The sequence below is a fragment of the Trematomus bernacchii genome, unplaced genomic scaffold (assembly GCF_902827165.1).
Source record: "Trematomus bernacchii unplaced genomic scaffold, fTreBer1.1, whole genome shotgun sequence".
Lineage (NCBI taxonomy): Eukaryota > Metazoa > Chordata > Actinopteri > Perciformes > Nototheniidae > Trematomus > Trematomus bernacchii.
Window position 1 is genome coordinate 5,404,867 of NW_022987803.1, and position 144,179 is coordinate 5,549,045.

Consider the following 144,179-nt stretch of genomic DNA (forward strand, 5'->3'; position numbering starts at 1 on the left):
AGCAAGTCTGTGCATTCATTGGGTGGTATCAGAGAGATACAAGGGTCTGTAAATGCAATGAAAACAATTGGCCACAGCAAATAATTGATATTAAACATGTCATTTTTACTTTTGAATACTTCCGTACAAAGGATGTATTGAATAATTTAAGTGATATGTGTACACATATAAATCATTAGTCAAAACAAGGCTACATTTGATTGAATTATAAAAGGTATAATATGTGGTAAACTGAAGAGCCGTTTGGGAGCCGAAAGAGCCGGCTCTTCTTGGTGAGCCGAGCCAAATGATCCGGCTCACCAAGAAGAGCCGGAATTCCCATCACTACTACTCTAGTGGTTCTCAACCTGTGGTACGCGTACCACTGGTGGTACGCCAGCTCCCGCTAGTGGTACGCGGAGGAATCTGAAATATAATTTTTTTTTTTTTTTTTAAAGAATCTTTTTTTTTTTTTACATTTGATTTAACCAGATGAAAACATTGAGACAACATCTCATTTACAACGCTGACCTGGCCAAGAAGGCAGCAACGGTTCTTACGCATAACACAGACGTAAAAAATACAGAAAACACAACTAAGTAAACAAAAAGACGAAAAGCAGTCACTACATTGTGCACATTTGGGACAGTAAGGTACACTACTTATTACTGCAAGAGCAGCTGGTGGTAAGGACCTCAGACAACTTAAAACAGGCTATGGGGACAAGTGCCATCAGTTTGAGGCTTGATTGAATATTAATTAAAAAATAAATCATACTATCAAAACAACTACTACAACGAATGAAAATAAGCTTGAGATAATTGAAACTGTGGTTTAAATAAGTTCTAATAGGCTATTGTTGTTTTTAGATTTAGAAACACATTTATTTTTTTTTATTTTTTTTCTGCCGTTGCTAATGACGACCATACTACCCGCGAACGATTAGCGAACGTTTCAAGCAAGCTAAAGAAAGAAGAAAGCTGAATGTTGTTAGAAACGTGGCTCAAAACGGGAGGTATTCAGAAGAGAGGTACAGAGGAGAATATTACCAGCGAAAGTGAACAAGTGAATGAGGAGGACAGTCATCAACCGAGCACAAGCGCAGGCTCCGCCAGCAACGCAAAAGTGATATTCACAGTCACAACACTGTGATGGAGGAGAGAAGTGACTCAGGAAGAAGGCATTTGCGCAAAGAATGGAGAGAAGGCTGTGACCAAGGTCAAAAGTTGAAAAAAAACACACTTGTCCTTAATTGTTATCTTTTTTCTTTTCTTTTTTACTTTGCCACCACAGAAATGGCAATAGCAAACATCAGCAGACTGAAGATGAGCTATTAGCCCTTAGGCCCATCTGCTCCTGAAGGCTTTCATTATTATTGTGGAACTGAATTCCCAATAGGACATTTTCTGTTACAATGTAGGTTGTTGCAGGAGGCCTACATTCAAACTTTGGTATAGGAAATGACATGTATGTACAGTTGTCATTTGTTGTGTGAGCATAAGTTATTATTTTGTTCTTTATGTTCTCACTTGTGGTGTGTGAGTGAGTGATGAGTGAGACAGAGAGAGACTGCCCTTTGTACATGTAGCTGTGGCTGACAATAAATAATGTTATTATGAATACATTTGCCTCAGAGTCCTGCATGAACTGTGCATAGACTGTATTTTAACATTGGTCATATGGTGGTAATTGGAGAGCCAACTATTTTCTCAGGTGGTACTTGGTGTAAAAAGGTTGAGAACCACTGTGCTACTCCATTGAACCACTGTCTCAACTTACCCCAAGGCCCGTGGTTCACTTTACCCCATAGCCACCATTTTAGAAATAATTGCCTAGCTTAAAAATTCAGAGTCATCTTTAGCTTAATGATTCACATGGTTTAATACGCTGCCAACACATCAACATATACAATATATGTTTTTAAACATGGATACATTTTGTTTGGCATGACAGCCGATATAGCTGACATCTAGAAAATGTACTTTGACAAGCAAAACGTTTTTTTGTAAAAATGTTTACTTACCAGATGGGGGCTGAGAAGGAAAATCACGGTCACGCTCCCCTTATGAAGTGGTGAGCGACCGCTCCACATTGCTTTTCTTCCCGACTGCAACGCTGGTCCCGCAAATCAAGAAAGAACGTGATTGGTCGATATTCATTGTGGGGGTGGGGGGAGGAGGGGTGTTAGATAGATATAGAGTTGTAGTAAGTAGATAGAGTTCGCTATGATTGAGGTTTCGTTTATGCATAGGGTAGATTCTTTGAATTACATTTCCTTTTTAGTTTTGTGTATTTTTTTCATTTTGGATTTGTTTGGCGAGCTATTTTTAGAACATGCCCCGCGGGCGACTCACGTTGCCCCTGCGGGCGACTAAGTGCCCGCGGGCACCGTGTTGGCTACCCCTGCTTTATACTGTCTGTGTCTTTTTTAACCTGTGTTTATAGAGTGCCACAGTGACACGTCCTAAAACCCAGAAGTAAGCTGCGCATGGGTTCCTTCGATAAAAAAGCAATGCAATTTCTCCATAGGATTTTGGAAAATAGCTCGAAATAAGGTCTGTGGTTGACACACATTTAAGAGACCACACTCAAAAAACTGACTTTTTGGTGTAGTAAAATATATTTAATTAACTGTCGTACTTTTTACATGGTAATATCAAGATTCACAAAGAACTAGAATTTCTTAAGTAACATTTTAAATGTATACACCTTTTATTCATGTAATACATTTACAGTGTGGGAGGAGTACGTTTTATTATATATTTACTCATACTATTTAAATGATTTATAGTCACTGCTCATAAACCTTAAAATACTAAGTAAATGTTAATCTAAAACCATAGTAGCTGTTTGAATCCGCGCATGCGTCTTGACAAGACAAGATACCCGCGTTTTTGGACGACGGTGCAGTTGGGTTTGCAGTTGCACATTTGAAGGCTGTTGGAGGAGCTGCATGGCTGGAAAAAGAAGTGTTGGTAAGTTATTGTCTCTCTGTTTAAGACTTATGATAATATATGTGTCTTTGTGCATAATAGCCTGATTCTTGTTTGCTTGAACCATGTTAACGTTTCTGTGCATTAGTTCACAAAGTTGAGAGATTATGTTTTAGATATGTTACGTGCTGTTAGCTAGCTAACCTTAACTGTAATTTACCAGATAATTAAAAAAAAACACTCACATGCATCTAAAGAAGGTTCCACGTTTTATTTCACGTCTATAAAACTAAGGGCATAACAGTTGGAATAGCATTGTCAAAAGCAGAGAAGAGGAAAAGTAATGTTAGCTGAGTTAGCGTTAGCCGCAGTTTTCCGAAATTTGCTTTGTCATCCTGTCAGGTTATGGTTACAATGGATTTTTTTAAACATTAAAAAAAATATGTACAGAAACCGAAGAGGTTACAGTGCTTGCATTATGTCAAAGACGCCAATCTATTGTGTTGTATAGATATATTAGCTACTGAAATTAGCATGCTAACTGACTAGCCCTGGCATGTCCTGATTTGTAGTACCACTTCTTACTCGAGAGGCGATAGCGAGTCACTGCAGCGCCAGTCTGCCCCAACATGAGAGGACGAAGAAGTCGAGTTGGCCAGAGGGCTTGTCCTGTGCGTTTTGAAAGTAGTTTAATGTAGGAGACATGTCATGGCCATTTCCACTGATCATAATTCCATTGTTGAGGTATACTAAAATAGATTTATACTGTGCAATTTTCCAAACTCACATTGGTTTTGCATACAGCATCTCTGTAAAGTATGTGTATTCAGCAGTATTCACTCTCTGTCCTAAACGGCTTGTTTGAGCTCCTGCCCCCCCCCCCCCTCCCCTCCCCTCCCTCCCTGTGAGCCCAGTGTGCTCCGATTAGTCAGCTCGGCCACTCTGTTCGGACCAGCAAACTTAACATGTTGCTGCCGTTACAGGGTTAGACCCAGCGCTACCGCTGTTTTCTCGTTTCTGCCATCAATAAATGAACGAAGCGTACACGGACCAAGCAATCCCAAATGAAGCTAATTCACAGTAAACACACACACGGCTTAAAATGTCTTATAATTATATTGTTGTTGTTTTTTTTACAGTAAGTTAAAGTATTTTTTCTGCAGTTTGAGACCTGTGAGTTAGTGCATCACTAATTATAATCCAGTGATATAATACATATTATTGTCAAATGAGCCATTCTGCATAATGAGTACTTTTTACTTTAAGTTTATTTTGATACTAATACTTTTGAATTTTTACTTAAGTAAGGTTGTGAATGCATGACTTTTACTTGTAACAGAGTAAATACTCTGTTATAAATATACACTGTGGTATTGCTACTTTTACTTTAGTAAAATATCCACATACTGTTTCCACCAATTGTTTAATTTTTTTTCTTCAAATATTCAATCAAGTCTAATTAAGTGGAAATGTTATATTCACGAAGTTCATCTGTCTTATTTACATATCTGTCTATCAACAGGAAGCATAGCAGTACAGCAGTGAGCCAGTGGAGTCTAATTGGAGTGATTGCTCAGGCAAGTAGAGGGATATATTATTACTGTTATTCTTCACTGCGAAATGTAATATAAAATTGTGGATAAATGTTTAAACCATTGTTTTAATATTACAAATTATGTCTGTTCATTTACAGAGTGGCCTTACTTTTAAGTGGAGCGGCTAGAGCCAGTTGAGGTCTAGGGAGGAAGACAGTTGACAGATTTCCAAGCTGGTCTCACCAGGGAGAACATGTAGGACTCTTTATATTATGAGATGGTCATGCAAACATTGCAACTTCACGACATCAAAACGTTTACAGCTCATAAAGCATTATAGATTGAATCATCTACACAGCGGTCAAGGCCGGTCAATACCATGCTTGTACTCAGATTGTCCTTGTTCATTTAAAAGTTGGAGTGCTCTTCACACACATTTGTCTAGATACCGTACACAAACTGAGCAATTAGGGCAAATTCTTTCATTTTCATGTCTTGTATGTAACTTTTTCTCGGACTGGATGGGATTAAGCTGACCCCAAAAGTACTGTCACGGCCCAAACTGTGTCCCTGTGTGTCCCTGTTTGTTCCCCTGTGTGTGTGGAGGGGGTGTGGTTTCCCTTGCAGGCAGCAGCCTGATTGCACTCACCTGGCCGACCGACTCAGCTGTCCCTCATCAATCCAATCAAGACACAGCATATCTACTCCAGTCTCCCAGCAACTCACCGCCAGATTGTTTTCTACACCAGTGGTATTGCATCCTCCTGGCTGCTCAATTCAGTTATCCTGTCTGCGTGTTATTCTGTACTTTTTTGTAATTAGTTTCTCCTTGTGCTTCCAGTGCGATCCCTCAGCCCTCAGCCATCGGCCACCAGAGCTTCCAGCCAACCTGCCTGCTTCTTCCTTCACCATACCTGCCTGCCCTGTTCTCAGTCCAGCCTGAACTGCCTACCTCCACTCCGGACCTCCATAGTCTCCAAACCTGCCTGAGTCTCCGAACAATAAACCATTTAAACATCTTCAGTCATTGCCTGCGCCTGGGTCCTGTTTAAAACATAATCCTAACAAGTACAAGCTTTGAAGGTGAACCTGCTGCCTTAAAGACATGGAAAATGTGTTCTTCATATGTACCTTCCACTGTCCATGTTGCAATTGCTCAGTTTCAGGGAGCTGTATCAATCTCTGTCTCCCCCCTCTGCCATTTTTTTTCTTTCTCCGTATAAACATTTCTCCCTCTTTCTCTCTCTCACACGGATTACAGTTGTTGCCGTCTATTCATATTCTGTTATATGTTTTTTCCCCCTCCTTAGGTAAAGAAACGTTTGTATTGAATGTTTAAAAAGCACCACTCCAAATCTATGATGGAGTAGATTTTGTATTTTTTGATAAGTTAATGTTAATATCATGTTAATGTTGCATGCAGTTATTATAATGTTAATGTTGTCGGTTAATAGTGATTGAATTGTTGACAAAATAAAGTTGTATTGTATTTTAGTTGTGTGATTTGTGCTCAATGTATATTAAATGCATAGATTATTACATTTATTAGGTAACATTTTTCAAAAGTAAATGAGTAACAATTACGTAATTAAAGTGAGTAATATAACTTCAAACAAATGAGTAATTCAACATTTTAAACAGAAAAAATATGATAAAATCTACTTATTGACTTCATAACAGTAACTATTACAGATATATAATATTTACTTAATAATTTGATAACAGTGATGTTCCTGTCCATGAAGAAAATAATTAGACTTTACTTAATTAGTTCAAATAAATATAACGTGTAACTTAAACATTAAGTAAGATTTACTTAATATTTTCACAAATGTTACGTCTGGTGATAAGTACATTTTACTTGATACTGGAAAGTAAGTTCTACTTGATATTACAGCAGTAAAATATACTTAAAAAAAGTAAGTGCAAATACTTGCTAAGATTTAATCAAGTAAATCCTACAAGTCGTTTCTTTCAGTGCACATCTCCACATGTCTACCCTACTTTTATAATTTTCGAATCATAAATCTATCGATCATAAATCTATCGATTAGATTTATGATTCGAAAATTATAAAAGTAGGGTACACATGTGGAGATTATCCGACTGAACAAAACGTGATCCGTCTCTTAAATGTGTGTCACAGACCTTATTTCAAGCTATTTTCCAAAAAGATGGCCTGCTGATGACGACATTTCCGCATGATTTCAAAGTAAGAGCATGATGGTTTGTTTAATGCACTGTTTTTGTATTATAATAAACAGCGGAACGTTAGATGCATTCTTTATCACCATCATCATCATGTTATAGTGATACAGTTAGTTTGTGTTAGTTTATTGGTTCAATACAGCATATATCGAGCACTTTCGTATGCATTGATGTTGAAGTAGGCTACAGGCTACGCCACTTTCGGGTCCCGGGGAGCTACAGCAGCGAAGCAGCCCCAGAGATAACTCTTTCTTCCCCTTTTTTTATGTATTCAGTCGTCATCAGCAGGCTATCACGTGGTTTCCGAAAATAACCGAGTGACACGAGAAAGACCGGCGGAAAGTTTGTCTCAAAACTCCGTGTGTGTAAAAAGACGATCCACAAGCAGAGATTTGAGATCCACAAGCAGAGATTTGAGATCCGCAAGCGCATTTTTGGTTGACAAATACAAAATGGATTCACAAATGCCTGATCGAAAGTTGTCCATTTTAAAGAGATATTCACAGATCTTTTTTTTTATTTGTGAAAACATTTAGCGTATTTGCAGATCCGTTTTACATTTGCAAATGTATTTGTGAGTTTGCAAATCTTTTAAATGCATTTGTGGATGGTGTTTTACATTTACAAATCACATATTTACGCACAAATTATATTTATGTTCACACAAATAACTATGAGACACATCTATGCCCATATGCCCTAAAATAACTGGCCCCAGTGTGCCCCCCCCCCCCCCCCCCCCCCCCCCCCCCCCTAAATTGCTCTAGAACCGCCACTGGGCTACTGCCTGAATGTGCTTAATGAAAGGCAGGTTTCCCTATAAATAAAATCCTTTTTCATACTAAATATCTTGGTTTCTTATTTTTTCTAAGGACATATTGTTCTGTTATAATACACTTAAGTAAAAAACATCCTATTGAAATGTGTCTTTTATTGTATTTACTTGCATTGCATTTGATATTGAGGTATAGCCTAATCCACAGGTAAAAGGAAGTCACATCACATTTTCAATATCATTAAGATTTAACTCGAAATTCAAGTGGAAATCCTTATTGGTGCTCAGTGGGAGCTTTTTAAATAACATTATTATTCCATCCTTCCATCTCCCTCCTTCTCTCCCTATTCCCCAGGCAAACTGTTATCTTTCTGTAAACGGACGTCATGTCATGTAAACTGGTGCGCATGCCGCCTGTCACGACGATGCGCAGCGGTGGAACCAGAAGCGGTCTGCGTCGGAGAGGAGTGGATCGACACTGGTAGCGCAGAGTCGACGATCCGCTGCATCCCGATCCTGACGTGGACGCACAACAGCAACAAACCCATCAGTATGTAAACGATACACACTTTTAATGGAGCATCGTCTCCCCGCTGCACAGTATTAACCTGCTGGACAATGCGGACGGTGATGCGGCGAGCAGTGGGTGTGCGCTCCTGAAGACCCGCCGCGAGTCAACAGAGAAGAGCAGCTTCACCCGGCATCTCCACCCACCGCGGATAATGTGTTTTTACTCCCTGCCGTTCTCCATCCTCTCCAGGTTAAAGCCGACGGAATCGACCGAAAGGACCATGATCCATTAAATACATGTATCCCCCCCTGCAGCAGCATCAAGAACCAGGAGATCCAAGATGAAATTTCCGATTGAGAATCCAAGAAAGCTCGGGAGCATGAACCCTCCACCAGGTTAGACTGTCATTTTTAATATTGCCATCCAATCTGCATCTTCCCATTGAATCCCATTAAAATGCCTCATCTCATCACTGCGTGTATTGAATTGAAATGCTGCAGTCTGGGTAATTGCCCCTCTACAGTGTTTACCTGGTCTGCACCCACTGTGATGGCTTCTGCCTGAAAGCTCCAGCAAGCTTTCCACTAAAAGATTAATGCTCACCAAAAATTGACTTTCCAGAGAAATGTGGTAGTGGAGGCTGATGCTGCATGCTGAACGTCACTATGGGAGAATAGGCTACTGCAGCCTGTGCCATCCCCACTGATGGAAACACAAAGGGGGGGCTTGTTTTGATGTGTCTATACCTGCGGAATGATTCAATGGGAGGGAAATATTTGTATTACCAAATGATTCCAGGAAAAATTAACCAGACTGTCAGTCTTTTTAAACATTACCTCATCTACCTCTGGGAAGATCCCCCCCGAAATCTTGCATGGGTGTCACGTCCTCCTATAGCGTAGCTTCAACATCTGTTTACCCATGGTGATTCAGCACATGACATATTAGAGATGTATGACAATCATTTCCAAGTCTTTGTACCGTTCATCATCACATCTGAAAAGAAAGCGGTTTTCTATACACATTGGTTACATAACAAAGCAGACGATTCTATCGGTATCTATAAGTGTGCTCAGTGTCAGTGAGATAAGGCACTAGTCACGATTCCACTCTTACACAACATTATTTAAGATGGAGAAATGTAAAAAACAATTGTTTTGTTTTGGGGGCTGTCAGTCACACCGGGGGGGAAACCCACACACATTAGTCTAACCATATTCAACAGCCTGGGTTGGTTCCAGGAGAAGGATACATTACCACTGTACACTTTTAATGACGTACACAAATGGGTTGAAGCCACGTAAAGCCATTTTAAACACAGTTTACACATCTATTCAGCTGTTTTTACCAATGGAAATGAGTTTTTATTAAAGACTGAATCCAATGCAATGCATCCTCCACCTGCACCTAATGTCTGAAAGAAAGAAAGTAAGCACACCCAAAAGAACTTCTGTGTAAATACTATTTTCAAGGTCAATAATTTGCCATTATTTTCATTATTGATCAATCTGACAGTAATCACCCTGTTAACTGATGTATCCTTGGTTCTATATTGTAATAAAATAATAGTAAAAGGCAGAGGTGACATCTTCAAATTGCTTCTTTTTAAGTTTGTTATTTGATAGTGCATTCAGGAGAGGGATGGTACATGCAACACATGTCCCAAAACTTGAAACGATAGTGGGTTGTTGCAATTGAATGCATGCGTAGCTGCCAAGGCACTCAAAAATTGCTTATTTTTTCTGACCGATAGAAGTAAAACTTAAAAATATGTTTTATTATCCCAAGCTCCTTGAGTTTGAATCCTGTTGTCAAAATGATTCAGTGGATTAGTAGGTTACTTAAAGTTGCATAGCACTCCCAGAAAGGTTCATTTTAACACAAGTGCTTTACAATGGACATTTCAATTCAATTCAATTAAAAACCTTTATTTATCCAGATGAAATCCCATTGAGATCATTGATCTCTTTTTCAAGGGAGACCTGCTATCTTAATGCTAACATTAAATGCATTGAGATACAGGGCAATGAAACACATTATACAGTTTTATTGAAATACATGTAAAAACAGTCATTACAAAGCCAAGAGAATACAAATTAAAATACACACAATAGAATAAAAAATATATGAAATACAACTATAAAGTTACAGTGTAAGATATTACTTAGATTTAAAGAAGGCAGCGGCAAAACAAAAAAAGTCTTCAGCCTTGATATAAAATACTTTATTGGAGAGGACCTGCAGGTTTCTGGTAGTTCGTTCCAGATATTTGGAGCATAATAACTGAACGCTGCTTCACCATGTTTAGGTCTGAATCTGGGGACAGAGAGAAGACCCCTCCCAAAAGACCTGAGAGTTCTGGAAGATCAGAAATGAAGTCAATTCCGGTGTAAAGACCTCAGAAATGGAGTGATATGATCCACTTTCTTAGTGTTAGTGAGGACTCGAGCAGCAGCATTCAGAATAACCCGCAGCTCTCTAACCAGAAATAATTAAAGTCAAGAAATAGCCAGCGTAGGATTACTTGGAAAAAGATGGCCACAGGTGTTTTCACCCTTCCTGGAAAATGACCACACCGTTGGTACAGACTTATTGTCTTTGACCCACTGAACTTTTTGATTTACATGTAGGATATGCAGTGAGTGCTTCACAGATCTAAACTTGCATGAGTTATAGATAAAGTAAAATGGATAAAAGGTTGTTTATGAGTTTACAAGTTTAGCAAGAGACTTACTCTTGGAAGTTATGTTTTTGTGTTCAGGGTTTTCTCCGGTTGTTTTTGTTGTACAACAGTTGGTGTTGCAGCTATGTGTTACATATACTGTATACTGCATCTCTGGGTAAACATTAGAGTCTGTTGGTAGAAGATTAGAGTATTCTCTCTTCTGCCTGTCTGCAAACATCCTGCAAAATATGAATCCTGGGAATAAATAGCGTTCCAGAGATTGCATAAAAGGCTGTGATAGTCGTTTTCCTTTCTTTTATGGTCTCGCTTCAGAGTTTGCCGATATAATATGTTTAAAAAAAGCATTTAGACTGTCTCTGGTAACTTTATAGTCCCTACATGGTGTATTGTGTAAGATTGATTTGCCCCTCTATATTTCTCCTCCCAAATCTTTTGCTTAAAAGGCATTTTAAATTGTTTTTAATTAAACATGCATGCTTTAATGAAAGGAAATACATACTCACCTGTTGCATGTCATTTATCAGCAGAAGACATAACTGTTTTGTGCCAATAATGAATGGTGCTCTAACAAAATCGAAAGTTGACAGATAATATTTTCCTGATGTTCAATTTGTAATGCTAAGATAGCGGTCTTATTATCCGTCAGGAGAATTTATCAGGTTTTTTCCGTTAACTTCCCTAACTCATGCCAATTAAAATGCACTGCAGGAATGCAATACTTTTTTTTAATTTAAGTTGTGTTTTTCTTGAGCCTTAAGTTACCGCCTTTAGTTCTACATAGACACTTAATAAACCTTGAGATGTTGCAACACACACACAATTGTTGACTTGTCTTGTGTTTCAGTGGAAGTCCAGACCAAACTGGTCCCCCCAAAGAAGGTGCAGGCAGGCATGCTTCAGTGCAGCCTGGTGCATGCCAGTGTGGCCACCATGCAGAACCCGATGGGCTGCGCTCTGCCGCGGCTCTCTGTCGCCCCCCGCCCCCCCAGCGTGGTGGCCAACATGGAGGGGGTGGTGGACGGTTCAGCCACCTTCACCATGATGAAGCTGAAGACGGTGCTGGCAGTGTTCGTGGTGGTGGTTGCGTACCTGGTGGTGGGGGGCTTGGTGTTCCGGGCGCTGGAGCAGCCCTTCGAAAACAACCAGAAGATCACCATCACAGCAGAGAAGGCCGCCTTCCTGCAGAAACACCAGTGCGTGTCCCCGGACGAGCTGGAGGCGCTCATCAAGGTAAGAGCAGCCGTCGTTCGATACTGCAGCCTTTCCTAAGCCCCGAATGTGGATCCCAGTGGGGAATAAGGTCTACTGAAACCTGAGCTTTATATCGATTGGACTCTTTTCAAGCGGCAAACACACCCCACACACTGCCAGCCCCCTGGAAATAGATACAAACCACACTGAGCTGTCTAGTACACACAGTGTAGAGTCCTGATGGCTCTACATCCTTGAAACTTCTTGAGGTTGTGTGAATTTGAGAATAACTTTCCACTGAGATGTGTTTTTATAAATCGAAGGTCTCAACTTTACTATTTTTCGACTTACTGTATCTTTACTGGGTTTTTGTACGTTGGATGGACAAAGAAAAAATGTAGGTTGTGATTTCACTCTGACACTGCCCTATGGAAACTCTTGGGATGAGTATTTTCAACTATTCTTCTTTGACATTAATAATTTGAATCCAAGCTGATATGTTTAAGTGGTTCTAATCAGAAGGTGCCACATGTTTCAGCTGCAAAGAGGATCAAACTTAGCCTTGTAATAATTTTCACTTATTTAATAATGATGATATTGATGAGAACATCCATCAAATACATAGATAAATAAATGCAAAACATTCTACCAATAACACGAACATAAGACTAAAAGTTCTAATAGAGTTCCAAGGTTGCAGCAAAGGGCTACTTCTTTATCTCAGAAGACATTTCTATGAAACAAGGATGCACTTTTTAAAGTGGTTTTTCATCATTATGTGTCCTTCAAATGAGCCAACTCAAACAGGAAAAGTGTTTCTCAATGAAGACTATAACAAAGCCGGAATTCACGTGAAAAATGAAACTCAAGGATGGATTGATACTGACTGTATGACACAACTTCAAACTCGAAAGCTGTACGTTTTTCTTATTACAATTTTTGTTTTACATTTAAGCCTTATAAACATTGGGTAGAACTTGTTCAAAATGCTTATATGTCTAGCTTCCATCGTAGATTCACACACTTAAGGAATGTCAAGGGATGTGATAATGACATAAACTGGGTAATGAGAGGGGTAGGATTAATGTGTTGCTGGTGTGAACTTCTTTTCATGTAGCTCTTTCTGGAAAAAAGCAAGCTTAGCCAGTTTTATGTTGTGCTAATGCCCCCTTTGCTCCGTGATCCTCACCAATTTATGCATGTAAATGTACCTAATAGACATACCCCTAAGATAGACATGTAAAACACAACCTGTAAGGAAACTGTAATTCCTCTGCGTATGTGTGTCTAATCTTGATTAGCGTTAGCACCCTGTTGCTAACTTGCTTATATTCAAGAATATACACTTACCAGTACTTACAATACTGGTATTAATGGTATTAATGTGTTGCAGTTCTTAGTTTAGATTCAACTTCGTTTTCATAGCAGTAAGTGTAATCAGACATTTAAATGCAGTTTAGCATCCAACCCATCTAAGTGCAGAGTAGTACAGAGTATGTACAAAAAAAAAACTCTGGACTACCAAGATTCAGAGTTCAGCAAGGTGGCAGCTGAGGTGTAGAGGCTGTTCATGAGCCTGCTGGTTTGGTACCAGAGAGTGCTGTAGTGGCACCCAGAGGGGTGTAGATCACCCAGTCTGTAGGCGGGGTGAATAGTGACCATAGACACCCGTAACCAACGCTTCGATGCATTAGGAAGGTTTCACCACCTTTTGCTTCCGTTCTGAGACAAAGCAGTGGCCACACCATACTGCAGTGTTTCACGTAGGGATTATTTTAGCTGCTGTGCTGAAGTGCGTACATTCATTTTGCAACACAGGAGAAGATTTAGCACATACTGTACGGTGATGTAAGAAGAGCTTCAGATTTTCTTTTCACATCTCTTTATTGGGATTCATTATTTATTTGTAACCTACTGTGCTCCTGTTATTTTGGTCATCACACACCCTGTAAAATCCTAAATTCAAGACCACACAATAGGTCATGACATGACGGTTTACTGTATACTGAATCTGCCATGCCTTACAGATCATCTGATTGATCTGATGATCTGTCCATAACATCATCTGTTCCTGGACCTGCCAGACGCTCCTGACAGTAGGAGAAACCATCAGAAGAGGAAATTATTGGCAGGCAGGTGTTAAGCTTCACTAAAACCGTGGTCTGAAGAAAACACAGCGGCCACCAGTAGCAGGAAGGTCTCAGTATCCACAGGAAAACGTGTCAGGATGACCAATGTGACCTGAGAGCTCCATTACCCGCTGACACAAGAAACCCTTTATTCCGATGGAGGCCCTGATCTGGACAGCTTTTCTAAAACTCATGGCTCTGCTACTTGCTACTACTGTGCCTTGTGTGTATTATATGTTAGGAACAAAGGATAATTCTCTGTTTCACAATCAAACTTTATTAGGATGTTGAGCGATATGACATGAATTATGCAACAATCTTGCAGTATTTTTAAAGAATATTATACTGATCTTTTAAAGAGCTGAAACATGTAATGTAACCATGATTTTAGGCAAGTAATGGGGTAGAAATTACTGTTTTATGTTGTTTTGTCATTGAATGGTATAGCACTGTCGTTAGGTAGAGCTATATGAAAGGCAAATTCTGCTACACCGTACTTTATATGACCAGATTTAAACACTGAAAATGTTTGCTTTGAATGGTTAACACTAACCAATATTGTTTAAGCCATGATTGTCCATCACACAAAAACATGTTAGAAATCTTGGAAGTGATGACTTCAGTCTTCTTTCAATAAATGTTAATGCTCACAAGCTATTGAAATAATGTTACAACTAATCAGGTATATGTTTTGGGAATTCAAACATTACGGGTGCTACGATGTATTAAATCATATATACAGTCATATAGTATATAAATATACTACATACATTCATATATTTTTGGTGTTTACAAGTAGTTGTTATTGTGGTGTTGTACACAGTACCGTCCCAGTTAAACTCAATTAGATTGATTCCTTGGCCACAAAGATGCTGGCAAAGCAGATGCAGAAGATCTTAAACTCTGACCAATCAGAACAGTCTGTTTCAGACGGAGGAGGGAAAAGGGTGCTGCAGCAATAGACAGAGAGATATCCTGGACATTAACTTGGGAGCATTAACACATGTTCATGTTTTAAAGCTGACATTTCTGATATTCCCATCCCCAATTGCTGTAATTTCAAGATCCATGTGATTCATAATTTGACTTCTAACCATATTACCTTTCTCTGAAGGCCATACAATAAAAACAGACAAATTAAACGGTTCTACTACTTTACCACACACTTGTGGTTCAAGCACAAAAGTCAAGGAAAATACAAATGAACAAAATCCGGAATGCGAAATGTTCCGCATCTGAAGCTTTAATACCCCAATTATAAAAGCAATTATTGATAGGAATTCTTAAATAAAAAAAGTTTTATCTTAAGTAGCAGAGACAATGATTATATGTTTTGTTTTGTTGATTTTTTGCATATGAAAAGGTTGCAACATGTATAATTGCCATGAGTACCGTGTGAAAGAAGCTGCTGAATGTAGTCGGTTATTTACAGGTATCCTACATCTTCTGTATATTTTGTCTGGCCCCTGTTCAGGTTAGCTGCGAAAACCTTTTAGAGTCCATTTGAGAAAATGGTTTTAAAAAACAAGATTCCTACAAACTCCCCGGCGCAGACTTTGATTATTAATACCAGAGAACATGCATCTAGGCACGAAAGCCACATCTTATGAATAGATCTTAATTCGACTTGTACTGCAGTACTCACTTTTGCAAGCACCAGGGCTTTTCACAGCCAAGTGCTCACAACCACTCATAAAGCTGCGGAGTAACACCCAGTTGTTCGGCATGAACAGTTATTGACCTCAGCAGTAGTGAAACCCTGTATGATAATGGACAGGATAATGTAGAGTACAGCCACTGCAGCTGAATCCAGAGAGCTGCTATGGATCAGTGCCAGCTCCTTTTCCCTGCCTGATGCATTCAACAATACAGAATAGAAACCCATAAATCCAGAGCTGCATAGTATCCATCCACCTCTGTAACTAAGTGTGTCTAGCAAACACTGATGTGGCTATGAATCAGCATTACAGTATCTGATCAATTTACATTGAAGAAAATACCTGCTGTAGAATGAGTGCTGTTTCCTGAAAGAAGACGCTGCATGCAACTCACAGACTGAGAGATGATCATGCTGAGACCTGTAATGATGCTTAATCAAATGCTCTTGCAGTAAAATGCACTTACCACATGGTTCCATTATCAACTCTAAAATGAGAATAGCTGCTCAGCATACCTTAAGTGAGCCTGAGCCAAAGTTGTTGCTAACTTCTAGGCTAAGCTCTTCACTGTTATTTGTTATCCTTAATCATCATTTAATTATATGATGTGTCTCCCCCCTTTCTCACTGGCTAAATAAATGACAGAGCCAAGTCAAATGGTTAACAGAGAAAATAGGAAAGGACCCAGGATGGAACCTTGAGGGACCCCAGTGTTGAGTTGACAAGGATCTGACACAGATCCTCTCCAAGTTATCCTGTAGGTGCGGTCTTAGAGGTAGGATGTGAGGAGATCTGGTGGTTTTACTGCGTGTAACGCACCCACATCACGCCCACTGTTTCAAATGTTTGTCCCTTTTCAGAAGTTCAACCAAGTCCATATCGTATATGAATGTCTTTCAGTAGAAACTTTTTGAAAAGGTGTTTGAAAAACACAACATAAATAAGGAAACGTTTACTGGTAGCTTCCTTCTTAAACATGCAAATGGTATATTTTAGAAACTAGAATAACCACCGTAACCATATCCTTTAATAAACATTCCACCTAGCTATAAGAGGCCCATTGCTTGTAAGATAAGTGCGTGATACAATAGATGGGTGGCCATAGCTTTGTCCCAGGAACTTGTCTTGGGTCCCCAAACAGAGAGAGGACAGAGATGCGGTCCATTATAGTATTAGTCCATTATCTTCTTATAGGATGGGTAAATGCAGAGTCTACATTTCACTGCAGGTGCTGAAGTCTATTTGATTCATACGTTTATTGGATTTGCTACCTGTATTACCATTTCCACTAAACCCACAATTACCAGTGCTTACTCCACAAACCAAATTGGATTATATTCATACAAGTACATCAAAAGGTGCTTACATTAGATTAGAAAACATGCCAGGACAAAAAATATGAGGAAGAGTGAACATCAGTCACAATGAAAAATCTAATCCAAAGAAAATAGCCAACAAGTTCTCACCATCCACAGCAGAACACGTATTTAACAAAATGAAAGACTTCATTCTTGCTCTCCTGCGCCAGCTGGCCTTAGAGGTAAATGTTTGCAAAACATTTTGGGGATATATCAAGGCACTTCTATTTAATACACAGAATAAAGCATATAAAATGTTTCACCTCCACAGATACGGCAAAGTATAATAGTTACTATTCCAGAACCAGATAAAGATCCCCAAAAATGTGATAATTGGCTATAAGATCCCACCTAAACAAGGATTACAATTGGCTATGACAAGTAAGATTACCTAGCCTGCATCTCAGATTTCAATTTATTATAATCATATCTACAATATAATTTGTGAAATCAGTATCATAAGGCAGGTAATATACTTTCTTGTATGATCATTTATTTCGATGTATTGAAAAAATGTCAAGGCTAGGACTTAAAATATGTGGCAAATCTTAATGACAAGTTGGAACTTCCCAATCAGAGTTTGAATCTGTAAATAAAGTTGATCTGGTTTGTCCTTGTGTGATTGCCCTTCAGCCGGCCACAGAGCCCAGCACAGAGTGTGGCATTTTACACTGAGAGTCCATCTGCTACAATGGACACTTGCAGAGCAGATGATGTGTTATGCTTACTCCTGATATTAGCTTGTGCCCTTTCCTGTCACCTCAGCAAAACTCATTCACTGTGCAGATGCACTCACTGCAGAAAAGAAGCCAACATGTTGTGTAGCAGGATGATCTGGATAAATGGTCTGAGAAAGTTAAACCTGGGCAGGGTGGTGATGACACATGTTCTATTCAACTTCTTTAAATTATGGTAATCTACTTATATTGAATAACATAAATGAATCTATACAAATACCTGACTGTTGCAGTGTGTCATAGAAGAAGACGGTTTAGCATCTGGTACAAAAAGACTAGCTGCATGGTAGACATATTTGCTTTTGATGAGTACTGTAGTTGTGTTTATTTTATTTTCCATAGCCTAATGTTACCTTACTGTCAAGTATATCATAGGTTTGGAGTTCTACAGTAGGTGAACTCAATGAAGACATTGTCTGTGGTTTGTAATCATGCCTTTGAATTAAAATATAATTGTTAAAGAGCTGGTATGTTTTCATTGAAAACACACCAGCATGCAGATCCAGGTTTTGTTTTCAATGACAAATAGGACAGTGAGTAAAACAACAAATGATTACTCCAGAACAAGCAATGTTAGATTCTGCTGAGAGAACAAACTCTGAAACACATAATGGTAGCTTGTTGCCTAATAACTTTCAGCAGTGATTTCAAGGAAATTCCAAGGAAAATAACCACTGTGACCTGCCATCTTGAATCAATTCAACATGCACACTTCAATTCTCCATGAATGCTAGCGAAGCCCTGCAATTAAATTAGACCGCATCTTGGCTGTGCTCAAGAGAAATACATACACACCTTGCATGATGCTCAGAGTATACTGATTGGAAACTATATTCTAAGCTAAATGTGATAAACCTGCATGTTGTAATTCCCTTAAATGCTGGCCCATCTCTTCAAGAAGCTAAATCCAAATTACAGAAAGACAGAATCCTCAACAACCACAGTGAGACCAATATGTGATGTGCCTCTGTCTCTGCTTCTCTCCCCAGCACTCTGTGGAGGCTGTGAATGCTGGAGTGAGTCCCATAGGTGATACCTCCTACAACTCCAGCCACTGGGATCTGGGAAGTGCCTTCTTCTTTGCTGGGACTGTCATCACAACAATAGGTACTGTAACTATGGCATTATTCAATGGCTCACAGGTTAATTCAGTTTTCTATAGGGAATTTACTGTTTGTTGCATTGCGTGATTGCTGTACAAGATTATTATTCCTGTACTTATTTCTGTAAATGTATGCATTTGGATATGTGAGTGAGCAGCAGGATTAGTACGTGATCAGTGGTATGGGTATGTTTTATATCTAGTTGGATGAATGCCATAGGTATTCAAATGTTCATTATTTTCATTCAATGTTAGTCTTCTAAATAAGATGTGCTGTGGCAGACCATAGGAGACATAGGCAAAATGTACAATATAATATGAGACTCTGAGACAGTTTGACAGCAAGTGTCTTCAATAAAGAATATTGGGGAAATAACTCTTCCCACCTGGGGTCTTTGGCTCTTGTCCTCTGCAAAGTACAAGGCTGTTTATTTGTCCTGTGGGCAGAGCATGGTCTTTCTCTTCACCTTTGTTGGGGCCCAGCTTTCCCCCAGGTATAAATGATATCAGGTTTCCTAGGTGGGGGAAAAGAAATGGAGAAAGCATGGCCAATAGTTCCAATGATTTCCAGCCTTGTTGAGGATTGTGTTATGTTCGCAAGACATAAACTCACTTGCAATGACATTTATCCTAACAGCCTCTTTTTTGTAGTCAGGGAAGTAAATAATTCTAGCTCTGCTGTTCACAAGTCGCAAAACCATGCTGTGTGGTAGCTCAGTAACTGATCAATGATTACCTGTCGGACTCCAGGTATCACCAGGCTATGTGACAAGTGGCTGCACAACATTGACGGCGTAGAACACTCCATCTGTCACCTCTCCCCCCCTGAGCTGAACTGATTTACCTTCAGCTGGTTTGCCACCTGTCCTCTCCTGGACAGGCCCTTTCAATATGCTCAACATTAAAATAAAAAGTGTTTGCAATTCCAAAAACCCCATCTGACTTAGACCCCCTTTACACGAGAACGAAACGGCTTGTATCCGCATAGTTTCTCTTGCGTATAGCCCTTTTATTTACACGAGGCCGTAACAAAACGATAGAAACGGACCCCACAAACGATAACGGGTCCCAAGGTGGATACATTTGCAAACAAAACTCTCTGGGGGGTCAAACGGCTCTGTGTAATCGCCTCTATACGATCATTTCCCGATAGATGAAGCCATAGCCCCGCCTCTCCCCACCTCTGCTGCTCACTGCTGTAGCATGGTCAGTAGCTACTGTCAGTAGCTACTGCTAGTGCTACTGCTACTGACCATGCTACAGATGTTAGTACAACATCTACAGCTCGACCATGCTACAGATGTTAGTGCAAAATCTACAGCTCCTCTACCACAACCATCAGCAACAAGTAGACATGGAGAATTACATGAACTACTACATGTTGCTAAATCCACCGCGGGGCATAAACAGAAGGGCAACCATGGCAACCATGCTCCGGGGTCTTCTTCGCTGCTTTTGGTGTATTTTGTAGCGGAAGTTACAGCGCCAGTTACAGGCCCGGCATATGTACTACAGCGTGTCCAGCGCTTTCGAGCGGTCTCGTGTGGAAGTACAGCGCCACTTATGGCGCGTTTCCACTGCAGCGCGGAGACCCGTTTAAGAGAGCTGTGACGTCAGCGGCCCGTCTTTGGTTGCGTTTCCACTTGGCCTAGTACCGGCTAGCGGGTCCTAATTCACAGTTTTTCTGGCCCCATAAAATCGTGGTTCTAGGGCCAGGAACAACCAGGCTGAGTCGGGCTGAGTATGCTAAACTAGAGAGAGAATCGCTGGCAAGGGGGCTACAACTACAACAATATGAACATATTTGACCGTGATTTAATTGTAATACACGTTTCAAAATGATGCCGAAGTAACAACATACTGATACCGGTTAGTAAAAACCATGAATTAATGCTTTGACAAGTCTGCAGACAGACGGCAGGCGAAAACCTTTTAAAATGCGTGTTTTCTAAATGGAGATCGGCTAAGCTAACGCAATATATGCTCCGACCGTCCACACTCACAACAACGGCCTATACAGACATAAATAAACCAGCGACTGTATTCGCCATGACACAGGCAGTCTGTGGTTTGTACTTGTTTAACTTTTGTCTCGTTTCTGAACAGATATGAGGAGCTGTGAGCTCTGAGTGCTAACAGCTAACGGCTGTGTTGTTTTTCTGGGGTTCTCATTGAAGATGACGTCACGGCTCCGCCTACACTGCGTTACTATAGATACTACCCCAGTTCCTAAACTGTAATGGAAATGCACCATAAAGTGAGCCAGTCCTAACGAGGCCTAGCCATACCGAGCAAGGCCGAGCGAGGACAAGCGAGGCCGTGTAGTGGAAATGCGTCATTACAGTCCCGGCATATGTACTACAGCGTTCCCAGCGGTCTCGTGTGAACAGACACGTTAAATGAAACCAATGCGTGTGAACGGAAGACTTCTTTGATAACGCATACTGTGCATAAACGCAAACATTCCCGTGTAAAGGCAGCCTTATGCTGTGACATCCTCTTTAGAGGTGCATTAATCTGTCACCAGGGGAAGTTTCCACCCGAGGAGGGACATTTGCAACTTGGTCGAATCCCATTTAATAGCCAGACATTCCTTCACTAGAATAGAAAATATAGAATAAATAATGTAATGTTTTATCATGTTGCGGCTAACCTGGCCTGGGATAGCACTTCTCCAAGACCTGTACCCTAAGTGTCAGCTTAGACAATGAAGGTTCCTTAAAGTTTTGTCTACTCAGGACGGGCTCGCTGCTTGTTCCACTGCTTCAACACTTCAACTGACATTATATGTGTTTTTGTGTAATCATAATTTCATGCAAGGGGGCTACAAAGGTAGCAAATGAAGCTCAGCGCAAGTTCTTTCAGGAAGACTGTTTCCCATGCTCTCATTCACAATTCTCTCTCACTCACTCGCCCTTTCCTTCAATAACCAAGGGCGCATCATACCCCCAGCTAAACCAATCGGTCCGTCTCATCCCCCAAAAGCCAATCACAGCACACCCGGCAAACGTTTAAATCTCCTCTTTTTCTCCCCTGCCAGCATCGTTCAGGAGAATTGATGCAACCCTCCTCCACCTCCAGTTTCATCAGATCCAGGGCAAGGCTAGCCCAGAAGAGCCCACATCACTAAGGATTGTAATCCCCCTTCAGCACTTCACCACCACTAGTGTCTAGGCCCCGGGGGGGGGTTTCTCTTTTCTTAGTCGGCTTCTCCTCCCCTTAAATCCATCACAGTATGATGGGGTCTAATCTCCAAAATGTATATTACCCCTTGGGCAATAAATATGTTATCAAATTTACGGAATAAGTCTCTCCTGATTGAAATGGTATTAGCCAACAAGTCCAAGGAATAATTTGACGAGTCGCTTAGTTGCAATTTTCCAAGTTGGGGTCATTTAACGGACAGCCAACCCTCTTGCTCATCAAAGTCTCATCTAGCCCAGGGTCTTCTTCCCCATTGGTCTCTTCTCGGGGAGGACAATCAACACCTGTCTCCCAGAGGCTGTTGCCCATTCAAGGACCATCTGTCTTTCCGAGTGCTTCAGTTCTTCTAGAATGGTGTCATCGGTTATGGGCCCAAAAATACTTTAAAATAAAGGGCAGGACCCCGCTCGATAACTTTTCCTCAACAATTCACTCGCAGGTGGCCCTTGTGGTTTGTACTTGGTTACACTGTTGTTGTACTTCTGGGACTCTCCATGATGCAGATAACTGTGATAGGGGACACAAAGCCTATTGAACAGTTGAACACTTTCAACGCATCTGATTTATTAAAGGTCATCACAGGCAGTGGGAGGTCATCTCTAGGTTGCACTTCCTAAGCCTTGTGCCATGTGGCTGCAATACCCTGTCTGGGTAAAAACTTTGGGAACTAACCCCTGTGCTGTACTTGCCAAATGTCCCCTGGTTTGTCACAGTGCATAGTCCTGTCCTGACTCTAATATGGAGAAATATTAGGCAATGACTGGTTTTAAGATTCACTTAACAGCAGGCTGCTTGCTCTTGGGTAATTGGGATCAAACATCTAATTCTTTTGTTTGCATCATGTTGTCGTGTAAACCCTCTTGTTGTCTCCGTTTATTTCACCAGGTTATGGTAACATTGCCCCAAGCACTGAAGGAGGGAAAATCTTCTGCATTCTGTATGCAATATTTGGAATCCCGCTGTTTGGATTTCTCCTGGCAGGCGTCGGGGATCAGCTTGGTACCATATTTGTCAAAAGCATCGCCAAGGTGGAGAAAATGTTCCGGGTGAGTCTCAAACTAAATATCCTATCATTAAATGTGCTTTGTAAAAATAATATACTTAAGGAATTTACATTTTTTTATTTGGTCCATTAGTTTTACATAAGGACAAGAGTAAAAGAGAGCACATGAAACCTGTTGAGGAAAATATTTTCCACTGCCTTTTACCCAGTTTATCACTCTTCTCCTGTAGTCAGCGTTCAGGCATGCGACCTCGGTTGCCACTTTCTCTCTTTATAAATAGTTTTGTCTAGAACTAGATAAATACATGGGATTTTGGAATATCTTCAGAATTGGTTAGGCAGGAGCTGTGTCACCTTGTGGCTGCAGCAAATGTCTTTGTCAGTTCTTTGGCTGTGACTTCCAATACATTCTTCAGTTTCTGCCATCAAGTTGAGCTCTCCTGTGTTCTCATTGTTTTTCGAGTCCATGCTCAAGAACTTACCATTTCAAAACCCAGAAATAAGTATGTATTATTGTTATCACTATCCTTATATTTTGTTACTGTGACTTTGTATTCCCTCAGAATAAACACAACCAGATCAGTCAGACTAAAATCCGCGTGGCCTCCACCCTCCTCTTCATACTGGCTGGTTGCATCTTGTTCGTCACTGTCCCGGCTGTAATATTTAAACACATTGAGGGCTGGACGGCTCTGGAGTCAACATATTTTGTTGTCATCACTCTGACAACAGTCGGAATTGGTGACTATGTGGCAGGTGAGAGCTTACCATTCACAAAACATTAATGAATGTAAATGTCCTGATCACCTTCTTTTTTTTTTTGCGTATTATAAATCACCCCAAAAAATATCTTACAGTTCCGTATCAGTCTTTCTTGAGTAGTTTCATAATACCTGCATGCACCAGAGAGGCCCTCCAAAGAAATAGGGAATAGTGGCCAAGGCCAGAAAATAAAGTTTCCCCTTTTCCAAGAAAGTGATTCCTGCGTCAGTTTTGGGCTGGTGCCCCAGTTGGTTCAACTCCGGCCCCAACTATCTTATGTCGAGTTTGGTCAAAAGTACAAAGTTGTTACGGAAGAAGTAGCGCCAAGATTGCAAAATCACTGTCAGGACCTCGACACAAACTGATGAACCCAAATGCACGACCCAGAGACAAAGTCTTGAATGTAATAAAAAAGTGTATTCATTTAAACAGATCAGGTAATCCCTCTTAACAGAGTAGGTAGTGGAAATAACAGAAAGCGCTCACAAGGAGGAAAAAACTAGCGTAACAAAAAGAGGACTTAATAAAATCTCGTTGTATTCTGTACAATGACAATAAAAAGCTTTTGAATTTGAATTTGAATTTGAACTTAAGCCTAACAAAATAAACAAACATTACAAAACCTGACATGAGTGAAAAGCGATCCTTTCAGAGCTGAGGCTTGGCAAGACCATTCGGGGAAACAAACAAGACGAACTGACACAGGGGAGAGACAGGACTATTTAAACATGAGGTTAGTGGGAACAGGTATATAGTGGCCAATTGTCCAAAAGAAAATTAATGTTCAAAAGGCCACTTAGTCTAGGAGGCGAGTTCCAGTATTGACTTGCGTATATTCAAGAAATCAGATACCTTGCTCGTTCCATTCAGGTGCTTTATTGAGAGGTTCAATGGATCAGCAGGCGGCCCACTGCCGACGTGCAACATTTGCACGGTATTTAAACAAATAAACAAACAAGATCCCTCGGTTATACGGATGTGTGCGGTCAAAAACCTTTTCCAACTTCCTCTCTAGACTTCCTGCTGTGTCATGCTGGCAGCGTCATTTATACCTGAGCACGCTCCTACGATTGCTTTTTATAAAAAATAACAAAACGTAAACTAGAGCTGTCCATAAGCAAGATAACACGTTACAAAACAGTAAAATAATAATTCATAGTTATTCGGCTCATTTAAGTTAAATTAAAGAATATTGAATTGGCTCACAAAACCATAATTCATTACCAGAAAATAATGTGCCTAAATGGCTCTTACAATTCCGGCCCCTAATTATACGGCGGGAAGACTTATAATTAATAATAATAACAAGAGTCATTTCCAAACAAAAATATGGCTAACAATAGCTCAATTATACTCCTAACAAACAACGTTTGCATTTACTTATGGGGAAGGAATCCACCTACACCCCTTGACATAGGTTTTCCATAAAACAAACTAAATATACGTATTTTATGTACGTTTTCTTTTTTTTTAAAGGGATGAACAAGCGCCCTGTAATGCATTGTGCCCTACTGCAAAATTAAGTGTCCTATTCACAAATGAGGCAAAGTCTTTCCACAGGCCTCTCCAAAGTACTGGATTTTGTTTTAACCAGTACTCTACGAACCAGTCCTTTAGAGTCTGTGATGGTCTGCACGACTCTTCCCAGAAGCCACGAGCTCCGAGGGGCGTTGTCGTCCAGGATCATGACAATGTGCCCTGGTGCTAGATTCTGCTTCACTTTAGTCCATTTTTGACGCTCCTGTAGGTCAGGCAGGTACTCACGCACCCACCTTTTCCAGAACAGGTCTGATATGTACTGCGTCTGCTTCCATCTGCGATGTGTGTAGCAGTCATCCTTGCAGCTTAGTCCTGGAGGAAGCAATGGCTGTTTCTTTAACCTGTTAAGCCCTGAGCCTGTTTTTCAGGTCTCAAGCTCGAAAATGACATTCCCAGAACAAATGACCATATCTTCCCTTCTAAAAGGGTTAAATTAATAATCTTTTTTCTCAAAGTAATGATAAACCTGTGAGTTGGATGTAGGAAAGTCAGAATCAATATAGATGTTTTTATTTTAAAGAAAATTCAGATTTTACATAGTAAAAAACTGTAAATTATAGTGTCCGTCCAAAAATTCTTTTTTACTTATAGTGAAAACTACCCTTGGATGATGGTAAGGTAGACTAAAAGCTTTAGGAATCCAAAGTACAACATATAATAAGTACCCTGTATCAAGATTGATGCAAAACAAGTGACATTTTACCTTTTTAGAGAGATTTAGCAAAAAGAAACCACTTCTGGTGTCATTTGGGTGGATTTTCCATATCTCTGGCCCCCCTTGCTCGATTTTGATGGTTGACACCTCTTTCTGACCGTTAGAGCCAATATAATCGAAGGGGGAGTCCCCCACACACACTCATTGTGAAAAGAAAAGGTGGGGGCTTCGCGCATGCAGTTTTGCATTAGAGTGAAGCTACAGTCTAGCTGTGACATCTAGAAACGTAAAAGCATGGATTATCTGTCTGTTTGCTCATGGATTATCAGAAATCATTTCAAAGGGACACAGACACATTGGATTAACCTATGGATTAACTTCAGCAGCATTTTTATCGTTGTAATGCCATTGAAGACCACTTTGGAGAGACTACAGAGCCAAGGTAAACATGTTAGCATTTTTAGCTACCTAGCGTCACCTGTTTTGATGTCTGTTTTTGTTTATAATGTCGCGAATTCGTATAATTCAGTGATAATGAGGGTACCCATCGATTCTGTGTCACCTCACGATGTGAATCGATGTCATGGATGTGGAGAAGAGATAAATAATAAGGTTTTGTGAGTGATTTTCGGTGCAGTCATCTGTTAGCATTTTTCGCTCGTTGCTAATTCAGAGGCTCAGTGTTAGCATTGTGGGTTTTCTTTTGAAAAAAAAAAAAAAAAGATCAGTTAGATGAGTTTCTTCCCATTACATGGATATAAAACCTTCATAGTTTATTAAATGACCATGACCTCAGACACTGTTTCCTGCAAGATGTTGCGGCAGTGCCCCGGTACCGGGGTCTCTCGGGCTTAACAGGTTAATAACAGCAGATGATTTGGCGTCAGCGGTTCAATGTCATTTGGGTCATCAGATAATGTGGTTAAAGGTCTGTCATTAAGTATGGCCTCAACTTCACACAACACAGTCTGAAGACACTCGTCGCCAATTGTTTGCTCATGAAGGACAGACTTTAAGACCTTTTTTACGGATTTCACCTGTCTCTCCCATACTCCACCGAAGTGAGGTCCAGCAGGAGGGTTGAAAATCCACTGGATTCCTTTCTGAGCAAGAGCTTCCTGCATTTTGGCTTGATTCCACTGCTGCATAGCTGTTCGTAATTCTTTGTCTGCGCTGACTAGGTTGGTGCCGTTGTCGGATCTCATAAACGACACTTGGCCCCTTCTGCACATGAAGCGACGCAGAGCATTTATACAGGAGTCTGTGTCAAGTGTGTGAGCGACCTCTAGGTGTATGGCTCGGGTAGTCATACATGTAAACAATACTCCATATCTTTTGGCTCTTTCACTCTCTGGAATAGTTTTCAAGAAGGCTCGGCTATTGCTTGTCCATTTGGTAAGGTGAAAGCCTACTGAGGTGCACAAGGACATGAGGTCTTTGCTCAGGGCAATGGCTTCAGAGTCACTACTGACCGACTTTAAACAGTCATCAACGTAAAAGTTCCTCAGAACTGTCTTTACGGCCTGAGTTGATGCCGCAGTCCTGTTTTCTTCTGCTGCTCTTCTTAAGGCAAAGTTAGCACAGCTGGCAGACGAGGTGGGGCCGAAAATGTGTACAACCATTTTGTAATCAATCATTTCTTGTGTGAGGTCTCCATTAGGCCACCACAAAAAGCGTAGGAGGTCTGTATCCTCTTCTGGGACTCTGACTTGGTGGTACATGGCTTCTATGTCTGCCATCATTGCATCATGCTCTTGTCTAAAACGTGTCAGGACTCAGATGAGGGAGCTTGTAAGGTCAGGACCCTGAAGCAATTCGTTATTGATTGAAGTTCGATGAAAACTTGCAGCACAGTCAAAGACCACCCGGAGTTTTTTCTTTTGTGGGTGGTACACACCATGGTGTGGGATATACCACACTCTGTCGTCTTGCCGGCTCAGTTGTGTCTCTGGCACCTTGACTGCATATCCCTTGTTTAGCAGGTCACTAATACAGTCTGTGTATTCCTGGTGGAATTCTGTTTTTTTGGTGAGTCTCTTCTTTAGGTTAATTGCTCTCTGCACGGCAGCATACTTATTGTTTGGCAAGCTGACCAATGATGTCTTTGTAGGTAGATTGATGTAATAATGTCCTTCAGCATGATGGATTGAGCTGGACACAGAGCTGATGAATATTTTGTTGTGTTGTGACATTTCCAGTTTGTCACTGTAGCAATGCTCAGGAAAGTCTGCATTGTATTGCTGTATGAGTATAGCCTTTCCACAGTCTCTACTGCAATCCGGTTGATTGTGACTTGGTGCTGCTCACCATCTTCTTTGATTCCACAGACCTCCAAATCTCTCAGCAGAGAACCTTTCACTTGTTTGGTTGAGCTCATTGTTGTTAGGACAATCTGCGCTCCTTTTCCCTGCAGGTTTAGCTGCCTTGCTAAAGAGTCTGTGCAAAATGTTGCCGAGCTCCCAGGGTCCACGAAGGCATAGGTTTTCACAAGCTTGCTTCCTTTCTTTGCTTTGATGTAGACCGGAAGAATAGCAAGAACACATCTATCTCCGGCCCCTTCACAGGTAGTAGCCTCCTGGTTTAAGCTCACCAGTGCACTTGAAACTACTGTGTTGTCTGACCTGGCCACCTCTTGGCTTTCTGCACGTGCATGATTGGAAACATTGTCTTTTTTGTGAATGTGTAGCAAGCTTGGGTGTCTTTCTGAACTGTTTGGCATATCATTCTCTTTTTGCAGTCTTTACTCACGTGCCCTTTAACTAGGCATCCAAAACATAGTCCAGATTTCCATATAAAATCCACCTTGTCTTTATGAGGTTTTTCTGCAATCTGATGGCACTCCAATAGTGCGTGGTCTTTTTTACAGAACAAACATGGCTTCATGAAGGCAACATTACTTGACGTCCTGCTATTCATTGTCAGTGGTTTGCAATTATCTTCCTCTGTTGATGTGGCCACACTGGTTGCAAAGATGCTTCCTTTAATCCTTTCACTCCCGGAATTTTTCCCCATTTGTAAAACGTTCCTGCTTTTCGCTTCGGCAGCAGATCCCTGCAGGTCACCAAAGAGAGGGTCAGCCAGGATTTTGGCTTGTCTATCCACAAAGTCGACCAGGTCTTTGAATCTCACTCTTCTGTGGCTCCTTTCTTGGATCTTGAATGCCAGCACCCATCTTTCTATGAATTTATAGGGTAACTTCGAGACGATAACTCTCATATTTGTAGGGTTATCCAGCTCCTCCGTGTAATCCACATCCTCCAGGGCGTTTCTGCAACTTAAAAGGAATAGGTAAAACTTGTTGAGTGCTTGCGAGTCCTCTGGTTTTATTTGCGGCCATTTTAGCACCTTTTCCATCAAAGCGGTGGCAATTTTCAGTGGGTTGCCGTAGCGGTCTTCCAACATGTCCATGGCTCTCTGAAAACCACGGTCGGGGGGCATATGCTGGCAGCTTTTTACAATGTCTTTGGGATCACCTCTTGTATACTGTTCCAGGAAGTAAATCTTATCGGTGGTGGCGAAGTCCATAGGGACTTGGCTTGGCAACTGGAAGGTCACCAGTTCAAGTCCCGGAAAGACCAAGTGCTACCGAGGTGTCCCTGAGCAAGGCACTGTTCCCTACACTGCTCCCCGGGCACCGTACATAATGGCAGCCCACTGCTCCTAACACTAGCATGGGTCAAATGCAGAGACCTATGCAAATGTCCCCTCTGTGGGACTAATAAAGGTATTCTGATTATCTGCAGCATTGTCTGTTCTGGAGCTGACTGTGTGTTGGAATGCCTCAAGAAAAGAAAAAGTCGAGCAAGTCACCATCAAAAATAGGAATATCATGCTGTGGGAGAAGGGCGAGCTGTTGATGTTTCACAAGCATTTCTGTTATATCAGTCTGCTTCTTGATTACTTTGCATATGTCGTTTTCATAGTCACTTTGTCGCTGATGTGCCCCACTGGCTAATGTACTTGAGTCCAGAGCCTTTGGTGCTTTAGGTCTTGCTCCAGGTGCTGAAATAGACCTATCTGAGGGGTTTACATGACTGCTTGGGATTAGTGGATGGCTGTGTCCTGCTTGCTCTTGTGTGTCTTCTTTCTGCCGTTTGTTTGCATTGTCCAAATACGTGTTCATTGCATCACTCTTATCCTGTGCGTCGTACTCTTCATACATTTTAATTTTAGCGTTTGACACTGCTAAAGCTGTTTTAATTTTCAGTTCTTCTTTCTCAGCCCGAAGATGTGCCTCCTTGCTTTAGCGAGGCAGCCTTGGCTTCCAAAGCTGCACGCTTTACTTCCTCTCTTAGTCGTGCTGAGGATGCTGTTGAAGCGGATGAAGCCCTGCTTGCTCTACTGGATCTTGACACCACAGATACAGTGTCCATATGAGAAACATCATCGTTACAGGCTTGTGGTATTTCTTTGTAATGCTCATCACAATTAATCCACACATAGGCTTCATTAATAAAGTCCTGAAACCTCTGAGATTTAGGCTCAAACCAGCTCTCTTGATCATGGCTCTTTTCTTCTTCATTCATAAAAAGCACTACTGAGCAGTTACAGCCTTTAAACTCTTCAAAGATTGCCTTGAAAAGTTTCATCTTTGAGATGACTTCCATCAAGTCACAGGTGTTGCCCCTTAAAGGCTCAACTTCATTCATGTTTGCAGTGAGTTGTCTTGTGTCGCGTTTCCACTACACGGCCTCGCTCGGCCCCGCTCGGTATGGCTGGGCCTCGTTAGGACTGGCTCACTTTATGGCGCATTTCCATTACAGTTTAGGAACTGGGGCAGTATCTATAGTAACGCAGTGTAGGCGGAGCCGTGACGTGATCTTCAGAGGACCCCAGAAAAACAACACAGCCGTTAGCTGTTAGCACTCAGAGCTCACAGACTGCCTGTGTCATGGTGAATACAGTCGCTGCTTTATTTATGTCTGTATAGGCCGTTGTTGTGAGTGTGGACGGTCGGGGCATATACTGCGTTAGCTTAGCCAATCTCCATTTAGAAAACAAGCATTTTAAAAGGTTTTTCCCCTGCCGTCTGTCTGCAGACTTGACAAAGCATTAATTCATGGTTTTTACTAACCGGTATCAGTATGTTGTTACTTCGGCATCATTTTGAAACGTGTATTACAATTAAATCACGGTCAAATATGTCCATCTTGTTGTAGTTGTTGCCCCCTTGCCAGCGACGCTCTCTCTAGTTTAGCATACTCAGCCCGACTCAGCCTCGTTGCCTCTGGCCCTGGCCCCACGATTTTATGAGGCCAGAAAAACTGTGAATTAGGACCCGCCGGCCGGTACTAGGCCAAGTGGAAACGCAACCAAAGACGGGCCGCTGACGTCACAGCCCTCTTAAACCGGGCTGCGGGCTGTAGTGGAAACGCGCCATTAATGTACCTCTCCTTGCATTGATGCAGAGCTGTAGCCGCTGCTCCATGGCCTTTTCTGTTGGTTTTGCTGCCCTCTTGTGGGCGTCAACCGTAAACGCACCCTCTGTGGCGTTGTCTTCCGACATTATTCAGCCGGTTTGGCTGACCAAAAGACAACAGCTGTTTTACCCAGTGGCTCGAACTCCAACGGAAAGGCATGCAGAGTAGCGTGACAGACTGCAGTCCATGTCCACACGGTAGAAGATAATCCAAATGGTCCTTTGCCTCAGTAGCCACGATCAGATCCACTTTGTTTCTACCGCGGCTCCAGTAGCCACGATCCACATCCGACAATTCCAGTGATAGTAGGTTCCTACACGCTAGTAATCCTCACAACGTTGTCGGTTAGTTTTTGACTTAATATAGTGGCCAATTGTCCAAAAGAAAATTAATGTTCAAAAGGCCACTTAGTCTAGGAGGCGAGTTTGAGTATTGACTCGCGTATATTCAAGAAATCAGATACCTTGCTCGTTCCATTCAGGTGCTTTATTGAGAGGTTCAATGGATCAGCTGGCGGCCCACTGCCGACGTGCAACATTTGCACGGTATTTAAACAAATAAACAAACAAGATCCCTCTGTCATACGGATGTGTGCGGTCAAAAACTTTTTCCAACTTCCTCTCTAGACTTCCTGCTGTGTCATGCTGGCAGCGTCATTTATACCTGAGCACGCTCCTACGATTGCTTTTCATAAATAATAACAAAACGTAAACTAGAGCTGTCCATAAGCAAGATAACACGTTACAAAACAGTAAAATAATAATTCATAGTTGTCGGCTCATTTAAGTTAAATTAAAGAATATTGAATTGGCTCACAAAACCATAATTCATTACCATAAAATAATGTGCCTAAATGGCTCTTACAAGGTGGAAACAATCAGGGGTGGGGCAGACACTGATGATGGCGGGAAAAACACACAGGGGGAGGAAGAAAACAGGGCCTGAAATGAAAGACAAGAGGTAAGTACAAAATAAAACAGGAAATGACAGATAAAATACATAAACATAACCAACACATTTGACGAGACACAATTATCAGTAGAAATCCAACACACATATAGCCACCCAGCAGGTGTATCTCTACATACACAGGTGGTCCTATCAGACTATCCTAGGGAAAATATGCAGGTATATGATGCCACAATGATAGCAACAAGTACATACTCATGGAGGCGTGTGGCACAGTGGATAGAGCCTTGGTATGGGGATCAGATTGTCACAGGTTCAAACCCCACTGCAGTCAGCATGTCGTTGTGTCCCTGGGCAAGACACTTCACCCCAAATTGCTCCTGTGGGAATTGTATATAATGTGTAATGCATTTTTATTACAAGCAGTTTATTTACTTTGTTGGCTTTAAATCTTGGTATTGATTTGTGAGACTAGTTTGGGTAGCTATGCTAACATCATCCACTTAATTCAAGAAAATGTTATATACATCACCATGTTGAAAATACATATCAATGTAATGCGAAATATGCATCAGGGGATCTTACTTGTGTGCCAGTCAGACAGTGAATTACTACTTTCTAGCTGAGCTGCGGTTGGAAAATGGTAGGCTATAAGTGAATGGAACATCAGCAGTGTGAGCTACCACTCTGGAGATTGGCAAATGTGGCTGAACCACAGAAGCAACTAAATGCGACCACCTCACTCTTGAGAACAGTATAAAGATGGAGAAGTCGTTCTTCTATTCAATCTGGCTGCATAATAATAAGAACAACTTGATTACAGCTTTAACAAGCATTGCTAAGGAAAACAGTGTCGTAAATGATGACTTGGCTCCTACCAGGCTCTAGTTGGTGGAAAAACAAACTGGTTGCAGTTGGGTCATACGCTAAACCGACTGATCCAAACTACTGCCGGCATGGAACTTGAAAGGAACTCTTTCCAGTGGAAAAGGGGTCATTTAGTTGAGTTTAGGTCCCTGGTAGGCTCCACTGCATCCTCCTATTCTATAGCTATGTCCGTAATAATACAACCTTACACAGGTTACCACAATTACTGACCGTGACTTCAAAAGAAAACACAATTATCTGTGAATTTCTCTGACCTTAACTCTCGTTCAGGTGGAACCGACACTGGCAGCAGCAGAGTGATTACAGTACATTTCTTCAGTCATTCATGTCTTGTTTTCTGATCAGGGGGAGACAGAAGGATTGAGTACCGGACGTGGTACAGACCACTGGTGTGGTTCTGGATCCTGGGGGGTCTGGCTTACTTTGCTGCAGTGCTGAACATGATCGGGGACTGGCTGAGGGTGCTGTCCAAAAAGACAAAAGAAGAGGTATGCAGAATGATGTTAATACTATGTTATATTCTTTACCTGAATAGGGTCATTGTTACGCCCCACCCTTTGTGGACCTGTGGTGGAAATATCTCATGGAAATAAAGATTCAAGGCAAGAGATTGCCATGAATATGTAATAAGCTTTTCGGCGCAAAAAAGGATCCAAACATTACAGAGTCACATGTTCAACGTGGAGCGTCCTTGAGACTGCCAACCAGGCAAAAACCTCTCCCTGTGTGGTAACACAGAACTACACAGTTAGTTTGAAATTAAAACATATCATTGTGTTATGTGGGAACGACGGAATGTTCCACCTATGTGAAAGACACTTGGATAGCAAAATACAACTAAATGGACATGTATATTAAAGTAAAAATCTAATATTAGAATATCCTTATACAGACCCTATAGGGCTAAGAGTATTCCACCACTGACCCACACACAAAACACACATTAACACACCTTTAAAACAATCATATCCATATTACAAGCAAACAGACAAAATATACAATCAGAATTCTGGACTGAGAGGCTGAACCACCTGCAGTCCCCAGGCTGGAAGAGAATGCCTCTTATCCTGATGACACCTGAGCTTTAATCACTTCCTTTCAGGTGCACCTCGTAGTGCACCTCGTTGCAGCAATGCAGCACACCTGGGCATATCTACCAGAGGGAAAAAAGGGAACACATACAGCCGTAAAAGCTTGTGAAAATCATATAAAAAACACAGAGGTTACACCTACTAACATTCTTCAGGCACTGTATCCAGAGACATATTGTATTTCAAATAAAATATGAATTTGAATAATGAATTTATTACAAAAGCCAAAACTGACTTTGAAATTAATTCAAACCAATTAGAATGCAACCCATTTGGTGTATGCATATTGGGGTGTTACTTGGGATTTGATAATCCCCACATTTCTGTCATTGTCCTGAGAATCTATGCTTTCAGCCCAATATCATGTTTAATAGTTTGCTTTGTTGTGAATGCTTTGTCTTTTAATAGAGACTCTAAACCTCAACCTGGATCTCTACATGTTGTTTTGTGTCCCCTTAAAACAAAGCTAACCCTAGTCTACCCGTCTTGGATTCAGAATCAGAATCAGAATCAGAATCAGAATCAGAATCAGAATCAGAAACAGAAACAGGTTTATTGCCAGGTAGGTTCGCACATACTAGGAATTTGACTTGATGTCATGGTGCATTCAGTATACTAAAAAGCGGTAGAATGTTAAATTAGAATGATTTATAGATGTTTAACATTTAAAATTATCTGGTTATTCACGAGAAAAAAGGCAAAGTTATGCAAAGTAATGTGTGACAGACCTTATTGGGAAAACATTAAGGGTGGTCACTAAATTCAGATAAATTGTATTAATTAGTACTTTTATTTATCTTGAAAAGGACATTATCATTGCCCAAAGATAATTCCAATCATAACTGACATACTAATCTGCAATTACTTTCTTTGGCCAAGGTTGGTGGCATTAAGGCTCATGCAGCAGAATGGAAGGCGAATGTTCGGGCAGAGTTTCGAGAGACACGTCGGCGTATGAGCGTCGAGGTCCATGACAAGCTGCAGCGAGCCGCCACCATCCGGAGCATGGAGCGCCGTCAGCTGGGCCTGGACCAGCGTGCCTTGTCCCTGGACATGCTCTCCCCGGAACGCCGCGCCATCTTCAACAGCCTAGACACCAACAGCTACAAGAACTCCTCCCAGGAGAGCATCGACACCAAGCTGAACAACCTCCGGCTGCGAGGGGCTGAACACTGTGAGCGGGGCGCCAGCCACCAGACCACATCCGAGGACAACATTTTCAACCGCCTGGGCTCCGTCACCAAGCTGGCCAAGCGCAACAGGAATCGGGACCTGAAGAAGAACATCCCGGCCGAGGCGCGCCGGCCTCACAGCGAGGCGTACGGCTGCAGCACGCCCACTTTCGACTGCAGCACATCCACCGCAGATGAGGGGAAGAGGAAGGACGAAGGAGAAGAGGACACTGAAGACAAAGAGTGCAACACTAGCTTGTCTGAATTCCCACTGTTTGTAGATGCTTGCAATGGGTTTATTCCGGAGCTGACCAAAGAGAATGACAAAGAGAAAACACTTGAAACAAAAGAGCTGCATATTCAAATGGGACCATAGTTAGAGTGTAGTCCTCTCTTAAAACACCACCATTAGTGCCTTAGGTCTCTGTTGTGTGCTTGAGCAGGGATGAAATGTGTCCCTTTGTGCTACATACTGTATTGTCCACATATTCACTGTGCCCTCTGGATGTCATGGACACACGTTGTGTTATATAAATGCAAGACCTGGTAGGTTTTTCTAAAATTGATCTGGTCTGGTTGAACGGTCATATTAAAAAAAGGAAAAAAAGTTGTCAACTAATAGGTGTTAAAATAATATCAACATGAGTCTTAGTTTTGCAGCTTTGGTCATTATTTCTCTTAGTTTTGATAACATGGCAATACATCCAGATACTCTTGATGTGGGATAGGGGACGGCAATTGTTTTATCCATCAGTATTTCTTCATTCAATATTCATTGGTATATAGTCTTGTGCTCACTGAATACATTCTACTTTCTAGCGGAAATAATAAACACAATATCACGGGGCTCATAAGCACCAAGCTACATTTTGGCTGCGTTCAGCATCCTCATCTGAACATTACACGCAGATTTATTGTACACAAGAAAGCCACTGTCTGTGGTACTTTTAAGTATAACATTAACTTTTTGGGTCCACATAAAGTAGACTAAAATAAGGCAAGGCTGTACTTTCGGTGCAGACAACCAATGTGTCAAAAAATAGGTGTTTGCCCATTGTCAGACCATTTTGGAACATATCTGGCACATTTTCGTATAACAGGCTGCTGTTTTAAACCCTCAGTCACCTGCATTTTGGAATGCTTAACCATTTTTAGAGAGCACTTTTGAAAAACCCTTGTGTGTAATGTCCTGCACATTGTTTTACATTCCTTATTGCTTTGAGTCCGCCATGTATTTTTTATCTTACATTACATCAAACATGTTACCGGTAATTCTTCCTACAGTAGATATACACACTGCTTAGTAATGAGGCAATACTAAAGCTGCTATGTGGTAAAGCTGCTCTGCGCTGACGTTCCCGTTGTGTTTCTATGCAAATGTTTTAAACTTTGACCTTGTTAGGCTGAACTTTCGACGTGAAACCAATCAGATAACTGTTTATAGTGGCTCATGCTAGCAGACGAAGAAACAACAGAAACAAAAGCTAACTGGCTTTTTCACCGCAAGGTGGGCAAAGAGAAAATTGGGTATCATGTGAATGTAGCTTAAAAGTAATAAAAGAGAAAAAAACTGTTAGTTTTTCCCGAAAAAATAGCAGTCAGGAAGCATATACATAAGAGTCTAACTCTATGATGAGGTTATTGGTCCTTTTTAAATTGTGTCAGGCTCATTCTTTGTGTAGCAAAACTGACCTGGTTGCCCTTGGAGGCAGAATGAATGAAGAACAAAATGTTGTCTTGCCTTGTCTGACTTTGTTGTAGTGATCTTGGTGTTTGAGCAATTAAGTTATCATCACTGTTAAAAATAATGGCCAAAACAATTTAAAACAACAAAACCCAAGTTATAATAAATGTGGAAATATTTGTATGGGGGTGCATAAAATCACTGCAGTATAAAAAATATCTAAAATCAGAAATGCATGCTATTATTAAAATGTCAAAAAGTCCCTAATATGAAGTGTCATATGTATTGCCAATGAGATCATTGGAAGTATTTGAAATACTTAATATGGCTCAGATCAGAACATAACTATTACACAAGAATAATGAGGTCACTCAAAAAAAGTTGCTTTGGATGAGTAGAATAGTTACACATGGCAAGTTAATTAAATGTAACACTTACTATATGTGATGTTGTCATGCTATTTCCAAGTTTCCTACTGGAACTAAAATGTTAAAATGTGCAATTTGATGTTTATGAACACTATTCAAAACATGCCACATGTCGCACCCAAGCTAAGCTGTTGTCTCCGTACAATATCCAAAAAGGCTACCTAGATCACAACCTCTTTGATTACTTTCTCAGGGCTTGTTGTTATTGTCTAACAAGTGCTGCATTCACACTTTGAGAGGGGATACTGACTGCACCTGGGAATGAATGACCACCGAATGGAAGACAAGCCATAATGCAAAAAAGGATGGACTGCTCCATACTGTACATAGGACGTCAATCAACCAATGGATGATTTGGAGATTAAAGAGTGCACTGCAGTTATTGTGAGAGGGTATGGTCTACTTTTGGGCATACTTGGCATGAACAGAGCCAGATGCTTAGCAAACTGAAGTTCCTGAAGAGACATTTAGTAATTTACCCTTCATCTACAACCTGGAAAATCCAAATATGAAGAACACATAAGGAGACAAGCATGCGGCAACCATCAGAGCTGAGACAAACAAACGCTATCATAAAGCCTTAATATTTGTTTGATGGATTCTCAAACTCACCCTGATGAGTCAAAGAGGAAGGATAATTCGCTTTTGAGAACCAAACTTAATGAAAAAAAAGCTGTATCCTGCAGAAAAAAACATTTTGAGTGGAATTCTATGCAGTGTGATTGTTTATGCATTGGCATTTGGGTACGGACTGCAGCTTTCAGCCATGGCTACTAGCGGACAATGCTATTCACAAAAGGTCATGTCCAGTTTCATACTTGAAATGTACCATTGAGGGAATTGACACCACTTGCATAAAAGCTGTAGCAAGTGTGAATGCGGCAAAAACGCAAGACTTTTTAAAAGGACCAAAACATTTCAAAATCTTAAAAAGAAAACCAATACATGGAACAAAAAAGGCATGCTAAATTGCGAAACTATACCACGATGTATATGGTGTTGATTGTATACCACCACATGCTTAGAGGATGCTGCTTTCCATGGCATTTTGTTTTTAACTGCCTTTGTTAAGATGCACACAGCACATGCTCTGTACTTGAACACTGCTTAAAGTAAATGTTGTGCAACCATTACATTAAATTAATTGATTGCCGTTTGGAAATAAAAATTGAAGAATTAAGATCTATTGTTGTGTATTTGTCAGTACTGTACATTTCAAAGTCATTGTGGTTGTTTTGAGTCATGCACCTCTGTCTTTTATTTCTTCTATCAGTAGCTTTTATCAGGATAGAAAGTAAGATAGATCAGTTTCACGGTCACTGCCTGTGACCTCCACTACACTGAAATGATCCCCTGGTTTTAGCCGTTCTTTCCTTTTTATACATCTGGAAAGTCCTAGGAAACAGTCCCAGAACTTGATCCCCTTCAGGCGCACATCCTGACTCTGTCTGATTTAAAAACCCTTTTTGTTTTAAATAATGCAACAACAGCTTGGTTTTTGTTCATTTTCATTACATGCACCTTTGTGATTCACCAAGGCATCAGATTAGGGAGAACCCCTGTGTAGCAAGTTATTAAAAACAAAACAGCATTTGTTGGTATGAGCCAGGGGCGGACTGGCCATTGGGAATACCGGGAGTTTTCCCGGTGGGCCGGTGCTGTGCGTGGGCCGGAGGGCCAAAAAAAAAAGAAAATAATAATAATAATAATAATTTTTTTTTTTTTTGCTTACCTAAATCCTACACACATTTGTAAGTGTTCCGGCCACTCCCTGGCAGGGAAACGGGGTTCAGGGGGAGTGGCCGTACCCGTAGGATAGAAAAGGGGGAGGTGACGTCTGACTCAGAGGTCGCGCGGCTGTGGAGAAGAACGTGTTGCCCACATTCTGTTACTGAGTTTAGGCTAGTTAGCTAGCAGGTTTATTGTTTTGGGTGCAGTCACTTTTGCCTACACTTGCTGTTCAAATAAATGTTGAAAGAAAAAGTAAATCTGTTTACAGTTCTGTTTCATATGGGTGTTGAGAGATGTATCCATAGATTTAGTCCCTAATTTTGCTCTCAAAGTGCACCAGATTGATGCATTTAACTTCAACATTTAAAAAAAAATCTTCCCGGGGGAGCATGCCCCCGGACCCCCCAAGAGGAGGTGAGGTCCACCACCTGCCCACACCCCCTGTTAAATTGTCTCACCCACATTGAGGATGCTTCCTACGCCCATGTTTTATTCTATGTGTCAAGTCAGGCAAATTGGGTCCAAATGTTATTGCATCAATGATCTTTTAACATTAAAATCACTAAATATATGCTGTAACTATTTTTGCTCTGGGCAACTCAAGGGCTCAGGTAATGTGATTACTATATGAATAATGGTCCAAAATAACATAAAATGCATAGGGTTTTTTGTTAAGTAACATACTTTCGTCGCCGGCCGGCCGATACATGCCGCGCATTAAGTGGGCCTGCCTGTCAATTAATCCCCGGGCCACTTTTTCCCCCCAGTCCGCCCCTGGTATGAGCCATTGCAGAATAGGTGTGAAACCCTGCGTGACGTTAATGTGAAGGCTAGGATGGAGTTTGATGCTATAAATACTCCAGTGAAATTGCCTGTCTGTATTGATACACCCCAGGTAGTGTAGATGTTGTTTTTAGCAGGACACAGACGTTTTACGGTCCTGATGAGCCGTTTGGCAGCCTTTATACCATCAGTATATGAATATCTACCGAAAGTTGCTTTCTAAAGCACTTTTATGAGGACATAATATGCAAATGTTCAGGTTCATATTTGTAATTTGCATTTCTACTGTGACATGTCTCCATGCTTTAATTAACTATTAGTAGAGAATAACGAGTAATGAATATACTTTATAGGGATCTGCAGATAAATGTTTAGTCTTCTCAAGCACCAACTATCAAATATCTCTCCTGATTGTTGGCACTTGACAATCACCTTCACTGAATTTTACTCAGGTGTAACTAAAGTCTGCTTTAAGGGTTGTTTATATTTCACATCATTAATCAGAATCTGCAAAGTAACTAAAATAAATGTAGTGGAGTAAAAATACCAGGTTAACCTCCGAATTGTAGTGGAGTCGAATTACAAAGTAACAATGAGCTGGCATGTGGGTATATATTAATGCTGCGCATTATGTACACAAGCGATTTTCACCCATTTATTAATTATATGTTTTAAATTTGTACACACCAATTTGTTTCCTATCGCCTAAACCTCCAGGGGTGTACACAGTTTAATACTGTCAACTTCTAATTTTGGGAAAAACGAAAACGTCTTTTAAAACTACAATTCCCAGTAGAGACGTGCCATAGAGAACATGTTGCGAAACACAATAGCCAGTATGTGTAGTTCTGGGGGGGCGTTCGAGTCCAGTTTTGGATAGTCTGCCGTGGTTTCGTTCGATTTCAAAGAGCTGTTTGACGCTCGGCGTAACCTTGGATTTCATATCGCATTAACACCATATCCCAACGTGCATTGCGGCTAAAACATCCAATCACCGAGCTTAAACCATAGCTGAGGATCTTGGGTAATCAGTTCAGTGGGTGTGTATCGCAATGATGCTCAAAATGTCCCATATACTGTAGGCCTACGTCTGTTTCCGGTTATTTTTATTTTTAAATTCAGTTCCTGACGGATGCCAAAAATGCACGAGATTATGGAATCAAACAAATAAATAAAAACAAGGATAATTGTGTGTTATTGTTGAGTAAATAACAGTGTGTTATTTAGAGTGTGTTATTTAGAAAAAAATAACAAATTAGAAGGAAAAAAAGATTTAAAAAAATACAGATTTCAGTATTCTGAGGCTCTGAGCCCCATTTCTTTTCCTCACAGGCGACAAAAAAAGTCCGACATTATACAATTTAAAATAAAAACAATAATCGTGGCTTGATATTGAGTAAGAAGATGTTTTTATGAACTCCACGGCTTCCGGTCTTCCAAGACCCGACCGGACAAAAAGACGTGTTGCAGGCACGAAACACACTACCAATAGAAATACATTGCTTTTAAAATCGTTCTGTGACACGAAAAAAAAGGGGAAAATCTTGTTAGTGAACACGAATCAATAGATTAAATGTCGTGACTATAACATGAAATGCCGTGAGACTGGGTTGAAACACTGCTGTGATTAAACGCCATATTATGTTCCAAACCACATCAAGCAATATTTCTGAAACAGTATGGAGCTCAAATGCTTTCTCTCTCGTGGGTTTACCACAAGGTGAGTACCTTTTTTATATCCTGCTCTTTACACATACTCTCTCCTGTTCAGCGTTAGCTCTGAGTGTAAGCGATGCTTGTTTCCAAAACACGTCGCACATTGTTTCTGATACAGAGACGTTTCTGATAGGGAACGTTGCCAGGACTTAAATGTAAAGCCAGCCCACATTTTATTAATGACGTCATGACCTCACCAAATCTGGATCAGCTCCGTTGTACCTCCGTTTTTAGAGATGTGGGTAAGGAGGAAAAGAGAGAGGGTTTTATTTTCTGACACTTTGTGAGTCTCCTTACACACCGGGGACACATCTTTATGTATAAAAGACATCAAAAAGTGCATTTTGCATAATCGGTCTCCTTTAACATAATAATACAATATTGAATGTCAAAGAACCAATCTATCTTCAAAACGTGTTATGTATAGTGCTCTAATTTGTCTGTTGATTGGGAAACATTAATCATTTACAGCAAAAGAACATGGTTGGAAGGCAATACTTTGTGTTATATTAAGAGAAAACACTTTAAATCTTGTAAAGCATTTCATTTATAATAAAAAAACATTTATGAACAAATAAAACAACTTTATATACACATCTATGAACTGTACACATATTTTAACGGCAAAGTTCTTAATGGCGAGCATTTTATTGGGGGGGGCGGGCCAATGAACATTACACTTAGTTTCATTTCATTTCAGTTTCCTTCAACTGCTGCTGTTTAGCTAACATGCATTATTGAGCTACACTGTTACTAAAAATCAATTTATCTTTTTACACCATTAAACTTTTTTTTTAGGTTTTGCCCTAAATGGATAGTATGTCTAGTTTTTTAACCAGCTCGGTCATCACAGCGCGGGCACAGTTTGCATTTAAATGATTTCCCATTGTTCCGAAGGCCGAAATGGTCAAAAAAAATTCTCATTTGACCAAAGCCTATTTATCTCACTATCCGTTACTCCCAAAAAGAAAACACATTTTTACAAACTTGCCCAAACTTACCCTTCTCTGCCTCTGATCGGTTGGTACCTATTCCCTCCAATGGTTGGATTGGTTAGGTTTAGACTAGGGCTGTCAGTCGATTAAAATATTTAATCGCGATTAATCGCATGATTGTCCATAGTTAATCGCGATTAATCGCAAATTAATCGCACATTTTTTATCTGTTCTAAATGTACCTTAGAGGGATATCTTTCAAGTTTTTAATACTCTTATCAACATATGAGTGGACAACTATGCTTTATATGTTTGTTTATTATCATTTGAACAATGACAAATATTCTCATGAATATTAAACACAACAACCTCTGAACATTACAAATATTCGCCTCAATTCAACCTAGAACCTCTCTCATACAATAATACTGTGTGTGTGTGTGTGTGTGTGTGTGTGTGTGTGTGTGTGTGTGTGTGTGTGTGTGTGTGTGTGTGTGTGTGTGTGTGTGTGTGTGTGTGTGTGTGTGTGTGTGTGTGTGTGTGTGTGTGTGTGTGAGAATGTGGAGACACTGTGATGGATCGTTGGAGCTATGTGCAGCTCAAGGCATATATGCCTGTGTGTATGAGCTGTGTTGCGCGCACTATCCGTGCTGAGTGTGCTGTCTGGCTACCTGCATAAAGTCAAGTGCTCGGCGCAGTTGTCGGCGAAATGTCGCTCCTCTGTTTTCATTGAAACAGCTCCTTATATCCGTTAGCTCAGCTAGCTAGCACCAGATGCTAACAACAACACGTAAGGTGTGCTTCGCTCGCGCCACACATACACACACCCTCCCGGTCCTCCCGATGGCCAGTCCGGGCCTGCCGGTGAGCGTGGAAGTGTGGTCTGCCACAAGCGGGCAGCAGGAGCGGGGCTGTCAGCATCAGCTTGTAGATGGTATTTTAAACTCGATGCGCTCTGAAACTACGGCGGCCGAGGACAAAAAATACACATGCGTTAATCGCGTTAAAATAATTAGTGGCGTTAATTTTTTTTTGCGTTAACGCGTTATTAACGCGTTAACTTGACAGCCCTAGTTTAGACACAAAGAAGGCTTCTCAATTCTCTAATTTCCCCTCCTCGACTCCTATCCTCGTGTCTTAGTCCCGCCCACAGGAGATGCGAGCGGAGGAGTCGAGGAGGGGAACCGAGGAGAGAGGAGGGGAAGCAGCAGGCGTTTAGAGAAATGAGAAATCCTCTCCTCTGAGCGGTCATTTTAAAGAGACGTCCATTAATGATGACAGGAGGCACAGCAGCACTCTGTCTGATGGACAGATGTGTTCATGACGACTTATATATTTACTTTTAATTCATTCACAGTGCGGTATAATGAGACAATAACAGGCTACAGATGCGGACATATACACACACATATATTTATATAAATACATACAATTTCAGAATTAAACAAGTATGAAAGCACTCTCATAATAACGTAACACAATCAGAGACTGGATAGGCTTGGCTTTTGGAGTAATGTGCTATTGTAACGGACTGTCAGACAAAAATTGATTCTTTGTATCTAGTGGCTATCAGAATAGTGGGTCTTCGGAACAATGCAGACTTTCAAAACTATGTCATGGTGCACCCGCCCTGCCCCAACCCCATTTCAAGGTGGATAACCTTGGAGCTCTGTCATCGTTCATTTGCACAAACTGCAGTAACAGTGAATCTGTAGAAAGTATGCAACATTTTCCTTTCAAACTTGTGATACAGGTACTTTGTTATATCCCCGGTAGCTACTTTTCATGAAGGAAGTATTATGCTCTTTTTCCCAGGAACATAGACATGGTATTATCAATGTTATCATGAAACACCTAGAAACTAGTAGGTATGATTCACTACGACTGTACATTAACCCTCCTGTTGTCCTGGGGTCATTTCTGACCCCAAAAGGAAATCTATTGCTGTCAAAAATTGGTTTTTAATTCATCAAATGGTCTGAAAATGATAGGGGTTGTTCAATACTATGCTCTTAACCTCTTAAGCCCTGAGCCTGTTTTTCAGGTCTCAGGCTCGAAAATGACATTCCCAGAACAAATGACCTTATCTTCCCTTCTAAAAGGGTTAAATTAATAATCTTTATTCTCAAAGTAATGATAAACCTGTGAGTTGGATGTAGAAAAGTCAGAATCAATATAGATGTTTTTTATTTTAAAGAAAATTCAGATTTTACATAGTAAAAAACTGTAAATTATAGTGTCCGTCCAAAAATTATTTTTTACTTATAGTGAAAACTACCCTTGGATGATGGGTTAGTAGACTAAAAGCTTTAGGAATCCAAAGTACAACATATAATAAGTACCCTGTATCAAGATTGATGCAAAACAAGTGAAATTTGACCTTTTTAGAGAGATTTAGCCAAAAAAACCCCACTTCTGGGGTCATTTGGGTGGATTTGACCTATCTCTGGCCCCCCTTGCTCGATTTTGATGAATGAAATCTCTTTATAACCGCTAGAGCCAATGGAATCGAGGGAAAGTTATATACACACCAAAACGTTAACAAATAAGGAGTGAGAGTGACGCGTTACCAAAACCGGAAGCTGCATACACTCTGGTGGCTACCATTAGCAGCTAACTTTTCCGCTCCGATTTTTACATAAAAAATTGAATTATGGATTATAAATAATTTTTTAAAAGGCACAGGTACATTATCAACCTATGGATCAACAGTTGTAGAATTTTTTTTTTTTCGTTTTAATGCCATTGAACACGTCTTTTGACCTAATTGACAGCTACGGTGAGACGATCTGCCGTAAAAGCTCCGTAAAGGTACGTGTTGTGATGTCTGTGTTTGCTTCCCCTGTCGCAAGTTCGGATCGCTCAGTGATGATACTATACCTAAATAATCAGTGGAGTCTCAGCTTTAATCTGCTATATTGTATGTGCAGCTACGATAAGTAATAAGGGTATCGTTATCTTGAATTGTGTGCCGCAGTGCGTTAGAATTTTTTCGCTCAGGGGTCATTTAGACCCTTCTTATGAGACTTGTGTTTTGTTTTGGTAAAAATGGTTCATATCTTCAGTTAGCTGAGATTCTTCCCGTTAATCTGGTGCTACACATTAATAGTTTCATAAATGTTAAGAAGCCCTGAGACATTATCTCGAAAACAAAACGGTGGGAGGGGTCCACCGTGCTTAAGAGGTTAACGATTACAACACATTTGAAGTAATTTCATTGAATTATGGGTGTTTTATTGTATTTTATAACACCAGGACATTGGAGCAATGGGGCACATTTTTTCAGCACAATGCTGCAACAACCCACTGCCTGCTCCTCACGGTACACACACACACACACACACACACACACACACACACACACACACACACACACACACACTTTTGATGTTTTGACTTTTTGAATTGTTAGATCAACAAAAATCATAAACAAAAAACATAAACGAAAAACAAACAGGCCTTTTCTCACTGTTGCTGGGGCATTTCACCTTTTAGTCCCTCCCTAGTTACGGCTCACTCACACACACATACACACACACCTTTGATGTATCGGATCAATTAATTGTCAAGTCAAAAACAAACAGGCCTTTTCTCATAAATGTTGGGGCATTTCACATTTTATTCTGAGAGAGACAGCAGCAAAATGAGGAGGCAGAAACATTTGACTGCGGAGGAGGTTCATGAGCTAATCTTTGACCGTGTTATGGAGGAAAAATCAACCGATGAGGATGATTCAGGGTCAGAAGAGGAGGAAACTCATGAAGAGGAGATGGATGTAAGTTACAGACCAAATTCTTCCTCTGAAGAAGCCCCCACATCACCCGCTTCTGAAATGGAAGAAGGTTTTGAAATGGAGGAAAATTAATATGAAGATGTAGAATCAGAAATGGAAGAAGTGTCAGAAGTGGAGGACCACACTTATTTTGAGGAAGTGGAAGAATCCACTGATGAGGAAGAATCTGAGGAAGAGCACCCAGCTGAGATAGAAGAATATTTCCCATCTAAGAATAAAAAAATGATCTGGTCTTCTATCCCTCCCAGTGACGGACGTCGCATGGTAACAGCAGAGAGAGCAGAGAGAGAGACAAGCTGCCAGGGTCCAACCCTGTATGCAAGGTCTCGTATTGAGGACATAAAGTCCGCTTTTTATCTGTTTCTGCCGAAGGCCATTGTTACGGCTGCTGTTTCTGTCATCTAAGAGTCAGTACTGAACATGGCTGCGTTTCACTTCTCTTATTTTTCATTTCCTCGCTCCTCGGTCTCGGTCTCACCGGAAGTTGATTTGTCTGCCCCATCTTGAATAGCGTCCCAATAGCCTTATTTCTGCCGGAGGAGCGAGGAGCGAGGATCGAGGAGCGATAATGGAGGAGCTATAATCGAGGAACCACCAGACCATCCTTCGATGAAATCCTCAGATACTCGCCCCACCCCATTACTGTGTATCGCTCACTGATTGGACGATGCAGCGCATGCACTGATCTGTTGCTTCTTGACATGAGAGCAGTTTCCCAGCGTAGTGAAGAAAACACATGAAACTCACGGGACTCACTCCTCAGTTTATACTGTGTTTTGTTTCAATTCATGCATCATTCAGTTACAAATATGTGATATATCTGAACAACAAAGTGGTCAAAAATCATTTTATTCATTTATTGGAAACATTTTCATGATCGCTTTTTCGTTTTACATTTTCATTTATTGTCATTTCCATTCAGTCAGTCATTAAGTGCTATTTAACACAGGGGTGGGCAAACTTTTTGGCTCGGGGACCACTTTGAGTTTTAAAATTTGACAGACGGGCCGGGCCAGTAGCAGATCGGTAAAAAGATATTTAGCTGTCCACTCCTCATTATACACTCGGCACTCAATGTTGACTTTTCTTTTCTTTGGTCCACTCATTGTTACAGATGCAGGTTCAAAGGTGAATTAGGTTCAAAGGTGAGTTATTGCGTCATCGTTTGCGTCATGACGTAACCGTTTACGTGCCTTCTTATGACCCACACAGCGTTTTACGTCGCTGATTTTCTCCGCAACACCGCTCACAACAACATCAATAGAGGACTGCGTCGGGTAGTTTTTAATCATACGAAGCGAGATTAAATTAAAGAACTACTTCTCCAACCTTGTACCTTTCTCCAGAGTGCCGTGGTGCATTGTTTATTAATGTGGTTCGGAGTTTATTCTCCTGTTAACTCGCGGCAGCGGCCGCTGTAAAGTTTTCATTGTCTGACTGTCACACAAGCAGCTGATAAATATCCCCCATCCCCATAAGTGAATGTGTTTTAGTCTGAAAGCTGTTTGGCATCACAACGCTGTTATGAAAGTTTCTCTGGCATTCTACAGGTGATGTTAGCATAGCAACCGAAGCTAATCAGACTATCTTGACTACTTGTTGCGATCATATTGTGGCATAAGCCGTTTTCTACACGCATATTGTGCCGGCGTAGTTTTCGTTATGATTTTCCTTGTGATGGCCACATGTAGCCCATGTATTGATTCCATCCGATAGCTGCAATAATACAAAACAAAAGGAAAACGTCTGCCTCTTCACAATGGTCAATAACAGTGAACGGATGGTCATTAAAGTAAGGTCAAATAAACAGAATCACACTAAGCCTGGTTAGTGTTGCCTGACTTTATATAAGTGTTTTTTATAAGTGTGTGGTCGCGTTCTAGTCCCTTTGCTCAGCGCTACTGCTTGTTACAACTTGTATTCGCCGTACTCGCCATGAACTGTTATTGCTCAGGTTAATCTCGACCCCCTCCAATGTAAGCGTGACGTATTTTGTTCTTTGATCTTGCCGGGTTGCCGAGTGGGGCCAGCTGAGAGAATAGACCAGACTCCAGCAAAGGTAAATTGTGTCTAGAGTGCGCCATCTAGTGGGATCAACTGAAATGCCGGGTATTGCAGGAAAAAGGCAAAATAAATGCGGTCTTTACTATAATTTGGACAATTTTGTACCAATATTCGGCGGGCCGGATTCAAAAGCCCAACGGGCCGTATATGGCCCGCGGGCCTTAGTTTGCCCATGCCTGATTTAACATGTTAATTTGCTACATATCCACACAAACAAAGTGTGCAATCCAATGAATGTTAATCTAACTGGGTTTTGATAGATAACATATCTCTTTTTCTTCTCTCAATTATTTCTATTTCTATTGTGCACTCTAATCAATATTAATCTAACTATTGTTCGTTTATACATTTTAAGAATGGCGTTTATCTTTTTTGAGAATGAGTTCTTATTTGATTTTATTTATTTGGGTCTACAACAGATGATACAAATGTTTGTGTCAGTAAATGTGTACTAACAGAGGCGGGGGTGTTTGTGAAAATAACGGGGACAGAGCAGCTGTCAGACGATCAGCTGTGCGGCGTCATCACAAACGGACGTCGCTTCACGTGACGCTCCGGAGGAAACGACGTCCCATTGCTCTTAAAACTCATTTCCCTGCTTCTCGTGGTTTCCTTGCGTCTCTCCATGCTTCCCTGGTGGGAGGGACTAGTCGCAGGGAAACGACGCAAGTGAGGGACGCAAGGAATCCATTTAACCGAAGTGAAACGCAGCCCATGACTAACAAGGAGGGGCAGCGTGTTTATGGGAAAAAATGGAGAAAGATGGATCAAATGGACCTGCAGGCATACGTGGGTTTGTTGGTTCTAGCTGGAGTGTACCGATCCAGCAAAGAGGCAACAGCAAGTCTATGGAATGCAGAGTCTGGTAGGGCAATTTTCCGTGCTACCATGACACTTAAAATGTTTCATAAAATGTCCAGAGTCATAAGATTTGATGACAAAGACACAAGAAAAGATCGCCGGGCACGAGACAAACTTGCTCCAATTCGAGACGTTTGGGACACGTGGGTGTCTCTCCTGTCAATGATGTACAATCCAGGCACTAATGTGACTGTCGATGAGCGCCTGGTCCCATTCAGAGGTCGCTGTCCATTCAAACAGTATATCCCAAGCAAACCAGGGAAATATGGGATAAAAATATGGGCAGCATGCGATGCCAGGTCAAGCTACGCATGGAATATGCAGATATACATTGGCAAACCTGCTGGCGGGACGTCAGAAAAAAATCAGGGCATGCGAGTTGTCCTTGACATGACAGAAGGCCTCCAGGGAAAAACGATAACCTGTAACAACTTCTTTACTTCACATGCCCTTGGCCTGGCGCTGCTGAAAAGAAAGCATGGTAGGAACAGTAAGGAGAAATAAACCTGAGCTTCCCCCTGCACTGGTGTCAAAAGCGGACAGGGCTCGTTTCTCATCGAAGTTTGCTTTCACTGAGACCCATGCTCTGCTGTCCTATCTCCCCAAAAAACAGAAAAATGTTCTTCTGATGAGCACTCTGCATCGGGATGCAGCTGTGAGCGACAGGGATGACAAAAAGCCCAAAATCATCCAAGATTACAATCACAACAAAGGGGTGTCGATAACCTTGACAAGGTATTTCACATTTATTATTCATAATGTTAATAATATTAATTATGCAAAGGTTAATGCATTGAATTTAGTTGTCTTCTTCAACATACTCGACGTGTCTGCATACAACTCCTTTGTCCTGTGGTCTGAGATCAACCCAGCCTGGAATCAGGGGAAGTGCAACAAGAGGAGGCTGTTCATGGAGGAGCTTGGACGACAACTTGTGATACCTCACATCCAGCGACGCAAGGTCAGCATTAAGCTTCATTTCTGTTGCTCTTCCTTCTGTAGTGTCCTCACAATTTGAACTTTTTGTATTTGCACTGTGATTTATTATAATAAAGTTTGACTTGACTTGACAGGTTCTTCCCCGCACGCCAGCCGCTGCCAGTTTGGTTATGGAGGTCCAGCAGTTCTGCTCCAGCTCTACCTCTGCAGCAACTACCCGTCACCCAGCTCCGGCTCGCCAAGCTCCCCCTCCTGACCCATCACCCAAAAGGAGCAGGTGCAAATTCTGCCCTCGCCAGATTGATGTCAAAACCAAGAAAATGTGCCAAAGATTCAATGCATACATCTGCAAAGATCACACCATTGTTACCTGCCCTGCATGCAACTGAGGGCACATTAAGGGCACGTTCTATTGTTTCATACTGAAAAGTATGTTTTGAATAGTTAAATGTTTTGGAAATGAATGTTGATATATTTGATATGTCAGGTTATGCTAAAGTTGAAACACATGATTTTTCAACACACGACTGTAATCATTTACTTTTGTCAGAATAATTGGGGATTTTATGTATTTTTTTTATCAAAAACAAGGTGAGAGTTCATGTAAATGAGGTCTAATTTTCCTTAAATTCCAAATGGAATAAAGAAATGGTTGTCAATGTGTTTCAATAAAGTTGGCATTAAATGTATAACACAGAAATGCGTGAGGTTTCCACTTTAAATTCTTGAAATAACAGTCAAGCCAGACGGGGTCAAAAATGACCCCAGAGGGCACAAGGTGTGATTATGTGTTGTCATTAAAAAAATATAAATTATTCAAAAAGGGCATCCTTACTAAACTTTGACATATACCAGTCTGTGATAAGACAAATAGTCACAATACGATATGTTCAAATTATTAAATAGTTTCATTTATTTTTTAACTCAGAAAATGGTAAAATTTCATATAAAAAAGGTCTTTTGGCCCTAAATTCCAAAACAAAGGGAAACATGTGTGGTAATGGGTTGGACTGAAGCAAAACTAAAGGTGTAACACAAAATGTATTGACATTTCATACTTTATGCTTTAAATAACAGTCAAGCAAGACGGGGTCAAAAATGACCCCAGAGGGCACAAGGTGTGATTATGTGTTGTCATTCAAAAAATATAAATTATTCAAAAAGGGCATCCTTACTAAACATTGACATATACCAGTCTCTGATAAGACAAATAGTCACAATACAATATGGTCAAATTAATTCATTGTTTCACTAAATATCAGACAAGCCAGATGGGGTCATTTTTGACCCCAGAGGGCACAAGGTGCATAGTAATCGGGAGGACATTACGAGAGTTAAGATAATAATTGATCATTGCACGTCATTGATTCAGAGCACCACTACATTTCACACTTCAAAATAAAATGTAATTTCACAGTTTCATTCACAATGTTGTGTCACACTTGCTTTCCTAGGGCTTTGAGTAACAGAACAGTACCTTTACAATGCAAACATATTTTAATGCTGCCTGTAAGACCTAAACTACGCTGATTTCAAAACTAACCATGTCTGTTGCACCATCTCTTACAATATCATCCCAGTAAACTGCATCGTTTCTGATTATGTGCTGAAAATCCTACAATAACTGTCAGATCTTTTGAATAAATAGCCCTAATGAAATAATGTGTACGGTTCCATGCATTGATTTAGATATTGGAGAATGACTCTGACGCACCAGCACTGCCCGAGTTTGCAGTCTCTGACACACGGTAGATGTCTGAAAGACAAATAACAAATTGTTATTAGGGAAAATGTATCTCAGTAAATGAAAAGAACTGCTCAATTTAAAATTAAAACTTGCATCTTCTTCCACGCAGTCGATGGAACCAGTTCAGTCCAGTGGAGGAAATTCCACCACTTGTACTCTAAAGTAGAAAAAAAAAATGTATATGGTATAAATAGGTGATTGCAGGATGTCTTTGTTATTTAATGGGTAGAAACATTATGAACAAGAAAAACTGCATACACTTTCAAATGACTTACTCTTGTTGTATTGGAGCCTGTGCTTGTTGTAGGCGATTTTCTTGCGAGGATAGAACGGATCTACAGGAAAATCAAATTCATCTCAATCAACTTATGTGCGATTCGGAAAACATTCAGGAAGATTAACATTTTTAAACAACATTTTAGTGAAAATAAGCTTACTTGCTTTATAATTAGCATTAACTCTCTTGTGAGCTTTAGAGGGGCTGCTAGGCATATTCGCACAGTAGGCTACAGTACTGCCCTTGTGTTACACTTTGCTATCTGAACTTGTATAGAACTCTTTCAAACCAATCCATTACTGAGAGAAGTATTTAACAAATATGCCCTTAAATCCTCTATTCACATGTAACAATTACCAGTTTACCTTTGATAAAACAATGGATTGCAAAACAAAGCTTGAAGCAGTAAAAACAAGCTCTTTTTGCAAGCCACGATTGGCTGGAATACAGCATGTCATCATTGTCAAGGAAGATAGAGGCCCTCTGTTCTGGCTTCGCCAACCATTTGGTGTGTTTTTAAGCTAGCTCTTACGTGACAGGAAGATAGTTTTAGTGATTCTAAAATAGCATGTGTGCTCCAGTGAAGCTGATACATGCTATTCCTGTGCCATCCTTCGTTCACAGCCCTTGAGACGGCAATACCTGTACGTTTTTATGTTGTTATATTTATATCTTTACTTTGAGTGCATTCTTGTAATTAGATTGCAGCCAGTTATATGGAGTGAGCAAGTTCATTTCACACATGTGTATATATTCCTTATAGTCAAGGGCTTAAAACTAGGGTACCAGTATTTCCAAGATCCACAGCTCTTCACTACGAAATGGTGGACGAAAACATTCTTCCAATAATTCTGTTAAATTTGGCAGGATTTGTTTTTCTTGTTTCCTTCACTTTGGGTAATCTTTTTCCCATTAAAAAGTGACGGCGTCAACACAGCCTGAACTACAGGACATAAGCCAGATGAGCTGATTAGCCGGCCTTCTATTTATTGTGTTGTGTACTCTTGCTTTGGCACTGGTCTTGCTGTAACATTGTAAATGTTCCTGCCGTTGGACAGTTAAGGACTTCTAATTCTGATTCTTGATGTTTGGCTTTGTTAACAAAGTTGTCAACCTGCTAGTTTTTATCTTAAGTAATGCTATCATAACAAATGCACACTCAACGTTATGGTGTAAATGTCAATTAAAATCTTTAACTGGGGGCACTAAATCACAAAGGTACGGAAATCTCTATCATTTTGTTTCAATGCTTCATGATAAAATCATGATGGAATATAAAATATGATAACAATAATGCTAAAACTGATATGACTTTAATCCTTTTTCATTGCATGATATTAAGTTATAATCTGGTATTTTTACCTTCTGGCAGGTTAAAGGATTTGAATACTTCTACTACTACTATCAAAAGAGGTATCAATCATCTATCCACAATTATTATTTTAAAGACAACATACCTTTGAATCGAATAGTGTCCCAAACACTAAAATGAAGAAACCCTGAGGAAAATGAAATAACACGCATATTTCTTTAACATCAAAGAAATTGACAAAAATAGGTATTATATAAAAAATACTAATATGTAAGAACAAATTGTTATTTTTAATGGTTGCAAATACCTGTAGTGAATTGAAGAGTGCAAAGACAATGTGGAGTCCTCTATTCCTTGAGTCTAGCATGGTCCCCACTCCTAAAGACCAGGTCAGTCCAAATAAAGGAGTCAAAATGGCCACACACCTTAGAATGACCACCAGCGTATGCCTTTCATCTCTTTGGGCGGCGTCTCCCACGCCTCTTCTTAGCATTTTGAACAAGACCACGATTACGATAATTATGTTGATACAAACTATAGCTAAGGCAGGTATCACAAACGCCAACAGGGCCCTTGTTTGCTCCCAGTTAAGCCAACAAGCCTCTTTTCTCCTGATGTATCCATTTCCTGGTGCTGTGGCGGCAACAGTAACAACAGCTATAATCAGAGGGCACCCGTAGCCTAATAAGAAGCCAATAGCCAACATGACTGACTTGGACATGTGGGAGAAGACCATGACTGTCCGGTAAAATAGCAGAAGGCCTGAAACTAGCATCCAAAAGAACAGCGCAAGGTAGAAAAAGTGCATAAAAAATGTTGCTGTGCTGCAAGGTTCAACTGGAACATCATAGCTCTTCCCGGGTCCCGGGTTTTCAGCTGGGTTGTCGGCAATGAAGGCACCGATGATAAAACAGATGTCAGCGATCAACAGAGAGAGGGCAGTGTTAATGATGGAAACATGACGCATGAAGGCAGTGCTATTTTTAGTTATGGCTTTCCAAACGTATCCTTCAATAATTAAACATATAACTAAACTTGCCATAGAGATCCCAACTCCAACGTAGGTGATTAGATCCAAGATTGTTGCGAGGTCTTCAGGGATACCAGTTGACATCAGAAATGAAAATGAGGTGAGATGGTCGCATCTGCAGGTTACTGTGTCATTTATATCGGAAACAAACTCACACCCGTCACTATCCCAAGCACCCCTGTTGTCAAACAGTGTAAAGTTCCAAAATACACACTGAGGATCTTGCGTCAGAGTCGTGTTTAACTTGGCGTAGCTTAAAGTAACGTTCTGAATCTTTTCATTTACTTTGATTAGCACCACAGCTGTGTTGAGGGCATTAATGGGGTCAGTGTTATTGGTGTTGGTGTTGAAGAGGCTGGTGTTCCGTACTGGCATAACATTATTTAGGGTGTAGAAAGTAATAGTGGTGATAGAGACGTTGCGAAAGCCGGTGTTAGGAATGTCCAGGGCAACGCTGCTGTTCAGATTTAGGTAGAACGAGTCGTCAAAGGTGCTTCTGTTGAGGAGGATTGCATCAGTCTCAAAGGTAAATGTCCCAACTATTCTATCAGAGAGGAGTTCCATCGAACCCAGTAAATCAGAGCTTGCGTTGCTGTTTTCGTTTGCATTCAGAACTGTCCAGGACTCTCTTGAATCATCACCAATAATGACATCAACTGTTTGAAGGACACTCTGCAGATAAAGAGAGATTTCATTGTGAGGTTACATCCGCATCAAAAAAATATATACGTGAACTGCTCTATCAGTCACATCGACTCCGATACACATTTTGAGTTATGTACACAACTGGAAAGAGGAGATTCTTAGCTTTCTGAAGATATCCTTATTGTTTTTGAATATTTGCAAATATGAAATATCAAGATACGATTTTTTTAAAAAGGCCTTCAAGGTTTGCTGACAATATTTTAGCTATAGCAATTTAAAAGAGGGGGCTCAAGTTCAGGACAAAAGTGCGACCGAAAGTAGGTGTGTGTGTGTGTGTGTGTGTGTGTGTGTGTGTGTGTGTGTGTGTGTGTGTGTGTGTGTGTGTGTGTGTGTGTGTGTGTGTATTTTCCGAGGGGGAAAAATGTATTTATTGTATAAATGTGATATAAAAGATTGATATTCTGGAAGCAAAGACATTGTTTTTTTAGAATCAACCAAAACCCCAAATGCAATGCGCCGTTGCGACATCCGACTGGTTTCAATAGAGCAGTTCACATATTTGTTGACATAAAAGACACGCTCCATTGCTACTTGACCTCTCATTCACACTGTTACAAAAGACACGTCCCCCCTGGAGACTGAACTGCACACTGTTAAACGATGATCGATTCTGTGAAACAATCTCTAAAGCTATTGATGATTTCCTTACAACCAATATGTCTGATTTCATATCACCATCTCTTTTGTGGGAGACGTTAAAAGCTGTATTCCGAGGAGAGATTATCTTTTACTCTGCAAAGCAAAACAAATTGAAAAAGCAAAAACAGTGAGAACTTTTGGGCAGTATAGCAAAACGAAATAGCAAACTCTCAACATTTCCATCCCCTGAACTAGATAAAGAAAGGCAAAATCTTCAGATGGACTACAATTTACTTTCAACGCAAGAGACTGAGAAATAGCTTTTAAATTTGCGTGGATTTCAGTATGAACATGGGGAGAAGGCGGGTCGTCTCCTAGCGCACCAAATTAAGAGCCAGTCGGCCTCCCAACAAATTAAACAAATACGGACCCCTACTCCTGAACTCACAGCAATCCCATCTGTTATCAATGAGACTTTTAAAACCTTTTACTCAGGACTATTATGCCTCACAAGGGACAGAACAAAATTCTTGGATAATCTGAAATTTCCGTCCATAACACCTGCTCAGGAGGGTGAGTTGGATCAACCTCTAAAGCCCAGTGAAATAGCTGATTCGATCAGGCTGATCCAGAGTGGCAAGACCCCGGGCCCAGACGGCTATCCAATTGAGTTTTATAAAAAATTGACCGGGGAGCTTTGCCTCAAACTCTCCCTGAGACGGTAGTAGTCGTATTAATAAAACCGAAAAAGAGAAAGCGTTCTTTTGTTGTATTTGGTGGTTTGTGTTCCAGCTGTCGATCAGCAACTATATATCCATAATCCACCAGTTAAAGGAAATACAATGTGTTGTGTTATATTAGCTGTACAATTTACCACATATGGTGTTCTTAGTTTCCATACCTCCTGTGTTTTACGAGCGACTTATCAAGTCTTGGCAAACGGCATAAAACACGATTAAACGTGATAGTATATAAAACCATGCTCGTATCTACAACCTATAGAAATGCAAAACGGCGTCAGTTTAGATGTAATTCTGTCCTCCTGCTTACCGCATCATTTATGAGAAAACATTTCATAACATGAACACAACGTATTCGAGGTGGTTTTAAATAGCATATCCGTATTTATTTATTTCTCCAAGTTATGTTTTTGTGTGCACTGAGGAGTCTCAAACAGGCGTTTGTTTAATCATTTTAAGATTGGCTTTAATCAATGTTTGAAAATGAATTCTTCATATTTGATAAATGAGAGGTAACATTTTATTTATGGTATTATTTCCACATATTTCTCTCCATTCTTCCTTCTGCCAACGGTGTTGCAGTTTCTCGTCTCTCCCGTTGTTGTGCTTAGTGCGTACGCATGGGTTAGAGTTTGCGTGGAGGACCGCACATTTTCCCGTCAAGTTAGTATTTTATAAATCGCAAACATTGCGTAGAAACTGGCGTACGCCATTTTTTGAGCGTATATCCCTTTATAAATGAGGCCCCTGGCCCTCCAGATCCCCGATAGACTCATCCCCTTTAAGATGTCCAGGAGTAATTTTAAGTACTTGGGTGTGAATATATGTAGAAAACTCTCAGATCTTTACAAAAACAACGTCCCACCACCAATTGACAAACTCAAATCTGATTTGGAAAGGTGGAATAATTTACATTTAACTATCGCTGGGAGGGTAAACTGTATCAAAATGAACGTGCTTCCTGTACCTCTTTCAATGTCTGCCAGTCTTCCTACCCAAATCACTTTTTTGTAAAATAGACACACTAATCTCCTCTTTTTCATGGCAAGGGAAGACTCCTAGAAGAGAGAGCTTTTACAAAGGCACAGATCTACGTAGTGAGCTTCCAAACCTAAGACACTATATTGGGCAGCCAATATCCACAAAATAATTTTATGGATTAAGGAACCAACATTGAGTTGAAATCCTCAATAGCACCTAAAGCATCTCTATGGCTTAAAGATCTAATGTTATACCTGAACTTGGAGAAGATTAAATATATCTTCAGAAATGTTTGAATCTGTCTGGGGCTCTGTGATAGCCTACATAGCTGAATTTAAGACACTAAGTTAGGAAGAAAGGGGGGACTATGAATGTATGTTTCTTTGTTTTTGATATACATGTATGTATGTACGTGTATGTATGTGTATGTGTATATGTGTATGTAAATGTGTTGGTATGGGTGTAGGTATGTACATATATATATGTGTATGTGAATATGTGGGTATACATATGTGACCCGCTCTATCGAAATCAGTCGGAAGTCGCAACGGCTCATTTCAAAATAAACGTGGATTTGCGTTAATAAATAGTTTTTTGGGGTTTGGGTGTTTTGTTTCATTTTAAATAAACAAAGTCTTGGCTTTCAGAATATGAGACTTTTATTTCCAAAATCACACGATAAATACATTTGTGAAGCTTGTAAAGGGAAGATGACAGCTCTCCCTCGCCACTCTGCTGTTCCGCAGCGCAGCTCCCCCTCCCTCCGGCTGAAATTATGAATGTAAGCGTATAGTAATCATAGATAACACGGCAGGGTCCGTTACAGTTTGTTTTCATCTGATTTCAAATAAACAAAGTCTTGGCTTTCAGAATATTAAACTTGTTTCGGCAAATTCAGATGATAAATACAACTTTGAAGCTTGTAACGGCATAGTTACAAGCGGAGAACGGAGTAACTTGACGTCACAGCAGGCATAACAACAGCCGGTGTTTCTCGTGACTGTTTTCCCCGGGAAACAAACACAATACACACAAACGCAAAAATACACAAACACACACAAACATACATACACACACACTTGCGAGCTTCCCCCAGACCAGTAATCCAAACGAAAATATTTTCCCTCCGTTACTACTTTGATCATTTGCTCCGCTAATAATCAATCAGATCGATGGATTCCAGAGAAGAGGAAACTTTGAAGGCCTTTTTCTCAAAATGATGACTTGCTGACAGTCATTATATAATGTGACATATTTCGCTTAATATTTGGAGTACAACAACAATCCTGATATCATTAGAGAGCTAGGAATCTCCTCTTTCCAACAGTGTATACAACTCAAAATGTGTCTTCGGGTCAATGCGACTGATTTCGATAGAGCAGAGGCCTGTACTACGAAGCTGGTTCAACCTAACCTGGATTTTTTTTTTTTTTTTATATGTTTTTCAGTTAGCTGGTTGGCCCAATCCAAAACATACGCGCTCTCGCTAAGCTGTACTACGACGCTGGTTATCAAGTGGATCGCTCAAGCCAGCCGTGTCCTATCTAGTTAGGTGCGTGTTCACATGAAAGGGGTGGTATTTGGAGCATTCGACCAATCTCAAAACATGGACAAGCGTACTGACAGCGCAGCGTGTCATACTTCCTGAATGAAAAGTGAACTTTAATATTAGTCAAATATGAAGAAGTTAAACTTTAAACATCCATGACTTAAACACTTTATCCAGGATAAAAGCCACATAGCTGCACCTGCAAGGTGAATACAGCTGGTAAAAGAAAAAGCGTTTGAATGCGTACATTAACAGGTTTATGATATCACTGCCCCGTTAAGACACGAGTGGATCTGACTTTAATTACATTTGACTCGAGTGTTTCGTCAACTTAATGTGTTGCTTAAAATAATACTTCTGCATACAGTATGTGGCACTGTGAGTGTTGCACGGCCAGATACGGCTCAAGAAGCTGACTCAAATAAGGAAATATATGATACATTATGATGTGATGAATGATAATGGGACACATCAACGTCTGCACTCACAGTGCCGCGGACTGTACTTAATGTTACTTTGATCCGGTTACTTAAGTTGTGGCAGATATTTAAGTAAGCTTTCTTAACGCTAATGTTATAATAGTCAGATTGCTCTGAAGATGGGAGGGGATATTCTATTAATTTTCACGTTCACACAGTCAGTTGATTTTTGCCGGCCGTCTTTCCTGCAACGGCAGTTTTTCTGTATTTCCTCTATCCTGTAATATGACTTGATAGCTTTAAATTCCGCACACGGAGCTCTGATTGGTCAGCAGGCTGTGCTTTTACTGAGTTGATCTCTTAGCCTGCAACCTAACCTCCTCCCGAGGAGGTTAGCCGCTCAGCATAAGTTACCATGGAGATCTAGCCCGCTAAAAAGAGAACCAGCGTCGTAGGACCGGAAAGCCCGAGTTTTCCCTGAAGTCAGCCGGCTAAGCGAAAATCCGGCTTCGTAGTACAGGCCTCTGGTCACATATGTGAGTATATGGGTACATGTATTATTGTCATTATTCTTTATTTCCTTATCTATAAAAAAAAACTAAATAATCTTTTACATTACTTTATTTTTCCCTATATATGTATTTATTTATTTACTTTACTAGCTAGGACCGGGAGGGGGGGGGGGAAGGAAAAATATAGACCGTATAAATGTAACTCATTGTGCCTGACTCAATAAAAAAGAAAATGTAAAAAAAAGAAGACATATCTTAACTAAGATAATGCTGATGGGAAGCCCAACTAGCGGGGGACATTCTCACAACTTTGGCTAACATTACCTACAGGTTCTAATAATGTTTTAAAGAAACGTTTTAATCTGATGTTCAAAGAACCTTTTTAGGATATTTATTATTTCAAATAATGTTCCTATAAGGTTTAAGGTTAACTAAGACATAACGTTTTAACTGCGACATTCAGAGGATGTTTTGAGGATGTTATTGAGGCCTGAGATGACAGAAAGTGTTTTATAAAATGTTTCTTTAATGTGATATGTTAACAAAGATGGAACGTTTTGCCTGCAACATTCTAAGGATGTGTTTTGGACGTTGTTGGGTAACACATTAAAGATGTTCTTTATAAAACGTTCCCTCAATGTTACATGATAACAAAAGAAGAACATTTTCCAAGAATGTTTTCAGAAGGTTATTCTTTTTTTATAAAACGTTCCTGTGATGGCAAATATTAACATGGTCATGGTCAACGTCAGATTTATTTCTAGAGCGCTTTAAAAAACAAACTTGTTGCATTTGTTTGAAAAGGATGTTTAAAAAAATCTGATGTCACCACATTTTCCTTTTGAAAAAAACAAACAAGCACGTAATTCATGATAAGCTGTAAGCAGATATTGCATGTTTGCGGTGGCATGTGTGAGTTCCCAGCTAGGCATTTTTGGTTCTCAAAATATTCTGAGAATGTTACCATTCATTGTTCTAGGAATGTTTTCAGCGGGACGTTTTATTTTGGTTCCCAGAATGTTCTTCTGAAAGGTAGGATAACGTTCTCTAAAAACATTCTTAACATTTTTGGTGATAACTTTCTTAAGATGTATGAGCGCATTGAGACAATGAATAGGACGTATAAAAACGAATGTGTTTGTTTCTACTGTGTGTGTCTCTCTCTCCCCCCCCTGCCTGCTGGTCTGCTCTACACGGCTGGGAGCAATCTCCAATCAACCACACCTGCAACCTGCTCATCAGCCACACTATGAAAGCCTGCAGCCTGCACTCATTCCCTGCCGGATTGTTGCCGTGAACGGTTTGTTGCCGTGAACGGTTTGTTGAGTGCCGCTCTAGCTTTTTGCCAGCATATTCTTTAACAACTTTGCCTGCTTTTGCCTAACACTCATTGTGATGTCTCTCCCAGGAGGAATCCAAGGCCTTCCACACCCCCAAGACCAGCCAGGCCTCTCTACCCACCCTGGAACAACTGTTTCCCACTGCCGCCATATTCCTAGAACAGTGAATGGTAACATTCTCAGAATGTTTTTAGAACCAACAATGTCTAGCTGGGAGGTTTAACCTACCTCTATGACAGGTTGATTGACGACCAGAGTTGGGAAATCTGCAATGTTGCCTAGGATTTCCACGATAGTTGATATGGTATTAGGTGACTCTCTTACTTCCTTCTTCACCTCTTTGACATCTTTACTCAGATCCTCCACAAAATCTGGGACATCCTTCACCTGCAACTCCTAAAGTAAATATTAAAAACACATACATTTATATAATGAGAGATTGTAAACCATGAAAAATACAGAGATGTTTCTTTTCTAGCAATAGCTGCACATTTTAAGCCACAAATGTATAGAAGAGGCTAAAAGAATGTGATTGTGTGAGGGATGGCCGTGTGCTTTGATACAGGGTACTACCATTTGGAGACCTATCCCATATTAACTTAAATGTTCTTTGTTTTGAAACATTGTAATAACAAAAATATATATTTTTTAATATTTTATCGGTTTATGTCTTATATATTTATTATGCATAGGAGGAAACCTGGGACTTAAGATTTCCATTGCCAAAACTACACTGTAGCTACTTTGCACATGGCAATAAAGCCTTTGACTGGTTGAATCTTTAGTCTACTTAATCTGAGCCACCACATTTTTGACAAGTGTGTCCATCTTTGTTGAAAAAGTATTATTAGTGTTATTTATGTGAATCCTGAAATTGATGATTTACTAGAGGGGAGGCGTATTACTTTTAAACAGTTACAGCTGATATGCAGTGGTGTAAAGTTACTAAGTACATTTACTCAAGTACTAATTACTGTACTTAATTACCATTTTGAGATACTATTCTTTACATTTGTTGCTACTTTGTACTTGTACTTTTATTTGAGTAACATTTGCAATGCAGGACTTTTACTTGTAGTATTCCTACAGTATGGTATTTCTACTTTTACTTAAGTACAAGATAAGAGTACTTCTTCCCCCTCTGCTGATACGACCTATGATTGTGTGCTGCAGGAGTAGCCAGTAAAAAAAAAAAACATTTCATAACACATCTGCTCTGCATCTGTAACACAGTCATTTTAGCCAAAGCATAAAAATAATGCATGATGCATACAAACAAAATAACCTGCTCTAGGACAAGACTCAAGTAAATAAGAGATATAATGATGAACAATGATCAAAGTCATTATTTAAAATGTAAGCCACAGTAAGCACTTCCACATGAATCCAGGGGTTTGCTCCTAGAATCTGTCAAAAAAAGGATCTGTTAAAGGGGCCCTATAATGCACATTTTCTGCTTCATGTTAGTACGTAGTGTCTCTACTATGTCATGTTATGTAAGTAGGAATAACTTGCAGAAAAGATGTAAAGGATAATCATTGATCAGCAGTAAGTAAGGGGTGGGAATTAATGAGCATTTGCTTCCTCCTGCTCCCTTTCGGACACATATGATTTATTATGAATATTTGTTTGTTGTATATTATGACTACTTTAGTATATTGGAAGGACACTGAAGAGGAATGTTAGCCTTTGCAGACCATATACATGCACCAAAACTAGATAACACATTAAAGGAAAGGGAAACCCTCAAAAAGCATAATAGGGCTCCTTTAAAAATTAAAGAAGTGTTGCTGCAGAGCCACACTTTATCTAAAAACAGTGGTCAGTTAGTTACAATAAGTTACTGGACAGCAGAAGCCGTGATGTAATTTGGTCGAAAACGTGGGCTTTTTACAACAATACAAAATATTATAACAAATTAGCTTGGTACATTTTTTCTCACTTGGAATTGGCGAATTTACTTCAGTTGAAATAAAATAGATACTAAATGAAACTTCTCACAAGGTCAGTGGATTATCTTGAGCAACTGGTAATGATTTCTGCTGTTGAGTTGATTTATAAGAAACCTGACGTTTAGATTTTCTTCATGCTTTTGTTGAACAGATGGTGTCTCAGAGTTGACAGGTGTACTTTGTTAGAAAGAAAATAGTTCCTACATACCATTTTTGCACAACGAGGAATGTCTGGTTACGTAGAACTAGTGAACATAGGACCGTTTTTGAAATAACTTTATGGTATACTGTGTGTTTTATAGATTTAAAATGGGGATTAATTGTTATCCCCAGCTGATCACTTACCTCTGAAGAAACAAGCAACTCATTGATTACTTTGATAACGCAAGTGTCCTCTAACAATCTCCACTCTCCATCATCACACTCCGCAATCTTATCCCCCTCTTGACCTGTAGGACATTCTTTACTAGATTTGTCGCCTTGTCGTCCATCCCCATAATCAGCGTCTGTACATGTAAAAGCTTAGGAGATAAATAATAATCAATTAGTATTACACAAAATATTGGGGAAAAAGACTGCAAACGAAAAGAATAGTCACTTTTGAAACATTGCACTTACATTCTACGAAAATGTTCAATGTTGTTACCCGTCTATATTCGAGATTATCGACCTTACAAGTAAATTCTAGTGACGTTGATCCACCGCATTGTCCTAGCGGTCGTTTATATGTGCGACAGAATTGCTTTCCATTTTCAGTAACACCAGCATCTGCGAACGTTTAACAGTGTTGTTAATAAAATAAACTGTTATTGGATGTGTGTTTTCAGTATGGTCAGATTGAGAAGTTTTCTGAAACATTTTAAACTTACCAAAAGGATTAGGTGAGTCTTTAAACCAGTTCACCTTAAAAGGGGACTGCACACAACACTCAAGTGATTCTGTTTGTCCCTCTGTCCCCAGACATCTAACGTTTATTTGACTCTTTGATTCTATGATGGGAGCTTGTTGGATATAATTTCCAGTCACCTTCTTTTTTTGTATGAACTGCAATACGTCGCCCATCAGAGTGCATTGGTAAAGTCCTGTGATTAAGATAATAAAAACAATGATTACATTAGTTAGCTGTAAACATTTTTAAAAGAATGATACCATTAGTATATTAAATAGTGAAAATTCCAGTATTTGACTATAGCTGTATATTTCCATTATGATACAATGACAGTATGTGTGTTTCTTTTTCAGTCCAACATTGAGATATTGTCCTTTTTTTGCACAGATATGATGGTCCAAGCAGCAAATTAATTTGTCTATCAGCATCAATTCAAATTGTTATTTGACTTATTTTTACCAGCTTTTGCTTACCAATATCCAGAAGAATGGCTTTCTTTATTGTTAGGACAGACCCTGTTATAGGATTTAAAGTTATTGTTCTCCTTCCAAGCTGCTTAATTACCCTTCCACGTAATGTCCACTCAACACTACTTATTTGTCCCACATTAATGTTGCTGGGTTTGCACACCAGTGTCATGCTATTTCCAGTATACTTTGGGGCGGTAAACCCTAATTCATCTTCACCTTTGGAGAAAGAAAAACACATCAGTTTGGTATTTATACAAGTTAAACAAAATGTAATGACCTACTAGCTATGTTGGACTTACTGTTGTACACTGCAATGACAGAGCCAATGACAGGGGCAATATTAGAGTTTACTGCTTCTGAAAATTCTTTATTTGCTTTAGCCAATTCAGCTGTTTTAACCTCTGTAGTCTTAACAACAAAATCAGCAAATATGCTTCCTTCTCTGTAAGAACAAACACAAACAAAATGGTGGTGTCAAATGTGTACAGATTTCCTGCCTCCATATGTCTTAAATGCCAGAATTACCATACCTGAATCCTGTCACAGAAACACCAATAAACCCTGTGATTCCTCCATACTCCGTGTTTAACTGTGGGAGAGATACGGTTCATAACATTACCAATGAAACTGAAAATACAAGTTACAATTTGATATGGTATTTATCAATGCACTTACCACTTCAGTCATGGTGTTTTTAAGATTGTTGTATGCAGAACTTTGTGGATCATTCAATGTGTCTGTGAACGCCTTGTTTAAATTGCACTGTCATTTCCAAATTGAACCCTGTTTATTTGAAAAGAGAATAAAAACAAGATCAAACTATTCAGTTTGTTAGATATGAGAAGAGAGGAGACCATTGTGAATAATTGTTTAATTTGGTTTGCATGACTTGCAGATCCAGGGTATAAAACCCATGTCTCTATAAAATGCAAATATCCTTTTCAGCAACAGTGTTGAGATGTCATGTGGAAGGTAGCAATTAAATAGTCTGACCTATATTCAAGCAGAACTGCAATTTATAATTCATCAATTCATTTTTTAATGAATGACATACGTCCATTTACACCCTGAGGTCAAAGCCCTTTTTTCACGTTTGGCTCGCCTGTGCTTTCTTTGTATGGATGCTTTTAAAAAATGAACCCTGTGCTGCATAATAAAGTAATATCATTTTTTTTTTTTTTAAGACAAGCCATCAGCATATGTAGGCTGCAGGGAAGTCACATACATGTTATCACTAAGAAATATATTCAAAACCCACAGTGAAAAGTAGTTTACAAGACAAGAACAAGAAAATAGTTTATTTCAAGTCTTGGTGACCAAGGGGAAAAGACAAAAATCAATATGTATTTACCAAAAAAAGGTAATGGAGATGTTATAAAGCAATGAGCTACATAGAGCCTCATTTCTACATTTTTGTCAATAAAAAATACCTTTCACAGGAGCAGTGGTCTGTTTTACTGCAGGTGTAGCCTTGGTAGTAGCAGCAGTTGTGAGTGCTGTGGTTGGAGCTGGGGTGGAGGTAACGTCTGATGTCACACTAGTAGTCCTTCTAGAAGCTGAAAACACAAGTACATTTAGTTCAAGTATCTTTAAATGTGAATTGCAAGGTTTGGCAAGAACATTAACAACCCCTTTCAACCATAATTGTAACAATCACTCATAATTATAATATGTAAGAGTTGTAATTATTGTTTAGCGCTTACTTGTCGCAATTGTGGTCAGTGTTGCAGCTGTTGTAGCAGAATATATGAAATTATAAATTGAAGTCATTCTAGTTAACAAAGGGTAATAATGGAAAAACATGTGTATAAAACATATGTCCATTACTCCCTTTCCCAATGTAATTACTGAGCTGTTTCCCCATCACGTATCTCTTAAAAACCTGGTGGTAACAATAGTTGTTGGTTGAGTTATGAGTATTGTAAATATATTTAGTTTAGCTTTCTTTTTTTGGTTACTTTGTTATTTTTAACTGCAATAAAGTATGATCATCTGTTGAGGGAAATACCTTACGTAAAAGTAAATTACAGAAAATGTTCTACAAATAACAACCAGGGATGAGTTATCGAAATGCATATTGCTAAATACAGGTATTGATGGGTGTTGAAAGAGATGTTGGTGTTTGAAAGACTACTTTATAAAAGTGTGTTACTGTTGACAGTATGAGTCGAGTTATTATAGCCTTCATCGCTTGCTTTAAGACATTTAAACTGCACTGAAAGTATGTTTATCTCAAATACAATATACCATGGTGTGACTACATTGTTATAAAGCAAGAAGAAATATTCCTGGATTAGGTTAGGTGTTGCAGTGTTAAGATGTGTTTTGTCAATAGATGTTGGGTAAATTAATCAATTCAATTTAATTAGATTCTGATGACTAAGGATTTCAAATATTCTGATTAAACTTGTTAAAAATGTTAACACTTTTTTTGGATCTGAAAACAGATAAATACAACTTGTACGTTCAGCTCTCCCATTAAGAGGGATGACTTAATAGTTTCAAACAATAGGTTTCCCAGAAGGTTTTTGCCAATACAAAATGTTGAATACATAAATACTGGACAAGCATTTAACATCACTGAAACTTAAAGACTAACTGAATTGTTTTAATAACAGCTTAATAATGATAATAATACATGCTGTAATATTTCTCATTATGTATTATTGCTGTCAAATAAAAAAACGAATTTAGCACCACAAAAAAGACAAAAACATTGACCTGTTACAATTGCTGGTGTTGCCATGGTGAATGTTGTGTTCACACTTGTTGGAGCAAGTGTTGTATCTTAAATAATAATTACATTTTAACATACACATGTTTCACCCAACTTTAATTAAATAACAACTGTCTAGAGATAACAAGGAGATTGAATGTCATGATTGTTTTGAAGCGCTTACATGTCATAAATGTTGTTGCAGCTGTTGTCGTTTTCGCATCTGTTGTACAAAAAGAAAAAAATGGTGTAAGTGAAACCGTGCAAGTAAAGATGCATTAGTGAAAATACACTCAACTTCTTATATTAAAACAACTACTGGTAACTACAGATGTTGGTATTGTTTTGGATGTTGTAGTGTTTGGATGTGTAGTAACCAGAAGCATGTTAAAACTTGCAATGAAAACAAAGATAATTTGACCATACGTTTTTGGTACATATTGATGATAATGTTCTATTGCTGAGAACAGCTGCTAACGTAGAAGAGTAATGTAAACATTTGTATATTTCCCTTACCTGTTGTTGGAGACCTTGTGGTTGTTGGAGACATTGTGGTTGTTGGAGACCTTGTGGTTGTTGGAGACATTGTGGTTGTTGGAGACATTGTGGTTGTTGGAGACCTTGTGGTTGTTGGAGACATTGTGGTTGTTGGAGACCTTGTGGTTGTTGGAGACACTGTGGTTGTTGGAGACATTGTGGTTGTTGGAGACATTGTGGTTGTTGGAGACCTTGTGGTTGTTGGAGACACTGTGGTTGTTGGAGACATTGTGGTTGTTGGAGACATTGTGGTTGTTGGAGACCTTGTGGTTGTTGGAGACATTGTGGTTGTTGGAGACATTGTGGTTGTTGGAGACATTGTGGTTGTTGGAGACATTGTGGTTGTTGGAGACCTTGTGGTTGTTGGAGACCTTGTGGTTGTTGGAGACCTTGTGGTTGTTGGAGACATTGTGGTTGTTGGAGACCTTGTGGTTGTTGGAGACCTTGTGGTTGTTGGAGACCTTGTGGTTGTTGGAGACCTTGTGGTTGTTGGAGACCTTGTGGTTGTTGGAGACATTGTGGTTGTTGGAGACCTTGTGGTTGTTGGAGACCTTGTGGTTGTTGGAGACATTGTGGTTGTTGGAGACCTTGTGGTTGTTATAGACCTTGTGGTTGTTGGAGACATTGTGGTTGTTGGAGACATTGTGGTTGTTGGAGACATTGTGGTTGTTGGAGACCTTGTGGTTGTTGGAGACATTGTGGTTGTTGGAGACCTTGTGGTTGTTGGAGACACTGTGGTTGTTGGAGACATTGTGGTTGTTGGAGACACTGTGGTTGTTGGAGACATTGTGGTTGTTGGAGACCTTGTGGTTGTTGGAGACATTGTGGTTGTTGGAGACCTTGTGGTTGTTGGAGACCTTGTGGTTGTTGGAGACCTTGTGGTTGTTGGAGACATTGTGGTTGTTGGAGACATTGTGGTTGTTATAGACCTTGTGGTTGTTGGAGACATTGTGGTTGTTGTAGTGGTCACAACTGCAGCCATTGTTGAGTCTGAAAAGACCATTTCATAATTATGTTGGTTAAGCTGAACAATACACACCTTAACAAGTCAAGTAGATCATTAGTACATTTAGTTTCAAGAGCAGGGCCAAGCCTTAAAAACAGCAATGATCACCTGTGAACCCTACCAACATATCTGAGCACCGTTTGTCTCGAATTACTCGACGACAGACTTGAATCATGCCCTCAAGTATTATCACAGTCTTTTTGTCACTCCACTATCCTTACCTCAGACTTTGATTCTGTCAAACTATCTACTGGCTGACAGTTGCAGCAAATGCAAGCTAGTAGCCCTCCTTGGTTACATCAATTATGCCATTTGCCATTCCTCAAGCAAAATCCTTCCTGTCCGACCTGCATAAAGCTGCAGCCCTCCCTAACTCTACAATAGAGCTGGAAGATGCATGAAAGATGGAAAAGCGTCTTGGCAAGATTTGTTGTCTTGGAATTGCATCTCCTTCTTCTACAAGCTCTTTATCACCAAACCTGAGGATATTGATCTCGGCTCACAGCTCCCGCTTGTCTTTATCTTTGCTCCATGTGCTAGAAGCCATCTTTATAGCTGTTGTTCTTTGCTGGTCTAGGAAATCCATACTTGTCCACACAGAAAACACACATTGATCCTTCATCTAGATTCTTAAAATATATACATCTTGTTCTTTAGACATCATGCAGCTCCCGCGCAGACTTACTTGAATCTCAGCTCAACACCAGTTCATTCTTTGGGCATCCCACATTTCTGGTTACCACCACATCATTGCTGATTCATTGTATTGTTTCTCTTTACAGAATATCAGACAAGTCCCAGAATCGGATCTCCATCCCATACCAGTCCTACCATTAAACTAGTCACTGGCCAACACTGTCCTTTTACTTCCCATTCCCATGTTCGTGTTGACCAAAGGCTTGCAAAAACAGGCACCTTCTCTTAAAGTTAGACAACTACCACTCATTTCTGACCTTTTCAGCCTTTGCATCTGTTCTCTAAGCTCAGGCTACATGTCCCCCATTGTTGATATAACCTCAAACCATTTTTTCTTACCGAAACAGGAATAATGGCCTAATGCATTGAGAAAAAGTCAACAGCAATTCAAGCATTTCCTTAGAACACTGTTCGAGTTATTTGGATCAAACCCTACAGGTCCTCAGTCACTGTTCATCTCGAGCATATACATTCTTAATAATCTCACCAATCTTCATCATGGACACACTCAACTCAGCTGGATTTAAATAAGCTTGTGTGGAGTTTATACCAATTGAAGCAATGGTTGTTCAGTCTGAAAGAACAATATCATAACCATTGTTTGTTAAGATGAAGAATTCATTTGACAAATCAATTTAGACAATAACCAACAACACAGAAAAGTTATCTAACAATTGTTATTTTGCACTGACTTGTTTTTGCTGACATTGTGGGTGTTGGAGGGTTCACCCCGGTTGTAGTGACTGTTGTTGAGACTAACAACCCAATTTTACAATCATTTTTGTTAAGCTGAAGAATGAATCTGACAAGTCAACTAAGAAAATATCTGCCAACATGGTGAAGTCAGAGAGCAATCGTTTCGTTGCATTTACTTTTTGTTGTTGTCATTGTTTGTGTTGTAGTGTTCACACCTGATGTAGCAACTGCTGATGTGTTTAAAAAAGAGAAGATCCTTGTTTTATTTGTTTGGTAAGAAATCAATCTGACAAGTCAACTAAGACTTTAGCTACCAACATAGTAGTCATATAGAAATAGTTTTTTCTGCACGTAATTGTTGTTGGTGACATTGTTGGTTAGTGTTCACAACTGTTGTAGAAACTGTTGTTGCCCCTTAATATATTGTCCTGCCCCCCAAATAACTCATAAACAGTTTGTTGTAGACTCTTATGAAAGGCATCGTTGCACTCAACAGCGATCCTGTTTATTGGATGATGGTTTCCCCAACCCCTTTCATAACAAATGAACCATGAACCCATTGGCCCGTTCTCATTTCATCAAATTCCCCTCCTCGACTCCTATCCTCGAGACTTAGTCCCGCCCACAGGAGATGCGAGCGGAGGAGCCGAGGAGGGGAGCCGAGGAGAGAGGAGGGGAAGCAGCAGGCGGTTAGAGAAATGAGAACTCCTCTCCTCTGAGCGGTCATTTTAAAGAGACGTCCATTAATGATGACAGGAGGCACAGCAGCACACTGTCTGATGGACAGATGTGTTCATGACGACTTATATATTTACTTTTAATTCATTCACAGTGCGGTATAATGAGACAATAACAGGCTACAGACACACACACACACACACACGTATATATTTATATAAATATATACAATTTCAGAATCAAACAGAGCACTCTCATAATAACGTAACACTATCAGAGACTGGATATCCCCCCCTCTCCCCTCTCTGGTCGCTACAATGAGGGAAATAAATGACGGGCCAAAAGTTTTATTTACAAGTAAGCAGAGGACACTAAACCAACTGAGACCTGTCTGTCCGCTGCATCTACGCACACACTGTACCACACACACCTACACTACACACACGCACCTACAGCTCCTAAAGCATAATCAGGCTACAGCCGTTGTGTATTTTATTATGTGAAGCACTAAATGGTTTTAGAAAAATATTGACTTTGTTTGTAGATATCTACTAAACTAAAGCAAATAAAGAGAGTAGGCCTGTTATACTGAGTGATATATATTATACACACTGCTCTGCTTTCTGCACGGACCTCACAGCTGTTCTCACTGTAAACATCGCGTCGCGATGAAAGCAGTTAATAAAATAATATCCAGGGGATGCATGCAGAGCTGTCATTGGCTGAGATAAGTCCGGCCGTACGTCTCGACTCTTTGAAACATCACTGTTGCCGGAAATGCATCCACGAAGGAGCCGTGGAGGACCCATCAGTGTATCCTCGGTTATAGCTCCTCCAGAGAGCCTCCTTGACGCTCAATGCTCGGTCCTCGAAGTGCATTTAGAGAAATGAGATGTCCTTCAACATGGTGCGCTAAAATTCATTTCCGGGTCACTACCGGAGGACCGAGGAGTCGAGGAGGGGGATTTGATGAAATGAGAACGGGCCCCTGTCGTAGAAAGGGAGTTCCTGTTGCATTAGTAACGATGTGCCCCGCCCCCACACTTTTGTCACGCCCCCTTACATATCATGAACCGTTTGCCGTAGACTGTTGTGGAAAGCATCATTGTACTCAGCAGAGTTCCTATTTCATTGGGGATTACATACTATTACTATTACATGTAATGTCATTACCATAGCGCCATTTTGAGACAATCGCTATTAAACAAGAAGATGTTGTAACTTAAAGATACATTATCCAAACTGCTCAAAAGGAATAAATGAAATACTGTCTTTTAAGTCTTACTTGTTGGTGGTGGAGTTGTTGAAGGAGGAGTTGTTGAAGGTGGAGTTGTTGGTGGTGGAGTTGTTGAAGGTGGAGTTGTTGGTGGTGGAGTGAGTTGTTGAAGGAGGGAGTTGTTTGAAGGAGGAGTTGTTTGAAGAGAGTGTTGAAGGAGAGTTGTTGAAGGAGGAGTTTGTTGAAGCGTTGTTGAGTGGAGTTGTTGAAGGTGGCGTTGTTGTCGGCCGCGTTGTTGCCGGTGCGTTGTTGTCGGTGGCGTTGTTGCCGGTGCGTTTGTTGCCGGCCGCGTTGTTGCCGGCTGCGTTGTTGCCGGCCGCGTTGTTGTCGGCCGCGTTGTTGTCGGCCGCGTTGTTGCCGGCGGTTGTTGCCGGTGCGTTGTTGCCGGCCGCGTTGTTGCCGGCCGCGTTGTTGCCGGCGGCGTTGTTGCCGGTGGCGTTGTTGCCGGCGGCGTTGTTGCCGGCGGCGTTGTTGGTGGTGGCCTTGTTGTCGCCGCGTTGTTGCCGGTGGCGTTGTTGTCGGCGGCGTTGTTGCCGGTGGCGTTGTTGCCGGTGGCGTTGTTGTCGGCCGCGTTGTTGCCGGTGGCGTGTTGTCGGCCGCGTTGTTGTCGGCCGCGTTGTTGCCGGCGGCGTTGTTGCCGGCCGCGTTGTTGCCGGTGGCGTTGTTGCCGGGTGGCGTTGTTGCCGGCCGCGTTGTTGCCGGCGGGTTGTTGCCGGGGTTTTGCCGGGGCGTTGTTGCCGGTGGAGTTGTTGCCGGTGGCGTTGTTGTCGGAGTTGTTGCCGGTGGCGTTGTTGTCGGCCGCGTTGTTGCGGTGGCGTTGTTGTCGGCCGCGTTGTTGTCGGCCGAGTTGTTGTCGGCCGCGTTGTTGCGGCGGCTTGTTGCCGGCCGCGTTGTTGCCGGCGGCGTTGTTGCCGGCGGCGTTGTTGCCGGTGGCGTTGTTGCCGGTGGCGTTGTTGTCGGACGCGTTGTTTGCCGGTGCGTTGTTGTCGGCCGCGTTGTTGCCGTGGCGTTGTTGTCGGTGGCGTTGTTGCCGGTGGCGTTGTTGCCGGCCGCGTTGTTGCCGGCGGCGTTGTTGCCGGTGGCGTTGTTGCCGGTGGACGTTGGTTGCCGGCGGCGTTGTTGCCGGCGGCGTTGTTGGTGGTAGGCCTTGTTGTCGGCCGCGTTGTTTGCCGGTGGCGTTTGTTGGTGGTGGCGTTGTTGCCGGCGGCGTTGTTGCCGGTGGCGTTGTTGAAGGTGGAGTTGTTGAAGGTGGAGTTGTTGAAGGTGGAGTTGTTGTAGCAATACAAGCTGGAATGTCTGTAAAAAGGAGAGAGAGGAGTCACTGCTGAATACAACAATAACAGAGAGTGAACTTAAGAAGATACTAGATTTTATTCTAAGGACTGTACAATGAATGTAGCAAAAACAATAAGCAATATTTATATAATCATGATGCCTATAGACATTCTGTAAAAAGAAAAGAAAACAATACTGAAGCTCATCAGTGGAAGCCATCTTTAACTTTGATAAGAGTGTATTTTATCTCTGTCACAGCAATTGTATAACCTGCAAAATAAATCTTGAAGAAGATGGAGAGAAAGTCTGTTACCATAAATGAACAAAAGTTTACAAGAGAGTTGGGTCATTTACATAATATGTTCATATGTGTTTTATTAACATGATATCCATACTTACTTGTATATCATGACATTTCTAGTTTGGCTTTTTTTTATATTACATTTGAGTAAAATAGAAAATGCAGGCCAGAATGCAGTGATTACTGCAGACCAACTTACTGTTTTGACCAGAAGGCTGGCAGTATTGTCCATCAGGAGGAATGGCATTGATGCATCCACATGTGTCACCAGTGATGTTGTCACAGGATGTATACTGTAAACACTGGTCACATGACCAACGATACTGATCCTCACATCTGCACTGGTAACCAGCACTGCTCGGAGAGCAAACTTGAGACCAAACAAAAACACAATTCATTTTACACATGTAATGACTTTTTCCAACTGTCATATTCATAAAGTGTGTTTTACAACTTTTAGATTCAAACTTTGGGTTGACAACACCAACACATATTTCACATATTTACATCATGTAGACCAATGTAAAATAAGCTTTTATCTGTACCTGTAGAAATGTTTACATCAAGGATTTGTGCATTGTTGAGGATAACGGGGTAACGGATGCTTCTCAGAATGGTACTCAGTTGATTTATTAGAGTGACATCTGTGGTGTTCAACTCAACCACAATGATGTATTCAAAGAGAATAGGAGGAGCTGCAGGGAGAGCATTTCAAAGGGAGTATACAGAAGATGCCTCACTTAAAATGAATATTGTAATGTTGTTTTTTCTAAATGAAATATTGTCCTTTAATTCTTACTTGTTGGTGATGTAGTTGTTGTTGTTGTTGTTGTTTGTTGGAAAAGTTGTGGTGATGGAGTTGTTCTAAGAAGAGTTGTTGGTGATGGAGTTGTTGGTGATGGGGTTGTTGTAAGAAGAGTTTGTTAGTGTTGGAGTTGTTGAAGGAAGAGTTGTTGTGGCGAGTTGTTGAAGGAGGAGTTGTTGGTGGAGGAGTTGTTGAAGGTGGAGTTGTTGGTGGTGGAGTTGTTGGTGGTGGAGTTGTTGAAGGTGGAGTTGTTGAAGGTGGAGTTGTTGGTGGTGGAGTTGTTGAAGGTGAGTTGTTTGAAGGTGGAGTTGTTGAAGGTGGAGTGTTGAAGGAGGAGTTGTTGAATGGGAGTTGTTGAAGGTGGAGGTTGTTGAAGGTGGAGTTGTTGAAGGAGGAGTGTTGAAGGAGGAGTTGTTTGAAGGTGGCGTTGTTGAAGGTGGAGTTGTTGCAAGGTGGAGTGTTGAAGGTGGAGTTGTTGAAGGTGGAGTTGTTGAAGGGAGGAGTTGTTGGAAGGTGGAGTTGTTGAAGGTGGATGTTTGTAGCAATACAAGCTGGAATGTCTGTAAAAAGGAAGAGAGAGGAGTCACTGCTGAATAGAACAATAACAGAGAGTGAAACTTAAGAAGATACTAGATTTTATTCTAGGACTGTACAATGAATGTAGCAAAAACAATAAGCAATATTTATATAATCATGATGCCTATAGACATTCTGTAAAAAGAAAAGAAAACAATACTGAAGTTCATCAGTGGAAGCCATCTTTAACTTTGATAAGAGTGTATTTTATCTCTGTCACAGCAATTGTATAACCTGCAAAATAAATCTTGAAGAAGATGGAGAGAAAGTCTGTTACCATAAATCAGGGGTCGGCAACCCCTGGCACGCGTGCCACCATTGGCATGCGGCACCGTAACCAGTGGCACACTAGGAATAAGTGGAATAAGTGTGCAAAATATGAAAAAATTATTTTCGGATCCTGAACGAGACCGCCGCCAGCGCGCGTCTCCCCGTTACCTGCAGAAGGAAGCCATGCACGCAACGCAGCCCCGCTCTCTTTAACTCCAGGCGACTTTCTGCCGCTTTCCTCCGTGGTGCAGTGCTGATCATTTCACCACGGAGGAAAGCACTTCACAAATTGCAGTACCCATAAGGAGCTGTACAAATGCCCCAGTTTTTGCGTGGCTGTGTCTTTAGTTGAAAGCCCAGTGGCGATCTGCTCATCTCTCATCGAAATAATATGCTACACTGGGGCGGACTGGCCATCTGTGTGTTCTGGAGAATCACAGAACGGACGATCGTCCTTATTATTATGCAGTTTAAACCAATTATTTAAATGTGTTTGTTAAATTCGGCATCATGTAAGTTGCGCTGACAGGTCCACACACTGCTTCCCCGCAGCGAGGCTCCCCCCGCCCTCCTGTTGAGAGTTCACAAGCGTCGAGCTCCGCACCCCCCCCCCCCCTTCCCCCGTTGATAATTCACGATCGTCGGCACGCTGATAACGAATTTTTTTTGTAATGGTACTTCATATCAAAAAGGTTGCCGACCCCTGCCATAAATGAACAAAAGTTTACAAGAGAGTTGGGTCATTTACATAATATGTTCATATGTGTTTTATTAACATGATATCCATACTTACTTGTATATCATGACATTTATAGTTTGACTTTTTTTATATTACATTTGAGTAAAATAGAAAATGCAGGCCAGAATGCAGTGATTACTGCAGACCAACTTACTGTTTTGACCAGAAGGCTGGCAGTATTGTCCATCAGGAGGAATGGCATTGATGCATCCACATGTGTCACCAGTGATGTTGTCACAGGATGTATACTGTAAACACTGGTCACATGACCAACGATACTGATCCTCACATCTGCACTGGTAACCAGCACTGCTCGGAGAGCAAACTTGAGACCAAACAAAAACACAATTCATTTTACACATGTAATGACTTTTTCCAACTGTCATATTCATAAAGTGTGTTTTACAACTTTTAGATTCAAACTTTGGGTTGACAACACCAACACATATTTCACATATTTACATCATGTAGACCAATGTAAAATAAGCTTTTATCTGTACCTGTAGAAATGTTTACATCAAGGATTTGTGCGTTGTTGAGGATAACGGGGTAACGGATGCTTCTCAGAATGGTACTCAGTTGATTTATTAGAGTGACATCTGTGGTGTTCAACTCAACCACAATGATGTATTCAAAGAGAATAGGAGGAGCTGCAGGGAGAGCATTTCAAAGGGAGTATACAGAAGATGCCTCACTTAAAATGAATATTGTAATGTTGTTTTTTCTAAATGAAATATTGTCCTTTAATTCTTACTTGTTGGTGATGTAGTTGTTGTTGTTGTTGTTGTTGTTGGAAGAGTTGTTGGTGATGGAGTTGTTCTAAGAAGAGTTGTTGGTGATGGAGTTGTTGGTGATGGGGTTGTTGTAAGAAGAGTTGTTAGTGTTGGAGTTGTTGAAGGAAGAGTTGTTGGTGGCGGAGTTGTTGAAGGAGTAGTTGTTGGTGGAGGAGTTGTTGAAGGTGGAGTTGTTGGTGGTGGAGTTGTTGAAGGTGGAGTTGTTGGTGGTGGAGTTTGTTGAAGGTGGAGTTGTTGGTGTTGGAGTTGTTGAAGGGTGGAGTTGTTGAAGGTGGAGTTGTTGAAGGTGGAGTTGTTGAAGGAGGAGTTGTTGAATGTGGAGTTGTTGAAGGTGGAGTTGTTGAAGGTGGAGTTGTTGAAGGAGGAGTTGTTGAAGGTGGAGTTGTTGAAGGTGGAGTTGTTGTAGCAATACAAGCTGGAATGTCTGTAAAAAGGAAGAGAGAGGAGTCACTGCTGAATAGAACAATAACAGAGAGTGAAACTTAAGAGATACTAGATTTTATTCTAGGACTGTACAATGAAGTGTAGCAAAAACAATAAGCAATATTTATATAATCATGATGCCTATAGACATTCTGTAAAAAGAAAGAAAACATACTGAAGTTCATCAGTGGAAGCCATCTTTAACTTTGATAAGAGTGTATTTATCTCTGTCACAGCAATTGTATAACCTGCAAAATAAATCTTGAAGAAGATGGAGAGAAAGTCTGTTACCATAAATCAGGGGTCGGCAACCCCTGGCAACGCGTGCCACCATTGGCATGCGGCACCGTAACCAGTGGCACACTAGGAATAAGTGGAATAAGTGTGCAAAATATGAAAAAATTATTTTCGGATCCTGAACGAGACCGCCGCCAGCGCGCGTCTCCCCGTTACCTGCAGAAGGAAGCCATGCACGCAACGCAGCCCCGCTCTCTTTAACTCCAGGCGACTTTCTGCCGCTTTCCTCCGTGGTGCAGTGCTGATCATTTCACCACGGAGGAAAGCACTTCACAAATTGCAGTACCCATAGGAGCTGTACAAATGCCCCAGTTTTTGCGTGGCTGTGTCTTTAGTTGAAAGCCCAGTGGCGATCTGCTCATCTCTCATCGAAATAATATGCTACACTGGGGCGGACTGGCCATCTGTGTGTTCTGGAGAATCACAGAACGGACGATCGTCCTTATTATTATGCAGTTTAAAACCAATTATTTAAATGTGTTTGTTAAATTCGGCATCATGTAAGTTGCGCTGACAGGTCCACACACTGCTTCCCCGCAGCGAGGCTCCCCCCGCCCTCCTGTTGAGAGTTCACAAGCGTCGAGCTCCGCACCCCCCCCCCCCCTTCCCCCGTTGATAATTCACGATCGTCGGCACGCTGATAACGATTTTTTTTTGTAATGGTACTTCATATCAAAAAGGTTGCCGACCCCTGCCATAAATGAACAAAAGTTTACAAGAGAGTTGGGTCATTTACATAATATGTTCATATGTGTTTTATTAACATGATATCCATACTTACTTGTATATCATGACATTTCTAGTTTGACTTTTTTTTATATTACATTTGAGTAAAATAGAAAATGCAGGCCAGAATGCAGTGATTACTGCAGACCAACTTACTGTTTTGACCAGAAGGCTGGCAGTATTGTCCATCAGGAGGAATGGCATTGATGCATCCACATGTGTCCCCAGTGATGTTGTCACAGGATGTATACTGTAAACACTGGTCACATGACCAACGATACTGATCCTCACATCTGCACTGGTAACCAGCACTGCTCGGAGAGCAAACTGGAGACCAAACAAAAACACAATTCATTTTACACATGTAATGACTTTTTCCAACTGTCATATTCATAAAGTGTGTTTTACAACTTTTAGATTCAAACTTTGGGTTGACAACACCAACACATATTTCACATATTTACATCATGTAAACCAATGTAAAATAAGCTTTTATCTGTACCTGTAGAAATGTTTACATCAAGGATTTGTGCGTTGTTGAGGATAACGGGGTAACGGATGCTTCTCAGAATGGTACTCAGTTGATTTATTAGAGTGACATCTGTGGTGTTCAACTCAACCAAAATGATGTATTCAAAGAGAATAGGAGGAGCTGCAGGGAGAGCATTTCAAAGGGAGTATACAGAAGATGCCTCACTTAAAATGAATATTGTAATGTTGTTTTTTCTAAATGAAATATTGTCCTTTAAGTCTTACTTGTTGGTGATGTAGTTGTTGTTGTTGTTGGAAGAGTTGTTGGTGATGGAGTTGTTGAAGGAAGAGTTGTTGGTGATGGAGTTGTTGAAGGAAGAGTTGTTGAAGGAAGAGTTGTTGGTGATGGAGTTGTTGAAGGAAGAGTTGTTGGTGATGGAGTTGTTGGTGATGGAGTTGTTGTAGGAAGAGTTGTTTGATGGATGTTGTTGTAGGAAGTTGTTGGTGCTGGAGTTGTTGTTGGTGATGGAGTTGTTGTGTAGGTGTTGTGTTGGTGCTGTGTTGTTGTGGAAGAGTTTGTTGGTGATGGAGTTGTTGTAGGAAGAGTTGTTGGTGATGGAGTTGTTGGTGATGGAGTTGTTGTAGGAAGAGTTGTTGGTGATGGAGTTGTTGTAGGAAGAGTTGTTGGTGATGATTTTGTAAGACGACAAAGGGTAAAGTCTGTAAGAAGTAAAGAGAGAGGAGTTCTTAGTTGATTGCTTCTGTATATGATAAGATGCATATTTTAAGAACTAGAGCTATCTGAATTGTTTGAATTCCCCATACTGTACGATTAATGTGACCCAAAGTGAATTTTCATATTAGTTTGAGAAAAAAGTTGAATATCATAATTGGGAACAAAAATCACTTTTGGTCATCATAAGTGACCCTAATCCTTTTTTACGTACATTTGAGTTAAAAACAATAAAATACAATTATAGATTCTCTACAACATATGGCAGTGTTTCCAAAGTTGTCCTTCTGACTCAGGCCAGCTCCTGTCTTTCGACAACCCAAAAGCAAGCAATTACATAGTGAGACACAGGGATTGTCATGCAATTAAGGATAAAGATTTTGAAAATAAGGCACATCAAATGCTGGCAAGAATGCAGTGATTACTGCAGACCAACTTACTGTTTTGACCAGAAGGCTGGCAGTATTGTCCATCAGGAGGAATGGCATTGATGCATCCACATGTGTCACCAGTGATGTTGTCACAGGATGTATACTGTAAACACTGGTCACATGACCAACGATACTGATCCTCACATCTGCACTGGTAACCAGCACTGCTCGGAGAGCAAACTTGAGACCAAACAAAAACACAATTCATTTTACACATGTAATGACTTTTTCCAACTGTCATATTCATAAAGTGTGTTTTACAACTTTTAGATTCAAACTTTGGGTTGACAACACCAACACATATTTCACATATTTACATCATGTAGACCAATGTAAAATAAGCTTTTATCTGTACCTGTAGAAATGTTTACATCAAGGATTTGTGCGTTGTTGAGGATAACGGGGTAACGGATGCTTCTCAGAATGGTACTCAGTTGATTTATTAGAGTGACATCTGTGGTGTTCAACTCAACCACAATGATGTATTCAAAGAGAATAGGAGGAGCTGCAGGGAGAGCATTTTAAAGAAAAACAAATACAGTTGATGTCTCACTTGTAAATAATATTATCATTTGGTTTTTGTTTTATAAAATACTGTCCTTTAAGTCTTACTTGTTGGTGATGGAGTTGTAAGAAGAGTTGTTGGTGATGGAGTTGTAAGAAGAGTTGTTGGTGATGGAGTTGTAAGAAGAGTTGTTGGTGATGGAGTTGTTGGTGATGGAGTTGTTGTAGGAAGAGTTGTTGGTGATGGAGTTGTTGTAGGAAGAGTTGTTGGTGATGGAGTTGTTGTTGGTGATGGAGTTGTTGTAGGAAGAGTTGTTGGTGATGGAGTTGTTGTAGGAAGAGTTGTTGAAGGAAGAGTTGTTGGTGATGGAGTTGTTGAAGGAAGAGTTGTTGGTGATGGAGTTGTTGGTGATGGAGTTTGTTGTAGGAAGTTGTTGGTGATGGAGTTGTTTGTAGGAAGAGTTGTTGGTGATTTAGTTTTTATGGAGTTGTTGTAAAGAGTTGTGATGGAGTTTTGTAGGAAGAGTTGTTATATTTGTTGTTAGTTGTTGTATGGAGTTTTGGTGATGGAGTTGTTGTAAGAGTTGTTGGTGATGGAGTTGTTGTAGGAAGAGTTGTTGGTGATGGAGTTGTTGTAAGACGACAAAGGGTAAAGTCTGTAAGAAGTAAAAGAGAGAGGAGTTCTTAGTTGATTGCTTCTGTATATGATAAGATGCATATTTTAAGAACTAGAGCTATCTGAATTGTTTGAATTCCCCATACTGTACGATTAATGTGACCCAAAGTGAATTTTCATATTAGTTTGAGAAAAAAGTTGAATATCATAATTGGGAACAAAAATCACTTTTGGTCATCATAAGTGACCCTAATCCTTTTTTACGTACATTTGAGTTAAAAACAATAAAATACAATTATAGATTCTCTACAACATATGGCAGTGTTTCCAAAGTTGTCCTTCTGACTCAGGCCAGCTCCTGTCTTTCGACAAACCCAAAAGCAAGCAATTACATAGTGAGACACAGGGATTGTCATGCAATTAAGGATAAAGATTTTGAAAATAAGGCACATCAAATGCTGGCAAGAATGCAGTGATTACTGCAGACCAACTTACTGTTTTGACCAGAAGGCTGGCAGTATTGTCCATCAGGAGGAATGGCATTGATGCATCCACATGTGTCACCAGTGATGTTGTCACAGGATGTATACTGTAAACACTGGTCACATGACCAACGATACTGATCCTCACATCTGCACTGGTAACCAGCACTGCTCGGAGAGCAAACTTGAGACCAAACAAAAACACAATTCATTTTACACATGTAATGACTTTTTCCAACTGTCATATTCATAAAGTGTGTTTTACAACTTTTAGATTCAAACTTTGGGTTGACAACACCAACACATATTTCACATATTTACATCATGTAGACCAATGTAAAATAAGCTTTTATCTGTACCTGTAGAAATGTTTACATCAAGGATTTGTGCGTTGTTGAGGATAACGGGGTAACGGATGCTTCTCAGAATGGTACTCAGTTGATTTATTAGAGTGACATCTGTGGTGTTCAACTCAACCACAATGATGTATTCAAAGAGAATAGGAGGAGCTGCAGGGAGAGCATTTTAAAGAAAAACAAATACAGTTGATGTCTCACTTGTAAATAATATTATCATTTGGTTTTTGTTTTATAAAATACTGTCCTTTAAGTCTTACTTGTTGGTGATGGAGTTGTAAGAAGAGTTGTTGGTGATGGAGTTGTAAGAAGAGTTGTTGGTGATGGAGTTGTAAGAAGAGTTGTTGGTGATGGAGTTGTTATAAGAGGACAAGCTGTAACATCTGTAAGAAGTCAAAGAGAGGAGTTCCTTGGTAATTGCTTCTCTTTGTTATACGATGCATATTTTAAGAGCTTGAAAAAGGGCTATCAGAATATAAAAAGATGATATACTGTACAATAAATGTGACCAAAATAATTAGTGATAATGATATCATGATACCAATAGACATTTAAAAACAGAAATATAACAATATTAAGCTTTAGTGGAATCTATCTTTACATTTGATTATTGTGCGTTTTATCTGTTTTACTACTAATGAAAATAGATATACTAGAAAGATAAAGAAAAGTCTGTTCCCATAACCAAAGTGAAAAAGAAAAATGATGGATTGTTTACATGACATTATCATTTGTGTTTATTATATAACCAGTACATTTGAATATCACTCACTTCATTTTCTGGATATAACAATTTAAATGAATGGAGTCCTCTTACATTCGAAGAGGACTAGGGCCACAAATGAATTACATTTTTTAGATCTGACCAAAACTGCATTTAATAATATATAAGAATAGTGACTTTAATCGCAGTGATGTTGTCACAGGATGTATACTTTAAACACTGGTCACATGACCAACGATACTGATCCTCACATCTGCACTGAGGACAAGCTGTTAAATCTGTCACATGGGAGAGAAAGTGGAGTTGCTGCTGAGTAGAAACAACTATAAAGGGTGAGACTAATAAGATAGTTACTACTGTATATTGTCACACGCACATTTTAAAAGCTTGAATTAGGGCTGTCACAACTTTCACAATTAAAAAAAAGAAAAAGAATGCTGAATTATTTACATCATATTATAATGTGGTTTATTAACATGATATACATACTTACTTATATGTCGTGACATCGCTAGTTTGAACAAAACTTACTATATATTTCTGAATATTATATTTAAAAGTCATCTTACATTTTTACATCTTACTATTGTGGTTTTCCCTTTCCTGTATTGTGTTCTATAGGTTTGTGTGCATGTAAATGGCCTGCAAAGGCTAAAATCCCTGTGTTCCCTCCAGAAGGAGTCTCTTCCCACACACTCCCTCCCTACCTGAAACGCCTCCATTGGACTCCTTTGTTTGCTTCAGTAACATAGTGACATCACTATGTAACACTTGTGCTTCTATAGGCTAGCGTTCTTATACATTGTCCGTAAAAGGCTAAGGGGCGGGACATTTCCGACACATCTCTAAGCGCCTGACCAATCACAAAGACGACCAGCTAACCAATCAGAGCAGACTGGGCTCTGGTTTCAGACAGAGGGTGAAAAGAGGTGCTGCAGCACAGGCAGTATGAGAAAAATAAAGAGCTTTTTGAACATTAAAGCATGGAGACATGTCACAGGAGAGGCAGAAAATAGAAATATGATCCTAAAAGTAAACAAACCTGAAAACCAACTTACTGTATTGATCAGCAGGCTGGCAGTATTGTCCATCAGGAGGAATGGCATTGATGCATCCACATGTGTTGCTTGTATTACCATCACATTTCCCATAGGTGTCACACTTATCACACGGCCAAAGATAGTCATTTTCACAGCGGCACTGAAACCCAGTGTTATCTTGGCTGCAAACTTTAAAGAGAATAACATATTTTCTCTTGTGAAAAAGGCAGAAGTTTGAAATAGATATTAAAAAAGGATATCATGCATTTGTTCTTACCTGTGGTGATATTGGCATCTAATATGTTAACTGAGGAGCTGATCTGGACAGGAAAAGGAAGACTGTTCAGGACGTTTCTCAGCTGATCCGCATCGCTGGTATTCACCTCGATAATAATCTGGTATTCATAAAATACTAAAGGTACTGTAGAAAAAGAGAGTCGAATTAGAGACAATTATTTGCAAGTAATTTGTTCCAAATCTAGGTCATGTCATGACATGACTCAGGCAAAATTGCTGAGTGAAGATTGTGAAATTCAATTATGGTCAAGAATAGATATTCATATTTCTCGCATCCTCATTCTTTTCATCTTGTCATATTGTTTGATATTTTCTGTTTGCTCATTTAGATTTGCTCATGTAAATGTAATACGAGGTCACCTTGAAAGGACACAAATACTTTTTTTAAATAACCAAATACAGATTACAGTGCCGAAAAAAATAACAGTAAATATTATATCCATATGTGTGATGTTACTTTAAATGTAAAAGTGTATCACCTGTCTGTGGCACGCAGTATTGTCCATTGGTAGGAATACTGTTGATACACCCACACGTGTTGTCAATGATGTCATCACAGGCTCCATATGTATTACAGTTGCTTAATGACCACACATACTGTTCCTCACATCTGCACTGGAAGTTTGTACCATTTGGGTAACAAACTACATAAAAACAAACAATTAAACAGACATTATAATCAGTTATAATGCTTTGTAGCTTACCACAACTCAAAGTTCCTCTGCCTTACATGTCAAGATGTATCCATTCACACACATTTATAAACTGATAGCAGGGTTAACAAGTTGACAAACTGGACTCATGAGGATCTATCTCATGCTTATTTCCACACTTTCTGCTGTGCCTTGGGAGATACTTTGCTATGGTATCTTTGCCCAATGACACTCCAACGCAGACTGAAGGAGCAGGACCATTGATCTTCGGATTAGTTGACGACCAACTTTACATCCTGAGCCACAGCCAACCACTTAAATGAATAACTGCCTTCTGTGTTGTGCATGGCTCCAAATTGTTGCCAAGCGATGCATTCCAAGTTGAAATTATTATATCAGATGACAGCTGTATGTAGCGGCACAAGCCAGCACGGAAGGTAACCATACTGGCTGTGTTCACTGCAAGGCTCTGTGCCCAACCACGTGGTGAGAAAAGAGCAGATTTACTTCCCCTGCTAGCCTAGTACAGCTGGCATCTGATTGGTTGCGAAGGTCAGCGTTAAACAAGGTCGAAGTTGAAATTATTTGACCTTTGAACGCCGTGCTTGGTGACAATTTTGAGTGATGTGCGACGCCAATAGAAGCGCTTCCGCCTAGTCGGGCAGCACTGCTCTCTCCAAAAGATACACAACTGCAACGTGAGTGCAGAGCCGTTTTGACGTGTATCATGTGAATGCAGCTTAATGGTCAGAAAGATGTCCCATTGGACCAATATGTCCAACAGCACATTACCCCCAAAAAACAACCACCTATTGTTTGAAGGCCCCTTCGCTCCAAAGATAAACCCTCCCTGCGCAACAAACAGAAGCAAATAGATTATTGTTATGCAGACTGATGGACCTTCATGATATTTTTCCTGTTGGGAAAGGCATGACCTGCTCTCCTCTACCCTTTGCCATAGTAAACTTGCCAACATAAAAACACTTTCGGCAGGCACAATCTGATTACACCATTCTGCCTAATAATTAGCCATGTACTTCTGCTCCTTGGACTGGGACTAGGTGTTTGGTTTCTAGGTGCTGGATGAATAGGATTTAGGTCCAATGGGACATATTTTAGATTATATTGTGTTGAGAAGTAATGGTCTGTTCAAACATGCATTACTCTGGACCAGAGGTTGCGGTAGACTTTTTCGCTGCCCGTCATTTTGACGGACAGGATCGTACAATTTCCGTCAAAATCCATTATTCCCCGTCGGTCTGTACACCTCGCGGGAGCGCGCCACAGCGTAAAGCACTGCGGCACACAATTCAAGATAAAGATACCCTTATTACTTATCGTAGCTGCACATACAATATAGCCGATTAAAGCTGAGACTCCACTGATTATTTAAGTATAGTATCATCACTGAGCGATCCGAACTTGCGACAGGGGAAGCAAACACAGACATCACAACACGTACCTTTACGGAGCTTTTACGGCAGATCGTCTCACCGTAGCTGTCAATTAGGTCAAAAGACGCGTTCAATGGCATTAAAACGAAAAAAAAAGTGGGGTTTTTTGGCAAAATCTCTCTAAAAAGGTCAAATTTCACTTGTTTTGCATCAATCTTGATACAGGGTACTTATTATATGTTGTACTTTGGATTCCTAAAGCTTTTAGTCTACTAACCCATCATCCAAGGGTAGTTTTCACTATAAGTAAAAAATAATATTTGGACGGACACTATAATTTACAGTTTTTTACTATGTAAAATCTGAATTTTCTTTAAAATAAAAAACATCTATATTGATTCTGACTTTTCTACATCCAACTCACAGGTTTATCATTACTTTGAGAATAAAGATTATTAATTTAACCCTTTTAGAAGGGAAGATATGGTCATTTGTTCTGGGAATGTCATTTTCGAGCCTGAGACCTGAAAAACAGGCTCAGGGCTTAAGAGGTTAAAGGGGACCTATCATGCAAAATGCACTTTTGTACGTCTTTATACATGAATATGTGTCCCCGGTGTTCCAGGGAACTCACCAAGTGTCAGAAAACACAACCCTCTCTATTTTCCTCCATACCCAAATCTCTAAAAAAGGGGCTGCAACGGAGCTGATAAAAACTGATCCAGATTTGAACACTGTCCTGACGTCAGGACGGTGGCGCTACGGCTATTGGGCCAACTCCACCAATCAGGAGGAGACAGCCACAGCCATTGCCGTTCGAAAGCGCTGGAGACGCTGTAGTACATATGCCAGGCCTGTAAGTGGCGCTGTAGTCTGCCACAAAAGCAGCGAAGAATACTTCCCGCCCATAGTTACCATGGTTACCCTTTTGTTTATTCTCCGCTGTGGCTTTCTTTCTCCCTCCCCGAGGCAAGCGCTTGCTCCCGCTGCAATGCAATCCCTCCCCGTCGAGGCAAGCACTGTAATTCTCTCCGGTTAGTCCACCAGCAGATGACAAACACCCACCTCTCCGCCTCTTCCAAGGAACGAGGGGACCGTGCGGCAGAGTTTCAGTTTCAGTTTGTTTCGCCGGTCAAGATGTCCGTTAAAGTTTAAATCTTCCGGACAAAATGGTCTTGCCGGTCAAAGGTCTTCTTTGTTATTTATTGAGCTTTAAAACAAATGAATAACAACTCTATATAATAAAACACGAGGACGGAGATCTCTTTTTCTCCCCCTCTTCTGACAGCCCAGCAGCTGATCAGAGCACGGCTCACCTCTCCTGCAGGGGGGCGTGGTCAGCAGAATCAGACCCGTAGACAGCAAACAGCACATAGAGCGAAATGAGGCATGGCTAAAATGCATGATCTGTTTGGTATTTTGTAAACAGAAACGTATAAATATACCTTATATAGGTATGGCCCTACAATATATCATTTAAATATAGCATGATAGGTTTCCTTTAAATAACTCAGACGAAGCTCATGTCTGAGGTCGGAAGGTAAACAGACGCCTCATATACAGCAGGTGGGTCGTGGCAGTATACGCGGGAGATTTTTCTTCTTCTTCTTCTCTCGGTTTTTTGGCGGATTGCAACTTTAAGGTGCATACCGCCACCTACTGTACTCGCCGTGAAGTTGTTTGCAGCCTGCCAGTAAACCCAAAGCAGAAGAAGAAGAAGTGACGTCAGCGGCTTCATTTGCCTAATCCACCCCCAGGAACTCATTTTGGTGTGAACGCGATCTGCTTTAGTTCATGAGAACTAAAAGAGTTCTCATGAACTATTGTGGGGAAAGTACTTGGTGTGAACGCGCCTAATGAGAAGGGAAAGTCCCAATTTTAGAGGACGAATGTATAATATAAAATAAAGTGTGTTTAAACAAAAATAGTTTAGTGATATGAAGGTCAAGAGAGCATATTCTCGCATTGCACTTTGTCCACAGTTAATAAGTGAGCCATTACTCCGTAAACACTTGAAAGAAAATAGAATTGATTGAATTGAATGTATCACATGGTCAAATGTGGGAAAAATGACACAGTTCACTTTAATACCCAGGCGCCCTTTGTCTTGTCTAACAACATTTTCCCCCCATGCTTTTACCACCATGCTTACCTGTGGTGATGGTAATGTGTGTGACGTTCACAGTTGGACCCAAGGCTAGGGAAAAGCCACCGGCATCCAGGATGCTTCTAAGGACGTCCACGGTCCCAATATCAGTAAAATTCAGCTCAACATCCACATCGTACTCAACCTGAGCCAGAAGCCCTGTAGTAAAAAACAACATGATTTAGGGTCTCTTTTGGTTAAAGGACATATCAATGTAGAGAAATCACTCAAATTAAGCTGTAGTAATTTAAAGTAATACGTAAAGGTAGGGTAGGTAAGTTTGAGAAACCGGCTCGAGATACACTTTTTGTTATATTCCATGGAATGCTCTTAACATCCCGATAGCAATGAATATCTTAAGTGCTTTGACAAAAAATCCATAAAAAAATGTCATCTGTGGAAGCCTTAGTACTGTAAAAAGCACGACCAATCATTTTAGCCGGCCCGGCTAAAATAACTGGATGGCCTACCTGCCTGTCAGCCTTCCATCTGTGCACAAATTTATATCGTGCCCTCATTGGTCATGTGCGCGTTTGTGTGTGTTGGAGGAGGGGCTCTATAAGGAAGTGGCAGATTTTCTCCGGTTGTGTATTTTCAAATTCTAGCGATCTCGAGCCGGTTTCTCAAACTTACCTACCCTACCTTTAAGTGTTTTATCTTAGAGCTAATGGTCTATTAATGATCACTCTCTAAATATAAAATAACTTTACTGAGCAGTTAACCCAGGGATGGGCAAACTTTTTGGCTCGGGGGCCACTATGAGTTTTAACATTTGACAGACGGGGCCGGGCCAGTAGCAGATCGGTAACAAAATATTTAGCTGTCCACTCCTCATTATACACTCGGCAAAGGTAAATTGTGTCTAGAGTGCGCCATCTAGTGGGATCAACTGAAATGCCGGGTATTGCAGGAAAAAGGCAAAATGAATGCGGTCTTTACTATCATTTGGACAATTTTGTACCAATATTCGGTGGGCCGGATTCAAAAGCCCAACGGGCCGTAGTTTGCCCATGCCTGAGTTAACAGAGCCAGCCAGCTAACCAATCAGAGCAGACTGGGCTCTGGTTTCAGACAGAGGGTGAAAAGAGGTGCTGCAGCACAGGCAGTATGAGAAAAATAAAGAGCTTTTTGAACATTAACCTGTTAAGCCCGAGAGACCCCGGTACCGGGGCACTGCCGCAACATCTTGCAGGAAACAGTGTCTGAGGGCATGTTCATTTAATAAAACTATGAATGTTTTATATCCATGTAACGGGAAGAAACTCATCTAACTGATCATTTTTTTTTTTTTTTAAAAGAAAACCCACAATGCTAACACTGAGCCTCTGAATTAGCATGAGCGAAAAATGCACCTTACTGCACCAAAAATCACTCACAAAACCTTATTATTTATCTTTTCACCACATCCAACACATCGATTCACATCGTGAGGTGACACATAATCTATTGACACCGACATTACCACTGAATTATACGTATTTGCGACGTTATAAGCAAAAACGGACATCAAAACAGGTGACGCTAGGTAGCTAAAAATGCTAACATTTTTACCTTGGCTCTGTAGTCTCTCCAAAGTGGTCTTCAATGGCATTAAAACGATAAAAACGCTGCTGAAGTTAATCCATAGGTTAATCTAATGTGTCTGTGTCCCTTTGAAATGATTTCTGATAATCCATAAACATTAAAGGGCCCATGTCATGGCCATTTCCACTGATCATAATTACATTGTTGAGGTATACTAAAATAGATTTATACTGTGCAATTTTCCAAACTCACATTGGTTTCGCATACAGCATCTCTGTAAAGTATGTGTATTCAGCAGTATTCACTCTCTCCACTAAACGACTCATTGGAGCTCTTGCCCCCCCCTCCCTGTGAGCCTAGTGTGCTCCGATTGGTCAGCTCGGCCACTCTGTTCTGATTAGTCAACCACCAGAGAGGCTCCGCCCATGTCTAACAGTGCTTTTTTCGGCTCGCTCTCGGAACATCAGTCTTATAATGGCGTCGGTACAGCCGTATATATATTATACGCTAACTAACCGAACTGTACCTACAAATGTTGTTATAGAAGAGTAAGTTATTTTTACCTGTAATAAACTACTACTGTTTGATGAGAAATCAAATCATGGTTTGCTATATATGAATGATATGTTATAGGAGCAAATAATTCAGGGAAGAAAGGATAGGCCTACTAAGTATTTCCATCAAACTTTATTTTTAGAAATGTACAAAATGAACATGCGTAAATATACATATATACACTGTATATCATCCATTCCTCCCCTTATAGGCGTTTTCGGCATCTTGCCTATCGCAGCTTTGTAAGCGGCTGCCGGGGCTTTTTAGGACGAGGCATCAGAGTGGGTCATCCCGTGTGTGTGTTACGCCAGGAGTTTCCTGATCTGGCTGGACGAAATCAAATGCAAATCACAAAATATTAGAGAAACTTAGTTGTTTTAGATTTGTTAGTAGTAGTTGTGGTAGGAGTGTGGATCTATCTAATCAACACAGTAAGCTTGCCAGCTAATATGCTAACCTAGCTTTCTTGTTTACCTTGGTAGCAAACACGATATGAACGGTAGCTCGGAGTTACGGCAACTATAATGTAGTGTAATAAAACTACTATGAACAAAAGCTAGTGGTTCATATTAGGCTAGCAATAACGTGTTTATAATTGCAATCTTATACGGGTAGTCTGCTACGTTCGGTCATTCAATGTAACTGGCATGAATAATATGCTAACCTAGCTTTCTTGTTTACCTTGGTAGCAAACACGATATGAACGGTAGCTCGGAGTTACGGCAACTATAATGTAGTGTAATAAAACTACTATGAACAAAAGCTAGTGGTTCATATTAGGCTAGCAATAACGTGTTTATAATTGCAATCTTATACGGGTAGTCTGCTACGTTCGGTCATTCATTGTAACTGGCATGAATAATATGCTAACCTAGCTTTCTTGTTTACCTTGGTAGCAAACACGATATGAACGGTAGCTCGGAGTTACGGCAACTATAATGTAGTGTAATAAAACTACTATGAACAAAAGCTAGTGGTTCATATTAGGCTAGCAATAACGTGTTTATAATTGCAATCTTATACGGGTAGTCTGCTACGTTCGGTCATTCATTGTAACTGGCATGAATACGATGTTTTCCGCTAGCCTCGTTAGCTAGCCAACTGTAATGTACTGACCGTACGGTAAATCACCCGGAGTATACTGTATGAGTATTCCGTGTGTGAATGCAGACATTCTCCTGCCATGACAAACATGTAAGGCCATCTGCTGACATTGTAGTTGATATATTTAAACGCTAGCAACGTCGTTAGCCCAGTAAGCACTGTGTCAAGTGTTTTCCCGAGCAAACCCATGTCTAGCTCCGTTGGTTAGCTCGGTAGCATACACGCTAGGAACGTCAGCTATAATGTAATTACGTTTCGCGACTGACCGTACGGTAAATCACCCGGAGTATACTATCTATGAGTATTTTGTGTGTGAATGCAGACATTCTCCTGCTATGAGATACATGTATGTAAGGCCATCTGCTGATATTAGAGTTGATATATGGAAACGCTAGCAGTCCGACACACGTTTACACATTTAAACAGTCGTGGAAGATACCTTGTTTGATAAATACACAAATAACAATGCAAACTTACAGGTTGTGTACCCTAATCTTCCCCTGCTCCAAACGGTCCAAACAAACTAGGAATAGCATCGTCCTTCAGTTTCAAATGCTGTGCATATCCGGCCTCAAACTGGGCAATGTTTTGGAAGCTTTCGTCTGTGAAATGCCGCGCACACAGTAACGTTCTTCGAACCTCTGAAGGAACAGTGTTAAACAGAAATTTCAACCACTGACTTCGTTGTGGTTCTTCCGTCGGTAGGACAAACAGCTCAGATTTCTCCTCACATTTCAGGAAACAGGTCCTTGGCATTGGCATGACTGGATCGATTGTGAACTGAACCAGAGCTTCCAACAGTAAATGTTAGGCTGGCAGAGGGTGCGGCCAGCGCCGCTGGGTGTGGCCATAGCTCTTCCGGATTGGTCCATTACCGCATGACATCATGCCGTACCCGGAACTAAATGGAAGACTCAAATGGGCAGTGACGTATCTCCAACGAGGCGTTTTGGGGAGGTATTTTCTGTGTTAGAGTTTTACTCGCTACAGGGTGTACTTTGAGGGTTTTGACTCTGCACACCGTTTACATGCATAAAAACCTTCATAACACACAAGGGGACGGGTAATAACCAGATGTCAAAGCTAGAGATAGGTTCACTCTGATTGAAAATGACATGCGCGAAGCCCCCACCTTTTCTCTTCACAACGTGTGTGTGTGGGGGACTCCCCCTTCGATTCTATTGGCTCTAACGGTCAGAAAGAGGTGTCAACCATCAAAATCGAGCAAGGGGGGCCAGAGATATGGAAAATCCACCCAAATGACCCCAGAAGTGGTTTATTTTTGCTAAATCTCTCTAAAAAGGTCAAATGTCACTTGTTTTGCATCAATCTTGATACAGGATACTTATTATATGTTGTACTTTGGATTCCTAAAGCTTTTAGTCTACTAACCCATCATCCAAGGGTGGTTTTCACTATAAGTAAAAAAGAATTTTTGGACGGACACTATAATTTACAGTTTTTTACTATGTAAAATCAGAATTTTCTTTAAAATAAAAAACATCTATATTGATTCTGACTTTTCTACATTCAACTCACAGGTTTATCATTACTTTGAGAAAAAATATTATTAATTTAACCCTTTTAGAAGGGAAGATATGGTCATTTGTTCTGGGAATGTCATTTTCGAGCCTGAGACCTGAAAAACAGGCTCAGGGCTTAACAGGTTAAAGCATGGAGACATGTCACAGTAGACACTAAATAATAATAAGAAGCTGAAAATTAGCATAACACACTGAAAAAATTAAACATTGACTTTAATTAAATATATTATGTCAACAGGTTCCACATACTGTAATTGTATTAGGTTAGTTGAATGTAATGGTATTAAGTTGAACCTATTATTTTTAATTGAAATGTAATATTATTGGTTTCAACAAACCAAATAAATGATGTGTAATTTGTTTATAAAATACATTTAAGTCAACGTTCAAAAAGATGTCAGCTCATGGCCCCTTTAAATCAGTGTTAAATGTAAGTAACATTCATTGAATTTCACTGAATTTAATTGACCCTAACTATAGCTCTTCCTTCACCAGGCTGCTGCTGGCAATTAGCAATGAAAGGAAATCAATAAGTAATGACTTGTTCACCTGATATTGCCTGGCAGGACTGTCCATCAGCTGGAATAGCATCAATACATGTACAGATGCCACTAACAATGGAATCACAGGCTCCATATGTGACACATGTGCTGTATGGCCAAGCAAAATTGTCCTCACATCTACACTGGAAGCCAGTGGCAGTCGAGGAACACACTGATGAAAGAAAAGTGATCAGTATAGCATAAAAGGTGTTTATATGTTGGTAAGAAGGTCAACATAGCTACTCAAATGACTCACCTGTTGTAAAGGTAATTTCTGAGATCTCTGTGTTGTTACCAAGTTGTATGGGAAAACTGTTCAAAGAGGACTGAAACTGCTGAATTATTGCCACATCAGAGGCATTCAATACAATATCAAGCGTGTAATTCCATTGGTTTGTAGCCACTAGAGAGATTGAAATAAATACAAACAAAATATAAATGTTGTTTTAAATCATCCACACACAATATACAAGTTCTTAATAGTTGGTATTTGGGGAACTACTTTTTTGAGTTTGATGAGATGAGTCACACCTCTCATGTTTTAAATCTCTTAAAGTAACTATCAGTTATAAAGTGTTATTATTCCAATAGTCTTTAATATTTAATAATGAGACTTACCACTCCTTTTTTCCCTGGTGTGAGGCAGAAATGATTCTTCTTCATTGTGTTCCTGAGACAACAGATAGGGTTCAGGTTCAAATAATTGCTTTGTGTGTTGAAGGCTGTGACAGGGCCGGCCCTTGGCATAGGCAGTATAGGCGAATGCTAAGGGCGCATCAATCTATGGGGGGCGCCGAAAATTGAAAAAAAAAACAGAAATTAAATAATGTATTTCATAACAACACAATTTCCCGATTTTGGATCAACAAAGTACATCTTATTATCTTATACTAACAGAACTGCGCCTATATTGCGTACAGCGCCCATAAACTAATCAAGTTGAACTGCCCCAGCCCCAGTCAAAACCAGAGGTTTATGTGAAATAGTTCTTTTTTTTAAATAATGTTTTTAGTGTGCAATTATAGGTTTTAATTTTGTATTTGTGTTAATTTAAAATAAATCAAACTCCCAAAAAACGTATACAGCTTTTATTAACATTGGAATTTACTGTGTAAGCGGCCGCAGGGGGGAGAGCTTTAGAGAGCTCTCTCCTGAAAGACTGAGAGGCTCTGATAACCTCAGCTCAGTGAGGTAAAGGCACACCTTTATATGATCATTATAGTTATAAAAAAATAAGAGAATAGATGAAAAACAGGTATAAAATACTATGACAGTAAAAAAAAGTTGTTATTAATAAACAAGAATACAGTTTAAAAGGGGAGTGATTTGTAAAATATCCATAAATAAAAAGAAAATCTGTTTTCAGTTCTGTTTCATATGGATGTTGAGAGATGTATCCATAGATCTCTTCATTTTGCTCTCAAAGTGCACCAGATTGATGCTTTTAACTTCAATATTAAAAAAAAAAAAATCTTCCCGGGGGAGCATGCCCCCGGACCCCCTAGTGGAGGTTAGGTCCACCCCCCACTTAAATCATGTTCAAATGGATAGGATACTAAATACATTTGCACACATCTTGTGTCCATATCTTTCTGTTTTGGTGGTCATGCCACAACCGTGCACGTGAATGCATGCGCAAGTCATAGTGAGTGTCTGCATTTTGGGGGGGGGGCGCCAGCTAAAATCTTGCCTAGGGCAGCAAATTGGTCAGGGCTGTGATCCCATATTTTCCGTACAGTATTGTAAACACCGTTGACCTACCGGTAAAACCTGACTTGGAGATTCAATGAAGCTCCCTGTTTCCAAAATAGTTAGTGTCAGGAGAAGGGCAAAGATGGACAAGCATGTCTTAAATATTGCCATTCCTTTTAAGAAAGTGGGACAGAAAAGAAAAAAAAACATTATATAATCATACCACCCAGCTTTACATTGTTTGTATTGTTAGATAATTACATAGATATTGAACACTGTCATAATTATACCTTGTTCTTATACCACAGAACAAATAAAGGTCAAGCACATTGTTGAGGGTTTCTTAACATTTATCTTATTACATCATTGGATTCATCTTTATAGACCTATAAAGATGCCATTCCAATCATGGCTTTGGGTTTGGCCACCATTTTAAGTAATGTGTACAAGGTATATTTAAGAAGAACTATATTTACTTGCCGAATAAAGTTTAGCTGGGAAACCAACACATGTATATGGGTGTTTGTTTGACATTTCTTTTGATCAATTATATAACTTATATTTGATGAATTTCCAAAATGTATTTGTCTGGGGGAGTGAATTTCTGGTTACTATTGGAAAAATGTGTACTGTAATTTGATTGGTGCAATATCTGTGTGGACAGGTTATTTTTGGTTTTATAAGTTAAAACGCTTTGCCCAGCTGTTCTTCTTTCTTTCTGAACATTTTGATTACAGCCTACATTTTTGTTACAAATACCTTGGTATCTGGCTTGATGATTGTCTCACTTTTAAACTTCAGGTCAATAACCTGCTTAAAAAGCTGAGGGTTAGACTAGGTTTATTTTTCAGAAACAAGTCCTGTTTCTCTTTTGAAGCCAGGAAAAGGCTAGTCACTGTGACCTTTTTACCTGTGCTGGACTATGGTGATCTGGTCTATATTAATGCACCTGCCCATTGCCTGAACAAGTTAGATGCCGCCTATCACAGTGCACTGAGATTTGTCACAAATTGTAAAGCACTTGTCCATCACTGTACCCTGTATGCAAGGGCAGGTCTGCCTTCACTTACTGTACGGAGGCTCAGTCATTGGTACACGTTTATTTATAAAGCCATGTTGGGTAAACTCCCTTATTACATCTGTTCACTGATAACACAGAGAGTTGCAAGCAGCTATTGTCTGAGATCGCATGATGTAGTCTTGTTAGATGTGCCAAGAGCAAGGACTGTCTTAGGTAAGACAGCTTTTATGTGCGCAGCGCCACTTGCTTGGAACAGTCTACAGCTAAAATTGAAACTGAGCAATTTTATTCCTCTGAATGTTTTTAAAGCAAGTCTAAATGAAATGCTCATTGAAACTATGGGTATTTGTAAATGTTGATAAGTATGTAAATGTAGCTTGTAAATATGTTGTATGATATCCTCTATTGTTTTATGTTGTTTTATGTTTCATGTGGAACCTAATTGTTGAAGGTCTCCCTTGAAAAAGAGATCTATGATCTCAAGGGACAATCTGGATGAATAAAGGTTTGAAATGAATAGTTTGTGCATTGCATGAAGTATAAAAGTTGCTACCGTGAGTTATGTGCAAAGTGTCTCTCTATCTCTCTCTCTATCTATAACTATCCAACCCAGTCTCACGGCATTTCGTGTAATAGTCACGAAATACATTTAATCTATTGATTCGTATTCACCAACACGGTTTTCCCATTTTTTTCGTGTCACACGGAACGTTTTTAAAAGCAATGTATTTCTATTGGTAGTATGTTTCGTGCGTGCACCACGTCTTTTTGTCCGGTCGGGTCTTGGAAGACCAGAAGCTGTGTGGTTCATAAAAATATTTTCCTACTCAATATCAAGCCACAATTATTGTTTTTATTTTAAATTGTATAATGTCTGACTTTTTTTGCTGTCCGCGAGGAAAATAAATTGGGCTCAGAGCCTCAGAATACTGAAATCTGTATTTTTTTAAATCTTTTTTTCCTTCTAATTTGTTATTATTTGGTGCAGACACGAAACATACTACCAATAGAAATACATTGCCATTAAAATCGTTCTGTGTCAGAATACTGAAATCTGTATTTTTTTAAATATTTGTTTCCTTCTAATTTGTTATTATTTACATTGCTTTTAAAATCGTTCTGTGTGACAGGAAAAAAATGGGGAAATCGTGTTGGTGAACACGAATCAATAGATTAATTTTGTGACAATAACACGAAATGCCGTGAGACTCGGTTGAACTATCTATCGATCTATCTATAACTATCTATATATCTATCTATCTATATATATCTCTCTCTATCTATCTATCTATCTATCTATCTATAAGGAACCGCAGTAAACAACAGGCGTAGCTTTAGCAACACGTCATGTTTATGTTTTCGCACGAGATCAATAGCGTGAAAATCACTGCATTTTCTATAAGGTAAATATTACCCGTTGCTGCTGATGGGTATAAATTAGGGATGTCCCGATCACCTTTTTTTGCTCCCGATCCGATTCCGATCATTTGATTTTGACAATCTGCCGATACCGATTTTTCCCGATCCGATCTTTATGCAATGCATTAAGAGGAAAAAAAAAGGTAACAGATAACGGCTGGTCATCCAACGCGATGAATTCAGCTATCTTGGCTGTTATTTTTTTGGCCTTTTCACTGTTCTGGGGAAGTTTCTCTTTCCTTTTAAAAGTCTCTGAAAGTGTCGGTTGTTTCAGTGCCGTTACCTGAGTGGCCGCTGTGTACTCGTCGTGTTGTTGTTGGTGGTGTTTGTATTAGATTGGTCATGTTGAACGTAGCTCTGTTCTTTCCACCACGCGGAACCTCCGCCTTGCAAACATTGCATCTGGCTGTTACACTGCCTTCGCTTTCAATTTTATAATACTTCCAAACTCCTGACATTTCTCTGTCCCGACTCCCGAGTCACCAGCTGAACGTAGCCTCTTGTTAGCTTACTGCTACTATTAGACACTGCGCCCACTCTGTTGCCAGATTTGAGAGAAATAAGCAACCAGGTCTATGAAAACAAGCCCAAAAGAAGCAACACATACATGATGTTGTGTAATTTTAAACCAAAACTAAGGCCTCAGGATGACTTTAAGACGTGAACATGGTCATTTTTGTTTTGTAACATTAAATAAAATGTATACAAATATTTTATAAAAAAAAAAAAAAAAAAAAAATTCCGATCCCCGATTTTTTTCTCCCGATCCCCGATCACGTGATTTTCACGTGATCGGGGATCGGGAGAAAAAAATCGTGATCACGTGATCGGATCGGGACATCCCTAGTATAAATGGCAATTTCTTGGGCAATTTTTTCAATCTGACTTCATATTGACAATTTTTAACAACAGAGGGTGCTACATAACACACTTTCAGGAAAAGTCACGGACTGGGAGACATGAATATTTTATTGAAAAAAAGTTACATACAATCAAGAAACAGCTGCGGGTAAAATGTGCCCGTCGGCGGTTCTGTTAATAGAATAGAATCGGAGGGATGAAACCCCTCTTTAATGGTCACACATGCAGAGCACACAGCACACACAGTGACATTTGGCCTCTGCATTTAACCCATCCTAGTACCAGGAGTCTAGTACTAGAAGCAGTAAGAGACTAGTTCAGAATTTGAAGAGTGTGAAACATATTGAAGGCACTGGAATGTATTTGACATGTCAGTTTGGCAGTAGGGTGCGGCTACGGCGGCCTTGACACTGGACAGCTGATCAGGATCTGGGGCCTCATTTATAAAGGGATATACGCTCAAAAAATGGCGTACGCTAGTTTCTACGCAATGTTGCGAGTTATAAAATACTAACTTGACGGGAAAATGTGCGGTCCTTCACGCAAACTCTAACCCATGCGTACGCACTAAGCACAAAAACAGGAGAGACGAGAAACTGCGACACCGTTGGCAGAAGGAAGAATGGAGTGAAATATGTGGAAATAATACCATAAATAAAATGTTACCTCTCATTTATCAAATATGAAGAATTCATTTTCAAACATTGATTAAAGCCAATCTTAAAATGATTAAACAAACGCCTGTTTGCGACTCCTCAGTGCACACAAAAACATAACTTGGAGAAATAAATAAATACGGATATGTTATTTAAAACCACCTCGAATATGTTGTGTTAATGTAATGAAAAGCAGGAGGACAGAATTACGTCTAAACTGACGCCGTTTTGCATTTCTATAGGTTGTAGATACAAGCATGGTTTTATATACTATCACGTTTAATTGTGTTATATGCCGTTTGCCAAGACTTGATAAGTCGCTCGTAAAACACAGGAGGTATGGAAACTAAGAACACCATATGTGGTAAATTGTACAGCTAATATAACACAACACATTGTATTTCCTTTAACTGGTGGATTATGGATATATAGTTGCTGATCGACAAGCTGGAACACAAACCACCAAATACAAAAAAGTAATTCAGATCCAGTCTCATGACTCCACTCCGGAGGGTTTCCCCGATCATTTCTTAGAGTTTCTCATCAAGGGGGGGTCTCCTGTCCCCGGCACAAACACACTGACACACTGCCTGAGGAAGGTTAAGTGTATTTGTTTTGTCATTAACCTTTTTCGGACCACTTATTTATTTATTTTGGTGACGATCCGACCTCCATGCTGCTACTTTGGTTCAAACTGCATCCACCAAACAATATGATCTATTCTTGACCTCCCCAAAATAACCAAAATCTGACACGGTGTGAGATGTCTTTTTTAGCTGTTCTGTCGTCATTTCCTGCGATCTTCTTCATGCAGTCAGTCAAAATGAATGAATGAATGGGCGTTTCTTTTACTATTTATAGGCAAATATGGGCGTTACGTGAAGCCCGCAAAAGCTGCGCCGCATTTCGAGTCGATTGTGATTTATAAAGGGAAACAGGCGTAGGAAGTGCCGTACGCACTTCCCTTGCCGGTACGCAATGTTTTGTGAATCGGAAAATGTCGGAACATTTCTGTACATATTTTTTTGCTTTGTACTACGTAAGCAACCTTCCCACATGAATCCTACGCAACGCATTATAAATGAGGCCCCAGGTTATCAGTTAGATAATAAAGCCTGTTTACCTGGTTCTGGTCTCTTGCAGTTTTCTGGTTCCTAGAAGCCACGCAGCAGCCTCAGATCATAGAGCAGTATTTTCTAGAGCATTTGTTTTTGCTGGATTGCTTATATGTTGTTTCCAAAAGTTAATTAAACTTTTTATTTCAACAAAGCCTCTTCTTTTTCGTTGAACTTTTTTTAACTGTGGGAGCAAGACTTCTCACAATGGTTCCTGACTACAGACAAGGATGGAAGGAAAAAAGGATTATTCGTTAGGCAAAAAGCAGTACCAAACTGATCTTCACACATTAAAAATCAAATAGGAAAATAACCTACAGGGTTCTTACACCTTTTCCAAAGTCAAATTCAAGCAATTTTCAAGATGCATTTTCAAGCATCTTACAGCTGTTGTAAATTACATATTTATATACACATACTTATACTCAAATGATTATTTCCTTACCTCACATTAAATCAGATGTTCTTTATGCTATAAACAACCAAATGTGTGTTTCGTAATAGCATTCTACATGAGGATGAAAAATTAAAGAAAAGAAAACTAAGTTTAATATTTCAAAATGAGTGACCCATCTGTACGTAGACTGGGCATCCCATATAACCTGGCTGAGCCAATATAAAACAATCAGCCAAATAACTTTTCAATACATTATTGATTACTATTTTTGAGGTACTTTTAGGTTGGCAGTAAACATAAGTCAGAGGTAAATGGTGTACTTTTACTCCACTACATGTATTTAATCCCTTTAGTTACTTTACAGATGTGGATGAATGATGTGAAATATAATTAAGTGTTAAATCAGACTTTAGTTCCACCTGGAGTAAATTCACAAGCTACCCTGCAGTATACAAAGTCATTCAAACTAGCTGCACCTTTACCAGCTTTGAGAACACTTTCATGATCAATCATTATAAAACATATCATATATATTATTCTGAAATGGACCAATCTGCACAATGACTACATTTATTGTTAGCTGCGTTTTCCTGCAGCCTCCTTCCAATAGAGATAATTGGAAGAGACCTCAGGTGTCTTAATTAGGCTCATTTTCAAGAGTCCTCCTGTTACCAGCAGTAGAACTGCGCCCTTTTGGCTTCGGCTTCTTTTGACCTCATTTTGTTGTGCACCTTTATTGTTGCTCATTAAATCCTATTATAATTACTTACCAAATCCATCTGGTGTATGTTATCTTACTCATCCCTAGTGGGTTCGTAACACTCATGATAAATACATTTTTGAAGCTTGCAAAGGGAAGAAGAGGCAACTCTCAACTCGCACCCTGCTCTTCCGCAGCGCCGCTCCCCCTCCCTCGGCTGAAATTATGAAGTAAAGGCGTATAGTAATCATAGATAACACGACAGGGTCCGGGACAGTTTGTTTTCATCTGTTTTCAAATAAACAAAGTATTGGCTTTCAGAATATTAAACTTGTTTCCGCAAATTCAGATGATAAATACAACTTTGAAGCTTGTAACGGCATAATTACAAGCGGAGAACGGAGTAATTTAACGTCACAGCAGGCATAACAACAGCCGGTGTTTCTTGTCAGTGTTTCCCCGGTACACAAACACAATACACACAAACGCAAAAATACACACACACTCGCGAGCTTCCCCCAGACCAGTAATACAAAATGTGTTTTTGGGTCAATGTGACTGATTTCGATAGAGCAAGTCACATTTGGTTTAGGCACAAAACATACTACCAGTAGAAATACATTGCTTTTAAAATCGCTCTGTGTCGAATCAATAGATTATATTTCGTGACTATAACACGAAATGCCGTGAGACTTGGTTGAATTACAACAGTGAGTGCTTCATCCTCTGAACACCACAGGATAGCGACTGTAACGCACATATTAACGTAGGTACGCTCCTCTGAAATGATTGTCCCCTGCAATTATTATTATCCCTCATCGAGTTCGCTATTCAGCTTGCTAACGTTAGCTTAAACAAACGTAACATGCAACGTTAGCCTAATCTAAAATGCTCTACTACGGCGTACCTTTCATGTGGCTCGTCAGCGCAGACTCTCGCATCGTTATTTTTTGCAAACTTTGCAGGAGGCTACTCGTGGGATTGACCCTCGTCTTAGCCATGGCTTGTATTTGTCTTCTGCTAGCCAGCGCTCGTTGTAACTGCAACCTCCTGGCATACTGTCATCTATCACTCTCATCAGAATGTCTAGGTCACGCGCATTGCGCGGGAAGGCCGGAGCGGAGCTGTTTTATGTAAAAGCGAAGCAATTAAGGCGCTCAGACTTCTTTATTTTCTTTTAATCTAAAAAGCGAAGTAAAGCATTTACAATTTCAAGCACTCTATCCCAAATTCAAGCACCATTCCCAAAATTCAAGCACTTTTCAAACCTTGAAAACACCTCGTACAATTTCAAGCATTTTCAAGGATTTCCAGCACCCGTACGCACCCTGAACCTAGAACTGGACCTACTGTAACCCTAATTGGGAAATAAACATATGCTCAATTGGCTTGCTATCCCTTCAATGCAAGTTGGAACCAGGAACCCCTCAACAAAAACAGGCTGTTTGCTATCCTGGCTCCAAAATAGTGGAACGACTCCCAATTGATATCAGGACAGCAGAAAGTCTTCATATCTTCTGTCACAAACTAAAAAACCTACCTGTTTCGCTTGTAACTTGGCCATTAAATTATAATAAAAAAAGCAATTGAAGAGCCAATTTGAAACTAATGCACCTATACTAACAATGGCTGGCTTATTTGAAGCAACTTTTATTGTTGTCCTGAGTTTGTATCTTTATGGTTTATTGCACTTATTGTAAGTCGCTTTGGATAAAAGCGTCAGTTAAATTGAATGTCATGTATATACTAATGGTAAAAAAACGATACAATTCCCACAGTTGCAAACACGAGAAGTAAATTAACTTTCTGATTCAACCAACAGCCATGACCTGACATGATTAAACTGCAGCCAAAAAATCCTTTCCCATTAAGTAAACCCCTCATGCTTTCTTTATTATTCAATGGAAACCTTTCTTATATCATCTATTCATCTCAGAACAAAACAAACAATAGAGTTATTTTAAGAGCTACTGAACTGATTATATCCTTCTCGTAAAATGTAATTGTATATATATGCACACCTTGAAATGTGTCAAGATAATAAGAAGCAGACTCATTGTTAACCTGTATAGTATACAAAGGCAACCTTTGATGTTCAAAATGTGTAAATAGTAAAATGGCAAGTTTAATGTCTGTTAAGCCCTGAGCCTGTTTTTCAGGTCTCAGGCTCGAAAATGACATTCCCAGAACAAATGACCATATCTTCCCTTCTAAAAGGGTTAAATTAATAATCTTTTTTCTCAAAGTAATGATAAACCTGTGAGTTGGATGTAGAAAAGTCAGAATCAATATAGATGTTTTTTATTTTAAAGAAAATTCAGATTTTACATAGATAAATTATAGTGTCCGTCCAAAATTTATTTTTTACTTATAGTGAAAACTACCCTTGGATGATGGTAAGGTAGACTAAAAGCTTTAGGAATCCAAAGTACAACATATGTGACCCGCTCTATCGAAATCAGTCGGAAGTCGCAACGGCTCATTTCAAAATAAACGTGGATTTGCATAAAAAACTATTTTTTCGGGGTTCGGGTGTTTTGTTTGATTTTAAATAAACAAAGTCTTGGCTTTCAGAATATGAAACTTTTATTTCCAAAATCACACGATAAATACATTTTTGAAGCTTGTAAAGGGAAGATGACAGGCACCTCTCACTCGCAATCTGCTCTTCCGCAGAGCCGCACCCCCTCCCTCCGGCTGAAATTATGAATGTAAGGCATATAGTAATCATAGATAACACGGCAGGGTCCGTTACAGTTTGTTTTCATCTGATTTCAAATAAACAAAGTCTTGGCTTTCAGAATATTAAACTTGTTTCGGCACATTTAGATGATAAATACAACTTTGAAGCTTGTAACGGCATAATTACAAGCGGAGAACGGAGTAATTTAACGTCACAGCAGTTATAACAACAGCCGGTGTTTCTCGTGAGTGTTTTCCCCGGGAAACAAACACAATATACACAAATGCAAAAACACACACACACACACACTCGCGAGCTTCCCCCAGACCAGTAATCCAAACGGAAATATTTTCCCTCCGGACTATTTTGATCATTTGCTCCGCTAATAATCAATCAGATCGATGGATTCCAGAGAAGAGGAAACTTTGAAGGCCTTTTTCTCAAAATGATGACTCGGTGACAGTCATTATATAATGTGACATATTTTGCTTAATATTTGGAGTACAAAAACAATCCTGATATCATTAGAAAGCTAGGAATCTCCTCTTTCCAACAGTGTATACAACTCAAAATGTGTCTCCGGGTCAATGCGACTGATTTCGATAGAGCAGGTCACATATAAGTACCCTGTATCAAGATTGATGCAAAACAAGTGACATTTGACCTTTTTAGAGAGGTTTAGCCAAAAACACTCCACCTCTGAGGTGATTTGGGTGGAATTGTTTTTTTTTTCATATCTCTGGCCCCCCTTTGTCGATTTTGATGGTTGACACCTCTTTCTGACCGTTAGAGCCAATAGAATCGAAGGGGGAGGCTCACACACACACTCATTGTGAAGAGAAAAGGTGGGGGCTGTGCGCATGTAAATGTAAAGCAGAGTGGAGCTACATTCTAGCTCTGGCATTTGGAAACTAAAAAGCAGTTTTATTGCTTATGGATTATCAGAAATAATTTCAAAGAGGGCACAGATACATTGGATGAACCTATGGATTAACTGCAGCATCGTTTTTTTATTGTTTTAATGCCATTGAAGACCAGTTTTGACCAAGGTAAGCCATGTTAGCGTTTCTAGCCACCTAGCTACACATGTTATGATGTACGCTTTCGTTTATAGCGTCGCAAATGTTTATCACTGAGTGTTGAGGTTTTGGTGGGGGCTTTGCGCATGTAATTTTGCATTAGAGTGAAGCTACACTCTAGCTCTGACATCTAGAAACGGAAAAGCATGGATTATCCGTTTTATCGCTCATGGATTATCAGAAATCATTTCAAAGGGACACAGACACATTGGATTAACCTATGGATTAACTTCAGCAGCGTTTTTATCGTTTTAATGCCATGGAAGACCACTTTGGAGAGACTACAAAGCCAAGGTAAGAATGTTAGCATTTTTAGCTACCTAGCGTCACCTGTTTTGATGTCTGTTTTTGTTTATAACGTCGCGATTTCGTATAATTCAGTGATAATGAGGGTACCCATCGATTCTGTGTCACCTCACGATGTGAATCGATGTCATGGATGTGGAGAAAAGATCAATAATAAAGTTTTGTGAGTGATTTTCGGTGCAGTAATCTGTTAGCATTTTTCGCTCGTTGCTAATTCAGAGGCTCATTGTTAGCATTGTGGGTTTTCTTTTGAAAAAAAAAAAAAAAGATCAGTTAGATGAGTTTCTTCCCGTTACATGGATATAAAACATTCATAGTTTATTAAATGAACATGCCCTCAGACACTGTTTCCTGCAAGATGTTGCGGCAGTGCCCCGGTACCGGGGTCTCTCTGGCTTAACAGACAGATGTATAAGATAGCAAACAAACATTATCTTTCATATTTTTGGAACAGCTAGAGGGGTAGGATGTGGGTGGAGTGTGCAAGGGTCTCCTTGTGATTCTTTTTTTATTAACTGAACCTATATGGTAATAGAAATAAAGAGCTTTGGATAACTACTTTATCGACTATTTGGCGTTTAATCACTTAACTTTTACAACAACCACCTTGCTCTTGTTCTAGAAATGATCAGTAAAAGATTTATTTGTTTTAAAACTATTTCATTTGTCAAAGTAATTCAAATCATCGACTAACTTAAGATGTCCCGAGGTAAGGGTGGATATGGGATAGCAACTATAACTTGTCACAGAAAACCTTCAAGACTGTTAACCATAAGGTCTTTGAAGCTCTCAAGGTCTACATGTTCCACTAATGCAGTTCACTTTTTGAAATCATACCTGGCAGACACCACTCAATGTGTGAGTGTATATTGTTTATAATCAATACGCCTTTATCTTATTCTAGTGTCCCACAAGGGTCTATTCTCAGCCCACTCTTGTTTCACTTGTACCGAGATCAGCTGGAAAAATATGGTTGAATACAGAATATCTTGTTTTCAAGGTATTACACAATATGGCTCATGTACTACTCTGTGATTAAACCACATAAAAAAAATACGACTGTCCTTGTTTTTTGTATCTAGGACAGGGGTGTCCACACTTTTTACACTGAGGGCCACATACAGAACACATACTATTCGAAGGGCTGGGCCGCTAACTAGAGGTGAGTTATACTGCCTCATAAGTTAAGTTATAGGTTAGCAAAATAAATCAAAAGTAGGTCAATTATGCTTGATACTTGAATCCGCTTTAAGAAAAATAAACAGCCTACATCCCAGCTCTCCAGAGAGTTTCATTTAATTTGTTAGCAGCTCATCCCTTACAACAGGAGCCTCAGATTGATTATCATAAGAGGAAATAGGAAGGGTATATTTCAAGTTTGTTATAAGTTATTGGGCTTTTTTGTTATCGACTTAATTGACTGAATTTATTGTAAATTGAGCTTATTAACACATGAACACTACTGTGTAATAATTAGGAGTAACAATAATAATAAGTACAATACGAGAAAAGCTCAAGTTTCATTTGTGGGCCGTATTCCATTATACTTTTTGAATTTGCTGAGGGCCGATTCAAAATGTCCCCCGGGCCGTAGTTTGGACACCCCTGATCTAGGAGATTAAAGTTATTCCAGAAAAAGATTGTTTGGTGACAGGAACAACCCTATGGACAGGGGTGCACATAACTGGTACGCAGGTACGCATGCGCGGCAACAACTGAAATGCGTACCGTAACTTGTGTCACAAAGCGCATTTGCGTACCGACGTAGCTTTTCCAGAAGGCGGTTAGATCACCGCCGACAGAGTCGGTCTCTGTGTGCAGACAGGGCTGCTGTTAATGTCGGTCTGTACAGCAGCCCTGCGCTAAAACAGCTGATCACAACGTTCACACGCTCCGCGGTCACGAAGCTCTGTACTCCATTCATTTTGTTTGAACTTCAATGGACCATTTTGGTGGAGAAATCTGTTCTTTGACATGTACATTTTTCAATTTTTCACATAGTCATTTGTTGTTGCAATAGATGAGAGAGCGATGGAGATCTTTTTTTTTATCGCCATAAACAACTCATGGACTCACTTCTTAAAATGCTACTATGCCAAGTGAGATTCCTCTGTGAAAGTCAGTCTGGAAATGTTAACAATGGACAAATGTGATGTTCTTAAAAGTCGCAAGGTGTTGAATTTGAAAATGTCTGTGTTAATACCTAATAGAGTGGAGCAGGGATGACGTATAGGCCGACCCTGAAGTAAGCGGCAAGGGTTCCCTCGACAAAAAAGCAACAGGATTTCTCCATAGGATTTTGGAATATTGTAAAAAATAAGATCTGTGGAAAACTAACCTGTTTGATAAATGCACGTATAATTCAAATTATAAATAATTCAAATTATAAAAGTATTTTCATACTTAAAATTTGTAAAAAAGTAAGGCAGATATGTGGATATTATCCGGCTGAATAAAACGTGCATTTATCAAACAGGTTCGTTTTCCACGATCTTATTTTTTACAATATTCCAAAATCCTATGGAGAAATCCTGATGCTTTTTGTCGAGGGAACCAGCAGCTTCCTTAAGGGTCGAACTACAAAAATACGTCATCCCTGCACCGCTCTATATTTAAAAATGTTGCACTTGAATTTGATTCCAATGCTTTATGAAAGTGTCAGGTATGGAGTAGCTTAACAGGTTACAAACTTGATCCAGGGGACTGCAGTTGCCTCCTGTTTATTCCAGACCATTATATTTTCTTAACTGTGAAACAAGTACTCTTGCTGTCAAATCAAAACTGACTGTTCAGTGTTTGCAATGTGGTTGTGAAAATATTGTGAAATCTTTGTGGTTTAAGGTTTAGTGAACAGCGCTAGGTTGAAGAAAATACCATCATAGTTTGAGCTCAAAGTAATGTTGAATGTTTTGTCTTTGGATGTCAATCTGGAAACTTGACTAATTGACAGATTTGATGATGAAAGGATGTGAGCAGATGATGAAAAAGTTTCATTGTGAATTAAACCTTGGAAAACTATTCTTGTATGTGCATATATGATTTAGTTGCACAATGACGCATATGAAAAGCATAACAAACGTTCCTTAATCAGTGAATCAACACATTAGGTTGATTTAAAACTTCCCTTAACCAGGGGCGTCGCCTGGACCTGAAAACATTCGGAGCTTAGCCCACAGTGGCGGCGGCACTACAGTGGCATTTTTCACTGCAACACTCCCCACACGCACACACACAGTACACCCGCGACTGTTACAATGAAGGCTCGATAATCAGCTCATGGCATATAGGCAGGGGTAAAGTGGTATTTTTTATGAGTGGGGGGCTCACCTCCTCTAGGGGGGTCCGGGGGGATGCTCCCCCGGGAAGATTTTTTTTTAAATATTGAAGTTAGATGCATCAATCTGGTGCACTTTGAGAGCAAAATGAAGAGATCTATGGATACCTCTCTCAACACCCATATGAAGCAGAACTGTAAACAGATGTACTTTTTCTTTATGGATATTTTACTAATCACTCCCCTTTTAAACTCTATTCTTGTTTTACTGCCATATAGTATTTCATAACTGTTTTTCCTTTATTGTCTTATTTTTTTTATAACTATAATGATCATATGAAGGTGTGCTGCGGAAATAATCTTTTGAATAATTTGTGACCAAACCGTTTGAGACCCACTGAGATAACTTAGACTAAAGTTATGTATCTAAACACTCAGAGAGTCCTTTAGCTCACCTGAGTCTCTCAGTCTGAGAGGAGAGGACTCTCCTCCAGCTTCTTGTGGAACAAACAGCTCCATATGTCCGTTAGTGCAGCTAGCTAACCAGATGCTAACAACACGGTCCATGCTGGCACCCTGTCCCTCCCTCCCCCTCTCTCCCTCTCTCTCTCTCTATCACTGTGCGCTATTGCCACACACACACACAGAGCCGAGCTTGAATGACACAAGCACACGTTTATTTCCATGCAACTCTCTGATTGGTCTGGTGTCATGCCTCTGTTACATTCAATGAACACGGGAAATTACAGTGCTGCCGTCCTCTCTTGTGTCATGATGAGGTTCACGTAAAGCACGGTTAATGTATTATATTATTGAGGGAGAATTGTCCGGGGCTACAGAAAAAACATTCGGGGCTAAAGCCCCGGATGCCCAGGCCAGGCGACGCCACTGCCCTTAACGTAACATTACCTAATTGAATCAATAGACTTTATGTAAAAGTTGGCATTAACTCTATTAATCCGATCTAAAAGTTACTTAATTATTTCACACTAAGTCAACATAATGGAAAAACATAGCATTGAATGTGAGTATTTACATTAAACATACATGATCAAATTGAATGGAAAATGTACATGTAATTAAATTACTTAAAGTCAACACTTTTGGCTTAATTCGTTTTTTGAGTGGGTAATAACAACAAAAAATTGTAATAACTAATTGTTTTACTAATTTGTGCTTGTCTCTATATTTAATATATTCGCTAACTCTTTGTTATTGTTTTACTTTTTCCCTAACGATGTTAACTTCCCCGTTTTGGGACTAATTAAGAATTTCCGATTTCTGATTGTGATTTTCGTTTCAACATGCTGATTTTGGACAATATGGTAGAAATGGGTATGGAGTAATGCAAACCAGCATTTCCTAGTATATAGAACAGTAGGTAGCTATTGCATATACTGTATACAATGCCCAGGAAGTGGTATGGGGTCAGATGCCTTGCTCAAAAGCACATAGGCAGTGCCAAGGATATGAAACTTTAAATATAAATTGACTATGGAAGTTCCACACAATCATAGTTATTTCTGGTATTGCATTTCAATAACTTCCATGTCATTTTAGATCCTGCCTTCCTCCTGGTTCTTGCAATCCGCTCGTTGCCCTCACCTGAAATTCATTGCGTCATTTGACCCACAGTGTATACACCCCCTCACTCTCACTTGTTCCATGCCAGACTGTCTGGTGTGTACGGCCAAGGTCTCCAAGGTCTGTTTGTATTTTCTCAGTTATCTCATCTGCCCATTTCTGACCCCTGGGTTTGGACCCCTATTTGTTTGCGTGATTGACGGATATCCTGACACTGCTTGTACCTGACTTAAGTAATCTGAACATTCTGTCCTTTGCCTTTAACGTCGAACAGGAAAAACCACTCCACAACAGAAACTGATTAATGTTCATAGCTTATGTTAGAACATTTTAATAAATTAATGGACAATATGAGTAGCGCACTGATAAAGTGGGATTCAAGACACAACTCTAAATTGCACACACATACACTGCACCAAGCTATAGCCATATAAGGAGACATCCATCATAATGAGCATTAGAAAAGATCTTGAAGCTTAATGGTATGAAACAGGTACTTATAGGTAAGTACAAACTGTAACGTATTCCCATAGCACAATTGCTTTCCAATATTACAATAAAACATCTTCATAATAAAGACTTAAATAAGAAAAGTTGCTAAGAATACAGAAGTTATGCCTTTCTCTTTGGCTCTATATTTCATTGTTAGTGTCTAAAGATCTTTTCATTAGTCAATGTTAATGTTGGTGGTTTGGAATTTAAAAAATATATATTTTCAACTTCTGTTGATTATTCAAATAAATGTATACATTGTTTTATGCATGAATAACAATTTTGCAGAAGATAAGAGCCATCAAGTTTTAAAAATACAGATGTTAATACTATGAAAATGGCACCTTTTTTGTATGCAAATGATAAAGATTAAATATTAATATGATTATATAAAACAAAGCTTGATCCCTAAAGATGGATGAATGTGATACATGTTGACGCACTTACTGTAATGTGGAGGAATAATTGTATCTGATTAGTATTGTCTTTTCAGTCATTAAGAGTACATCATGTCACAGAAAACACTCAGCAGATACAGTGCAGCCTGAGCAAACACAGATGCAGATCAGCCAAACCAAACAGAACTCAGGGGACGTGATTTCACCGCAACCAGAATCCTTTCACACTAACACACACGTTTACAAAGCTATGATCTGTTTAAAAGGCTTAGAAAAGCATTTGGACATAATCAAAAAAGAGGTGAAACTGTAAACAACAAGCTCAAATCAGTCCTGTGAAACACTAAAAAAACGTATTCAATAAAGTCCCAACAAATATGCATTTTCAAAGTCATGTTTAGCTTCTTACCATGCTCTTTCTCTTCTTGCTGTTTATCCACTTGAATGTTTTGGACTCACTGGTGTTCACAGGAGCCTGCAGAGTGTGAAGACTGTCAACCAGCAAGTGGAGCGATGAGAAACACGCTGCACAAATAACTTCCTGTAATATAGTAAGGTACTGCTGGTAGTGGCTCAACTGGTTTAATTATTCCCTCAGCTTCCTTGTCTGATGTTATCAGCCATTGTGCCTTTGTGCCTATACATCATGTGAAACAAAGCATATATCTTCACACAGAGAACAATAGGTAGATGTATCATAATCAAATGCCTTGGAGGGCATTCTTTGGAGGTGGCCTTAGCAGAAATACAGGTAAAGGATTAGACAATACCCAAAACACCAGAAGTGACTCAGTGCTCAGCACAGTAACACCTAATTAAATCTAATTGAATCCATTGTAGGAGGTGCAATAGCAGCTTCCGGTAAATACACAGGTGACTCACTTTTATTGTGTGTACATACATAGATATGAATTATCAGAAAGTCAATTGATAGAGAGTCGAAGTACGTCTTTGGCAAGGCGGTGAGAGATGCTAAACGACTATACTCTGAGAAACTTCAACATCAGCTCTCAGCAAACGACTCTGCTTCGGTTTGGCGTGGTCTAAGACAGATCACAAACTACAAGCCAAAAGCCTCCCTCGCCATGAACGACCGACGACTTGCAAACGATCTGAATCAGTTCTACTGCAGATTTGAAGACAGATACCTCATTCACACCAACGCAACTCCGGTTCAAGCTCCGTGCTAGAGAACAAGAACTTGCACAACTTTATACACAATTATCATCATTGAATTTGTTTTACTGTAAGCCAATATAGTTTAAAAGGTATGTCAGATGTTTAAGAAGAAACTGTTCATACGATAATAGAATATACAATAAAAATTATAGCTATAACTTTGCAGTAATATTTCTTTATTTGAGAGCAAACGTTGAGAAATGTTCAACTTTTGAAGCTTCTGAAGCTTCGGTGGAAGCGTCAGCCAATCAAATCCCGTTTATGCAGCCAATCAAACCGCGTGTATGCTGGGAGAGACACACCGCAGGTCATTTCCTCATATTCCAAAAAATGGAGCAAGCTTCAACGCACGCTGCTGTGTGGACGGGCCGTTAGGGTTACTCCTAAATCTGACAGTTCCTTCTTCCTATAGTGATTATTTTTAAAGACAGTTTTGTGATGATTCTGTTTAGTTTTGGTTTTGTTGTGTGCTTTTTTTGTGTTTTCTTCTGTCTCCCCCCTCCCTTCTCTGTTTTCCTCTGCAGGGCTGGTGTGTGACAGGGAGTTGGCTGGCTCCTCCCAGCAGCAGACGAGGCACACCTGTTTCCACTCACCTCTTCACCTGTTGACATAAAAGCCCGGTCCTCTCGCCACTTCCCTGCCAGATCATCCCTTTGTGTTCGACCCTCCGGTGTGTCTCGCTGCTCTCCTCGTCCCTGTGATCTCTTCGCCTGGATGTTTGCCTCCTGTCCCTGACGTCTCTGTGCCAGCCAGCTTCCTGCCTCCACTGCCGTTTACAGTGCCTCTGCTTAAAATAAACTTTTTGTTTTTGACCATCTCTCTCTCTAAGTCTCTTTTGCTTTGGGGTCCAATATCTCTAGGCCGTAACAAGTTAAATGTCTTGTGAAAGATAGAAAATGGTTTCCTGTTCTGTAGTTGTTTATGCAAATCCCTCCATCTGCCTGGTGACTGTAAAAATACCCTTAGGCAAGTCACGCAACCCCTACCTGATCTAATTATGTGTTTGTCAATGTCAGCAACAAACTCTTTAGCTACGATGGTGCCAGTGGTAATGTCACATGAAAAAGGGACACACAGATACCAGTAGGCATCAAAGCTGGAGGACTTGCTCTGCAGGTTTCACAGGTCTTCCCGTAAGAACCTGAGACTTTACGGGTGTTTTTTCATTCAGCAAAATATCTACGGGTTGGCCTTCTATGGTAAATGGCTTTGCTTATAACAAGTGTGAACAACATTGTTAAGAGTTGTCATTTTAAAAAGCCAAGAGGAATAACAAGAATGTGAAATAATATCCAAATATATAAATTATATATAATAAATAAAACAAATAAATTAAATTATAGAAAACTAATTAAATCACACACAACCATTACAATAAATTAAATAGACTCAGGCTGGAAAACAAATAAATAAATATGAGCACACATTGTCTCACAAGCAAAAAAAACCTCCTTAAAACAACAGTCAAGTGTACAGTCAGGGGCGGACTGGGACTACAAATCAGCCCGGGACTCTCGACCGGCCCACTTCGGTACCGCCGGCCCACCTCGGTAAATCAACGGGGGTGGGTGGGGGGTGCTAGTGAGTTATCCGAGCGGCCCACCTCGGTGCCGCAAGTAAATACCGCGAGGAAATTGTCGACGGGGGGGGGGGGGGTGGGGTGCTAGTGACTTATCCGAGCGGCCCACATCGTCCGACCGGCCCACTTCAGTACCGGCCCATTGGGATTCGTCCCGAACGTCCCGATGGCCAGTCCGCCCCTGTGTACAGTCCACTGTCCATACAAAGACCCAGCTGCCTCAACAGGCCATATCCAAATCTGTAATTCAAAGATTTCGAGCAAGGAACACAAACATGTTTGCATTGTCGGGCAAATGCATCTTTGATTGTAAACTGTCGGGAAGGTGGGGGCTCCCAGCTGGGAAAACGGAATGGGGTGGTTGTGTTTGACTCAAATATTTAATCGCATGATGTCCATAGTTAATCGCGATTAATCGCACATTTTTTATCTGTTCTAAATGTACCTTAGAGGAATATTTTTCAAGTTTGTAATACTCTTATCAACATATGAGTGGACAAATATGCTTTATGCAATGTTTGTTTATTATCATTGGAACAATGACAAATATTCTCCTGAATATTCTCAACACAACAACCTCTGAACAATGACAAATATTCTCCTGAATATTTTCAATACAACAACCTGGAACCTCTCTCTCTCTCTCTTACACTCTCTCCCAACCCTGTCTACTTCTTTGCACTGAGCCAGTTGCTCAAACAGACAAGCCTGTTTACAGTTGTCGGCAAAATGCCGCTCCTCTGTCTTCATAAAAGTCAAAGCATGAGACTGAAGTTCCCACTGTGGGTCAAAATAATGCGCTGTGATGTGCAGTCGACACGTTGGATGCGTTCCGAATTATCTAACGCAGCCCCTCATCCTCCACAATGTTAAGCTGTAGCCACCCATTTAGCTATCGCTGTTGTTGTCCAGGCGTCTCCCCGGCAAACTGTCAAGCGTGGTCTACCGCAAGCGAGCGGCGGGAGCGGGGCTGTCAACATCAGCTGTGTGCTTGGCTTGCTGTTTAAAACTTTTTTTGTATCCATATCTCTCGCTAGAATCTCCCACCATCCAACTAACAACAACGTCAAGCCTTTGGGCTCTGAAACTACGGGGCGGGCCGAGGACAAATACACATGCGTTAATCGCACGTTAAAATAATTAGTGGCGTTAAAAAGTAATTGCGTTAACTTGACAGCCCTAGTTTTTTCAGGTGCAGTTTAACGTTGGTCGTATTACTAGCTTTTGTTGCTACCTTTTTAAAACAAATGCGACATACCGGCTCATTCAAATCCGTAGGTTGGCCTCGTTCATTTGGCTTGAATCCAAAATACTCCCACACCGGAGATGTGGAATTAGGTTTTGTAACCAATTCCATTTCACTTTAAATTCCCCTCGAGTAAGTCACATGTTGTCTCCTGCTTGTTGCTATATTATTAATTTGGATGCTACACTGCTGCACGTGCACACGGAGTGTCTGACTCCTGACCTGGCTAAGTGTGAGCCCCGCCCCTCACAGCGCGCGTGGCCGGCAGACACAACGCAAATTGGTTATTGGTTACGCAAGGGACACAATCAGTGGCCCAACTTTGTTGCTTTATACCAGTGGTTCTCAACTGGTCAGGCCTCGGGACCCACTTTTTCCTTTGTCAATCAATTGCGACCCGAAATTTTGAACCACTCAAATCTATTCAACACAAAATTGTGCTGTAATATATGGGCCATTCTACCGAATTGGACCAAAGTCAGGTTGGAAATGTTTTGAAATTGTGTATGTTTTTTTCCCAAAACTTTGTCCATATATATTTTGTACCATATCTAAATTACACATATCTAGTAAAAAGAACCGTACATTTTGATATCGTATTTTCAGACTGTATTGGAATGTTCTTCCTCTACCAAAAATGGTCACTACCGAAACATAGTACACTGTAGTAAAAAAGTATTATATTAACCTGTTAAGATTGTTTTACCTTCCCTTCTCTAAATAGTATTTTAACAAATATTTCTTGAGGGTTTTCACAATTAAATTAATATAAGTGAATTTATCAAATTTCAAAGTTCAATTTATACAATTCATAAAAATCATAATGCAAACTTTCTTTGTAAAAATGCATAATACTGATCATATTGATTCCAGAGTTGATGATTGTTGAAATTGAACATACATTAAACCAATCAGTATCATATCATTTTAGTTGATAACTCAATATACTTAATTTTTTACAAAACATCCAGTGTTTCGGTAGTGACCACAGTATTTTGTTCTCAAGGTTGTATCATATTCCCTCAACCTTATTGCTTAATCTTAACTCATAACATGCCTTATGTTGAAGTGTGAATGTTTGAAGCTACTGACCCAGAATCAGCACTTTAGTAACAGGCTGAAATAGAGGGGGATGAGGCTAGAATGCATGATCTGTTTGGTATTTTGAGCAAAACACTTCATAGACATGTTTTTTATATATCTGAGACCTATAATATATGCCTAATAATAGTATAATAAGAGACCTTTAAAGTAATGCACTGATTTTCAGACTTTAAAACACATTTATTTCAAAATGGTGGGATTTACCTGCTTACCATTCCATTTGGTCACTACCGAAACGATCATGTTAATTACGGAAACTTAACCATATGTGACCCGCTCTATCGAAATCAGTCGGGAGTCGCGACGGCTCATTTCAAAATAAATGTGGATTTGCGTAAAAAAAATAGTTTTTCGGGTGTTACGTTCCCTACTGGGCTAGGGGAACCAAAGGGAAGTAACAAAATATAAAATGACCGGACGAGAGAAAAAGGAGAGGAAACTGATCTGTGAAGCCACAAGATGGTCTTTTAATGGACAAAAAGAAAAAGGGCTCACCAGCCAACTTGCAAAGTAAACTAAAATAAACTAGAACACAAATATACACTGGAGCACATCTCCTAATGATGAACAAAACACAGGTCTCACACAGAGACAGAGACACCATGCTACCAGAGGAGAAGGAGAGAGCGACTGCAGCCTTCCTCAGGTCCTATATGGAGGCCCTGATTGGGGATTGGGAGCACCTGGGGAGAGGCTGCACCTGGGGACAACCAGAGGGAGAGAGAGAGAGAGAGACACACACAAACACTACGGCACGTAACATCGGGGTTCGGGTGTTTTGTTTGATTTTAAATAAACAAAGTCTTGGCTTTCAGAATATGACACTTTTATTTCCAAAATCACACGATAAATACATTTTTAAAGCTTGTAAAGGGAAGATGACAGGCACCTCTCACTCGCCACTCTGCTCTTCCTTAGTGCCTCCCTCCGGCTGAAATTATGAATGTAAGCGTATAGTAATCATAGATAACACGGCAGGGTCCGATACAGTTTGTTTTCATCTGATTTCAAATAAACAAAGTCTTGGCTTTCAGAATATTAAACTTGTTTCGGCAAATTCAGATAATAAATACAACTTTGAAGTTTGTAACGGCATAATTACAAGCAGAGAACGGAGTGACTTAACGTCACAACAGCCGGTATTTCTTGTGAGTGTTTTCCCCGGAAAACAAACACAATACACACAAACTGAAGTTACCTACTGTAACGGGCCGTCTCCACGGCAGCGTTAATAAATCTTGAAACGCTTCTGCCCATTCACTTTGAATGGGGTGACGTCACTTTTTTTCGCTTTCGCCGAAATGCATTGTGGGCAGGCGAGCGGAGATTCTCAGGATTTTCAAGATCCAAAGTTGAACAATGTTCAACTTTTGAAGCTGAGGAGGAAGCGTCTTTCATTTCATTTTATTAGAGGAAGTGTGCAAAAAGAAGTGGAAGACACTGAGGGATAGGTACAGGAAGGAGAAGCAGCAGGAGAAGGAGGCTAAAAGAAGCGGTGCAGGGTCTTCAGGGGGATACAAGCCCTGGCGTTTCGCGGCAATCATGAGTTTTTTAAACCCATTCATGATTGACCGCGAGACGTCCAGCAATGTCCCCCGGAAAACCCTGCCTCCATCCACCCTAGACGAGAGCCAGGAAAGCCAGCCAGGTGGCAGTCAGCCAGGTGGCAGTCAGCCAGGTGTCAGTCAGCCAGGTGTCAGTCAGCCAGGTGCCAGTCAGCCAGATGCCAGTCAGCCAGATGCCAGTCAGCCAGCAGAGGCAGGACAGACAGGACAGGATGCAAGGGGTTCGTTCCGGAGGAAAAGGGCAAAGGAGATGTCCTCCTTCGAACAGAATTTGCTGTCTGCCGTCGCTCCAATTCTGGCCATGCCATTGGTGGTGGAGGAGGATGAGGACATGTTATTTTTCAGAAGTCTCTTGCCCACCATGAGACTGATGTCGAGAGCAAAGAGGCTGCGAGTCAGATTTGCATTATACAAGGTAGTTTTAGAGGCAGACCAGGAGGAGGAGTAAATACTATTAAATACTGATACTGATCCACATTACACTTTTTTACACTCATCACACACTTCACTCACAACATTACATAAATAAAAGTTATTTAAAGTATGTTATGGCTATACTGTGTCTTGACTTGTTCATGTGGTTTGTCAGTTGCAACATACCAGAAGCTTCATGTATGTCGATATATAATGTGCGGTCTTCTGTAATTGTTCAAGTGAAAACCTGTTGTAATTATGAGTGGTTTATCACTAAAAACAGGACTGAAGGAAAAAGGTTGTTAGTCATATCATAATATCAATTCAAGAAACATGTTTATTAGGAATGTTTGATTTTAAAATGGCTCATTTGGAATATTTGCTTTTTAAAGAAAATATGGGTAGCTCTTAAAAGAGCTTTTGGTTTGGAGACAATGGTGACCCTACACCACATACTGCTGCCATGGCAGTACACCCTCCTCATTAAAATAGGAGCTGAAGGTCTCCCGCAGTTGGATGGATCTGCGTGTGGCATTGTTGGAGCCCATCCTCGGTGCATCACACAGGGTTGGAGTATCTTCATCCGTGGACTCGACAAGAGGTGTGCGTGATCGCCTTCCTATCGTCTTCCTGCGGAGGAAGTTGTGCAACACACAGGTGGCCTTCACACACAACTCTGTTACCTCCGGGCTGGTGGTGATGACACGCCTGAACATTCTCCACTGGGATGAGAGGATGCCAAACGCACATTCAACCACCAACCTGGCCCTGCTGAGGCAGTAGTTGAACATCCTCCTTTCACGGGTGAGGTGACGTCCAGGGAATGGACGCAGCAGGTTGTCCAGCAGCGGAAAAGCCTCATCTCCTACAAACACATGGGGAAGAAGGCCCAGCTGCTCTGCTCCTGGGATGACGGTGTCAGGTGGTAGCTGCAGACTGCCATCTCTGAGGCTCTCTCCAAATGCAGAATTCCGCAGGCTCCCACTGTCGCTGCTCCTTCCAAATCCTCCAACATCCACTACCCTGAAGAGGTACCGGGCATCCACGACAGCCAGCAGTACCAAGGAGTGGGTGGACTTGTAGTTGAAGTAGAGGGACCCAGAATTTGCCGGAGCCTGGATCACCACGTGCTTCCCATCAATGGCACCAACGCAATTCGGAAAGTTCCAGATCTCATGAAACTCAGCAGCGATGGCTCTCCAGTCCTCCGGCTGTGGTACTGGCATGGTCTCCTCAACCAGGGCGGTCCAGATGGCACCCGCAACCTCCTTGACGATGACAGCCACTGTTGCATGCCCGACCCGATAGCTGAATGCTATGGTCCTGTATGAATCACCAGTTGCCAGGTACCTGAGAAAAAAATATACACATGATTAAAAAAATATATGTCAGACCCCACACACATATACACACACACATATCCCCCCCACACACACAGGACACAGACACACACAGATCACATACACACACAGATCCCCCCCACACACACACACCACAGATCACAGACACACACAGATCCCCCCCACACGGACACACACAGATCACAGACACACACAGATCCCCCCCCACACAGACACACACAGATCACAGACACACACAGATCACAGACACACACAGATCCCCCCCCACACAGACACACACAGATCACAGACACACACAGATCACCGACACACACAGATCACAGACACACACAGATCACATACACACACAGATCCCCCCCACACAGACACACACAGATCACAGACACACACAGATCCCCCCCCACACAGACACACACAGATCACATACACACACAGATCCCCCCCACACACACACACCACAGACACACACAGATCACAGACACACACAGATCCCCCCCACACAGACCACATACACACACAGATCCCCCCCCACACACAGACCACAGACACACACACACGCCATGTACACAGAGGAGCAATACTGTGTTTACCTAGCTATCTTAATTAATGTCATCCATCTGAACTAAATCACAGACTTCAGTCATCATTCATCCATGGCATGCATTCTCTCTTTCTATACAGAGTCAGATGAAAGAAGTACAAATACACACAACGTACCGTAGGCAGATGGCGAGTCGCTCGGCGGGTCCGATAGACACATGCATATTGGTGTCCACCTTTGTGATCAGTGGACCCACTTTTCCGAGCAACTCGTCGAACACGTTTTTGCTCATCCGAAAATACTGGTGGAACAGGTGGTCATCCAGACGGAGCTCTTGGACCAGACAGTGGTATTCCCCCCGTTGCTGACGTTTTCGGAGTATTGGATGTACCCAAAAGCGATGCACTCTAGGCCTCCTGCGAGACATTGCATACACTAAATTCACCCTTGCTACTACACGTTCTACCCTTACTACAAAACCGGCATCCATTTTGGCAATAGTGGAGAAGAACCGGGCTTTTTTGCTTTGTATATCGGGGGCGGGAGATTCGGGGGCGGGAGATTCATGTGATTGGTTGATCGCAAAAAAATCCCCAAGCTTCAGATACGCCCACCTCCAAGATTTTTTTAACGCTGCCGTGGAGACGGCCCGTAACTCCAGCTTCTATGAGTATTGGCGTAGCCCTCTAAGGCTATCGCTATTGGGTAATCCCCCTGCGCACCCGCGCAGCACTGAAACACTTGTAGTCCACGCCTGCTGTGAGGAGGTCTGAGAGACAGAGAGAAACTAACATTTCCTCGTTCTCTCCGTATATAATAATCCTAAACAAAAACGCAATGCCACCAAAAAAAATTCCTCCGCATGCTGAGGAGGTTGACGACATTAAACGATCGTTAGACATGTTGACGGAGGAGGTATCTGTTGTAAGACAGCAACAGATAGCAATTATGAGCCTGGTGGAGGAAGTTAAAGCCTTGAGGCTAGAAAACTCCGAAAAAGAAAAGAGGATATTCTCGCTGGAAAATCGGGTGGATGAGCTGGAACAATACACCCGAATTAACAACATCATAATCACTGGACTGGAGACGAAACCCCGGTCATACGCCCGGGCGGCGACGAGGATGACCGGAGGGGACACAAGCGAGGAGGATGCTACATCTGTGGAGCTACAGGTGACGGCCTTCCTCAACTCCAAGGGAATAGAGATTGACAGCGACAACATCGAGGCCTGTCACCCGCTACCACGGAGAAATAAAACTGATAAACCGGCAATTATAATAAGGTTTGCTAACAGAAAACAGAAAACTGAACTTCTGAAACAGGGAAGACGGCTTAAGGGCTCGGATGTATGTATGAATGAACACCTCACTAAAAGAAATGCTGAGATCGCCAGAAAGGCGCGATTCCTGAGAAAACAGCAAAAAATACAATCAACATGGACTGCAAACTGCAGAATCTTCATCAAGCTTAACGGATCACCAGAACAAGCCAAAGTGTTAATCATCAGGGACCTGGAGGAACTGGAAAAATACCAATGAAGCAAATCAGACAAGGTAACGAAAAAAAAACACTACCATGACAATTCCAGTTAATATACACATATCTCCATCAAGACTAGAAACGTTTGCATATACAGAGCATAAAGCACAGGACACGGAAAATGACATTGTTCCGGAAAACAACTTACTGAACAATATCAACAACAGCTGCAACTATTTCACAGAAGAGCAATTCAATGTAACGTGTCAATCAGAAGAGAACATATCAATTATCCACTTCAATAGCAGAAGCCTACATGCCAACTTCCTCAACATTAAAGAATATCTAAGTCAGTTTAAGAACCCATTCAACATCATAGCAATATCAGAGACCTGGATCAGTGCTGAGAAAGGTGTGGACTTTGAGATGGATGGCTACGAACTGAATTATACAAACAGAAGGAATAAGAGTGGAGGGGGTGTGGCAATCTATGTGGATAAAGGAATGAACTATAAGGTGGCGGAGAGCATGACAACAGCTGTTGACGATTTGTTTGAATGTGTTACAGTAGAAATTTGTATGGAAAAGTCTAAAAATGTTATTGTGAGTTGTATATACAGAGCTCCTGGAACCTGTATTGACACATTTACAGATAGGGTAGAAAACATGTTTACTAAATCATTACAAAAAATTATGTTTATCTGTGGGGATTACAATATTGACCTGTTGAATCCAAATAAGCATAAAATGACAGAACACTTCATCAATACATTGTACAGTATGGGTTTGTATCCTAAAATTACCAGACCTAGTAGAATCACTTCTCATTCTGCTACATTAATAGACAAGATATTCACAAACATTATGGAAAACAATACAGTAGGCGGACTATTATATAGTGACATCAGTGATCATTTACCTGTTTTTATTGTCTATCACTGCAGTTCTAAGAAACCTAAAGTCGCCAGCCATTTCAAATACAAAAGATTGAGAACTGAAGATAACATAATTGCATTTAAAAATGACTTACTAAATCAGAATTGGAGGGTAGTATATGAGAGAGACGATATTGACAAGGCCTATGATGAATTTCTAAACATTTTTAAATCACTTTATGACAAAAACTGTCCTGTGAAACAATGCAGAGAGAGACACAAACAAACTCACAGTGCATGGATCACTAATGGCCTAAAAAATGCCTGCAAAAAGAAAAATACATACAATATAGAACTTCAGAAGCAGAAAATAAATATAAAAGATATAAGAATAAATTAACCCATATTCTACGGATATGTAAAAAAGAATACTATAATAAAATATTAGAGAATAATAAGAATAATATGAAAGGTTTATGGAAAGTGTTAAATAGTGTCATTAGAAATGGAGCAAAAAGTTCAGGTTACCCTGAGTTTTTTGTGGACAAAAATAATGTTATTAATAATACAGATGATGTGGTTAATGGTTTTAATGAATTCTTTGTAAATGTGGGGCCAGATCTGGCAGAAAAAATTAAAACCGTAGAAACAACTAAAGGGGAAGATACGGACCTCTGGAATGAAAATAATAGCTCTTTCTTCCTCACACCAGTCGAAGAAAAAGAAATCATAGATACTGTGAGAAAATGTAAAAGCAAATCCTCGACCGATTGGAATAATATTGATATGATTATAGTAAGACATTATTGAAGAAATTGCAGAACCATTGACTCATCTCTTTAACTTGTCTTTTCAATCTGGTAAATTCCCAAATAAAATGAAAATAGCAAAAGTTATACCATTATATAAAACTGGGGATAAACACCATTACACAAATTACAGACCTGTTTCATTGCTCTCTCAGTTTTCCAAGATCCTTGAAAAGCTTTTTACAAAAAGACTTGACAATTTCATGGAAACACATCAGCTTTTGGACGACAGTCAATATGGATTCAGGAAAGATAGATCAACATCTATGGCACTAATGGAATTAAGTGAGGAAGTAGCAAACTGCATGGACAATAAAAAACAAGCAGTGGGAATATTTATAGACTTACAAAAAGCATTTGACACCATAGATCACAATATTTTACTGACAAAACTGGAACGGTATGGCATCAGAGGGGTAGGATTAGACTGGGTGAGAGATTATTTAAGCAACAGACAACAATTTGTTGAAATTGGTGAACATAAATCAGAATACATGAACATAACTTGTGGAGTACCTCAGGGGTCCGTGTTGAGTCCAAAGCTGTTCATAATATACATCAACGACATTTGCAGAGTATCAAATATATTGAAATTTATTTTATTTGCAGATGACACTAATATTTTTTGTTCCGGTGACAATTTGAAAGAGCTAATGGAAGTGATAACAGCAGAAATGATTAAAGTAAAACATTGGTTTGACACAAACAAATTATCATTAAATATAAGCAAAACAAAGATTATGTTATTTGGAAAACATAAAACAAATCCAAAGGTGCAATTAATACTAGATAACATAAACATAGAAAGAGTATATGAAATTAAGTTCCTTGGTGTGGTTTTAGACTACAAAATCAGCTGGAAACCTCATATCACTCATGTAAAAGCAAAACTGGCTAAGACTATCGCAATATTGGGAAAAGCCAGACACATTCTGGACTACAACTCATTGTATACTCTATATAACACACTGATATTGCCATATCTGATTTACTGTGTGGAGATTTGGGGAAACACGTACAAAACCAACCTACAGCCGTTATGCACATTACAAAAAAGGGCTATAAGAGTTATCAATAATGTTGGATATCTTGAACACACTAATGTATTATTTTTGAAGTCACACATATTGAAGTTCACTGATCTGGTTAAATTTAAAACGGCACAAATCATGTACAGAGCAAGACATAATCTACTTCCTAGGAAATTAAAAACATTGTTCATAGACAGAGAGGGTCGGTATCATTTGAGAGGAAATCTACATTTTAAACAACTCAAGGTCAGAACAACTCTGAGAAGTATGAGTATAACAATCTGTGGGGTGATTTTATGGAATGGTTTGGAGCAGGAGTTAAAACAAAGCACAAGCATAATTCAGTTTAAAAGGATGTACAGAAACACTTTTTTGGAAAACTATGAGAATGAAGAGAGGTGATTGAAGATGAGAAATTATTGTATATGTATGTATAAATGTAAGTAGGAATAACTTGCATAATGACTTAAAGGACAATCATTGATCAAGTAAGGGGTGGGAATTAATAAGCATTTGCTTCCTCCTACTCCCTTTCGGACACATATGATTTTTTTTTTCTTTTTAATTATTATTATTAATATGAAGACTTTTTTTGTTGAATATATAAATATTATCGTGAATGTGGATAAATACTGTATCTTAACAATACGGTATTCTGTTTTTTCACATTTGTTATTTTTTATTTGTTTTATAATCTGTTCGAAATAAAGATTGAAATTAAATTAAAAGGTGGGCCCCACCCTCGGGCTCCCTTCCGGTATAAATAGGAAGGAGGCCCGACAATCTGCTCCCACACAAAACAACTTTTCTTCAGCTATTCGTGGAGCCAGTGGGGCCCAGAACTTAGAGGGCTACGCCAATACTCATAGAAGCTGGAGTTACAGTAGGTAACTTCAGTTCTATTTCGTATATGGCTTCGCCCTCTAAGGCTATCGCTATTGGGTTAAGGGCGAAGCAAGATGTAGTCTGCGCCCCACTGGGTCGCCTCGGTACAAGAAGCACAGACACACCTGCTCAGATAATAACCCATGCCTATTGCGCCATGCGAATAGCGCATCACAGTCCCTGGAATATAGCATAACATTAATATTTACCATGAGGGGACGAAGGCTGGGAATAATACATACCTGCCGCTGTGAGAAAGTAGAGACGAAGGTCACACTTTGCCCAGTGACAGAAAGGAGGGGGAATAGCAGCTCTCTGCGTGCAGACAGGCAGGAGAGCGCACAGCTGGGTCCCCAACATCACTCACTCTGACAAGACATTCCGTACGAAATGTGTCAGGGGAAAAAGGGGGACGTCCCTCTCATAAGAGGGAATACAGGCTTTTTTCTACACACCAACGCTGGAAAGCTGTCCACTTGGCTGTGTAGGACGCTCTGGTAGACGCGGCCCTGGCTCCCTGAGGCCCAGCCCCTCTAAGTGTTCCCGTTCAGGGGCCATGCCCATAAGTGCTGGCCTATCACAGGGTGACTGTTGATCGCTCCCTCCACCTGCGAGAGAGCGTCCCCGCGCCACGGAATTTCCCACGGTCTGCCTGACAGCGTACGCTGTAGGCATGGAAACCAGGAAGCGCTCGTGCGCTCCGGGGCAATTAGGATCACTGACAGTCGCTCCTCCTGCACTCGGTCCAGGAACCAAGGGATCAGCGGGACTGGTGGGAAAGCGTACAACAGTCCCCTGGGCCATGGTCGATGTGCGAACGCGTCCACCCCCAGGGGGGGGTGGTCCTGCGCTTTCAGGGAGAACCAGAGGGCGCATTGCGCGTTCCCGCGTGCGGCGAACAGATCCACCTCTGCTCTCCCGAACCGGCTCCATACCTGGGAGACCAGCTCGGGATGGAGGCTCCAGTCCCCCTGGCGAGGACCTCCTCTAGACATGAGGTCTGCCCCTTTGTTCAGTTCGCCAGGAACATACATTGCTCTGATGGAGAGCAAGTGTGCGCGCGCCCAGATCAACAGCGGCCTGGCTGTGTTCAGAAGCTGCGCTGAGCGTACTCCGCCCTGGCGATTGATGTAGGCTGCCGCGGCTTTGTTGTCTGTGCGAATCAACACATGTTGATTCCGCAGCAACGGGGCAAAATACTGGATTACTCTCCGTACGGAGAGCCATTCCAGCACGTTTATGTGGAGGGACATGTGAGCCGGCCACTGTCCCCCCACTGCCTGTGACATACACGTTCCTCCCCACCCTGAGAGAGATGCGTCTGTGAACACCGAGATGTGTGACGTAACTCTGCCCAGGGGCACACCCGCTGACAGGACGTGGGGACTTTTCCAATAGGTTAAGTTTGAACCCACGGAAGGAGGGATGGCCACCATGCGCCTCTTCTGTCGCACGGGGTCGATGTGCAGGCGAATAAACCACCTCTGGAGTCTCCTCATGTGAAGGAGACCCAGGGGAATCACCACGTGACCAGCTGCCATCATGCCAAGCAGCTGCATCACGGAGAGGGCTGTCACCACGCTGCGAGGTGTGACGCGTCGGAGAAGAGCTGTCAGTGCCTCCACTCTCTGCTGTGAGAGTCGCGCTCTCATGCGGGCTGAGTTCAATTCCACACCCAGGTAAATAATACTCTGGGAGGGAAGAGGGCAGCTCTTCTTCCAGTTTATTATGAAACCCAGCTTTGACAGATGTGATACGAGCTGTACCGTCTGTAAAGCAACTTCCTCTCTGGAGCGAGCCAGCAATAGCAGGTCGTCCAGGTAAAACAGCACTCTCATCCCTCCTCTGTGTAGCGGCTGCAGCGCCGTCTCTACACACTTCGAAAAAGTGCGAGGAGCCAGGGAATATCCGAACGGCAGACGGTTGTACTGGTACGATATTCCCTGGAATGAGAAACGCAGGTATTTCCTGTGTTTTGGGATGATGGCTACGTGGAAGTATGCATCCTTCAGGTCTATCGATGTGAACCAGTCTCCCTGTGAACACACTCCAGCACCTGTCTGATCGTCAGCATGTGAAAAGGCCTTTTCATTATGACCTTGTTGAAAACTGACAGATCGAGGATGGGTCTCATTCCCCCTGTCTTTTTCGGGACAAGAAAACAGCGGGAGTAATACCCCTGATTTTCTTCCCCTTGAGGAACCCTGGAAATAGCCTCTTTCAACAGGAGTTCCCGCAGCTCTGCCTGGAGCGCAAGACACTGTTCCTGGGATGACAGGAGTGTTTCCTGTATCCCATTGAACTGCAGGGTGTACCCTCTGCTGATCAGCCTGCTCATCCATCTGTCCATCAGACACACGCGCTGCCACTCTGAGAAATACTCTGAGAGCGGGCGCACATGCTCGAGATGTGTTGTGGTCGTCATGGCGACGAGCCACGTCAGAGCCCTCGCCGCCGCTGCCTGTGAGGCAACCCAAGGTGGGCCTGGAGCGAAAGGGCTGTGACGGAGCCTCCACACGCTGCATTTCACTTTGGCTCTCATCATGAGGCGTGTACACGCTCAGGGGATGAATGGAGATGTATGCAGTGTTGACCACATGAGGCGTTATAACGGCGCTCATGGGTTTATTATGACCGTGTGTAGGAGACGTATCTCGGACAGAGGAATGCCGCGAGCTCTGCGGTTTATTAACCGATAGGTTAAAACCAGCAGGCTTCTGCAGCGAGCCCTGCTGTCTACTAATCAACAGATTGGTGGCAGCTGGCTTAGTTAGCGAACTCTGCAGTTTATTAACCGATAGATTAAAAAGTGCAGGTTTTTGCAACGAACCCTGCTGGCTACTAACCGATAGGTTATAGACAGCTGGTTTACACAGAGTGGAGGATATGTGAGAAACACTTGATACTGATAACCCATTTTATTTTTCTCACAATCCCCCCCAACACGTCAAAGGCGGCTCTGCTTCCTTGGAGGCTCTCGTGGAGCAGACACAGAGCGGGAGTGCCTCACTCCCTGTTGACTCACCGCCGAGAGACCCCTTCGTCTCTGGGGTGGCGGGGGAGCGGAGACGCGGGGCGGAGCCCCTGCCGCCGCCGACGGGCACTGACGCCGCGGCTGCAGTTGCTGAGAATGCCTCTCCGCCTGCCGCTGTGGCCGGGTTGGACGCTGCGGCTGCTGCGCCTGCTGCGAGCGTTGGTGCCGCTGTGGCCGCCCAGCAGGCTGGAGCCAGCTGACGTGCTGGCGGATGTCGTCCGACTGTTCTGCAGCCGCCTTCATGGACTCCACCATGGCGTGGAACTGGGGTCCGAACAGCCCGTCCGGGCTGATTGGAGCGTCCAGTAACACCTTCCTGGCCGTCTCTGTAACAGACGCCTGCTGCAGCCAGAGGTGGCGCTGGATCTGCGTCACCCACGCGGTGATCCTTGCCTGGGAGACAGCGTGCTGGCCGCCTTGGCGATCTCCTCCGCTTCATCAGCGGCCAAGGTGGTGGACCGCTCCACCAGCGTCACCACCGAGTTAGAGAGCAGCGCGATGTTGTTCGCCGCCGCCGACGCCTGAAAGGCACACTGGTGCACCCGGTCGGCCTGGCGGGCGACATACTGGTCCCTGGGGGAGGCCAACGTAGGGCGCCGTCCGGCGATCATGTTGGCCTGCCTCACCCCAAAAAACGCCGTCAGGCCCGGCACCAGCATCTGTAAATCCCTCCACCTTGGTGAGGGGAACAAATGTGGCCACCGGAGCCTTCAGGGTCCTTGGGTTCGCCGCCGCCCCCTCCTGGTACCTCCTGATGGCGGGGAAGCGTGGCCAGATCGGATCACTCCTGACCGTCTGCACCCGCGAAAAAACTCCGGCCATATCGTCCGGAGCACATCTCTCCTGAGCTAGGGGAACGGGGAGACCTCTGCAGGCGGCCGCCCTGCAAATGATCCCTGGCAGTTCCCCCAAGATGCCACCTATCGCCGGCAGCGCCGTGGTGACGGAGAAGGGGACCGCGTGCTTGGCCGCCAAGTCGGCACCCTGCTCCGACTCTGTCTCCCCCATCCGGGGGAGAGGAGGGAGGGGAGAACCATACGGTGAACCGTGGAGGGAGACGGGGTAGGAGTCGTCCGACTCCTGCCCGGCACTCGGCTCCAGGGACACGAGGCTGCCGTCCACGGGCTCGAAAACCTGGACGGGCCAATCGTCCGAGGGGAGACGGGCACAGTGCGTGCATGCGACCTGCTGGCTGAGAGCCGCGTACGCGTGCTCTGACCCCAGGCAGGATTCGCATACAGTGTGCTGATCGTAGCTCATAATATAGCCGGATCCACATGAGGGACAATCTCTCACGCAATTGTTGCTCATGTTCTCGGTTATATCGCTAAGTGTCTCTTGTGCTTCAGTAACGGGGTGCTGAAGAAAAAGAGGGAGCAGATTGTCGGGCCTCCTTCCTATTTATACCGGAAGGGAGCCCGAGGGTGGGGCCCACCTTGCGGGCGGGCGTGGACTACAAGTGTTTCAGTGCTGCGCGGGTGCGCAGGGGGATTACCCAATAGCGATAGCCTTAGAGGGCGAAGCCATATACGAAATAGAACGCAAAAATACACAAACACACACACACATACATACACACACACTCGCGAGCTTCCCCCAGACCAGTAATCCAAACGAAAATAGTTTCCCTCCTTAGTATTTTGATCATTTGCTCCGCGAATAATCAATCAGATCGATGGACTCCAGAGAAGAGGAAACTTTGAAGGCCTTTTTCTCAAAATTATGACCCGGTGACAGTCATTATATAATGTGACATATTTCGCTTAATATTTGGAGTACAACAACAATCCTGATATCATTAGAGAGCTAGGAATCTCCTCTTTCCAACAGTGTATACAACTCAAAATGTGTCTTCGGGTCAATGTGACTGATTTCGATGGAGCAGGTCACATATGATGTTTGTCAATTGAAAAGATAATTTTGCAAGTCAAAAAAATATAAATGTGTCGTAAAACTGTGAAGTAACACTTTTTTTTGTGTGAAACCGCTCAATGAACTACATCTCCCGTCTCGCACCACACACCAAGACGGCCGTCACGTTCGCACATTTCACTTCTTTCTTTCAGAATGAGGCGAAAAGTATTAAAAGAGGCGAAAATCACTACAAGTCTGGGCATGTTTAGAGCTGTATACACAAAATGGGAGTTAGTCGGTTCCGTAAGAGCCAGCATGCGGGACCGGGATTCTGGGATTTGTAGTCTTTCTAGTTGCATATTTTTCATAGTCTTATATTTCAACAGTTTTACAACAAACTGTGACTTTTTTGACATGGAAATTATTTTTTAAGATTAACAAACATCATATGTGTAATTTGTGGCACAAATTGACTTCAATACATACTTTTTCCGAAATAAGGTCCCATGGAGGTCCCCGGAAGGGGAGGGCCTCTCTATGTGTTCATTTTTATCTGAAATTGTACCCATGGATGTATAAAGAGTAGTTCTACCGCAAAGTTATTCTCCGTGGGGACTTCCGGCAACAATCTTGATTCTGATTGGCCAGAAGACTCGAAAAAACATCAGCAAAGATGTTTATTGAGAAGATGATCACTACGTGACAGAAGTTTTCAAAACCGTTTATGGTCTCCGGTACTTCCAGTCCAACGCCTACTGCATGCACAGCGTTAGAAAATCGGCCCTTCAAAATAAAAGTTTGACTTTTTTCCCAAAAAAGAAAAGAAGACTTTTTTCTTTTTCTTCACTCACACATCTGCGACCCACTCGAAACGGGTCCGCGACCCACTTTTGGGACGTGACCCACCAGTTGAGAACCACTGCTTTATACTATATCACCTGAGTTGTACCTTAGGTTTTATTTACTTAAAATTATTTGTATTTATTTTTTACTTTATATTTTCATGTATCGTTAGTTTTTGATATGTTTGTATGCTACTTTTACTACTTAGATTATTCTTATAAACATCTAAGACCCCATTTACACGGGAACCGCAAACGAACCGAATTCGATATCAAAAAAGTATTCCGTTCACGGGGATACGGCTCAATAAACGTGTCCCTTCACACGAGACCACCAAAGATCGCAGGGGGGGCGCCAGGCCTCAGATGATTTGAGGCCAAATATCATATTTAGACTTATTTTTAATTTATTTATTTTTAATAAAACATTTTACATATAATTGTAACGCAATACATGATTGTCACTAAAAGCCTTGTCTCTACATTACAATCAAATATAAAAAATAATTGATTAATTAATTTGAATAAAAATTCAAGTTAGTAGCTATTATAGGCATAAAAAGACAGAAATGTATAATTCTTTCTTTAATAGAAATGTTTCTTCTGCCCGTAAAGTGTCCAAACCAGGCTTTTCTGGATAAACGCATTTTTAAAACATAGTCATTGTCCATGCCGGTTTCAGATTATTTGTCACAGTTGCTCCGATCAGATCGGTCTCCTCCATTTACGACTTTTGAATCCACATAAACACATCGGCAAAATCCGGCTTACTTTGAGCATGTGTTTTAAACAGTTTAATCTCTTTGTGAATTGTTTCCACTTGCGCCGTCCTTTAATTTCTCCATACAGCGGGAATCCAAATTAATTAATCCTGAGTCCAATAACCATCAAAGTCACTCCAAAGTGCTCCTCAATTACGCTTTCATCCTCCTTTAACAAAATACTTCACATTCATCCAGTTTGTGACAGTAGTTGTAGCATTTCTGAGACTTTTAAACTTTAATTACCGCTGTTGCGCCTTGTGTGTGTGTGGGGGGGGGGCGCAACTTCCAACAGGAGTCATTTGGGGGGGCTCTTGGGAAAAAAGGTTGGGAACCCCTGCCCCAGAGCATTCCGTCCGCAGATCTATCCACCTTGCGACCCGTTATCGTTTTAGGGGTCCGTTTCCGCGGTTCCGTTACGGCCTTGTGTGAACAAACGGGCTATACGAAAGAGAAAAGTAGCGGATACAACCCGTTTCGTTCCCGTGTAAACATTATATTACATTACATTACATGTCATTTGTTAGACGCTTTTATCCAAAGCGGCTTACATACATTCAGTACTGTGGACAATCCCCACAGGAGCAATTTGGGGTGAAGTGTCTTGCCCAGAGACACAACGACATGCTGACTGCAGTGGGACTCGAACTTGCTATCCCCTGATTCAAAGTCCAGCACTCTATCCACTGTGCCACAGCCGCCTAAACAGCACCTAAGAGCCATAGTGTTGTGTACACTGATTTATGACATACCAATACTAATGTACAAACAAACATTAAATGTCATTAAACACTTTAAGATCCACTGCCAGAGGGTTAAGTTAAATCTTTTTCACACCCTCTTCTGTAGATCAGAGACATCTTGAAGACAGGTCCTTGGCCTAATGTGGTTTACTCACTCACCCACACATACAAGAAGCTCATTCATAAACACATCAGTTCATGTAACTGGAGCCACTCTGGCCTTCTATGCTACCCATTGTAAGTAGTTAAATAAGAAAGTGAGGGCTTAACAACAAGGAGAACAATGAGTGTCTGGGACGACTGGTGAACTATATGAACATCCATCAAATATCAGAAATTCCAGAAAGTTGTACATACGCGAGTTGTACATAAGTCAAGGAATGAAACAGAAAGATGTAATTTGCTTGGTGGAAATTTCCTTTAGCTTCTAAAGTTTCAAAGAACTGGTACTCTTCATGCTGGCTTCCTCTGCTTACCTTGTATGACAATTACAATTATTTGAAATGTGATAAGGTCAGTGGAACTAACACACAAATCTAAAGGTGGTGGAATATGCATTATGGTCAACCATCGCTGGTGCACAAACTCCACCTCGCTAAGCCATACATCAGGGATCACCAACTACATTTGTCCAAGGGCCAAAATGTATCCAATAGACACTTTCGCGGGCCATAGCCCAGAATTTTGAAGTTGTTGACCGGGGGGGGGGGCATCAAGCAGACTCTTCACAACGAAGGATCACTTCTTCAAGGCAGGGAAGGTTTCGCAGTACGCAGTCTACTGTCCGGCAGCTGCTGCCTCTCTGTTGGACTCCGGTACTGCACATTACTCACGAGACGTTGTAAACAAAATAAATGAGTGGGGGCGAACGCACTAACCACTCCGCCAACGCCACAGTCACCCCCGTCGTGCGGGCCGGATGAGAATGTCTGGCGGGCCGGATGTGGCCCGCGGGCCGCCAGTTGGTGGTCACTGCCATAAATGTTCCCCACTTCTGGAGCATCTAACTGTCAAATGCAGACCCACCTACCTTCCCAGAGAGTTTGCATCGATAATCATAATCGGTGTTTACATTCCACCTGAGGCTAACGCTAACACCACCATGAGCGAACTAGCCAGTCACATCTCCTCCGTGGAAAACTCACATCCAGACGCAGCAATAATTGGGTTAGGCGACTTTAACCACACCAATCTGTCCACGGAACTTCCCAACTACCACCAGCAAGTTACCTGCCCCAGCAGAGGAAACAACACACTCGACCACTGCTATACTCCACTCAAGGAGGCTTACCGTGCCTCTGCGGGAGCTCCGCTCGGCAAGTCGGACCACGCAATGCTGCTGCTTATCCCGAAGTACAAACAAAAATTGAAATCCTCGGAAACACCAATAAAATCCTCCAGGTCCTGGTCCACAGAAGCCATTGAAAAGTTGCGTGGATGCTTCGCATGCACTGATTGGGAAGTTTTCCACGCAGCTGGGGACCTCCATGCCTACACCGACACAGTGACGTCATACGTCCAATTTTGTCACCAAAGAAATTCAACAATTAAGAAAGGACAAAAATGATGCTTACAAATCCGGAAATAAAGAGGACTATATGGCTACAAAATACAAACTTAGATTTGGAATAAGAAAAGCCAAATTCAATTATGCTTCAAAAATAGAACAGGACATTTCAAACAATAACACTAGGACAGTTTGGAAAAAACTTCAGGTCCTCACCAACTACAAAACAAAGCCCCCCCCCCACACCTGAAAATGACCATCAGCTTCCGGACAAACTGAACGCCTTCTACAGCAGGTTTGATCTTTCTCCAGTTTCTCCACTATCACCCCCATCTCCCCCCCTCCCCCACCATTCCTCATCAAAGAGGCAGAGGTGAGGTGCATGTTCAGGAGACTGAAGAGAAACAAGGCGGCAGGCCCAGACAACATCAGCCCTGCGGCACTCCATCACTGTGCTGCAGAACTGGCCTCTGTTTTCACCAACATCTTCAACTCCTCCCTCTGCCAGTGTTCAGTTCCTCACTGTTTTAAGGAATCCACTATCATCCCTGTACCCAAGTCTAATAAAATATTCTGCCTCAATGACTACAGACCCATAGCCCTCACATCTGTGGCGATGAAAACATTTGAGCGCATCATTCTCAGGCACCTAAAAACCAGCACCTCCCCCCTCATGGACCCATCAATTTGCTTACAGAACCAACAGATCCGTGGATGACGCTGTCAACCTGTAAATCCATCACACTCTACAACACCTGGAATCCCCCAACACCTACGCCCGCATCTTGTTCCTGGACTTCAGCTCCGCTTTCAACACCATCAACCCGGAAAAACTCTTCAATAAACTAATGGACATGAACACTGACCCCTGCATCTGTCACTGGATCCACAGCTTCCTCTGGAACAGACAACAACAGGTCAAAATAAACAACTCCACATCTCTCCCTCTGCACCTCAGTACAGGAGCTCCACAAGGCTGTGTCCTATCCCCCTGGTTATTCTCACTCTACACAAACCAACTCACATCTCAGCACCCCACAGTCAACATATATAAATATGCAGATGACACAACAATAACAGGACTCATCTCAAATAATAATGAAACACAATACCTCACTCAGATCCATCAAGCAGTCACCTGGTGCTCAGAAAACAACCTCCTACTTAACACAGCAAAAACCCAAGAAATAATCATTGACTTCAGGCGAAAGCCACAGCCCAAATCACCTCTATCTATCTCCGGCAAACTCATTTCCACCACAGACTCACTCAAATTTCTTGGCACTCACATAAGCAATAACCTCAAATGGAAGACCAACACAGACCACATCTACAAAAAAGCCAACCAAAGGCTATTCTTTTTGCGGCAGCTCAAGAAATACAGAGTGAGGAAACATCTTTTAATCCAGTTCTACACAGCCATCATACAAAGCATCCTCACATCATTCATCACAGTCTGGTACAGCAGTTCAGACACCCACTCCCGGAATAAACTTCAACGTATCATCAATAAAGCATCAAAAATCACCTGCAGTCCCCTTCCATCACTCGAATCACTTCACCACCAACGAACTGTCACAAGGGCAAAGAAAATCATTTCTGACCCCTCCCACCCAGCTCACCATGTCTTCCAACTTCTGCCCTCAGGGAGACGCTACAGGTCACTGTCCACCGAAACCACCCGCTTCAAAAACAGCTTCTTCCCCTTTGCAATACGGACACTAAATGGACTCTAAATAACCCCAATGAACAATCACAATCCACCACACCTTGAACTTTATGTATATATGTCATGATGTATGTATTTGCCCTGTGCTGTGTGTTGTACTTTTTATTGTCTGTTTAATGTATGTTGAATTGTATGGAACAAGCTGTAATAATCTGCACTGAACACAAATTCCACCAGCCTGGCTGTGTGGTCATTAAAGATTCTAATCTAATATACAGTAAATACTGTGGATATGTGTAATGTTCCTCTCTGGCTGCATTTAAAAATAGAGAAAATAAATGAAATAGCTTTTGAAAATATGTGCATCTTAAAAGTGCTTAATTTTAGATAAATAAAATAAAGTGTAGCAGCAGCTTGAGTTTCCCTTTTTCTTTGTTAACCGTTACTCATCATGACTTAACAGTTTCAGACGATTATAGAACAATATCAGTCTTTACACATCATAACAATTGAACAGTTTTAAAGTTTCTCTTTCTTTCCCTCTTATATTGCAGTCCCTCACTCACTTTTTTTTTAATTCAGTGCGAGAATTGAGCTTGAGCTTGTCCTGCCAGGAGTTTAAATCTGGGCTGATGGTGTCAGGGCCATTCTCATGCACACATGCAGGTGCTCATTGGTTAGCCTCGGTTAGCCTGCCCTGGAACGATATTTATTTTTTGATCCTGGTGGACTGATCATATTGGGCTCTGAGACTGCTTATTTTTTGTGACCTCAGTTCTGACTTGAGAGGGAATGTTTGGTCAAACACTTTGTGTTTTGTCTCATAGTGGCGTTTTGGCACTTTTAATGAGCGCCACGGTCTCTGAACAAATGAGACACACTGGTTCTGTGCTCCCAGTGGACAGGATGAACATGAATGAGTCCGTCCACTCAGGGTTAAAAGCTCTGTTCTCACTGTCCACTTTCCTCTTCTTGGAGAGCGCCATGTGTAATTATTTGTCTCTCCCTGTCTGCCGCTAACACGCCTGTTCACTCTCCTCTCCGCTTCTCTCCCTGTATCGCTCTCTTCACTCACTTTCCTCTCCGCTTCTCTCTGCCGCGCTCTCATCTCTTCTTCTGTGTTTCTCTCCCTGTATCGCTCACTCGTCTCTTTCGCCCCCTGTCGGCGGTGGTTAAAATAGAATCGCCCCGTCAAAATTGAAATCCCCTATTAATGTATTGATTATAGGTCCGGGTCCGTATAGGTCGGCGTCAACCTGGTCTCACCAGAATGCGTGACTCCACCACGACTCCTTAACACCACAGTGCGTGGTGGAGTCACGCACTCTGCTACATTTAATTTAACAACCCCAATGTAAAGTGAATGAGGCTCCTTTTTCGTGGTGCACACACGCATTTCTACAACATCCCGCAGTGAGCTTTTATTCTATAAAACGTTTTTAAAATCTACTTTATAGCTTGTAGTAACTCACGGGAGGCTTCTTTTATTTTATTTGTATTCATAATCATTTTTATTTTTCGTCAGAATGTATTATGGTGCATTATTTACCAATTTTTGTTCTCAAAAAACAGTGCATTGTGTGTAATACAACTGGGATTTTTATTAAATTAGTTAGTTTTTTAAGGAAGGCCAGAGCTTCAGCTGTGTCAAATAGATTGTTCCCTTTAGTTAACGTTATTTAAAAGATAATTATATTCCTATTTGATCATGTCCCCTTTATTGTATTACGGACCCAAAGAGCTGAGCGTCCATTCCCATTGGATAACGGAGGATTTTACACCCGGAAGTAAGTATTCTCCTTACTGTCGATTGATTTTACAGTGATATCTGCACTACTCATGAACTCAAAAACACCAGATTATCCTTGTTAATTACACAACATTGATTGGTTTAAATTGTGTACAATGCTTTTGTATTTTCCCCTTTCGATTCTGAGTTTTTGGATGGCAGAAGACACTACACTACCCAGAATCCTCAGCTATGGGACTACACCATGTGCTTAGCTTGACAAACCCCCCTCTTAGGACACAGGCTCCTCCAACAGTGCAACACAATAAAACAGATAGCCAACACAGAAAAAATTGTGCAAGTAAATACAAAAAGAAAAATAGTAAAATAGTAAAAAGTGAAAAAGTGCAATAAGAGTCTATATACAAGTGATTGGAATATGATATATTAGATAAATAATTTCTAAGTAGCAGCCAGATGAATGTTATGGATGTTGTTTCTAAGTTCAGGTGTTTAATAGTCTTATGGCCTGTGGGATGAAACTGTCCCTGAGTCTGGTGGTTTTAGTCCGGATGCTGCGGTACCGCCTGCCAGACGGCAGCAGACAGAACAGTTTATGGCTGGGGTGATGGGGGTCTTTTATAATCCTGAGGGCTTTCTGTAAGGTTAACCTGGTATTTTTACTCCACTACTTTTATTTTAGCTACTTTAAAGATTTGGATTAATGATGTGAAATATAAACAACCCTTAAATCAGACTTTAGTTACACCTGAGTAAAATTCAGTGAAGGTGATTGTCAAGTGCCAACAATCAGGCGAGATATTTGGTAGTGGGTGCTTGAGAAGACTAAATATTTATCTGCAGATCCCTATAAAGTATATTCATTACTCGTTATTCTCTACTAATAGTTAATTAAAAACTGTATATAATGGCTATTTTGCACATCCCTTTCAAGATTTCAAGATTTTCTAAGGTTTATTGACATATCATATACACAACTACGGTGTAGTTATGCAATGAATGAAAAACTTGGGTCACAGGTTCCTCAACAGTGCATTACAAGACATCTATCGATATCTGTGTACCTCCACCATTAAACATATTCTGCACATTTCTTATACTATCTACATACATCTTATAAGAGTATAATTAATATGTATAATATCAGTTAAAATAAGTGCTTCAACATAGTTAACATTGCAGGAAAGTTGATTGTCAAGTTCCAAAACAAGCCATGCAATATATTAGACGTTAAGTACTTTGTCAGGCTTAATATCTGTAGATACCCCCAAAGCTTTTTTCTTATTTAAAAGAAGACCTTAACCTAAAGTATTCTTTAATGTTTAAATAAAGTCTTATTAGTTTGTCTGTTTTTTTCACATCCTCCTATCAGGCACTAAACTGTTTTATTGTAGAGATCACTTACAGCATCTTCTTGATATTTTCTATTCTATATTATTTATATCATTGACCTTCCACTTTCCCACTATATTAAGAGTATGTACTCTTAATATTTAAATGTTTTCATCAAATATAACACATTCAAAAGTGCTTTACAAAAATGAAAGACATTAAGAAAAAGGCATTTTAAAACAGTCATTAAAAAGCAACACAATCTACCTGCATTGCAATTACTCAAAACGTGTAATAACGTGCTTTAACCAGTAGGAGGTGCGGGTTAAAAAGCTGTCAAGTTTACGGTGTTAACAAAATAAAATATACTGCTGTTTCTGGTTTAGTTTACGACGGATATATTCTGTTATTGTTTTGATATTTGTAACACAAAAGCGATATAAAAAACCCACAGCAACACAGAAAAGATGGTCTTAACATGACCCAGCGGTCTAGTAGTTAATAAAAAACAATAATATCAAAACAAATTATTACTACTAACTTTATTGTGAAATTAAAACAAAATGGTGAAAGAATAGTTTCCGGTCTATTCTGAGGCCCGATCACTGTAGATAAATAAAGAACTACGACAGATGTGTAATATTTAATGCAGCCAAACCATTCATTACAATGCATTCATGTGATGACTTTCAAAGAGTAAAGCAAGCACTGCTGAATAAAGTATGATTTTATCTTTTACGAAACGTTTTTTTCCATATGGAATGCAGTTGGAGGTCAACCAATCACAGAGCTTGAGGCAAAGCGGAACAATAGCTGAGGATTCTGGGTAGTGTAGTGTCTTCGGCCATCCTAAACTCTGAACAAATATTTGTTTCTCCAAATCGAAGGGGAAAATTACAAAAGCATTGCACACAATTTAAACCAATCAATGTTGTGTAATTAACAAGGATAATCTGGTGTTTTTGAGTTGATGAGTAGTGCAGATATCACTGTAAAATCAATCGACAGTAAGGAGAATACTTACTTCCGGGTGTAAAATCCTCCGTTATCCAATGGGAATGGCTCTCTGCGTCCGTAATACAATAAAGGGGACATGATCAAATAGGAATATAATTATCTTTTAAATAACGTTAACTAAAGGGAACAATCTATTTGACACAGCTGAAGCTCTGGCCTTCCTTAAAAACGAACTAATTTAATAAAAATCCCAGTTGTATTACACACAATGCACTGTTTTTTGAGAAGAAAAATTCGTAACTAATGCACCATAATACATTCTGACGTAAAATAAAAATTATTATGAATACAAATAAAATAAAAGAAGCCTCCCGTGAGTTACTACAAGCTATAAAGTAGATTTTAAAAACGTTTTATAGAATAAAAGCTCACTGCTGGACGTTGTAGAAATGCGTGTGTGCACCACGACAAAGGAGCCTCATTCACTTTACATTGGGGTTGTTGCAGACACGTAAATGTAGCAAAGTTCGTGACTCCACCACGCACTGCGGTGTTAAGGAGTCGTGGTGGAGTCACGCATTCTGGTGAGACCAGGTTGGTCGGCATCCGGATCCGGACCGCGGTCCGCCTGTTGCAGACCCCTGCCCTACAGTGACACAATGAGAGACTGAAACAGTTCTACAGGATGGAGGAAATGACAAAGGATTTGTCTGTGTGGAAAAGTCACCTTTAAGTCTGTATGTTGCTGAAAAAAATATGAAAAAGTTTATTTTTAATTTCTTCTAATATTTTCTTGGTATTTTAAGATGGAAATATTATGCTCATGTTCAGGCTCATATTATATTTAGTACCTCTACTGTCACAGTAGTACTCCATGCTTTAATGTTCAAAAAGCTCTTTATTTCTCTCATACTGCCTGTGCTGCAGCACCTCCTTTCACCCTCTGTCTGAAAACCGAGATGTCCCGCCCCTTAACATATCACGTACAATGAAGGTTTCTCAATTCTCTCATTTCCCCTCCTCGACTCCTCGGTCCTCCGGTAGTGACCCGGAAATGGATTTCAGTGCGCCATGTTGAAGGACATCTAATTTCTCTAAATGCACATCGAGGACCGAGCATCGAGGAGGCTCTCTGGAGGAGCTATCGAGGATACACTGATGGTTCCTCCGCGGATGTATATCCGGCAACAGCGATGTTTAAAAGAGTCGGGACGCACGGCCGGACTTATCTCAGCCAATGACAGCTCTGCATGCATCCCCTGGATATAATTGTATTAACTGCTTGAATCAGAAGCGATGTTTCCAGTGAGAACAGCTGTGAGGTCCGTGCAGAAAGCAGAGCAGTGTGTATAATATATATCACTCAGTATAACAGGCCTACATTACTCTCTTTATTTGTATGCTTTAGTTTAGTAGATATCTACAAACAAAGAGTCGATATTTTTCTAAAACCATTTAGTGCTTCACATAATAAAATACACAACGGCTGTATCCTGATATATTATATGCTTTAGGAGCTGTAGGTGTGTGTTGTACAGTGTGTGTGCAGAGTCAAAAACCCTCAAAGTACACCCTGTAGCGAGTAAAACTCTAACACAGTCTATGCTGCCCCAAAACGCCTCGTTGGAGATTTCTCATTTTCCATTGTTTACTTCCTGGGTACTGTGACGTGTGAACATCCAGAGGCCACACCCTCTGCCAGCATTTCACGAAACAAAGCTTCACAAACCTTTCAGCGATTCATGCCGGATATGTACAGCGTAGGGCACCGAAGAACGATGCTGTTCCTACTTTGTTTGGACCAGCGGGAGATTCGGGTACACAACCTGTAAGTATTCATTGTTGTTTGTGTATTTATGATGTTTAAAACAAACAAGGTATCTACCACGACTGTTTAATGTGTAAACGTTTTTCGGGCTGCTAAGCCATTGACACAGTGCTAACTGGGCTAACTAAGTTGCTAGCGTTTCCGTATATCAACTCCAATGTCAGCAGATGGCCTTACATGTATCTCATAGCAGGAGAATGTCTGCATTCACACACGAAATACTCAGACAGTATACTCCGGGTGATTTACCTTATGGTCAGTCGCAAAACTTAATTACATTATAGTTGGCGTTCCTAGCGTGTATGCTACCGAGCTAAAAAAGAAGGCTACCAAGAGCTAGACATGAGTTTGCTAGGGAAAACATTGTTTTTATGCCAGCTACAATGAATGACCGAACGTAGCAGACTACCCGTATAAGATTGCAATTGTAAACATGTTCTTGCTAGCTCATTCATAGTTCATAGTAGGTTGGCATATTACACTGAACAACTAGCAAAACGTAGGTTAGCATATTAATCTAGCTGGCAAGCTAACGCACCTAAAACAACTAAGTTTCTCCAATATTTTGTGATTTGCATTTGATTTCGTCCAGCCAGATCAGGAAACTCCTGGCGTATCTGGCGGACAACACATGACGGGATGACCACTCTGATGCCTCGTCCTAAAAAGCCCCAGTACCAGCTTACAAAGCTGCGATAGGCAAGATGCCGAAAACGCCTATAAGGGGAGGAATGGATGATATACAGTGTATATGTATATTTACACATGTTCATTTTGTACATTTCTAAAAATAAAGTTTGATGGAAATACTTAGTAGCCTTTCTTCCCTGAATTATTTGCTCCTATAACATATCATTCATATATAGCAAACCATGATTGGATTTTTCATCAAACACAGTAGTAGTTTATTACAGGTAAGAATAACTTACTCTTCTTCCGTTCTACGCCTCAAAGGTCCATAATCGAATCTGTACATGTTATGGAGGTTCTGCAGGGTGTATGGGTTGAGACAGTTTGGCTCTAGTCCTGGGTGGTGTACCATGCACATAATAGGTGCTGGGACTTGGTTCATTCGTGTTACAACCTACAGATGGAGCATCTTATTTCAGACTCCAGCTTACTGCTTCCTGCCTACTACCTGCCAGTTACCTGCCTAAGACCTGCCAAAGACCAGTATCTGGGAATGTTAAGCCCTCCCACTATTTTCCAAGAGGGCGTTGCCAGATTTTCAATTTCAGGATTTAACCAGGAGATGGCGCTTCCTTCACAAAAACAGGAGAGAACTTTCATGGACTTTCAGTTTTGTTTAGAAGAGCATTTCAACACATCAATATTTTAGATCAAATAAAGTATATCTAATCTTGTAATTCAATAATATATAGTCTTTATATATTAAATAACTATGGCCAAACTAAGACTTAGTTTTTCACAAGAGAAAATGCAGATATTATATAAAGTTAAAATCTTGTTTTTAATGCCCCAAGAGCAATAAAAACACTTGGTAAAAAAATCCTGAGTGAGGCTTTCATAAATTGCATTTAGCTGACGCTTTTATCCAAAGCGACTTACTATTTAATAAATGATAAATGATTATTCATAACAAATATGAGTGATGTGTGATTATTATTCATGCTATATACTGATATAGGGCTAAGTAAGCAATCAGTCCTGCAAATTAACCCTTAGTTGTTCAATATATTTATTCAGACAATGTGAGTAGAAATACAGAGATTCTGCTCCCACCTAAGGCCAACGTTGCAATATTACAACATTTCCCTAAAAACGTACCAAAACGTAAACATTTTTAAAACTCTTTCATTTCTGCTCCAGAGGCCAGGGGTTAAATTGGGATATTTGATAGCGTATCCGGTATTAACGGCGTCCGGCCGTTCTGTGATTCTCCAGAACTCACAGCTGGCCAGGGATAAGTCCCGACTATCCCGACGGCCAATCCGTGCCTCCCCTGACTGCACGTTGCTGACACACACCGCTGCAAACTCTCTGCACGGAGGAGCCGCGGAGGAAGAGACACACGTTCACTAAGCCGGAAAAACTATATCCGGTCACAGTGATCTGCTATTTTAAAGTAAATTGAACACATATCGACCCTAAATATAGCATATATTAAGAACGAGAAAGTGTTAACATCGTTTTTTGTAAACATATGACAAATGTGCGAGGGTGATGACATCAGAGCATCGTCCTATGGGCTTAGCCCCGGACAGGTACAACAGGTATTCACTCAGAGGGGGGTAGGTACTAAATGCCACCCATTTACATGTAGGCAAACAGTCAAAAATCAACATACAGTAGGGGGGTGGGGGATGGTGAACGGTATGTGGGTATGT

General features: G+C 40.8%; 4 protein-coding genes and 3 long non-coding RNA genes across 7 annotated transcripts; 2 read left to right on the forward strand and 5 right to left on the reverse strand.

Moving 5' to 3' along the window:
* The first annotated feature begins 7,922 nt into the window (after window positions 1–7,922).
* Window positions 7,923–38,739, forward strand: kcnk10a (potassium channel, subfamily K, member 10a). Its single transcript, XM_034150411.1, has 7 exons — window positions 7,923–8,336; window positions 11,472–11,857; window positions 18,690–18,807; window positions 22,892–23,052; window positions 23,573–23,765; window positions 33,528–33,670; window positions 35,153–38,739. Exons 1-7 carry the CDS (start codon window positions 8,282–8,284, stop codon window positions 35,819–35,821), a joined length of 1,725 nt encoding a protein of 574 aa, XP_034006302.1. The 5' UTR covers window positions 7,923–8,281; the 3' UTR covers window positions 35,822–38,739.
* A 12,529-nt stretch (window positions 38,740–51,268) lies between these two features.
* Window positions 51,269–111,998, reverse strand: LOC117498600. The gene is made up of 32 exons (XM_034150795.1): window positions 111,895–111,998; window positions 100,581–100,790; window positions 95,570–95,673; window positions 94,427–94,589; window positions 94,065–94,211; window positions 93,816–93,980; window positions 88,546–88,698; window positions 84,826–84,990; window positions 84,327–84,470; window positions 84,068–84,238; window positions 82,546–82,668; window positions 82,289–82,438; window positions 81,943–82,113; window positions 77,368–77,670; window positions 76,953–77,102; window positions 76,702–76,777; window positions 75,023–75,427; window positions 72,496–73,782; window positions 68,128–69,124; window positions 65,557–65,643; window positions 65,412–65,470; window positions 65,181–65,323; window positions 64,885–65,097; window positions 64,392–64,604; window positions 64,141–64,290; window positions 63,868–64,043; window positions 61,799–61,966; window positions 54,023–55,417; window positions 53,861–53,902; window positions 52,402–52,461; window positions 52,220–52,283; window positions 51,269–52,135 (listed from the first exon to the last, which is right to left on the reverse strand). The coding sequence occupies exons 3-32, from the start codon at window positions 95,669–95,671 to the stop codon at window positions 52,065–52,067; spliced, it is 7,713 nt and encodes a 2,570-aa protein (XP_034006686.1). The 5' UTR covers window positions 95,672–95,673; window positions 100,581–100,790; window positions 111,895–111,998; the 3' UTR covers window positions 51,269–52,064.
* Window positions 73,704–74,896, reverse strand: LOC117498369. Its single transcript, XR_004557575.1, has 4 exons — window positions 74,862–74,896; window positions 74,608–74,757; window positions 74,262–74,432; window positions 73,704–73,782 (listed from the first exon to the last, which is right to left on the reverse strand). It is a non-coding gene; the product is annotated as an uncharacterized LOC117498369 (long non-coding RNA).
* Window positions 75,404–77,369, reverse strand: LOC117498367. Its single transcript, XR_004557573.1, has 4 exons — window positions 77,207–77,369; window positions 76,953–77,102; window positions 76,607–76,777; window positions 75,404–75,427 (listed from the first exon to the last, which is right to left on the reverse strand). It is a non-coding gene; the product is annotated as an uncharacterized LOC117498367 (long non-coding RNA).
* On the reverse strand, window positions 79,860–80,979 carry LOC117498368. The gene is made up of 4 exons (XR_004557574.1): window positions 80,940–80,979; window positions 80,683–80,832; window positions 80,337–80,507; window positions 79,860–79,883 (listed from the first exon to the last, which is right to left on the reverse strand). It is a non-coding gene; the product is annotated as an uncharacterized LOC117498368 (long non-coding RNA).
* Window positions 111,999–118,000: 6,002 nt separating the features above from the next.
* On the forward strand, window positions 118,001–118,620 carry LOC117498601 (spermidine/spermine N(1)-acetyltransferase-like protein 1; the record flags this gene model as incomplete). Its single annotated transcript, XM_034150796.1, has 1 exon — window positions 118,001–118,620. A coding segment is annotated over one exon (606 nt), but the record flags the coding sequence as incomplete, so codon positions are not given.
* A 387-nt stretch (window positions 118,621–119,007) lies between these two features.
* Window positions 119,008–120,901, reverse strand: LOC117498602 (protein ANTAGONIST OF LIKE HETEROCHROMATIN PROTEIN 1-like). Its single transcript, XM_034150797.1, has 2 exons — window positions 120,651–120,901; window positions 119,008–119,922 (listed from the first exon to the last, which is right to left on the reverse strand). Exons 1-2 carry the CDS (start codon window positions 120,899–120,901, stop codon window positions 119,016–119,018), a joined length of 1,158 nt encoding a protein of 385 aa, XP_034006688.1. The 3' UTR covers window positions 119,008–119,015.
* Window positions 120,902–144,179: the final 23,278 nt, after the last annotated feature.

Coding starts and splice junctions, on each gene's coding strand:
- kcnk10a (XM_034150411.1), top strand. CDS start 8,282: ATGAAATTTCCGATTGAGAATCCAAGAAAGCTCGGGAGCATGAACCCT. Junction 18,808..22,891: donor GACTGTCATCACAACAATAG/GTACTGTAACTA, acceptor TTATTTCACCAG/GTTATGGTAACATTGCCCCA. Junction 23,766..33,527: donor AATTGGTGACTATGTGGCAG/GTGAGAGCTTAC, acceptor TTTTCTGATCAG/GGGGAGACAGAAGGATTGAG.
- LOC117498600 (XM_034150795.1), bottom strand. CDS start 95,671: ATGGCAATATTTAAGACATGCTTGTCCATCTTTGCCCTTCTCCTGACA. Junction 84,471..84,825: donor ATACTGCGTGCCACAGACAG/GTGATACACTTT, acceptor CTTTTTCTACAG/TACCTTTAGTATTTTATGAA. Junction 77,103..77,367: donor ACTACTCCTTCAACAACTCC/GCCACCAACAAC, acceptor CTCTCCCTGCAG/CTCCTCCTATTCTCTTTGAA.
- LOC117498602 (XM_034150797.1), bottom strand. CDS start 120,901: ATGTCTCGCAGGAGGCCTAGAGTGCATCGCTTTTGGGTACATCCAATA. Junction 119,923..120,650: donor CGACTCGCCATCTGCCTACG/GTACGTTGTGTG, acceptor TTTTTTTCTCAG/GTACCTGGCAACTGGTGATT.